Below are 119,088 nucleotides of genomic sequence, written 5' to 3'. Positions count from 1 at the left end.
AACCCTAACCCTAACCCTAACCCTAACCCTAACCCTAACCCTAACCCTAACCCTAACCCTAACCCTAACCCTAACCCTAACCCTAACCCTAACCCTAACCCTAACCCTAACCCTAACCCTAACCCTAACCCTAACCCTAACCCTAACCCTAACCCTAACCCTAACCCTAACCCTAACCCTAACCCTAACCCTAACCCTAACCCTAACCCTAACCCTAACCCTAACCTAACCCTAACCCTAACCCTAACCCTAACCCTAACCCTAACCCTAACCCTAACCCTAACCCTAACCCTAACCCTAACCCTAACCCTAACCCTAACCCTAACCCTAACCCTAACCCTAACCCTAACCCTAACCCTAACCCTAACCCTAACCCTAACCCTAACCCTAACCCTAACCCTAACCCTAACCCTAACCCTAACCCTAACCCTAACCCTAACCCTAACCCTAACCCTAACCCTAACCCTAACCCTAACCCTAACCCTAACCCTAACCCTAACCCTAACCCTAACCCTAACCCTAACCCTAACCCTAACCCTAACCCTAACCCTAACCCTAACCCTAACCCTAACCCTAACCCTAACCCTAACCCTAACCCTAACCCTAACCCTAACCCTAACCCTAACCCTAACCCTAACCCTAACCCTAACCCTAACCCTAACCCTAACCCTAACCCTAACCCTAACCCTAACCCTAACCCTAACCCTAACCCTAACCCTAACCCTAACCCTAACCCTAACCCTAACCTAACCCTAACCCTAACCCTAACCCTAACCCTAACCCTAACCCTAACCCTAACCCTAACCCTAACCCTAACCCTAACCCTAACCCTAACCCTAACCCTAACCCTAACCCTAACCCTAACCCTAACCCTAACCCTAACCCTAACCCTAACCCTAACCCTAACCCTAACCCTAACCCTAACCCTAACCCTAACCCTAACCCTAACCCTAACCCTAACCCTAACCCTAACCCTAACCCTAACCCTAACCCTAACCCTAACCCTAACCCTAACCCTAACCCTAACCCTAACCCTAACCCTAACCCTAACCCTAACCCTAACCCTAACCCTAACCCTAACCCTAACCCTAACCCTAACCCTAACCCTAACCCTAACCCTAACCCTAACCCTAACCCTAACCCTAACCCTAACCCTAACCCTAACCCTAACCCTAACCCTAACCCTAACCCTAACCCTAACCCTAACCCTAACCCTAACCCTAACCCTAACCCTAACCCTAACCCTAACCCTAACCCTAACCCTAACCCTAACCCTAACCCTAACCCTAACCCTAACCCTAACCCTAACCCTAACCCTAACCCTAACCCTAACCCTAACCCTAACCCTAACCCTAACCCTAACCCTAACCCTAACCCTAACCCTAACCCTACCCTAACCCTAACCCTAACCCTAACCCTAACCCTAACCCTAACCCTAACCCTAACCCTAACCCTAACCCTACCCTAACCCTAACCCTAACCCTAACCCTAACCCTAACCCTAACCCTAACCCTAACCCTAACCCTAACCCTAACCCTAACCCTAACCCTAACCCTAACCCTAACCCTAACCCTAACCCTAACCCTAACCCTAACCCTAACCCTAACCCTAACCCTAACCCTAACCCTAACCCTAACCCTAACCCTAACCCTAACCCTAACCCTAACCCTAACCCTAACCCTAACCCTAACCCTAACCCTAACCCTAACCCTAACCCTAACCCTAACCCTAACCCTAACCCTAACCCTAACCCTAACCCTAACCCTAACCCTAACCCTAACCCTAACCCTAACCCTAACCCTAACCCTAACCCTAACCCTAACCCTAACCCTAACCCTAACCCTAACCCTAACCCTAACCCTAACCCTAACCCTAACCCTAACCCTAACCCTAACCCTAACCCTAACCCTAACCCTAACCCTAACCCTACCCTAACCCTAACCCTAACCCTAACCCTAACCCTAACCCTAACCCTAACCCTAACCCTAACCCTAACCCTAACCCTAACCCTAACCCTAACCCTAACCCTAACCCTAACCCTAACCCTAACCCTAACCCTAACCCTAACCCTAACCCTAACCCTAACCCTAACCCTAACCCTAACCTAACCCTAACCCTAACCCTAACCCTAACCCTAACCCTAACCCTAACCCTAACCCTAACCCTAACCCTAACCCTAACCCTAACCCTAACCCTAACCCTAACCCTAACCCTAACCCTAACCCTAACCCTAACCCTAACCCTAACCCTAACCCTAACCCTAACCCTAACCCTAACCCTAACCCTAACCCTAACCCTAACCCTAACCCTAACCCTAACCCTAACCCTAACCCTAACCCTAACCCTAACCCTAACCCTAACCCTAACCCTAACCCTAACCCTAACCCTAACCCTAACCCTAACCCTAACCCTAACCCTAACCCTAACCCTAACCCTAACCCTAACCCTAACCCTAACCCTAACCCTAACCCTAACCCTAACCCTAACCCTAACCCTAACCCTAACCCTAACCCTAACCCTAACCCTAACCCTAACCCTAACCCTAACCCTAACCCTAACCCTAACCCTAACCCTAACCCTAACCCTAACCCTAACCCTAACCCTAACCCTAACCCTAACCCTAACCCTAACCCTAACCCTAACCCTAACCCTAACCCTAACCCTAACCCTAACCCTAACCCTAACCCTAACCCTAACCCTAACCCTAACCCTAACCCTAACCCTAACCCTAACCCTAACCCTAACCCTAACCCTAACCCTAACCCTAACCCTAACCCTAACCCTAACCCTAACCCTAACCCTAACCCTAACCCTAACCCTAACCCTAACCCTAACCCTAACCCTAACCCTAACCCTAACCCTAACCCTAACCCTAACCCTAACCCTAACCCTAACCCTAACCCTAACCCTAACCCTAACCCTAACCCTAACCCTAACCCTAACCCTAACCCTAACCCTAACCCTAACCCTAACCCTAACCCTAACCCTAACCCTAACCCTAACCCTAACCCTAACCCTAACCCTAACCCTAACCCTAACCCTAACCCTAACCCTAACCCTAACCCTAACCCTAACCCTAACCCTAACCCTAACCCTAACCCTAACCCTAACCCTAACCCTAACCCTAACCCTAACCCTAACCCTAACCCTAACCCTAACCCTAACCCTAACCCTAACCCTAACCCTAACCCTAACCCTAACCCTAACCCTAACCCTAACCCTAACCCTAACCCTAACCCTAACCCTAACCCTAACCCTAACCCTAACCCTAACCCTAACCCTAACCCTAACCCTAACCCTAACCCTAACCCTAACCCTAACCCTAACCCTAACCCTAACCCTAACCCTAACCCTAACCCTAACCCTAACCCTAACCCTAACCCTAACCCTAACCCTAACCCTAACCCTAACCCTAACCCTAACCCTAACCCTAACCCTAACCCTAACCCTAACCCTAACCCTAACCCTAACCCTAACCCTAACCCTAACCCTAACCCTAACCCTAACCCTAACCCTAACCCTAACCCTAACCCTAACCCTAACCCTAACCCTAACCCTAACCCTAACCCTAACCCTAACCCTAACCCTAACCCTAACCCTAACCCTAACCCTAACCCTAACCCTAACCCTAACCCTAACCCTAACCCTAACCCTAACCCTAACCCTAACCCTAACCCTAACCCTAACCCTAACCCTAACCCTAACCCTAACCCTAACCCTAACCCTAACCCTAACCTAACCCTAACCCTAACCCTAACCCTAACCCTAACCCTAACCCTAACCCTAACCCTAACCCTAACCCTAACCCTAGCCCTACCCTAGCCCTAGCCCTAGCCCTAGCCCTAGCCCTAGCCCTAGCCCTAGCCCTAGCCCTAGCCCTAGCCCTAGCCCTAGCCCTAGCCCTAGCCCTAGCCCTAGCCCTAGCCCTAGCCCTAGCCCTAGCCCTAGCCCTAGCCCTAGCCCTAGCCCTAGCCCTAGCCCTAGCCCTAGCCCTAGCCCTAGCCCTAGCCCTAGCCCTAGCCCTAGCCCTAGCCCTAGCCCTAGCCCTAGCCCTAGCCCTAGCCCTAGCCCTAGCCCTAGCCCTAGCCCTAGCCCTAGCCCTAGCCCTAGCCCTAGCCCTAGCCCTAGCCCTAGCCCTAGCCCTAGCCCTAGCCCTAGCCCTAGCCCTAGCCCTAGCCCTAGCCCTAGCCCTAGCCCTAGCCCTAGCCCTAGCCCTAGCCCTAGCCCTAGCCCTAGCCCTAGCCCTAGCCCTAGCCCTAGCCCTAGCCCTAGCCCTAGCCCTAGCCCTAGCCCTAGCCCTAGCCCTAGCCCTAGCCCTAGCCCTAGCCCTAGCCCTAGCCCTAGCCCTAGCCCTAGCCCTAGCCCTAGCCCTAGCCCTAGCCCTAGCCCTAGCCCTAGCCCTAGCCCTAGCCCTAGCCCTAGCCCTAGCCCTAGCCCTAGCCCTAGCCCTAGCCCTAGCCCTAGCCCTAGCCCTAGCCCTAGCCCTAGCCCTAGCCCTAGCCCTAGCCCTAGCCCTAGCCCTAGCCCTAGCCCTAACCCTAACCCTAACCCTAACCCTAACCCTAACCCTAACCCTAACCCTAACCCTAACCCTAACCCTAACCCTAACCCTAACCCTAACCCTAACCCTAACCCTAACCCTAACCCTAACCCTAACCCCTAACCCTAACCCTAACCCTAACCCTCACCCTAACCCTAACCCTCACCCTCACCCTAACCCTAACCCTAACCCTAACCCTAACCCTAACCCTCACCCTAACCCTAACCCTCACCCTCACCCTGACCCTAACCCTCACCCTCACCCTAACCCTAACCCTCACCCTAACCCTGACCCTGACCCTAACCCTGACCCTGACCCTGACCCTGACCCTAACCCTGACCCTGACCCTAACCCCTAACCCTGACCCTGACCCTGACCCTAACCCTGACCCTGACCCTGACCCTGACCCTGACCCTGACCCTGACCCTGACCCTGACCCTGGCCCTGACCCTGACCCTGACCCTGACCCTGACCCTGACCCTGACCCTGGCCCTGACCCTGACCCTGACCCTGACCCTGGCCCTGACCCTGGCCCTGACCCTGACCCTGACCCTGACCCTGGCCCTGACCCTGACCCTGACCCTGACCCTGACCCTGACCCTGACCCTAACCCCTAACCCTGACCCTGACCCTGACCCTGACCCTGACCCTAACCCTGACCCTGACCCTGACCCTGACCCTAACCCTAACCCTAACCCTGACCCTAACCCTGACCCTGACCCTAACCCTGACCCTGACCCTGACCCTGACCCTGACCCTGACCCTGACCCTAACCCTAACCCTGACCCTGACCCTGACCCTAACCCTAAACCCTGACCCTGACCCTGACCCTAACCCTAAACCCTGACCCTAACCCTAAACCCTGACCCTGACCCTGACCCTGACCCTGACCCTGACCCGAACCCGAACCCGAACCCGAACCCGAACCCTAACCCCTACCCGAACCCGAACCCGAACCCGAACCCGAACCCTAACCCGAACCCGAACCCGAACCCTAACCCGAACCCTAAACCCGAACCCTAAACCCTAACCCTAACCCTAACCCTAACCCGAACCCCTAACCCGAACCCCTAACCCTAACCCCTAACCCCTAACCCTAACCCTAACCCGAACCTGAACCCCAACCCCAACCCGAACCCGAACCCTAACCCAGAACCCGAACCCGAACCCTAACTCTAAACCCTAACCCTAACCCTAACCCTAATCCTGGCCCTGGCCCTGGCCCTGGCCCTAGCCCTGGCCCTAACCCCTAGCCCTAGCCCTAGCCCTAACCCCTAGCCCCAGCCCTCGGCTGAGCCCTAGCCTTAACCTTAACCCGAACCCGACCCCGACCGCAAACCCGAACCCGACCCCAGACCCCGACCCGAACTTGACCCGGACCCTGACCCGAACCTGCACCCGAACCCTGATCCCAACCCCGACCCAAACCCCGACTCGAACCCTGACCCAAACCTGAACCCAGCAGGCTCTGCGTGACTGGCCATTATTTTGTACAGATGGGGAATGTGTGGTGCGTCTTTTGGGGTGGGCATCACTTAAGTATTTTTGTTTCACATCTTATTTATGCCTGTGTTGCATGGTCTGCTAGTCCCAATCTGGTAGACGCTTGCATGTCTGAGTCTGGCACTGAGGGAAGTGATCTTGGTGGAGGTACAAATTTGGCATCCTCAGCATTTAGAAGAAACTCGAAACTAGTAGAGGTTGACATAACTCTACAGAAGAGGGTCTGGGGAATGCCTCTTTGAGGGAGGAAGGGGCGGCTACTGATTGCACTAGGATGGGAAATGAAGGGGATGGGAGAGGCACGAGGTAGAGGATCAGCAGTACATGTGAGGCATCTTCGGCTGTGTGGCCTGTCATGAGCGTTCAGGCTTTCAGAGCACTCTCTTTGCTGGACAGTGTCTCACATCGATCATGTGACATGGGCATTGGTTTTTGTCCCTGTTTTACAAGTGAGAAAACTTTTGTATGTAAAGCCTCAGCATGGATTTAGAATACTGCCTCTCCAGGTGGAAGTGGGAGGTGTAGCCCTGAGCACAGCTGTAGTAAGGAGAAGACATTGGGTTAACCACTCTAAGATGGTAAACCATCTTGGTGTGGACAAGATTACGACCCCACAGTTCAGCAAGTGGCAGCCAGGTTGCTAATGAATAGAGAAAGACACAAGTGTGTCCTTGGGCCCCTCTCATCAGCTCATTGTCTCCCCTGTCCAGGAAGAGGAAGAAATAGATTGAGGTTGAGAGGGCGTCTCATCTCTTTAACAACAGCCGCTTGATCTTCCCAGACAGTGACAAGAGCCCCCTCCCCTGGGCTGAGCCCCTTTCTACAGGGAACAGACCCAAATCCTGTGAGCTGGACCAAGAGAGATACAATGGTAGTGGCACCATGAAGATCATATGCCTGGGGGACAGCACTGTGGGCAAGTCCTAGTATGTTGGGAGATTAGGGAAGAAAGACCAGGCCCAGAGCAGGTTATTAGAAAAACCCTCCGGAGGCTTAGAGGAGCGTGGCTTCTATGGAAGTGGTAAGGGAGTAGCCTTGGCTGGAGCCCAGGTGTGCACAGGGGAACGAGGGGGATCCCGTCGGCAGCTGTGCATGTTGGTGGGCGGGCAAGTCATAAGGACTGAGGAAGGTGAGCTTTTTCCATGAGTCCTGGCAGAAGGTGTGGGGCTGGTCACCCTAGAGGCTAATGAACCAGTCCAAGGTGAGGAGGTGAGAACTGGGGTATCCCAGTATATGGCGTGTGGGCTGAGGGATTGCGAGGTGGAAACAGTGGGAATGGAGAGGGGAAAGTGTGAGAGGTGTGACTAGCCTGACCAGTGACAGGTTCAATAAAAGTGATGCAGATGCTTTCCTGGGGGAGCTGACTGAGACTGAGAAGAGCTGATAGAAACGACGGCTGACTGTAATCAGGATAAAGATTGACGTGTTCTTCTAACTGACTTCAGTGCCTGTGTGCACAGGTGTGGAGCTGCCCACCTGGAGAGCTGAAGGGAGGCCCACAGTGCTGGCATCTTGTGTCCACAAGGTATGATCCTGTTTCTCACTTGTGGGCTGCTGAGGGCACACATCCATTTCTGCCTTCACAGGATGGGGGTAGACTTGCCCCGACCAGATGTCTGGTTTAGTCTTATCTCCCAGGTGTTCCAGATCCACCTTGTTTTCCAGCTTCATCTTTTACTAACATATCCTTGGACTCAGGTGGCTGTGAATAATTCTCCAGGGGCTTTGCTAGGTTTTAGGTTATCTTCATGAATTCACGTTCTCTCTCTCTCTGCCCCACCCCAGCGCTCACAGTGCAGCTCTGGGTTAGTATTTTACAGTTGCTTTGACCGTCCTCAAGAGCATACCTATATAGTAAAGGTGAGGGAGAGTGTTGTAGTTTGGGGAGATTGCTCAGTAAATAACACCCCCTTTTTCCCCACCCAAGTTTAGAACCAACAAACAGAGAACAGGAATGGCAGGCAGGTGAGAGCAAACTGTCAGCTTAATACCTGACAGAGACGTTGGAGAATGTAGCTTGGTGTGAGATCCAAGGTGGCTACCCAACCCCCAGGTTCAATGCCAGTCTCTTATAAGCCTCACTTAAAACAGCAGAAAATAAGAATCCAGGCAGTTAACAGGACGTCAGCGATTACCAGAGCATTGGCCTCTACAGCTAGGACATTTGGACAAGCCAGTCCCCAGCACCTAACAGTATCTCAGGGAAAAGACTGTCCCAGAGACAAAGACCATGATGAAAACACGGTGTATCTGAGGGAAGGTGAGCAGGTGAGAAATCTTGGTTCAGTTTCACTGGGACTCAAGAATTCCATGCCGGTTTTCAATATCTCCAACTTGTGAATCTAAACTTGGTTGGGAGAAAACTGTGAAGAGGTGGATTAACCCCTGCATTCACTGTAGCTGGAGGGCATCTGTGCACAGCCTCCTCTCGATAGCGTCTGGGAGGTGGTGCCACTTGCCACGGCCTGGAAAGTGGGAGCAGCGGCCGCCCTGCTCCCCAGGCATCCTTGGAGCTGCCTTCTTTCCTCATGCAGCAGGTGCCTGCGCTCGATCCTCTTTCCTCTGTGGGCCTGTTTCTGGCTCCCAAGCCTCCGTTGAGGGTGGGCCCCTCCACTGCATGTGAGCAGGTGTCCTCAGACCCGGGCACTGCCTCCTGGGGGCCTTTCCTTCCCTCCTGCATGCGCCACCTTCCTGAGCTGGGTGCTGCTGCAGGAAGATGTCCTCCCCTGACATCCGCATCCAACCCGGCCAGCTCACGATCTGAGTGTCCTGCCTGGCTCCCCTTTAAAGGACGTCCGCTCAACAAGCGCTGAGCGCGACCAGGGTCAAACCCTGTTCTAGGTGATGGGTAAGAGCCCCCCTCTGAGTCCCCACTTATGCTCAAGCGTTTTATTCACATTTTCGGTGACAGTGGGGCTGCTGGCAGTCTGAGAGGCACCCATGCTCTTACTGCGGCTTCTCTCTGCAGATCCAGAAGGCATCTTCCCCTGGGGAGTCGTCTGAGGATCTTCCAGCCCTTGCCTTTCTGCTTAATAATTTCTTTGAACCTCAGATATTCTTTCTGCCTAATAACAAGACAAGGCCTTTTCTGATTCCCTGTTTGAGTATAGTTCGGTCCAGATGCATTGCCTTTGTTCTTTGATAGCTGTCTAAATGGGCCTTTAGGATCTCGTTGTCCCCTTATTAACTGTCCATCATTGGGCAAAGGCACATACCTGCTTAGGCTTCATGGTGTAAGTCCAAACTCGAGTCAACTGAGGGAAATTATAAGCAGAAAATGCGCAGCATGCCCCATGTCCCAAGCTCTTGTTATCCCTGAGGCCAGGAGTAGACGGGCTGGACGCCTTGTGAAAAGGGCCTCTAGACAGGGATCCAGCACCTGTAATACTGTAAATACTTTTGGGAAAGGATGGCAAGGACCATCCATGTGACTGTGTAGCAGTGGGAGCTTCCTGGGGCCTCCAGAGGGTGCACCCGCTCTGCTTTTGAACTCAGGCCTGCCGAGCTGACTGTCCACTAAGCCACAGGAAGTTGGGAGGGAATTTGTTTCTCCTGTTGTCGTGTCTTCCAGAGGCCAACCTTTCCTTAAGAAAACCCTTCTCAGCCTTTGTTTCCACCTTTCACTGCTCCTCCTGTGATGAGACGAGTCTCAATCTGCTGCTCCTCCTCCACTTCCTGAGTAAGTGATCTCTCCAGACAGCGTTCCGGACACAGGTCCTTTTCTTACCCTCTGTGGCTGCAGTACTTTCACTGTGTGGTTTTCTACCTCCATCTAAGAAAGTGGTGTATTTTCTTTATAATATGGGTGCTATTTATTTTTAGTTATAAATGAAATCTGTCCCCCTTTTACAATGGAAGCTACGTTTAAATCTCAGAAGTATAAAATCATGTCTACAGTGTATTAAACTGACAGATAAGGAGTGCCCTGTGGGGAAAGCACAGCTGGAGTGTAGAGAGACTGGTTAGGGCAGGCTTGTGTGTACAGTGGACGTACGGCAGTGACCTGAAGGAGGCCAGGGAACGAGCCATGCAGGTATCTGGGGGAGGTGCATGTCAACAAGAGGAAATGACTGGTGGCTGGAACAGAGTGAGCAACGGAAAGAGAACGGGAGAGAAGAGAAGAGGAAGTGGAAGTCAGCGGTGGGGCTGGGGATCTGAGGAGGCTTTGATCTGAAAGAAATGGGAAACCATTGGATGGTTTGAGCAGAGGAGTGACCAAGTCTAATTTTTTAACTGGATCACTGACCACGTTCTGAATGCATATTCCTCTCGAGAATCAATAGATCAATCAGGGAAAAAAGTAGTAAGGTGATAAAGCTTTGAACAACGCGATTACCAGTGTTGATCATTCACGTGTAGAGAGAGAGAGATTTAAGAGTTTCTTTAGAGACTTTTAATTTTACATTTCACTGATGACTGATGATATTGAGCAGCTTTGCACTTATTGGTGCTTATTGGCTATTTAGAGCTCCTCTTGTGAAATGGCTGTTTAGGCCAGGTGCCCATTTTTATCGGATTGTCTTTTTGTTATTGGTTCGTAAGAAGATCTTTATACCTTCTGGAACTTCTTTCAGTTTGTCGCTTTCCACTTTATTATTAATGTATTTTGATTAACAGAAGCACTTGATTTCAATAAAATCAAAGTAATCTTTGAAAAAATTGCTTAAAAAATTAAGCTTTAATGAGATGAAATTGATATACAACATTGTTAAAGTGCACATGATGATTTCATATACATATATATTGCAAAATGCTTACCACAATAAAGTTAGTTAACACATCCATCAGTTCACATAGTTACCCTTTTTTGGTGTGTGGCAAAAGCATTTAAAATTTACTTTCTTAGCAATTTTCAAGGTTATGATGCCGTATTGTTCACTGTAGTTACCATGCTGTACATTAGATGCTCAGAAGTCAATCATCTTATAACTGGAAGTTTTTACTGTTTTACATTTCCACCCCCCACCCCCAGCCCCTGGCAACCACCATTATACTCTGTTTCTATGAGTTTGGTTTTTTTTTTTTTTTTTTGGTGAGGAAGATTGGCCCTGAGCTAATATCTGTGCCAATCTTCCTCTATTTTTTTGTATGTGGGACACTGCCACAGCATGGCTTGATGAACGGTGTGTAGGTCTGCACCCAGGATCTGAACCTACAAACGCTGGGCCACCAAAGCAGAGTGCATGAACTTAACTGCTGTGCTACGGGGCTGGCCCCAAGTTTGGCTTTTTTAAATTCTATATATAGGTGAGATCATACAATGTTTGTCTTTCTCTGACTTTTTCCACTTGCCATAATACCATCAAGGTTCACACATGTTGTCATAAAAGGTAAGATGCTCTTCTTTTTTATGGCTGAATAACATCCCATTTTGTACACGTATGTACATACAGGCATACCTTGTTTTACTGAGCTTCACTTTATTGCATTTTGCAGATATTGCATTCTTTTTTTTTTTTTAAAGATTGGCAGCTGAGCTAACAGCTGCTGCCAATCGTTTTTTTTCTTCTTCTTCTTCTCCCCAAAGCCCTCCAGTACATAGTGGTACATTCTAGTTGTAGGTCCTTCTGGTTGCGCTATGTAGGATGGTGCCTCAGCGTGGCCTTATGAGCAGTGCCCTGTCCACGCCCAGGATCCAAACCGGCAAAACCCTGGGCAGCTGAAACAGAGCATGCAAACTTAACCACTCAGCCATGGGGCCAGCCCCAGATATTGCATTCTTTACAAGACCCTCCACCAGCAAAAAGATTACAACTCACTGAAAGCTCAGATGATAATTAGTATTTTTTAGCAATAAAGTTTTTTAATTAAGATATGTACTTTTTCTGGATACAATGCTATTGCACACTTAATAGACTACAGTATAGTGTAAACATAACTTTCATATGCACTGGGAAGCCAAAAAATTTGTGTAACTCACTTTGTTGCAATACTCACTTTATTGCAGTGGTCTGGAACCAAACCCACAATATCTCTGAACTACACCTATACAACATTTTCTTTGTCCATTCATCCATTGAAAGATACTGAAATTGTTTCCATGTCTTGGCTATTGTGAATAATGCTGTAATGAGCGGGGGGGCGGGGGGCGGTGCAGATATCTCTTTGAGTTAGTGATTTCGTTTCCTTCAGATATGCGCTCAGAAGTGGGATTGTTGGGTTATATGGTAGTTCTATTTTTAATTTTTTGCAAAACCTGAGTACTGTTTTCCATAGTGGCTGCACCAATTTACATTTCCACCAAAAGCGTACAGGGTTCCCTTTTCGCCACATCCTCACCAACACTTGTTCTCTCTTGTCTTTTTGATATTAGCCATTCAAACAGGTGTGAGGTGGTAGCTCATTGTGGTTTTGATTTGAATTTCCCTAATAACTGGTGATGTTGAGCACTTTTTCATGTACTTGTTGGTCATTTGTATGTCTACTTTGGAATAATGTCTTTTCGGGTCCTTTGCCCATTTTTTAATTGGATTATTTGGGTTTTTTGCTATTGAATTGTATGAGTTCCTCATATATTTTGTATATAAACTCCTTATTAGATATACGGTTTGCAAATATTTTCTCACATTCTGTAGGTTGCCATTTCATTTTGTTGATTGTTTTGCTGTGCAGAAGCTTTTTAGTTTGATGTAGGCCCACTTATTTATTTTTGCTTTTGTTGCTTGTGCTTTTTGTGTCATATCCAAAAATTCGTTGCCAAAACCACTGTTTTCTCGGCCTATGTTTTCTTCCTTAAGTTTTACAGTTTCAGGTTACATTAAGTCTTTTTACATACCTATCAGTAATCACTTTAAAAGTAAATAGACTAAATTCTCCAATCAAAAGACATAGATTGGCAGAATGGATAAAAAAACAAGACCCATCTATATGCTGCCTACAAAAGACTCACTTCAGATGTAAGAACACACAGAGACTGAAAGTGAAGGGATGGAAAAAGATACTCCATGCAAGTGAAAACCAAAAGGAAGCTGAGGTAGCTATGCTTATATTAGACAAAATAGACTTCAAAACAGAGTATAGGGGCTGGCCCCATGGCCAAGTGGTTAAGTTCGCGTGTTCCACTTCAGTGGCCCATGGTTTCGCCAGTTCAGATCCTGGGCATGGACACGGCATCACTCGTCAGGCTGTGTTGAGGCAGCATCCCACATGACAAACTAGGAGAACCCACAACTAAAATATACAACTATGCACTGGGGGGATTTGGGGAGAAAAAGCAAAAAAAAAAAAAAAAAAAGAAAGAAAGATTGGCAAGTTGTTAGCTGAGGTGCCAATCTTTAAAAAAATAAAAAAAAATAAGACAGAGTCTATAATAAAGACAAAGAAGGGAACTGCATGATGATAAAGAGGTCAGTCTAAAAAGAGGATGTAACATTTGTAAATATTTATGCACCCAACATAGGAGCACCTAAATATATAAAGAAAATATTAACAGACCAAAAGGGAGAAATAGACAGCAATACGATAATAGTCGGGGATTTTAATACCTCACTTACATCAATGTATAGATCATCCAGACAGAAAATCAATAAAGAAACATTGGTCTTAAATGACACATTAGACAGGACAGGCTTAATAGATATATACAGAACATTCTATCCAAAAGCAGCAGAATGCACATTTTTGTCAAGTGCACATGGAACAGTCTCCAGAACAGGTCATATGTTAGACCAAAAAACAAGTAAACAAATTTAAAAAGATTGGAATCATATCAAGCATCTTTTCCAACCGCAGTGGTATAAAACTAGAAATTAATTACATGAAGAAAACTGGAAAACTCACAAATATGTGGTGATTAAAAAACATGCAATGGGTCAATGAAGAAATAAGAAAATACCTTGAGACAAATAAAAAAGGAAATACAACACACCCAAACTTATGGAATGCAGCAAAAGCAGTTCTAAGAGGGAATTTCATAGCAATAAATGCTTACCTCAAGAAACAAGAAAAATCTCAAATAAACAACTCAACTTTTAAACCTCAAGGAACTAGAAAAAGAAAAAACAAAGCACAAAGTTAGTAGGAGGAAATAACAAAGATCAGAGCAGAAATAAGTGAATCAAAGCACAAATAACTAAAAAGACAATGGAAAAGATCAGTGAAACCAAGAGCTGTTTCTTTGAAAAGATAAATGAAATTGACAAACGTTTAGCTAGACTCACCAAGAAAAAAAAGAGAAGACTCAAATAAATAAAACCAGAAATGAAGGAGAAGACATTACAACTGATTCCACAGAAATACAAAAGATTGTGAGACTACTATGAACAATTACATGCCAACAAATTGGACTACCTAGAAGAAATGGATAAATTCCTAGGAACATAAAACCTTCCAAGACTGAATCATGAAGAAATGGAAAGTCTAAACAGACCAATTACTAGTAAGGAGATGGAATCAGTAATCAAAAACCTCCCAACAAACAAAAGCCCAGGACCAGATGGCTTCACTGGTAAATTCTATCAAACATTCAAAGAAGAATTCATATCAATCCTTCTTGAACTCTTCCAAAAATAAAAGAGGAGGGAACATTTTCAAACTCATTTTATGAGGCCAGCCTTACCCTGATACTGAAACCAGACAAGGACTCCACAAGAAATAAGCCAATATCCGTGATGAACATAGATGCAAAAATCCTCAACAAAATATTAGCAAACCAAATTCAACAATACCTAAAAAGGATTATACACCATGATCAAGTAGGATTTATTTTAAGGACACAAAGATAGTTCAACATCCACAAATAATGTGATACACTACATTAACAAAGGGACGGATAAAAATCATGTGACCATCTCAATAGATGCAGAAAACGCATTTGACAAAATTAAACATCCGTGTACGATAAAAACTCTCAGCAAAGTGAGTATAGAGGGAACATACCTCAATCTGATAAAAGCCATATATGACAGGCCACAGCTAAGATCATACTCACCGGTGAAAAGCTGAAAGCTGATTCTAAAACTCATGTGGAAACGCTAAGGACCTAGAACAGCCAAAAAACAGCTTTGAAAGAAAAACACACAGTTCGAAGATGTACACTACCTGATTCCAAGACTTATTAGAAGGCTATACATGGTAAGACGGTGTGGTATTGGTGTCAAGATAAACGCATAGATCAAAGGAACAAAACAGGGCTCAAAGGTAGAACTATGCATATATGGACAACTGATTTTCTTCAGAGGAACAAAGGCAGTTCAGTGGAGGAAGGAGTCTTCAACATATGATGCTGGAACAATTGGATATCCATATAACAAAAAAGGAACTTCAATCCAAAGCTCATACCATATACAAAAATTAACTCAAAATGGGTCATCGATAGACCTAAATTTAAAAACAAAAACTCTGAAACTTCTGGAAGAAAACATAAAAGAAAATCTTTGTGGCCTTGGGTTAAACAAAAATTTCTTAGCTATGACACTAAAAACATCTATAAAAGGATACATTGATTACTTGCAATTCAAAATTTAAAATTCCTGTTCTTCAAAAGACACTATTCAGCAAATTAAAAGACAATCCTCTTCTGGCATAAAATATTTACAAAGCATGTATCTGATAAAAGACTTATGTTCAGCATATAAAAAGAACTCTCAAAACTCTTTTAAAAGACAGCAACAAAAAAATTTAAAGAGGTGAAAGACTCGAACAGACCACCAAAGAAGATATATGGATGGCAATGAGCACATGAAAAGATGCTTAACATCACTAGCCATTAGGGAAATGTAAATCAAAACTACATGATTTCTGGGTTGGTGAACTCAGGACCACTCGGTTGGTAGAGGGCACAGGAGCGCCATGTCTTTGCCCTATGCATCTCTTCCATTTGGCTATTCCTGAATTGTATCCTTTATAATAAACCAGAAAACAACCCTGAAACAAAACAGCAAATTGAATATCTGTTATGGAATGGGACAAATGAGGAGTTTTGTGATGGTCTTTGATGCTGAATGACTTTTGAAACTGCAGGACTTGATTCTGCCATGGAGGCAGTATTTTGCTATATTAATGACCTTACAATGATAGAATCAACACGGAGGATGCACAAATACCTTGAGAGAAGTCTCTCAGACTTCAGACAGAGGGGCTCTGTCTAGGCTACGACACCCAGGACCAAGTAACTGACAGCTGCAGTAGCCAGAGACTTGCTAACCTCCGTGCTGCAGGCTTGTTGGCTAAAGATGTCCCCACGTACCTTCTTTCAAGATAAATTCCTACACATTTTGTGTCATACACAGTCCAGGAGCTCAAAGCAGTTGCAGGCGTGATGATTAATGTCTCACAACTGCAAGGAAGACAATGTATACAAGGTTTATTGGGAAACTGGTGTTCAGATCACATCTCCTCATGATAAAGAAATTCTGAAATGTATAGGAGACTGTGGACCCCTGGAATGATTCCTGGGATGATAATTTAGTGGATGCCAACCTACTGAAGAGAGATCCTCTGCATTTTCAGGAGATGCATGGAATATCTGAAAAAGATCTGTTTTCACAGGGAATTAAACTCAGAGACCACCTTGAAATTTGTATATACATCTTTTCGTGGGGTTGGATGTCACTGTGTGCAGTTGGCTTTTCAAGTGTTTGGTTTTAAGCTTCCAATTCCATTACCGGAACAAAAAGATCCTGATCCTGACTTGCCGCCATTAAATGCCCAAATCCTCAAGAAGGAGAATCCATGCTGGAACTTTCTCTGAGACTGGCAGAGAAAGAAAATGCCTGGATAGTGCCAGCCACAGATCTTGATGCAGACCAACTGGCAGTGGCAGAACCTCAGGAGAATGGTCATTGGAATGGGTTCAAAGGCAAGAGTTGGCAGCTTTGTTTGGGAGTGGATGTTTGCTTGCCGGGAGGAAAATAAGTGAAGAAATGCTGATGTGAAGGGAGTTTACATGTTAGCCACCACAGTCTCTTCCAAAATTTTGAATCCACTTGCACTTAAAGAAGCATTTCATTTTGAAGAAACATCACCAAGTTTTAAATGGATTGGGAGTAGGGTAAAAGACCTCCTGGAAAATGAGAAAGATGTCCTTTTTGCATTTAAAGCGTCTGTTGGTTTTCTGTGTGGAACTTCACTCTTGGATAAAGATAGGGTGAGTACAGCTTTTGTTGCTAAGATGGTATCTTACCTGGAAACCATGAACATAACATTGAAACAGCAACAACCAAGAAACAACAGAACAACCAAGAAAGAGAACAACCAAGACAGCTATGTGTTGACCTTGTGTTAGCATCTGGCCGAGCATCTTTTTTCTTTTTCTTTTCTTTTCTGTCTTTTTGGTCAGCTGGCTAAACAAACTGTATGAATTTGAAATGAAATGGTCTGAAGGGAAATTATTCAAATTTTTCATAATCCTAGACAAAAGTCATTACATTAAAAGTATTATAGTAACACGTTATTCTTCGTTTAACAGAAACATAACAATAGAAAAGTGAGTTCTCCAATTAAAGTATTATTAAGCTTAGTTCCCTAGTCTTGTAATTGTACATAGCACATTTTTTTAATTCTAGAGTTAGTTGAGGAAATTAATCCATAAAATTGGAAAGAAAATGGCACTGTTCCTATATCACTGTGGAAAAGTGTCATTGTTACATCATGAGTATTAATTTACAAATTAAAGTATTTGAAATAGGATATTTATCATTTCTAGTTTAGAACAGTGTTACAATATGTGGTTTCAGCACCTCTGTTAAAGATAATCTTGATGTGGTGTAAATTTACTGTATATATTTAAAATTCTGAGATTTACTAAACACAAAACAACAGTGGCAACACCCCTAGTGGCTTTGTTCTTGTCAAACTTCTCAGTGCCTTCTCAGGGTCTGGTGTGAACTGAAACAGTATCCCTGCATCAAATATGATTCAGTTAATTAGTTTTCAGACAGCTGTAGAAAATCTTTCTAACTATGCTGGTGCTTCCCCTCTATATCAAATGGTTTGCTGATTTAAGTAAAGAAAAAAATCTGAACTGAGAAAAGAGCTCTGAATTTCTTTAGAAGTCTAACTTTTGAACTATATTTTTGTAAGTAAATTTTTTCCTTTATCAGATGAAGTAAAGCTAATTTTACTAAGAAATAAAACAGATTTTAGGTATTATAAAACATTAAAACTAAGGTCTAGTTTATTCTAACATTTTGCTGGTTTATGTAGAATTTAAGATCACGTAAGTACTATTTATCATTTTTAATGTGGAAAAAAATTTTGGAAGGTCACTTTTGCTTGATTCTGCAGTATTCTGAAAAACATTTAATAGAGAAGTGCTGTTTAATCTTCTTAAGGTGTATCTTGTCCTATATAGTTCACAGAATACTTAAACACATGTAGTATAGTCAAGAAGTAACAGTCACAGGCCTTGGATGTAATCATACTAAACAAATTACCTATAGGCTATAACCCTGGTATTTGAGAATTTATTTCCTATAATAATAATATAAAGTTTAAACTGATTAGAATGTTCATTAAATCATGGTTTGGTTTGTTGCAGCTATCAGCTAACGTTTGGTTGAATTGATATAATCCAAATAGAATTTTCAAATTATTATATTGTCACTACTGTTAATTTGTTCCTTCCTTATAGCTGATTCTCGTATCACTGTAGATAATACTTAATGCTGTCAAGTGGATTCTGACTCCTAGCTACCTCGTATACAGCAGAGCAAAACCATGCCCTGTCTTTTTGCATCATCCTCTCACCTTCCGGTGCTATCAGCCAGTATTCCACTGTTATTCATAGAGTTTTCACGGTCAATTTTTTTGGGAGTGGTTGGCCAGGTCCTTCTTCCTAGTCTGTTTTCGTCTGGAACCTGTCTACCATGGGTGACCCTGGTGGTATTTGAAACACCAGTGACATAGCTTTCAGCATCACAGCAACATGCAGCCACCACAGTGTGACAACCAACAGACGGTGGTGTGGTTGCCTGAGCAGGAAATGAACTCAGGTGGCAGCAGTAAGAGCACAGAATCTTAACCACTAGACCATGAGGGCTGGCTGTAGATAGCAGCAAGCTAAACGTAGAGCACTACTTTTCTGAATGAATTTGATTTCAAAAGCTTTTCACCAAAAAAGAAATGTGTAGAATTTTTTCTTTTATTTGCTTTCAGTAATGTAGATTGAATTTAGGAAATGGCCCATATTCTAAAAAGTGGTATGAACAATCGTCTATATATGAAAAACATGTATATTTGACTTGAGTATCTGTGTTTCAGTGATTGAAGAACAAAGTGGAGCTAAAATGACGTGACAGCCCATTCGTAATCACTAAAGCCATGTCGTCATGGTTCTTCTATATGAAGAGAACAGTTTTATTTGAGTGCTTTAATATAATACATTTAAGTCATCTTTATCCAGGTAAAAAGTTACTGAAGCTTGGATTGTTATCTCAAAAAATGATAAATTAAAATTAAAATTAAGAAAATTTTACAAATGTTTCTGAAATATATAGACTGAGGAATCATTTGATTCTAGCCAAGCTCTCGAGTCTACCTGAGCATGATATTTAGCATGAACTTGCCATAGTGGGTGCACATTAGCCTCACAGGATAAATTCAGTGATAGCTCAAGCCAGCCAGGGAAGATGCTAGTGCTGGCCAGTGAATCTCAGGCCTTGAGCTCTGGATTATCTTTTTCTTTATGAACAATATCATGGACATTAATGAATTTTCATTGAGCACGCAGATGAAAAGTGGCATTTTTTAGAGCTTTGGGGAAAAGGAAAGAATTAGTGGAGCAAGATCAAAGCATACATTGAAAATAAACACTAAAAATAAACAAACAGCAGAAAGATCAATAAGAGACAGAGAAAATACTTCTTGTGAAGGGTAAACCTTTCTATCACCCTAAAAGTGAGGAATAAGCTGTGAGCAAGCTGTTTACTTGTATTTATCTGTTATTACGGTGAGCAGATAGTGAACCCATTGTTTTCCTTTATTAGCGATCACTAAAAAGAGGCCAGTTTTAGGAGGAGCGAAAAAGTACCCCTTTTGCTAATTCTGTTCCCACTAGGATGTTGTACCTTAGGATCCTATGCGAACTCAGGAGGAGATACAGAAATAAAAAGGAATAAAATATGGATTTTAAAATAAGGCCTCTGAGAAAAAAGTTCCAAAAATTAAGATCGTTTTACTCTGGAGAGGAAAAAGCTGTTGACACAGTTTAATAAGTCTGAAGTTAACTGAGGCTTTTATTAAAGGATTCAAAGCAAGAAGTAATGTTACAAACTTCTCCCTTGCCAGTGAGGACAGAACAACAGAGAATAAGGATCTTTAAAACAAGAAAAACAGTGTGAAAAGTTTAAGTTGAGATTTAAGGATTTCTTGGTCGTGAAGTCTTCTTGTTGAAACCTCCTTTATTTTCAAGAGACTAAAAATTTTAAATACTAAGGGATATACTAAATGGCTTTTTAAGGTTCCTTCCAACACTCGTTTTTACAAACTCAGGTTGGAACAGTGATGATGTCATAAGAACACTGAAAGCAACATTTGAATTTCCTTCCATATCTAGAAGAATTTAGCTCACAGAATAGCTTTTGTAATGAGTGCAATGAATAAAGACCTGCTTGGATGTTATTTTTAATTTAACCTGGCAAATTGAGACTTGAACACAATTTTGTTCATCTTGAAGAATGTACAGCATTATAGCACATTTGAAGTTTTTTTTTTTTTTTTTTTTTTTTTTTTTGCTGAGATTCGCCCTGAGCCAACATCTCTAGCCAATTTTCCTCTCTTTTTTCATTCCCTCCTCCAAGCCCCAGTACATAGTTGTGTATTCTAGTTGTAAGTCCTTCTACCATGTGATCTGGCCGTTCCACACATAGGTACTCAGCTAAGAGAAATGAAAGGATGTGCCTACACAGAGACTTGTATATGAACAGTCATAGCTACTTTCTTGGTAACAGCCCAGACTGGAGACAACAGGACATCCATCAACAGGTGAAGAGAAAAACAAATCGTGGTGTGACCATATGACGAAATACCCAGCAATGAAAGGAATAAACTACTGAAACACACTACTACATAGATAAATCTCAAAATGATTATGCTGAAAGAAGACAAAGAAAAAAAGAGTACTTGCTGTATGTTTCCATTTATATAAAATTCTTAGAAATGCAAACTAATATATAGTGAGAGAAAGCAGATCAGAGATTGTCTTGAGCCAGGGAGGGGAGAGGCTGGAGGGATTACAAAGTGCCACAAAGAAACTTTCGGGCGTGATGGATATGTTCACTATGTTGATTGTGGTGATGGTTTTGTGGGTGTATTGGTATGTCAAAACTTAAACCTACCATATGACCCCACTATTCCACTTCTGAATATTTACCCAAAAGAAATGACAGCACATGTCCATACAGAGGCTCATCTATAGTGACCAGGAGCAGGCCATCAATGATTCTTTACCAGGAATATAGTTTCTGGGGCTGGCCCCGTGGCCAAGTGGTTAAGTTTGCACTCTGCTTCAGCAGCCCAGGGTTTCGCCAGTTTGGATCCCGAGCACAGACCTAGCACTGCTCATCAAGCCACGCTGAGGCAGTGACCCACATAGCAGAACTAGAAGGACCTACAACTAGAATATACAACTATGTACTTGGGAGCTTTGGGGAGAAGAAGGAAAAAAAATTGGCAACAGGTGTTAGCTCAGGGCCAATCTTAAATATACATATGTATATAGTTTCTGCAGAAAACCCCATTAAGCTAACTTCTGGCTTTTGATCAGTTTTCTACACATTAAAGATGAAGTACCTCCAGTTTTTCACACTTCCACTTAAAATGTACTAAAATTATCTTCATTGGGATCAGTTTTTTCCTTGAAGACATAAGATTTCATGTATTGATCAAAATCACGATTAGAACTTCCACCTCTCCAAGTGTCATTATTGTATGTCTGATCTTCCTGATGTGCACTTTTAGCCACTGTGGAATCATTTTCTGTTACTGTTCTTAGCAATAAGATTCATTATGGATTCCATTTTTGAAAAATTCTCATTTGTCTAACCATCCCACAAGAAAACTGTGAGCATGCTCTCAGATGCCTAGATGCCCTTTGGTGTTGGTTCACTATAGAGCTTGTCCATTTCTTCCCTGTTCCTCCTGTCCCTGTCTGCAGGAGAATCTGCTCCAGGATCTGTGAGCTGTTTTCAGGGTTAGAATAGCCACAGGGACATGAAGGCAGATCAAAGAGTCTCACTTTACTTATAAACAACTTCATAATTTTAAAAATGAAAATTAGAACATCTATCAGATTGGCAAAGATTGATGAATTTGATGTGAACCAGTGTTGACTTAGATGTAGGGGAATGAGCACATTGAGGGGAGGCTGAATTGGAAGACTAGATATTTCCTTCTAGGGAGAAAGCATGGCACTGTATCTCATAAATACCCCTACTGTAGAACATAGTTTAGAGGAGGTGGGTCTGTGTGTGTTAATATGGAAATATCTATATTTTCTAAATGAAAAAGGAAGTCATAGAGTAGTATGAACAGTGAAAAACTAAGAAGGGGATTAGACTGTGTATAAATATATTCATATGCATGGGAAGTTTCCAGAAAGTATACAAGAAACCATTGCTTGGACTCTGCAGGCTCTACCCAAACTACAGGCTCCTTATCAGAGTGTTCTTTGAGTATAAACCCTGTCTCTCCAGGAAGGAGACCCAAGTGTCAGCCCACACATGACAGGCCCAGGGCAGGATTTTCCACTTTAATGAGGAGAGAACAAACTAACTAAGGGTTAGAGGAGAGAGAATAAGAGGAGAGAGAGTGCCAGGAGAATTCATTCTGGATCCCAGAAGGCTCAGAAGAAAAGGGCTGAAGGATCTGCAGGTGGGAGGAAACTGCTGGTACTGCAGCTCCTCCACCGCTTGTGCGAAATCCCTCCATGCCCACCCCTATTCCCTAGCCTAGCATGCCTTACTTAACCCACTACTCCCACCTGCAAGCCCACTTGGCTCTGGCCTGGGGTTCAGAACTGCCCAGCCAGGATGAGGGCGAGGGCAAGTCCTGAGCTGCTGCCATTACTATTTCTGTTCTTGGGACCATGGTGCCCTGTAACTTGGCTTCTGTTGTGCTCTATGACCAGGACACTGAGTTTTGTTCAGTGTCTAAAGGATGACTAACGTCTGGCACCAGGGCACAAAGATTATATACCCAGTAGGGAGAGTAAAAAACAGGCTTTAGAAGAGACAGACCAAAGCGAACAAAATGAATAATCAAGCCACCTCCAACTTTAACAACACTAGCTCTTAGCAAGGCAGATAGAATTTGGTTTTTTAATGTAATCAAACGTTGCTACACTACAGAGCTGTGGGCCACTCAGACCAATATGCAAGCCCTCCTGTGTAGCCTAAGCATTTCAGGGGTCATAAGTGGACAAACAGTGTGCACCAAAGTGCCCCTTACAGATAAGTACAAGGTTATCCACGAGCATCTCATCACCAGTTGGCTCTAAATAACAGCCCATATTTATTGGCATTTACAGTGTGTCAAGCTCTGCTCTGAATGCTTCTCATCTCTCCTCATTTCATCATCACACAGCCCTCTGTCCATCTTCCCAAGGCCACGTAGCTGATGATGAGAGCAGGGGATTTGGCTGAACCCAGACAAACCAATGAATCCCAAAAATGAAGACTCATGGCTGCTTCATCAGTCCATGTTCCAGCCCCAGCAGGAAAAGGACTGGTCCCTCAGGCTTTCTCGCCCAGGGTTCCTCCCACATGTTCCTGCACTCTCTCTGCCATCTGTCTTCGCAACTAGAGCACAGGATCATCTTGCATTTGACACACGCACGAGCAGTTTGGTGAACAGATATGAGAGCAGATGCACATTGCAGCAACTGCTTAGCCAGGAGCCAGGATGTTTTCTCTCTGAGGCCTGCCATCTTTAATCACACAAGGGGTTAATGCAGCAGTGAAGTTTGGTTTGCACCCTGACCAGAGTGGGCAGTTAACCTGAACACAACTGGATTTCTTTCCCAGGAATTTGCAAACGGATGTGAGCAATTCTGGTTGAGGGCAGACTCCCACCTCGGGTGGGGTGGGGTGGGTTGGCCATGTAGACTGAGTATCAGGCAGCCACCCCACAAAAACTTCGGACTAGTGTCATTCCTTGCTAGGCTCCTCATCATTCTTGGGTGTCTGTTCAGCTGGCCTTCCTATTGGTTCTCTGTGACATCTTCATATCCTTTTTATACATAAACTTCCCCTCCGCACTTAAATGTCTCAAATTGGTTTCTGTTTCGTGCAATGGAAGAGCTTAAATGGTAAGAAAGTCATTATAAGCTCACTCAGAGGCATCCAAAAAGTACCCTCCATTGCTATTCCTGGAAAGCTTTGGCAAATAAATTTTCTAATTTGCTTGAGTCTAGGAACTAACAGGGCTTAGCCACAGGCCAGTAATGAACTTGAATGGGAAATGTTCAATTTGCCACCAGAGTCACAAGCAAAATTGTGTTTTCTGGTGGACATTTGTTGTTTTGGCTGCCCAGTCACCTATTATCCTTTGTGTTCTTGGAACCCAGCCTTCCATATAGCATCCTCTCATGGGTCTGAATCCTCATACCACCTGGAGAGCATGGCCTCAATAGACTTGGACCCACACTCCTTCCTTCCCAGTCAGTTCATCTCACAGGAGCTGCTCCTGGAGTCGGCCCACCTTGATTGATATACAGAGACAATTAAGTGTGAAATAAGGACCATATCTGACCTACAGCCAGACGTCACCCTGTTCCAGTTTTAAAAATCAAGATTTAAAAAAACAATTGACATTAATGTGCAAGTAATTCCACCTTGTTGGAGGGTGAAGAAGGGAGGGTAGATTTGGTGGGAGAGGGTTTGGACTGGACTGGGGAGGGCAGATAGGAAGAAGTCCAGAGAGCATGTCTTCATGTGTGTGTATATATATATTTATTTATTTATTTATTTATTTATTTCATCTTTTTTTTTTTTTCTCCCTCAAGAGGGAAGGGTTCACTGGGTCTGTTGAGAATGGGGTTAGATCAGGAGGCAGCGGTCAGTTCTGGGAGGTCTGTGGTCTCCATTTCATAATAGCGCTTTGCATTCGAAAAGGACTTCCCCTTCAAGTCCTCTATGAGTTGCTGTAGTCGCTTGGCAAAAGAAAGTGCTTGAGGAGGTTTGGTGGAAGTTTGGTGTGGGGGTGGAGGTGGGGCTGGGGGTTGGGGTTTGGGTGCAGGTGATCCAGGGGGAGGTGGTTGAGGAGGGCGTTGGAAGGACCAAAGAGGGTGAATAGGTTGAATAGAGGGGAGTCTAGCCGGGAGTGCTTGAGTAGTAGGAGGGGGAGGGGTGCCCAGTTGAATCATGTGCAAGGCGTTAGAACCGATCTTGGAAGCAATCCAATTCAGATAGGGCCAGGTAGCCGTGTAGACTCCAGGGCGCTTAGCACGGGCACAGCCTACCCCCCAGCTCGTGACTCCCACGACCACATAGGCGTTTTCCATGCTGTCTCTGCACATGAGAGGCCCGCCGCTGTCCCCCTGCCCAGAAGGACACAGAAGTCACTCTCTGCCTGAGGCATTTTCCCCTGCCCAGAAGGGCCACAGCTTCTGAGAGGACAATTCCTGCAGTCACATGGTTTCCTGCTGCCATAAACAGTGGTGGTGGTGAAGTTTGAGATGGTGCCAGCAGCTTCAGTTGGGATACAAAAAGTGTGTGGATTGTCACGGGTTTCCTTGCAGTGAGGAGGGAAGATGAGCGGACCCATGTGTTCATGCATGTGGCTTTACATGAGCATGTGGGTACAAGTGGATTTGGATGTTTTGTATTCTGGTGAAGAGAGGTAAACATTCTCTTCAGGGGCAGTATTTGGGTGATATGATCTCTGTGTTAGGGTGGGATAAAGTTCTAAATTTGGTGATTGGTTCTTTGTAGGGACAGCCGGTGAGTGTCATCTCCCATCCTCACTGTGACTGCAGATGCTAGAAAACGGGACCAGGGAAGGGGTCACTAGAGCAGGGCCCTGGAGATAGTGGAGCTCAGGAATCCAAGAGAGAGGTGTCCACAGGGGCCTGGGCCCCCAGAGAAAAGTTACCTGGCAGGTGTCAATCTTGCCTTGAGGATACCCTGCACACACATTGGTTGAACGAATGCGCCCATTGTACCACTGGGTCGAGTTACATAAGTCGAGGTCGATGAGCTCCACAGGCGCCTCCTGCAGTATAGGTGATGTCTTGCGGGCTACAGCCAGGCGACTCAGTGGTCAGTGATCATGGAAGATATCTTCTGGGAAAGTCCTCCCTCCTCCCTCCACTGAACCCCCATCATCCTGTGATGCTCTATCTAAACTAAGATCCATGAAAGTCAATGCCCTGGCCTCTCCTTATACACCCCTGGAGGGAAGAAAATACACAACTGAAAAAGCAGACAAAAGATGGGAGATGGAGGTGGAGGAGAGCGGGAGAGAAGAAGAAAGAGTGGAAGTGCAGGGACAATGGCAGATGCAGCTGGAGAGATGTGTAAGTTAATAGTAGATGATAGACTATGAGAGATGTGTGTGTTAATGGCAGATGAGGGACTGTGAGAAATGTGTATGTTAATGGTAGATGAGGGACTATGAGAGATCTGTATGTTAACCGTAGATGATGGACCATGGAGGCCAGTGTGATGTTAACACTTGTAACTTGGATGTGTTGAGCACTCACTAGGATCACACAGGCATCCTCTCATTTACTCCTCAGCAACCTCATGGGTTAGGTACCGTTACCCCCTTTTCCGCACTCAGGAGACTGGAACACCACCTGCCCATAGTCACAGTAGGATATGGCGTGGCTTGGATTTGGACCCAGGTTTCCCTCTCTAGACTCAAGTCCAGGAGACCCCTTTCATTCCCCATAGTCTGGGGTAAGTCACCCTCTCTGCTTTCTATCCCCCATCAGGACCCCTCTGCTCAGTTGTGGACAGGATCCGCTGGAGTTGGGCTGATGAGTCCCTCCCTGTGTGCCTCGTATCTGTTTTGAGGGGACTACAGAAAGAGAAGGCTGTGGCGGTGCCTCCACACACAGGCACACCTGTCAGAGGCATGGGTGGTTGAAATGACCTCTGAAACCAAGTCAGAGCTTCCTTTACAGCCCCAGACGCCCTATCATGACCTTTGGGTTAAGAAAGGCCCAGCCCAGACTGTATGTAGCTTGAGCAGCCAACCTTGCATCTGACTTAGAGCCTGAGAATCAATGCAACTGTCTCCTCTTCACCAAGTAGTCCCACAGACAGAAGGATCCCGAGCATAGCAGCACCCACAGCCCAGCCAAGCCTGGTGGGTGGGTGGGAACACCGTCTGCAGTACCGATGGGGAGTTGATGGATCAGACCTGACGGAGGGGCAGACCTGGAACATGACTCTGCAGGTCACATGGGAGAGAGGAGCACACGGAGCACTGTGGGTAGGGCCAGGCGCACAGCAGGCACCGGGCGATGGGTGCCAGGTGCATGTGTGCGGGGCCCTGATTCTGTCTCCAGTCTCACTAGCCCCCAATTCCTCACCACCCAAGCAGTGGTGAGAGTTTTGTACATGCACTGCCCTTGAGGTGGGGGTGACCTGAAATAACAGCAACAACAAGCCTGGCTTGTCAGCCATGAAAGTGACCTGTTCAGTCTGTTGCAGAACCTATGGTCTTGAAAGCCATGAGTTTCATTGTTAAGAGCCAGGTGTCCTGAAATAGAAAAGGGTTTTCTCAATCCCAACACCTTGGCTTTACATGACAAACGCTAAGAACCGTGCAGGAACTCAAAGGTCAGTGGAAAAGGAGGAGGACTCCCCTAGAAGCGTTCTTCTGGCCCCAAAGCATGTGAGTTCAAGGAAGAAGTAGAAAAGGAAGGTCTGAAGGACTGTCACAGGAGTTTGAAGCCTGGGGATTTCTTTAAAACTTGGCCTTAGGGGTCAGGGACGAGTTTGCAAATAAATGATAGAAATCCCATCAAGTTTAGGGGCATTCTGGAACAAAAGAGGTTTCGCATGATGTCCGGGGTGTAGCTGGGAGCCTACAATCCTCCTGAGCAGTAGGATAGCAAAGGTGGGGATGGGGGTGGGTCATCTAGATGGGAAACCTGAGATCAGCCTCCCAGAAACTGCAAGAACCCCCAAAAGCTGTGGACATGGTCAGACGGGTGGGCAGAGCAGGGCAGGATTGGGGGGGACAGAACATGCGTGCTGGCTCTAGAGGCCATGGAAGAGCCATGGACATCAACAGCCTGACAGAGGCTGACACCCCAGGCCAGGGAGGGAAGGTCGTGGGTCAGCAAAGGCCAGTGAAAGCAAGGACATCCGGGAGGAGATGCCCTTCCCTGAGGGACAGTACTGGTGGCAACCTTATCAGAAACTTAGATCGACCTTTGAGAGAGGGGAAGAAAAGTTAAGGGAAGAACCCAGAAATTACTGACTTTTTTGTTACCAAAAAAGGCTGAGTTTTAAACTCCGAATGACTGAACTGCCTTGAATCCATTATCAAGGAACAGACGAGACTGAGAGCTAAGTTAACTTCAACCATATCTTCACACCCCTCATGTGACTGCGTAAAAATTCACACGACCACCTATGGAAAGCTGAAAGGATAGCTCACAGCCAGAGAGCCATCTGACTTCGTCTTGCCCTAGTGGCAAAACCTTGCTGCCCATTGCTGACCCACAGACAGCCCCAGTCTACAGAGAAAATTTGAAGTAACTCCAAAGGGTAGGATGGATTTTGGTGCTGTGACTGCCGAGGACGGGGAGCAGAGATGGCACTAGAAGCAGGAGGGCTGGGCTTGGGAACCTCAGAGCTTAGAGACAATGCGATCTGACTCTTCCATTCACGGTGGGGAAACTGAGGCCCAGAGAGGGAAAGGGACTGTCTCACAGCCACAAAACCCCACCTAGAGCTCTTCTCCAAGTGCTGGTTCAGCTTATGCTCCCCATTTTCAGAATGCGGCACCTGGGGCTCCAGGCCCCAAATACAGACACAGCCTTGACCCCATTCTAAAAATGCCAAGGTTCTCCCTCTGCCTGCCGCTGCTCAGTCTGCCCTTAGAGGGCCACACTAGTCACCAGTTGTGTGGCCTTGGACAGAGAACTCAACTCTCTCAGTTTCTCCAGCTATAAAAGGACAGGCCCTACTCACAGCACCATGATGAGGACTGAGTTGCTCAACTAGGCATCAACATATTACCCCTCACCTCAAAGACCACCAAGAGAATGACCAGCAGAGTCCCCCCTTGGGAGCCCCTCCCATACTCACCATTCTCTTTTAAGAATCCCCAGCCAGCCACCCAGCAGGTCTGAGGAACTCTAGGTGGGCCTGCCTTAAATTGGGGCAGGCAGCCCGGTCCAATGAAGTGCCCACAGGGAACGGGAGGGGTGATCTTCAAGAGAGCAATGTCGTTTGCCTCTGAACGAGGGGAGTAATTTTCATGAATGATGATTTTCTCAACACGTCTCTCCTGCAGAGGTGGCTTCACTGGCTTATTGCTGCCATATTGAATTTCCCTTGCTCCAAAAATCAGTCTCCAGTCATACGCTTTTCTGTGGGCAGAGGTAAGCCAGGTCATTCTCACTGTGGACTGGCTGGACACAAGCCTCTGGTGACTGTGACCCTCAGAGCCCTCCCCCAGCAGGGATCTGGGTCAACCCACTCATGGTCTGCCCACCACGAGGCCCAGAGCCCCAGAGAGACTGCACAGAGACCCCCTGGAGAAGGTCCCTTTCTGAGAAGAGCCTTTCTGAAGACCTCCCTCACGTGCTCCCACACATACTTTTTGGTCCTGAAGCAGTGAGCAGCTGTCACCAGCCAGTGGGAGTTCAGCAATGTGCCTCCGCAGGCATGATACCTCCGCTTGTTGTGGTAAGTGAAGACTTGGAGGCTGACCATCCAGGGCCAGGCTCCAAGTGCCGCGTCCTGCCCTCCGATGATGCGGAGGGTCCCTTGTAGGTTCTGCCTGAATCGTAACCCACAGGGACCACTGAGGAGAGATCACGGGCACAGTTCAAAATCAGGAATAGGCACAGCCTGTCCTTGTACCGCCACACCTGGGGGAGGCAGGGATATGGGGTTGGTAAAAGTAGAGGCAGCCTGGAGTGTGTGGGATCAAAGAGGATTTTCTAAGGAGTAGTGCTGTGGGGCTGTGATGAGGCAGGAAGCCCCAGGCTCTAGGAAATGGTTTCGAGGGGTATGATTTCTTGGGTCTTGTGGATGCAGTCACAAAGTGGTGAAAGAGGGGGCCCAGGCAGCTAGGACAGACTGTAAGAGCCCTAGATGTACGAGAGATCCCTGGGCAGAGGGGGAGTCTAAAGGTGGGGGTAGAGGGATGTAATGGCCTGAGGTCTTCAGAGCCAGCCTTGGGTGGGAGACTCAGGGAAAAGCCACGGGGTCTTGGGGCTGCAGGTTTGGGTTGGACAGTGACAGGAGGAGAAAGAGTAGCCACAGGCAGATAGAGTGGCCCCCAAGTGTGGGGAGGTGCACTGGGAGCAGTGGGGGTCCAGATGTGGAAGTCTGGGAACTGTGTTGCTGGTGAGAGGCCATAATAGTACGGGAGGTGTTGGCACTGTGGGGTACCTTGGGGGCTGTGGGAGTCTACAGGTGGAGTGGAGGTCCTAAGGTTATGGCATGACAATACACTGGGACCTTTGGGGTCAGCCACAGGTTGGTGCATCTCAGTATCTGTGGGAGGACAGGGACTCCTGAGAAGCAAGACTTGATGTTCAAGAGGCAGTGAGGTCAGTCACTGGGTGAGGAGGTGGCACAGATCTCTGTGCTATGGGAGCCCTAGGAGCTGAGGGGTCTGTCCCAGCAGGAAACTATGGACAGCTGGGGCCCTGGGGGCTCTGGGTTGATGATGCTGGGAGCAAGGAGGGTCTGAGTTGGGGATGTGGGTCACAGGAGCTGTGACACTCAGGTGACTGCTAAGGCCCAAGCTTGGCCTCCTCCCTAGCCCTGGACAAAGGAAGTCTGGGTGGGGCCTGCTATTCAGAAGACACCCACACACACACAGTGGCAAAGCATCCTTGACACTTACTCACACGTGATGTTATCATTGGCCACCACAGACACTGCCAAGACCAGCAGAACGGCAGTTGGCAGCATCTCTACCAGACTCCTGCCCCAGCACGGCCTGGAACCCGGGTGACCTCACAAAGCTCTGTAGCCTCCTGACCAATCAGCAGGATGACCTCCACCCACCCACCCCCACCCCAGTAGTCAGGCCAGGCAGGAGCCCTTTAGTTTAACTAGTTCTAGCTGAAGTGACTTCCTGACTTCCTGCACAGGCTCCCCCACCCCTGGGGTGATGGGGGCTCATATGCAGCCCACTCCCTCTGCCCCAAGGCCAGGATCTTCATTCCCAGTTACTCTTCCAAAGTCCACATCATCTGAGGTTCTAGCTTTGTGAGGTTCACGGGTGTGCCCCTCATGCGAGCTGTAACCACAGTCCCTATTCGAACTGGATCGAGGGACAGCTCAGCACCTCTGTGACAAGCTGGTGCAGTGTGTCAGTGGTTAAAGGGAGCCAGGCTCAAAAGATCGAATATCCTTAACACTGTTTGGGGCAAACTGTCTTTCCTTCTTCCAGGTGTATGGTATTAGCACACTTTTCAAAGAGCCATTTTGAATTTCCCTAATTTAGGACGACAAAGCCCATCTTCTTGTCCACTGCTGTCACAAGTTCTCATATTTTCTACTTGAGTGTCTCCAGGTTTCTGGGACCTATGTGCAACAAGGTGTTGTCCCCTATACTTCAGTGTCAGGAATTCTCATCAGAGTTACCTGAATATCATGACGTATTTCCTCTGGTTGTCAGGAGGCAGCATCTCACCTCCCAGAGTATGACACATGCTCACCTCACATACCTGAATATTAAACAGTTTCACATCTCCTCTGAGAGTGTGAGGAGGTCACAGCTCTACCTGCATGAAGGGAAGTCTTACCTCCTCTACCTGAGTGTGAGGTCTCAACCAGCCTGAGTGTCATCCATCCTGAGGTTGCATCTCACCTATATGAGTGTCACAGGGTCTCACCTCTCCTACCTGAGTGTCAGAACACCTCATGTCCTCTTCCTGAGTGTTAGTTTTCAGATTGTCACATGATCTTGATTCCCCTACCTGAGTATCTTCTCTTACTGAACGTCATACTCTCTCATCTCATATAACTTTCAGGAGGTCACATCCCCCTCAGCTGAATATCCAGTAGGTCTCGTGTGTCTTATCTAAGTATCAGGGAGCTATCATCTCTTCTCCCTGAATGTGAGGACGTCGCTTTTCTTCAACCCCAGAGCCAAACGCCTCATCTCTGCCACCTGAGTGTCACTTTGTCACATCTTCTCTGAGAACCAAGAGGTCTTAAATCCTCTATCAGAATGTCAAGAGGGGGAATCTTACCTATATGAGTGCTCTGAGCTTTCACCTGCCATGCTGGATTGTCAGGTGATCTCATCTCTATCTGCCTCATCTCTTCTGCCGTATGTCTGGAGTTTCCATTTCTTCTCTCTACATGGCCAATAGTCTCATCTCCCCTACTTTAGTATAAGCATGTCTCATCTCCCCTATCTGAGGGTCACAGGGTCTTACCTTCCCTACCTGAGTGCCAGGTGTTTCCGTCTCTTCTACCTAATTGTCAGGACATCTCATTTCCTCTAGAGGAGTGTCCAGAGAGCTCATCTCACATATGTGATTGTCAAGAAGCTGTCACTTTCTCTACATGATTTTCCCCAAATCTACTTTCACTGCAGGGCAGAAGACGTCTCTCCTGTTGCTGGGCCAGGACATCTCATCTTTGTTTACCAGGGAGTGACAAGGGCTTATCCCCCCAATGAGTGGCAGGATGATTTAACTCCCTTACTTGAGTTTTGATGTCATTATTTCCCCTCCTGCCAAGCAAGAGGTTTTATTTCCCCCAGATGAATGCAATCAGGCCTCAATAATATAAACTGTTTGAGTGTCATGAGATTTTTATCCCTGCTACCTGCAGGTCAGGAGGTCTCCCTCCTCTCTACCTGAGTGTAAGGAGGATTCGTCTCCCCTAGGTCAGTGTCAGGGCTCTCAGGCACTTTGACTATGGGTCTCTTACTTCCCATACCTGAGTGTCACAAAGACTTGCTTCTTCTACCTGAGCTTCGGGAGGACTCTTCTCCCCTATGTAAGTATCCAAAGTCTTTTTTTTTCTTTACCTTTATGTCAGGTGCTCTCGCTTCCTCTATCTGAAGATCAGAAGGTCCTATTTCACCAACATGAGTGTTAACAGATTACAAATTGCCTATTGAGTGTTAGGAGGACTCACTTATTTTAACTGTCAGATTGTGCCTGATAAAGTAACCAAAAAAGACTTTGGAAATATAGTTCAAAAAATGGCAACAAGAATTCAAGAAGTGATATTGAAGTTTGGACTGTTAAAGAAAAGATTATTCAGGTGTTTTTACAGGATTTTGATAGGCATAAAATTGATACGGTATTTAGATCCATGAGAATCATTTAACAGAATGATCTAACCATTTATTTTAAATGTTAATATGTACAAGTTTCTGGAAGTCACACTTGGAAAGTATTTAAACATATGATGAAAATGTTAGATATAAACTTCAAAATGAAAAGTAGCACCTAGCTTTTCAAAACATTTAGAGGTTATGCAGTAACCCCTTATGAAGACCCAGTGTCTAGATTCTAGAAGACAATTATTGTTTGACTCTGATTCTAGAAGGGCTGTCTGTCATAGTACCTGCCCCCCTGGCCACAGTAATGGGTTGAGGACTAGGCACATGGCCCTCCTGGGTTTAATTTTGCCATTAAACCTAATGGAAGCAGCAAACATCTCAACAGAGAGAATAATTTCATTTGCCTTCTCCATGCTGTTCCCAAGTGTGAGGGAGGGAGGTGGGAAGGCACAGGACAGTTAGGACCCTGGGGCCAGAGAACGGGGTCCCAGTGGTTAATGGGGGCTTGACTCAGGGCAAGGTTGAGCTCCCAGTGCAGGGAGCAAGACAAGAGGCTCCCCATCCCCTCCACCTCAGGTTCCTCCTCCCTCTTCTCTCCTCCCATTCCCTCCACACCCCACATGCCCCTCTAGCTTACCCCAGCCCTTCTCCCTGTTCCTGCTTACTTTGGAATCCACACTCCCATTCACCCGAGCAATCCAACTCCCATCCCATTTTTTCTCACCCTGATCCAGCTCCTACCAGCTCCTTCCTCTTCCTATCTCATCTCTCCTATTCCTGCTCACTCCCACCCCAACCTCTGTTCTTCTGCATAGCCCTCTGCAGAGCAGAAAACTCAGCTGTCTGTCTGTCCAGCCTTAGCATCCAGGCCCCACCCTAGAGTTGTACACAGGACCTTGGGGGTGGCTGGTGGTGAAGGAGAGTTGGGGCTACAGCCTCTGCTCCAGGTTCCAGAGACAATGTTGGCGAGTTGCTTAGGGCCCCCTGAGAGGGTAAAGCTGGAACATTCTGAGGTCATAAGGAGAGCAGAAGGTGCAAGGGAGTTCCCAGCCCTGAGTGAGAAAGTCTCTGCCTTTCAGCATTTGGAAGCTTCAGCTCACTCAGCCCTGACTTGCAGATGCATTTCCCTCTGCCATTTCTCCACCCCCTCTCGCAGGTTGATCTGGTGAAGACTTTGAAGGTTCTGACTCATCTTCTGAGGCACAGGGTGGCTTCTGACCTGGAGGGATATTCATCTTCTCCCCCAGACCCCTTGGGAGCCAGAGTGGGCAATGACATTTCCATGGAAAGCTGGCTCACACTGCCTTTGCTCTTCCTGTCCGCCGTTGAATAGCTGTGCTTACCCCCAAGCTCTGGCCCCAGTCCCAGAGAGACCAGAGTTCCATGTGCAGCTCAGTGGAGACCCACCCCTGATGCCACAGTGCTCAGGCCCAGAGCAAGTCAGGGTCCCATCTCTGCCCCCACACTTGGACCCTCCAGGGCCCACTCCTTGACTTCCTTCATGGCCCCTTCTCTATGATGACCACAATTTCTAACTTGAAAATGAAACAAAAAAATTGAAATTGTGGGAGTTTCTAGACAGCCGCGAGCCTCTCAAGGTCCCACATTCAAGCAGTCACCGTCTGCCTCACAGGACCTTCACCATTCCCTGCGAGGCCATCCAGACCTTCACTTGCTCTCTCAAAGCACTTCTGCCTCCCTCACCTCCTCTGGGTGAAGACATCTGAGTCCACCCCTCTTCTGCCCGCAAGGCTTCACTTTATCAACCATTCCTACTTCCTCCGGGATTTTCACACTTTCCTGGAGGTATCTCCCACTGCCCAAGCCCTGACTCAGCGATAACCTGAGTCAAGGTCTACGTTTGTCATTGTGTCATATTCACACTCCTCCTTGACCCCACATGGCCAGGCCTTGAATCCACTGCCCCTCCTGAAACCCCACCAGGTGACTAGTGTCCAGCTTGTTTGACATCACAGGTTTGCAGCCCCTGGCCCTCTCTTAGCCCTGGGCCCTGTAGTCTCCACCATCTCACTGCTCACTCTGGGTCTCCTTTGCCCACTCAGTAGGAAAGTGTCCACCCACTCACCTCACTGTTCATCCTCTTCCATTCACTGAGGTGCCTCTGCCCTTCCCATGAGCTGGCAACCCCCCACCAGGTGCCACACAGGACTGGCCACATCATGACTATTAGCTCAGGGGGAAGAAGGAAGGTCTGAATGTGGGCAGCAGCTGTAGGGGCAGGAAAGCAGGGATAGACATGAGAGGGTTCAAAGACAGGAGCAGCAGAATTTAGAAACAACTGGACACTGGGGAAGAAAGGGAACAGGGGCCATGGAGGACAACTGGACTTCTAGCTCAGGAGGGGTCACTCAGTGAGCTAGAAAGCTCCCAGCTCAGGAAGCATGGGCTGAGGTCCAGCAGGACTCTGGGAGAGATGCAAGAAGCCAGGCACGGGGCATGGAGGTCACAAAGAGACTGGGTCAGAGACGGGTCTGAGAGTCACCAGTGCATATGGCCAAATGTTTGTGTCAAAGCTGGGGAGGTTTATGTGAGTTGTCCAAGGGACAGCAGAGTTTGTGCTCCCAATATCTCCTCAAGCAGGCAACCGAGAAATGGTTTCATTTCTTATAAATTTATTACATAATAATATTATAATAATTATTATCAATAATAATAATATAAGAAACATAGATCTCTGTGGGGTGTATCACAACGTCAGGGTCAGGAGGCCTCAGGACTGGAGCAGGGGGTGAAATCCCCCGGATGGAACTCCATACAAAAGGAGGGGTGAAGCGGAACTGACCCTGTAAAGTTAAAAACCCAAATTGAACAGAAACAAAAACCCACAGGTGAGTGTGAAACTGAGAGTGTATGTGGCAGTCTATTACAGTGACTGCTGTGTGTGTGTGACCTGGTCTGTTGGTGAAGCGGTTACTGGGTGTGACTCTGCCCAGGGAATGGGGCCGGTGGGCTGGGGTGGGGCGGGCGGGCACAGACCGGCGTGCCAGGCCCCTGGGCTGTGAAAACTTCTGTTTTCTGGTTTTTTTTTTTTATTAAAAAAAGCTAGAAATATAAACAGAAACTTGTGAGTGACGTGGATGGACCTTAGTCCAGACTCCAAACCCTAGGTTTAAAAACGTCCCAGGGCCCCCCACCCCACAGGTCATTGCTGAGTGTGAGGAGTCACAGTAAGGGGGGCTGGGGTGCCCTCTGGGGTCTTTGCCTCTCCCCAGGGCTTGCGGTGGCCTGATTCTAGGGGTCCCCTTATGATCCCCCCAGAAGCCAGATAGGTGGCGGCACCGCCTCCAAGGGCCCTTGGGGGCCTCCCCAGGCAGCAAGGCTTCACCAAGGAGGCCCACTCAGACTAGACGAGGCTCTGGAAGGATAGGCTGAGCAAACAGCAGGTCCCAGGGTGCAGGATGGCCTCTGACTTTCTTTGGAAGTGGAGACAGCGTGCTTTCACAGACACACACCCACGCACACACCCTGTGCATGCTTCCGAAGCCCCTACACTAGTTCCGAGTGGCCACTTAGGACCACTCTCCAATCAGGCACACACAGGGCTCCCATGCACTCAGTCACACCCAGAGTTTCACACACTCGCACGTGTGCACACACACAGGGCGGGAACAGGAGACTTTGGGGTCTGAGGCAGGGAGGCTTCTCTGCTGTAGTTGCCAAACATCCTGGGGAGGAGGCGAGACCCCTCCTGGGGAGGGACCCTGTGAGGGACATGGCTAGGGGCGGGTGCTAGGGCCCTGCCCTCCAGGACAATGGTCTCCCAGACCACCTGACCTTGCTAGTGCCCAGCAGTACTGGCTGCCTGCCGCCCCTCCTCCAAGCAGCACCTGAAGGGTCGGTGGGGCACACTATAGCTCAGCGAGGGGAGGGGGCCGATCCAGGGCCCCAGGGCGGGCTACTAGGACCCTGGCCAACCCCAGACCAGCTGGAGCGTCCCCCGCCCCATGTGGGGTGGCAGTGGCAGTGAGGGGCCAGAGATGGAAGACTGGGCAGCCGCAGCGGAACCAGTGGGAGGACTGGAGGGGAAGGGAGGGAAGCTATTAAGGACAGAGATATTTGTTCCTTTTCTCGTTCCAAATATAGAGTGGATTAAAATATGCAAAACGGGGGCTCCTTGGCCCCCAACGGAGAACCCCAATGTCTCCCCCCTCCCCCCGAGTCACCAAGGTGTGTCCTGACCTCGCATGCTGGACTAGGCCCCCCACTCTGGGAGAGCAGCCACCAGGAGCTGTGCGGGAGATGGTCAGGCCGGAGCACCCCACCCCCAATCCCCTCTGGCTCCAGCCTCCCTGGCCCGCGCCCTTCCTGACCGTGTGCTGGGTGGGGCTCGCCGGCCGGGGAGGGCACTAAGCAATGTACAGGGCAAGTCTCCGAGCAACAGCAAACAGGACGATTCATGCAACATTCCTGGCCCGGGCGCCATTGTTGGGGGCAGGCCGAGCCCGCGGCCCGGGGGGTGGAGGTGCGGGCCCTGCCGGCAGGGCGCGGCCGGGGCGTGGGTGAGGGTGGGGCGTCAGCTGCCTTCCAGCTGCCTGAGCGCGCGCTCGATGTTCATGCGGTGGCCTACGCGCGTGACGCCCAACTCCACGAAGTCGTCCTTGGTGAGCGCAGGCAGGTGCGCGCCCTCGATCTCGTGGTCCTCGAAGCGGTCGCGGTGCTCGCCCAAGTGGATGCTCTCCAGCCAGTCGCCCACGTCGAACTTGCTCCAGAGCTGCAGTGGCTTTTGCTGGAAGGGCCGGCGCGGGCCGGGGGCCCCGGGGCCGGGGCCGGGGCCAGGCGCTGGCGAGGGCAACGGCGACGGCGAGGGCGAGCGGCTGCGCGCGCTCACGCTGCGCACCACAAAGCGCACCTCCTTCGGCTCGTGCGGGATGGAGAGGCTGGACGACTTGAGGATGGTGGGAGGCGTGAGGCCGAAGGGCCGCCCCGCGCCCCCCGCGCCCGCCCCCAGCCCCTCCACCCGCTCCAGCGACGCGGGCTTCACTGGGCTCGGGGCGCGCCGCGCCACAGGGTAGCGGCCGCCGGGCCGCACCGGGTAGGAGGCCCCGCCGCCCGGGCCCCCAGGGCTGCGCTGTGCTGAGATGGAGCTCAGCTCACCGAGGCTGCTGAAGAGCCTGCGGAGGGAGAGGGGGTCAAGGCCAGGTGAGGGGCGCCAGGTGAGGTGGGGGTGGGCAGAGGGGAGCGGGGCCTGCGGCCAGGAGGACGCTTCACTTCCGGGGGCTGGGGCTAGTGGAGGTAGCCTTAGGGCCAGAGGAAGAAAGAGGGATGGGATCCTATGGTTACTCCAGCCATTTTGTGTGTCCCCCCAGGGTCCGAGCCAGTGCCCTGCGGATGCCGGGGGCGGGGGGGGGGCGGGGGGGGGGCGGTACCCCCAAACTGAATGGAATATGAGGAGTAAAACCAGTGGCCACCTTCACTCCATGGGCTCCAAGAGCAGCCCACCAGAGGAAAGACAGCCTGTCCTGGCAAAGGCTGACTGCCCCATCCCTGACAGCCTTGGACACTGGCTCTGGGCACTGCCCCATCCACCCATCTCCTGGGGGGTAAGACTGGCAATACCCCTCACCACTCCCCACACAGCCCTGCTCTCATGAGGAAACCCAGAGAAGCCTGGGCTGGCTTCAGGGATGGCTGAGTCGTGATAAAGGCTGGTGGCAGCACAAAACTGAACAAGTCCATGACATTTGAGACAGACACCAGGCAGCATTCACGCCAGAACAGAGCAGCAGCACGTGCAGGACAGGTGTGAGGCAGTGGCACACCCATGACACTCTGCCTCCCTGCGCAGGACAGCACACAGCAGCAGCAATAGAGCCTACATGTGTCACAGACATGCAGCAGCAGGAGTGGCAGCGGCCTGCTCGTGACACAGACACAGTGGCACGTGTGTGGACACGGACATACACACACACATACATACATACACACACACACACAGATGGTGCCTCACTTCCCAACGTCACCTGACAGGACCCCAGACCTTCAGCCCCTCCCCAGGATGGCCATGGTAGGAGGCCTGCCTGGGGGGACTCCTCCAGAGAAAACCCACTCCTCCCATATCCCCTCCACCGCCCACCTCTGTTTCCTTCCCTATCCCCTGTTGTGGCCAGGAAAAGCCTCAGGGGGCTGTCAGTGGCACCGAAGCCCCACGAAGCGAAGCAGAGCAAAGACCCAGGTGGCCAGGTGCAGCGCATGGACAGTGAGAGGCATGGGATGGGCATGCTCACTTACACAGCCGGCGCTCGGGACCACCGCGCAGCTAGACAGAGCAGCCACATGCAGATGGGCAGGAGAGAGCAATGAGAGAGAGTGTTAGCGGCCCAGGCCCACACAGCAGGCGCACAGCCCACAGTCACGACCACAGTACGGGCAGCCAGGTGCAAGGAACCCCCTGGCTGGAAACCCAGTGAGGAAGGAACTCTGGTGCAGTGGGCCCAGGTGCCATGGGAGGGAGCAAATCTGGAGCTGCTGGAGAGGGGAATGCAGGGCGACTTGGGCAGATCTGGGTGGGCTCCTGGTCTGCCTGTGTGGCCTGTTCTCTAGTTTGTGAAGCACAGACCACAGCAGTGCCCATCCACATGGAATGCTGTGTGGCAAGTGATCAGCAGACACCTGGCACTTGGCGATGCGTAGTGTCCCCTTGGGCTCTCTGCTGTCTGACCAGCCTCTCTCCAGCTGCCATCCCACCTCCCTCCCCCTCCCCCTGCCTGGGCTGGGCTACGGACCCCTCCCTCTGGGTTCAGTATCCCCCAGCACCGCCCACCTCTGTGCTATCCTGACTGGTGCCCAGTCCACACCACACAGGGCATCCGAGCATCCTTCTTCCCCTTACAGCAGGTTTTGTCTTTTCATTTCCCACCTGTGCAAGGTCAGCCTCTTCCTGAAGATCCAGCTCTGTCCCTCCCACTTGACTTTGTTTCCATCGCCTTCCACTGGCTCTCTCTCCTCAGCCTCTGTCCCTACTGCCTCCTCCCAATTTTTCAGACCCACAGCAGAGCTGCTTGAAGAAGCCAGACCACGCCCCCCCCCCCAAAAAAGAGAGGCTCCAAGGACATCTGGAGTGGGCTCAGGGAAGAGGTACCAACCACCAGAAGAAACCCTCCCTGCTACCATCACATCTGGCCTCCATGGCACCACCTGGCCTTCAGGGCAAAGTGGGGCAGCAGTGGAGGGGACGGGGAAGATGCCCAAGGGGGTGGTGGGTGCCTAGGTGGTGGTGATTGCTAGGAAGAAGGGGGCAGTGCTGAGGGAGAGGCTGAGGGAATAGTGCCTGTGGAACTGGGCTAGGAGCCCAAGATAGGCACCCCCCCAGGACCCTCAAACAGCTACAGTGGCTTGGGGACCTGCATCTCAGGATGGAACCCTGCCTGGCCCTGCCCCAAGGGTTAAGTTTCAGTGGAGCCATGTCAGGTATACCTGGAGTCTCGGGTGTGATAGACACATACTGAGGAGTTGGGAACACAGATAAGCCGTGAAGGCAGACAGAACAGGATGGGTGCTGGGGAGTGCAATGGAGAGGCTTGGCCTGAGCTCAGAGCAGCATCCAGGCTCCAGGAGGCCTGTCTGGGTGGCTCTGGAGCCTTCCTTCCTGGCAGGAGCTGAGCTGGAGGCTGGAATGAGTGCAAGCTGGCTCCAGAGGCACCCAGGACGACCCTCCCAGGAGAGGTGCTGGATGCGGCGAACTGGGCACCTGCCAGAGACTCAGGCTGGTGCCAGGAGGCACCTGAGTGAGAGACTGAGGGGCCACGTTCCACTGGGCTGGAGTCTGGGGAGAGGGCCAGTCACACTCCTAAGGCTGCCCAAAGCTTGCCGGAGATGGCAGGAAGCCTAAGGAAAGCTGTCCTCTCAAGGCCCCAGCGCACAGCAGGAAGTGGCCGGAGCGGGTGGCGCCCATGGCCTCTTCTTCTTTGGGAACAGGGAACTGCCCACATCATCCCCGGGGTAGGAACCCAAGCAGTGTCCATGGTTGAGTTCCATGTTTCCGCCCCACCTATGCACACCCATCACTGTCCATCACCATTCTCAGCTGAGTGTCTCCCCAGCCAGGCTCTGACCATGGCATGGCCACATCAAACACCTGCAGCCTCCCAAAAGGTTTCTGGGCCACCCACCCTCTAACACACAGCACCTCACCAGGCAACATCACCCGTAAATGCCATGGCAGCCTTCCTCAAGATGGCTCAGCAAGGCTCCATGGCCCCCAACATCTGATCTTGTACTGTCTCACTTCCTCATGACTCCTCAGCCAGTGAGGTCTGGCCTCATCTGCCTACCCCTGTAGTGGCTAAGGCTGTCAGCAGAATTCCCTTGCTGGCCTGTCCACCTGTTTCCCTTTGAGGCACACTTTTCTCTACCCCTGTCTTCCTAGATGGGCGTCCCGGGTTCCTCTCTTAGTTCACACTTTGTCCTGGGCCAGTCATCTACTGCCACCCTTCACTATGGCCGATGTGCCCAAGAATACCACATGGGAAGCCCAGCCAGTCTCTCCTGAGCTCCAGATCTCTTCTGGGGTCCCCCAAAATGCCCCCCCTCCCCCTAGTCCTTCCCCCACCAGGACCTGGCAGCTCCTCCATCTTTTCACCCCATGGCTGACAAGTTATCAACTGCTAACATTAACCCATGCCCTCCTCCTCATCCCCAGCCACCTCTGGATCCATACCTTTCGTGGGCTCACTCAGAACCTTTCACCTCACTTCCTAACTGTTCTCCTTGACTCCTGGTACCTAGCACAAAGCCAGGAACACAACATGCACTGAAAATGTCATCAAACAAAAATAATGTGATGTGTCACTCCCAGGCTTGACTACCTGCTGGCACATGGGTTTTAACAGGCAAGAAAAAGACCAAACTCTGGCCCTGGCATCTGCCACAGGACTTCTGCCACTGCACTCACGTGGGCAGGTCTGGGCCTCAGGCCTTTTGCACTTTGGGAGCCTCATTAAGGGAAATAATCCTCAATAGGAATACAAAACTAGATACAAGCTTGTAAGCTTCATCGTGCACTCTCTCTGGTCATGGTGTCTCACTCTAGCCCCCCCTAACTTCTCGCTGCCCAAACCCACTCAAGGCTCGAACCTTGATATGCTCCAAATGTCCCTATGTCCCCTCCTCTGTGACCTCTTTCTGCTCCCCAAGCAGAGTTCGGGGCTTCTGAAGCCCTGATCACGTCTCTTAGGAACACACCTGCATGTGCCCCCAACCTTGTGTGACCTGTAAGAACAGAGTACATTCTGGCCCCAGTGCCCCTGCACCAGCCAGCACACAACAGGTGCCAGTCCAGGTGTCAGAAAAGCAAGCCCTGTTGGCCTTGAGGCACCTGCAGTCACACAGGGCTTTATCCAGATCCCTGTCAAACATGTCAGCAGGACAGGGGCCACAGCAGGTCACTAGGGCAGGGTTCATAGGAACGTGCATCTTCTCCGAGATACTAATTACTGATGTACTAAAGAAGCTGTCTAAACCTAACAGGTATGAGACCACAGCACCCAGCACATGGAAGGCACCGAGAAGCACTGCACGAAAGAAATAACTTTGTGTTTCCAAAGCTATTTGAACTTTTTTTCTATAGAAGTAGATGTGAGGGACACAGAATATAAAACTGAGAGCCACCGCAGAACTGAGTGTTGCTGTGGGGCTCAGAAAAACTGTGGACCTCAGACCACGTGCAGGATTCAAATCCAACTGTGGGGCCTTAAAGACAAATGGAGTTCAGAGCAGATGTGCACCTCAGAGACAGTGATGGGGTTCTGAGAAGACAGACGTTCTGTCTACCAGGGCTAGACCCGAAGCTCGAGGCATAAAGCAGGTAGGTGGTCTGGGATCGATGTTGCAAAAAGCCAAAGGTCCTGCAGCACATGGGTGCTGCATCCTCCAGCTTCCACCCACAAGTCAAAGGTGGCTCTGGTGCAGATGAACCGATAATTTCCACAAGTTACCAAGCTTCAAATCCATGCTATATGGGGTGGCTTAACTTGCCCAGAAAGATTGCAGGCCACAGAGTATCTTGTGGCTAAAGGACATCAGAGCCTACACTAAGCCATCAGTGGGGAAGGTGGGCAGAGAGGGGCATTTCTTTTCTTATAGTGTCAGTCCAGTGAGGAGAGGGACAGGCCTGGAGGGGAAATCGAGGGAACACATGGGGGACCAGGGGACAAGGTTCAGGGGTGTGAGCCTCTAAGTGGCCGTGGCAATTGCCCTGGGGCCTCTGCCAGGAATGGTCCTGAGAAGGAAATAGCCCCACCTAGACATCAGAACTTCCCACACTTTGGATATTTCTCTAAAAGACAGTATCGTTAGCAGTTTTATCACTAAATGAGAAATGAGCACCAGACTTTACCCACTGCTGGCTGGAGAACAAGAGCTGCCCAGCAGCCCCGATGGGCACCACAGCCACTGCCGGCCACATGGAGAGCTGACTCGACATGGCCACAGCATCCCCTGCTCAGCCCCTGCCTGCAGCCAGAAGTGAAGGGTCTCAGGTGGGCAGTGGGGCCTGACCCATAGGGCATGGTTTCACCCAGGTCTAAGGGCAAGAAAAGAGCACAAGAGGAAGGAAACATGAACGGGTGCAGAAGGGAGATGGGCCAGGACAGGCGGGTAGGGGGTCCAATTAGTTGTGCCCGTCAGGTGACAATGTGTGGCTCCAGTACAAATGACTTCAGAATATATGTGCTGTTTGTTACAACACACCTGATAAATAAAGGTGTCAGTCTACAGAATTTCTGTGTGAGGGATTACTGCGCATAATCCCAGTGTCTGTCACCAGGAATTTAATGACAGAGGCTCCAGATTATGGTGGACAATTACTGGGGCTTGGGGTCAGACAGATGCCACCACTTGCTGGCTGGAATAGATCTCTTCAGAACCTCCGTTTTATTCTCTGGAAAATGGAGACTATATTACTATCCATCGAACACAATGGTTGAGAGGATGACGCAACATGACCTGATATTTTCTGGTGCAGCAGTAAGCCCTCTTACTTTCCCATGAAAACTCTAAGAGTTAACTGAGGGGCCTGGCTGAAGGCCTGGGCACTAATGACAGCAAAGACAGAGCTTGCTCACATCGTCAGAACGCACTGTGCTACAGTCCTGCACGCGGTGCCTCACAGGTGACGCTGTATGTTTCACAGGGGAGGGACTGAAGTTCACAGGGGGTAAGTGGCTTGTCAAAGACTATAGGGCTCAGATGTGACCTCCTGAGGGCTGAAATCCAGGGCCATCTGACTGCAAGCCAATGTCGGGGAATGAAGCAAGTTGCTCAAGTTGGTGAGGGCCATGTCACAAGGGACGTCTGTCATTTCAGGCTGTCTGGTAACATTGCCTGCTTTTCCTTTGGAGAACCACCCTCCCCTCACTCTCAGCACCTGTTTGCTAGGTGGGCTGACTCCATGCCTCAGCTGCTAGGAGAGCATATGACTCAAGTCTGGCCAATGACAGCCCTGAATCTCCCTGACCCCAGCGATGGTTCAGGGGAAAGCAGGGAACCCACATGAAGCCAATCAGAGGCTCGAATTTTGCAGGAACTACTGAGGGAAAGAGGCTCACTTTCCAGTGGGCGTGCGGGACAGACAGAATGGGAAGGTTGGAACTGCGGGTCTTGACCTTCTCCACTCCAGGTCCAAGAAACACAGGGTCTTGGCACGGCCCACAACCCTGGGACAAGAGAGCCTCACCCTGACAGAGAGATGCCGAAGACAAGTTCAGACAGGTGTGCTGGAAGGTGCCAGCTGAGCAGTCACCTCCGTCCTGCCCTGCAACAGCCCCAGCTGCCCCATGGGGGCAGCAGAGCAAACAACAAGACCTGGGCTCACCTGGGCCTGACCAGGGGGCTCACAACCAGTAAATCAGAGCCAAGTGTCTGTCCTTCTGTGGGACTTGTCCTGAGCCACCTCCTAGACCTCAGACCACAAAAGACGGCACTTGCATGTAGCTGCGTTCATTCGTCCATTCAGGAAACGTTTATTGAGGGCCTGCACTGTGCTGCCCACTTCAAATGGCTTTAATTCTCATGGGGACCAAGGGGACAGAGGAATGGAGGGAGGAGGAGCAGAGAGCAAAGACGGGGGCTGGTCGAGGCTCATGGGGACCAAGGAAACAGAGGAACAGAGGGAGGAGGAGCAGAGATGAAGATGGGGGCCAGTCAAGGCTGGGTGAGGGAACCCCCACCCTCAGGGGTCTGGTCCTGCAGAAGCCCAGGACCCAAGCTGCTCATCCCAGCTGGACACCCCTGGCAACACCCATGATGCCCACTCTAAGGGCACTTTCAACACTGCCCTGCTGGGAAAAGGGCTTTTACACTCAACTAAGAGTTGGAAGAGGCAAGAAGGGGAAAGGGCCCCAGAGCAAACCCCTGGGATGACAAGAGCTGGAGAGCAGCCTTCCTGGACCACTTAGGAGAGGCACCACGAGCTTCCCAAGCCCCTACTTGTCTTTGAATCCTTAACTGGAAGAAGGTAGATCAGACAAGCCTTTTAAGTAAGACCAGAATCCCTCACTGCTTTGTGAACTCTGCCTTCCAAGGTTAACAGGAAAGGGCCCACTGGGTTGGTATTCACAGTAGCAAGAAGGGGGAGTCAGCAGGTGGCGCCCCACACATTCCCCCCAAAGCCAGAAGAGGGAGGAGGGCCTAAGGGTCACAGAAGACAAAGGCAACTTGAAAGAGGCAGACAAGGACCAGCCAGGGGATGACCAGCGCTGCCTCAGGCCAGCACCCATGGGCAGGAACCAGCTCTCCTACCAGCATCCATGGAGCCCACAGACCCAAGGGGGTCCCCCTCGGGGACAGAGCCTTGGGAATGGGGTCTTCAAGGAAAGATCCAAGGGATCAGCCCAGGGGCTCTGGCAGCTTCTGCCCAGCCAGAGCAGCACCCCAGCCCCCTGCTCAGCCCCTCCCAACAAGCCAGCGCCTTCCTGCCATTTCCAAAGCACAAGGTGGCCTCTTCAAGTCCCCACCCTGGTGAACAGACAGGACAGGGAAGGTATAGAGAAGGCGAGAGGGTAGATGGAGGGTGCTGAGAGATGGCGTGACTCCCATCTAAGAATGCCTTTTTAATACACTCTGAAAATCATACACAGGAATCTGTGTTTAAGGGACTCTCAGGCAGTACGGAGAGACAGAAATATTTCTGGGGCAGAAAATAGGAAGCTGGTGGTGGGTCCCAAAAGGAAAACGAACCAGTGTACTCTGGGCCTCAAAAGGAAGCAAGGCAGGAGGTCTACAGGAAAGGTGGCACCTGCCACATGGGGCAGCCACCTGGCCACAGGGAGGAAGGGGGGTGCACAGCGCCACAGAAAAGCCAAATAGCTGGGGGAGAGGGGGGTCGTTGCAACTCAGAGTGGACCACAGAATGACCCTTAATGGTAGAGGCAGCTTTGGTCAGGAGCAAGAGTGACAGTCCGCAAGAACTGCGGGGTTGGGGAGCCTCCAGGAGGGCTGTGGAGGTGCTCATGCCCAGCCTGGGTCTCTGATGGCTGCCCAGCAACCACTCCCAGCACCAACAGGGATGGAGAGAACAGCAGCCCTGATATTTCAGATCCCTGAAAGAGCCTCCTGTCCCAGGCAGACAAAGCAAGGCCAGATAAAGAACAGAGAGGTGGACAGGGGAAGACAGGAGAGGGGACCACGAACAAGTGAGGGATGGGACAGAACGGGCCATGGAGGGAGAACAAAAGGAACTGTGGATGAACAAGAGGAAGAATACAAGGGGGGCCATGGACGTGGGACAGGACCCTCCCCACACTGCCCTGCTCACCGAGCTGCCGCGATGGGCGACTTCTTGGCAGGGTCCAGCAGGCCGCCCAGGCCGCCAGCCGGCTCCTCCCCGAGGGAGCGTGTATCTTTGTTCAGCTGCTGCAGACGGGAGCTGAGTTCACTGATCACAGTTGGTTTGTCGTCTTCGGGCCCGGGGAGCCCCCGGCTCTCCACGGGGTCCCCCCACAGCTTGGACCTTCTCTGGAAGAGGTAGCGAGGGCGAGCAGGCCCGGCGGCAGAGGCCAACCCAGCAGAGGCATGGTGCTGCTGGGCCATGAGCTCGCTGTCCGAGGACTGCTTCAGCAGTGGGTCCCTGAAGGTCACCGGCCCCTTCCCCAGCGGGGACTTGAGCTTGGGCTTGGGAGGCACTGGTGGCTTCTCGAGTAGAAAAGTGTGTCCGTCGGCGAAGGAGGTGTGAGTGTCGGTGAGTTCCCCGCTCTCAGAGCTCAGGGTGGACATGCTGGACACTGTGGAGATAGTGCTCGTGGTCTCCAGGTGGGGGTCGCTAGAGCTGCGTGTGTCGGCCTCCTCCACCCCTGAGTCTGCAGCAGACTCGGGGGCGGGGGGCGGCTCGCTGCTCGGCTTCCCTGAGGCCGGGCCTGGCACCGTGGTGGGTGAGGGACCTGGGCCAGGAAGTGGGGTGGCCAGCAGGACCCCATTGGCAAACTCTTCGGGGGGTGGCACCAGACCAATGCGGGCCAGCTCCTCTCTGGTCTCCTCGTCACTGGAGGACAGCTGGGCGGGCGGCAGGTTCACAGCGAATACCAGCTCTGGCTCCTCCTCTGAGCTGCCCTGCCCTGGGCCAGAGTCTGTCGGGGTGCTGCCAGGGGGCTGGGCCCGGGGGCTAGGCAGGGGCTCTGCCACTACTGCTGACTGCGTGGGGGCCGGGGCCAGCTCTGGGGTGCCCGGGTGCTCCTCTTCAGCCCCCAGCCCACTGGGCTCCTGCCCATTGCTGGTGGCATGCACGACAATAAGGCCTGCTGGCCGCTGCAGGGACGTGTCCAGGACGCTGAGGATCATGGACTTCTTGTCCTCAGGTGACTTCCGCTCCTCCCGAGGAGCTTTCTCCGGCTCCCTGCGAGCAGGCACTGGAACCCAGGCTGGGCTCCTCGGGGAGAATGCTGGAGAGGCCAGGGCTCCTCGCTCAGAGTCGCGGGCCTGGACATCCACAAACAGGGGCCCAGGGCGGTCTGTGTCAGGGCTGTGCACAGGCGTGGGGGACCGGGAGGGTGCCTGGGAGGCCAGAGCCCGCTCGCGGGCAGCCAGGGCAAGGGCCAGGGGCGAGCTGGGGTCCAGAGGTTTGCCGGTGAGCGGGTGGATGAAGGTGGAGCCCGAAGGCCCAAGGCTCGGGCCGCTGACCAATGGCTTCAGAGCAGAGACAGGAGAGGGCAGCAGCAGGTCTCGGCCAGGGGTGGCGCCAGGCCCCAGAAGGCGCTCGTCGATGGAGCGGGAGGGCTGCAGGGAGGGCAGATCCGTGCTTGGGGAGCTGCCCTCGATGGCTCCCACCGACAGGAACACGGTGGAGCGGCGCCGCTCCTCCAGCCGTCGGTCCTTGCCCGGGCCTGGGCCGCCGAATGCGAGCCCGGGGCCGTCCCCAGGGCCATAGTCGAGTCCGCTCGGACGAGGCCCGCGATGTGTCGGGGAGGGCTCGCGAGCAAAGCTGCCGCCGCCGGGCCCAGGGCTGCCCACTGCCAGGGCCGCACGCTCCTGAGCATCCTCCACCTGCAGCTGCTTCACCAGCGGGCTCTTACGGCGCTGAGGCTTGGATGGCGCGAAGAGGCTGGCGCTGAAGGCGCCCAGGTTGGCGTAGGGACTGTCGGGGCCTGGCGGCCGCGGCCGGCGCTTTGGGCGCTCTGGCGGGGTAGCCGCTGGCGGGGGCCGAGGGGCGTCGCCCGCCTCGGGCGCCGAGTCCTGCAGGATGATCATGGAGCGCGCGCGCTTCTGCCGCTCGGGGTAGGGCAGCGGCCCCAGGGGCGCGGCGGAATCATACAGGCCCGTGGCCCCCGCGCCCAGGCGCGCCTCTAGGCCGGGCTTGAAGCTCGAGCGCACAGTGTCGTAGGCGCGGCTCGGCGGAGGCGGCGGCGAGAAGGCGGGGGGCGGCCCGGAGTCGAAGTAGTAGGCAGTGGGCGGGGGCGGCGGCGCGGTCTGCGGCGGGGGCGGGATGCCGCGGCCCTCGCGGGCAGTATCCTGCATCGAAGTGCTCCGCGGGAAGCGGCCCTCCAGCAGGGACGCCAGCTTCTCATCCTCGCCTGCGGACAGAGGGGCCTGGTGAGACCGGCCAGGGCGCTGGAAGCCAGTGCCCTCGAGGAGGAGGCCCCTCTGGACCCGGGCGCCCGCCCCTCGCAGAGGCTGGCCCTGCCCTGACGCCACCCCAGAGCAGCCACGGTCCCATACGCAAGGGTTGTAAGGATGCCCCTTAGAAAATGACGGCAGGCGCTAGCCCGCCAGACAGGACGGGGTCAGGGCCGGCTCGGGGTTAGAGAGCAGGGAGACAGGGGAGCTCAGAGCAGGGGATGTGAGCAAGGCCCCTAGTCTGGGCTTGTCCCTGGACCCCCCAGGCTCGGTACCCCAGGCCCAGTGCTGGGTCAGGAGGGCTCTTTCGAAGATGAGAGAGAGGCATTGGTTCAGATATAGGGTAGAGGAAGGCCCCACCAGCAGACGCTCTGAGAAAGGACCCAAACCTTGACTACCAGGGTTGTGGCCAAGACATGGAGAAGGCCCAAAGAAGACACCCCCAAGAGGGTAGGGGCAGCCCCCACAGTGCTCAGGACAGAACTGCAGGGAAGAACTAGGAGTGAGTGGTGCAGGGCATTCCACCCGACCAAACAAGGCCACATCTCAGAGCCACCAGCAGCGGAACAAGTAGGTGTCACTGGGCGGCCCAGGTGGCAACCAGAAGTGGAAGGGAGATGATCAGAACTGAGAGGGATGTTCTCCCAGAGCAGGAGTGATACACTGACTGTACACAGGGTGCAGCAGGGCTGTTGCCAGTGGAGCCATGCCTTATGGCAGAAAGAGAGCTGACGCCCAGGTGGGGAGATGCTTTGTGAAGAGAAGCCGCCAGAGGCTCCACCCCAGAGCCTGGTGTGGACTGGACTGGACAGGGAGAGCCTGCCAGGTCACTGCTGTAACCCTAGTCGCTGAAATTCAATAAGGTTGCATGGGAGGGAGGGAGGATTAAAATGGAATTGCAGGCTGAGCACCTGAGACATACTTTAGTTTTACTCTGAATTGGCTGTGTGACCCCAGGCTAGGCCCTGAGCCCCTCGGAGCGTCAGTTCTCTCATGGGCAACACAGGCTTAAAAAGAACTCCATTCTGCCTGCCTCACGCAGACATCGTTAGGAGCTGTGCAAGAGCAGGGCTGGAGTGTTCAGGGTGCTCATCGTCCTGCTACCTGGCTAGAACCTGGCAGGACCTCCCAAATGTCCTTGTGGACATCATGCTACAGGTGTGTTCAGTTAGGCTGTGGGTGTTAGCCCGGTCCAAGGAAAGTGGATGAATGGCTCCTCCATGTTGACACACACAGGTCTCTGGTGGAGTGCCTGGGGCATCTACACCTGGTCTCACTCTGGTCTTGGTCACATTTTTATGAACTATGTTGCAGACTGCCTGTTCCCAACCACCTCCTCCTTCAGTGACCACGGTGCTCTCACCAGGCTTCCCACACTGCACTGTTTGCATCTTGTCCTGCATAATAGCTCTTGTAATCCCCAGGCACAGCAAGGGTGGGCTTTTGTGTAAAGACTTAGGCTTGAATTCTAGCTCTGCCAGTTACTATCTGACGTTCCTTAACCTCTTAGCACTTCACTTTCCTCATCTCAGGAGAAAGGTCCCCCCCCCGTTGTGGGGCTGTGTGAACTGGAGCCATTTAAAGCTTACAGCACAGGGTAAGCACGTAGAAGCAGCCCAGGACAGCAGCTGAGGTCATGGTCATCCTCATTTCTAGGTCTGCCTTCCACCCCCACCACTGGACACATAATCTGTTCCAAGTCCGTGCTGGGTCTCCTCCTTGCTGCGTATTTTGTGCAGCATACAAACACGCACTGAACACCCCAAGCCTGTGCATGAGACAGAGCTATGCAGGAAAAGCTAGTGCTCTGAGGGGATACAGGGAGCTTGGCATGCCAAGTTCTAACTTAGGGTAAAGACAGGTCCCTCGCCTCAGGATGAAACGAAGAATCTGTCCTGATCCCACCTGGGGTGGGGCTGGGGCCCTCTGTCCACATAACAGCAGCGAGCATTTCTCAAGCACTACTGTATGCCAGCCTCCAAATGCAGAACCTACGTCCACTAACAACACAAGCAGTCGCTGCTGAGCTCGGCACTCAGCCTGTGAGTATAGCCCACTAGGTAGGCCTCAGAGTGGCCTTGAAGGTTAAGTCCTAGATGGTCCCAATGTTTATGAATCAGGACCCTGAGCTTTCAAGGATTCAATCATGTCACACAGCCAAGACAAGGTGGGGAGCCCCGGGAGTCTGACACCTCAACTAACGTTCATGTTGCAACGAGCAGCAGGCCAGGGCAAGGGGAATTAGAGATGAGCCCCTCCAGCTCATTCATGGACTGAGCACAGGGGAGTCCAGGAGGACTGAGCGGGGAAGAGTTGGCAATTCCCACTGAGAGGCTCACATCCTTCAGGGCAGTCACTTAGATCTGGACCTCTTCAATTAGTCCTGGGACTGGACAGAGCTGAGGGACAGGCCATCTGGGCAGTGAGGACAGGTGGAGAACAGCAGGTGCTGGTAGACTCAGGTCAGAGGGAGGGGAGACATGTGTCCCCAGATGAAGCAGGAGAGGGCTGGGGCTGGTCCCCAGGGCCCAAGACAATGAGGAGCCCACAGAGGGTCAACTGGAGGGTTATAGGGTGATAATCTACTTTGCAGAAAGCCTCCTTTGGCCAAAGGGATGGACCAGAGGGTGAAGCTGGGGCAGGAGGTCATGAGGAGACCAAAGCTGTGCTCTAGGGGCAAGACAACAAGGGCTGGGCAGGGCTGCAAGGCATGTAAGGAGGCAGACCCCTCTTAATTTGTCAGGGAGGTAAAGAATGAGGAGGAAACCACAGAGGATGCCCAGGGCTTAGGCCAGGAAGGTCTGGGAGCCAGGGGGAGCACCTCTCAGCTCCAAGTAGCTGAAGATTCATCTGCTCTCTTCCCCACCCTCCCACTTACAGAAATGACCCATAGCAGTCCCTGAAGGACCATGCCACATGCAAAGGCCTCTGTCAGCAGTTCACCTGATTATCTCCCAGAAACCCCACTCATCCTGCATGTCTAAGTTCAAACACCCCATCCAGCCTTCCAGGAGGCCCAGATGTGGTTGATGCTCCCTAGTTGGCTCCACCTGCACATGCACCTTCACTCACCATATCACTGCTGAGCTGAGCTGTCTGCAGACGTGTCACTTACCCCACCTGAGCCCCAAGACCCTGCCCAGGGTCAGCCTAGAGTGGGCATCAATCAGCAGGGGTTCCGGGGTGAATGAGAGATTGGGGTTTGGGCAGCTGGTTGGCCAGATGAGGGAAGAGAAGACAGATACGGCAGCCGTGTGACCCTGGACAAGTCATCTTACCTCTACCTCAGTTTCCCTATCTGTAACATAGAGGCACTAGTCGTGTTAACTCAGCATGGTTACAGTAGGTAGTGAATGAGCCAGTGTGCATAAAACAGAGTTGTAGTGAGTGCTGACGAGTTGTGGTGAGTGCTGACTCACTACATTTGCTCTGATGGTTGGTGTGGTGGGGTGTACATGGACAGATGAATGACAGGTGGACAGATGGACAGAAAAGTGGACAGGTCTGTGGGGGATGGACTGGTGGGCGGGTGAGGGGGGACTGGATGCCTACAGGGATCAGCAGTGGGTGGGGCTTGTTGAATGACCCAGTCTGGGTCAAGACAGGAGATGGCCAAGTGTGGGGTCTGACAGTGGCTGGGGTGTGATGAGGCCCCAAAGAGACAGGGGCAGAAGGTAAAGAGACTAAAGACACAGCCTTGAGAAGAACCCATATTTGGTGTGGCGGAGGGGACTGAACAGGTGCAGCCTGAGAACTGAGGGGGAGCCAGGAAGTGTTGTCCTATAGCCAGGGGAGGGGAGTTTCATGGAGGACGGAGCAGAAAAATCAAATGCCAATTAAGGTCAGTAAGAGGAGGGCTGGTCATGTGTCCACTGGGAAGAATGCCCTGGAAACCATTGGCGACCCTGGTGGGAGCAATTTCAGTTTAGGTATGGACAGAGCTAGCCTGCCCCAGGCTGAGGAGCAGGTGGTAGACAGCAGACAGCAAGTACAGGTGACTTTTGGAGAAAATTGGCTGTGAAGGAGAGGAGAGAGAGAGCAATACCTGGGGGTTGGGGGCAGGTTCAAAGGGAAGGTAGTTTTAGGATCAAAATCTCAACATGTATTCAGGCAGCAGGGGGAGCAGCCAGGACAGGAGATGGAAGACCCCAGAGACAGGGATGCTGGTGTCAGTGAGAGGTACAGGAGGGGGCTGCCCACTGGATGGGGAGCAGTGGATATGGGAGAAGCTTTCAAGGGTCTCTCTCAGCAAAGAATCTCTGGGTTGGAGGAAGGATTGACCCCTACATATGTCCACAAACAAATGAGATTCCTGGGCTGGGACCAGGGAGAGGCAGGACTCAGAGAGAAACTGGGAACCCCAGTTGAAGGGTGGGGAGAGACAAGGTCTTCTAGCCCCGCATCCCCCCCAGCCCCAGCCCCATTCTTCCCGGTGCCGTGCAGCCCCCAGCCCAGCCGTACCTACAGACTTGGTCCGTGGAATCCCCTTCCGCAAGGAGCCCGGCAGCTTCTCTGGGCCTGGGAGGCCCTGGCGCTCAAACAATGACTGTGGGAGTTGGGGGGTTATATGGAGGTTCTAGGCATTGGGGTCCCCAGTCTCCATCCAGCCCCACCCCTTCTCCTCCTAAACCTGAGATCAGATGCCTCATGCACTAATTCCAGCAGTGCTGGTGCCCGAGGTGCCTGACCCAGGAATCAGACCCAGGCCCTGCCCCAGGGAGCAAGGACACAGCCAGTGGGGCCGGCTATAGACAGTGCTGGGTGGGGTTGATGCAGACGGGGCCAGAACAGAGGCCCTGGGTTTGACCCAGGTGAAGCTAGGGGAGTGGCCCAGAGGCACCAAGTGAGAGGAGTGGGTGGGGGGAACACAGAGCGGGGGTGCTCTAGGTGGTCCTGGATGTGGCACAGAACCTGCCTGAGGCAGGAGGCACCGAAAGCCACAGCCAGGAGTGAGGGCTCAGCCTGTGTTGGACTGTGGCCGTTCTGGGGGCTGAGATGGGCCCCGGTGTCTCTGGGAGAGGCTGTAGAGTCCTTCACTCCCACCCCTGGAGAGTGGATCAAATGATGGACCCCCACCCCAGAAAAACACACAAACACCCAGTAGGGGACATGGCACTCCGACCCCATGCCCCGCCCACCCCCCAGTGCCCTCAGCTGCCTGGCTGGCTTACGCTGATCTCAGCAGGGGTGATCCTCCGACTAGTGGGCCGCTGTTTGACAGTGGCGGCTCTTGAGTCGGCATCTGCGATGTCTGGCCTCAGTGTTGGCTCTGCAGCGGCTGCCAGGATCTCATCCAGTTTCTCTGCACAGCCAGGGAGGCACCATCTCAGCCACGTGGTCCTTGAGCCAGCTACAGCCCTCTGCAGCCCCACTGCTGTGTCCTCCCAAGGCTGATCCACCCAGTGCTTCTGACAGAGGCCACAGGGGCCCCGCCCACCTCAGGCCCCTCATTTCCCAAGGCATGCATCCTAGACCCAAGACGGGGAGGTCCCTTAACGTGCATCCCACCCAAGCCCCTCACACACCAGAACCCAGACCCTGCTCCAGCCTGGCCTCTCGATCCTCAGGGAGGCTCCAGGAGACCCCACAGACCCCACTCCAGGAAAAGCCTGACTGACTATTAGGGAGAGGACCAGGGAGGGGACAGACTTCCTGAATTTCACTGTCTCCTTTGACCTTTCCCTTTTCTCCTCAGCACATGGCATCATCATCTATCTGCCCCCACTGACCAAAAGACAAGCTGTGCCTAGTGGGACGACAGCCCTAGGACAGACCCTGATGTACAGCAGGTGTCCCAAAAGATGTGAATAAACCAAGAATGAATGAACAGTGGATACCTTCTAAAAACTGAGCTCACCGCCCCACGCTGGGGACCTAAAAAACGGCTTTATGTGGATCGGACAGGAGCCCAAAGCACCATCATAAGTAATAGCAGCCCCACCCAGGGTGGGTGGTGCTGAGAAGAGAGGAGGATATTGAGAGGGCAGGTGCTAAAGGGGCTTCTGCCAGCCCTTCGGAAAGCAATCGGAGTCAGATAATCGAGGAGGGTAAGGAAGGCCCAGGTGGCTGATGCCTGCACAAGGCCCAGGAAGGGGGAAAGGCACCATGTGGCTCAAGCAGCATTCTTCCCAAATGCATTATAAAAGAAAAGCTTTGTTTGCTTGTTTTTATTAAAGCTATTTAATGTTTTCAGTGTCATTCCTGATTATCAACATGACTTGGAAATTTTGTCTGAGAACTATCAGCTCTGGCTGGGTGATGGGGATGGTCCACTGGGGGCCAGCACGACGGACACAGCAGGGGTTGGGGGCAGCTCCGTGTCCACCTGGCCACCACACTGACCCCTCACTCAGTAGCCCCACCTCACCCCACCCATCACTCGGGAACCAAATCCCCAAGCCCTTCTGGACATTCAGGGCTGTGCCAACCCTAGAGGACCACGTATCTGGCCACGCTTGTCCTTTCCCTCTCAAAGTGCCCGCGTTGGAGAACTTCTGTGCTCAGGCTCGACACCTCCGCCAGCACCTGCTGGCTCCACCTCTGTACCCCGCTCAGCAACTGCTGTGGGGAAGTAAACAAACTCCTCTGAGATGTCTGGTACCCAACCCAGACCAGACCCACCAAGTTCACTGACTCTGTCCTGTCTGAACCTCTTTGTGACTCAGTTTCCTAATCTGATAAAACGGGTATAAAAATGGTGCCTGCTTCAGTGTCTGTTGTGCGAATCAGCACACACATAAGTGCCGCAGCTGTGTCTGGCTCAGGGCAAGTGCCCAGGACACACTTGCTATAGCTCCTCACATCTATACCGCAACTCCCCCAAACAGCTCACAGCTCTCGGCAAAAGAGAACAAATACCCTCCCCTGTATGCCCCGAGAGTCCAGCCTGGCCCTGGATAATGCAGGAGTGCAACAAATGTTACAACTCAACAGCAAAACAGGCTCCATCTACAGACTGGCTCACTGGGTCTGTGCATGGCTCCCAGCACCACCAGGTGCCGGGGCCCAGGTGCAAACCAGGGAGGGCTCATTAGAGGGGTCCTTGTTTGTTTTTGTAATGAAGTGAATAACTCCCTTTTGAAAACTGAAATCACCATCAACACCATTTGTTAAGTCCTTGGTGATTTCCAGAGTTAGACGAGCTTTACATGAATCCTATCCTCTCATCCCAGAACAACCACATGAAGAAGCTACTGTTACTGCCCTCATTTTAGCCAAAAGAAACTGACGCTCTGAGAGAGATAAACTGCCCCAGATCACAGATCTAAGAAGAGATCAGACTTAACTACCATGCTATCCAGAAACCGCAGACACAAAGACATGAGCGGAAAGAAAACATTTCTGCGGGACTCATGGGGCACACGCTCACCTGAGCTATGGATTTAGAGGCTGCATCTCTAGGTTCAGAAGAACTCACTCCCAGAGACCCAAAGCAGCGTGCACATGAAGTTAGCAAAGCACATATTGTTGGCCATGGGGCGATGGTGCTGGGGCCAGACGAGATTTTCAAAAGGGAAAGAATCAAGTATTCTGCAAACTACAAGCTGGTGAGGTTGAAAGCAATCTCCAACAAAATTAGAAAATATATTCTTAAATTACTTTAGACACTTAGAAATGGAAATGAAGCCCATTAGCCAGGTCTGGGGCACCGGGAACTGTTCGCTCCCAGCAGCCTCACATACACTGGCTGTCAGGATGCAATATGTGGTGCAGACACAGCTGGGTAGGCAGCTGTTTGAACAGCCAGGACCCAAGCAGGGATGAGGGGCCTGCGGGAGTGATGAATCGCCCACCACTTCCCCTGCAACTGGAAGAAGCACACAGGCCACAGCACAACACCCTAGGAACCCCACTAATGAGCTGAGGACAGAACCAACATCTTCCAGAAACAGCTTGTGTGTCCACCTCAAAGGTGTAAAGAAGTGGCGTCAGAGGAGACCTGCCATGTTTTCAAAACCTGAAAAGACACAGAAGCAGACGCTCCACCGGCACCCGGGCAGGGGCAACAGAAGACTCAGAGGGCAAGGCTGCACACCATGCAGGAGGGCCTGGGCTGAGACAACTGTGTCCCCGGCACGGGGAAGGCCCAGTGGATCCCAGAGGAAGGGACGGTTGGGCACCAGGCACGTGGACATGTAAGTGAACACACACGCCTGAGGCCAAGCAGCCACCTCAGGCTTCCTTCTGGCCCTGACCTCTGTGCAGCAGAAAGAGGCTCCTGTCCACCCAAGAGGTGGTGGAGGCTGGCAGAGGCCAGGCCCTGGGATCTCACCAGGACCTCAGGGCCCAGGCCCAGACTCTATCCCCTGGCAGCCAGGCTGGATACACAGGACACAAAGAAAGAAGCCTCAAAGGATACAGGAGGCAACTCCTGAAGCGATGAGCAGGGGGTGGTAAAGGCAATAGCCCAGGCAATGCTGAGCAGGGGAATCCTGAGCTCCCTCCCCGAGGCTGTGGGGCACAGACCCCTGCTCTGAAGGGACTGTCAGCACTGTGTGCCTGACCCCATAACAGATCAGCACAGCAATGGGATCCACACATCAGGAACAAAGAGGCCCCAGAGAAGAGACAGAAAGAAGCAACACAGGCCGGAGCTGAGCACCCGACACTCCTACCCCCACACCCCCAGGCCCAGTCACCGTGCTCCCAGAGAGAGCTCCAGAGCTAGGGATTTGGAACCCTTGCCTTCCCTAGCCTCAGACCATGGCTCGTGCTGTGGCCCCCACTGGGAGGCTCTCCCAGCTCTGCCTCACCAGGCTGCCTCCACAGCTCTCACGTCCCCCAGCTCACCTGAGCCCCCAAGGCCCATGGCTATGCCCCACTACCATGTCCCCAGATGGCCACACCCCTGGGAACTCCCCATCTGTCCTTTCCTAGGTCCTTCTACTGTGCCCCCACCAGATCCCCAGGGAGAAGACCAACAGGAGAGTACAACCCAGGCTTCCAGACCACTCTGACTTGAACTGGAACCTCCTCACACACCAGCACTTCCCCAGACAGGGGTCAGGTAGAGCTGGGCCTGGGGACACAGCAGATGACTCACCCCCCTTCCTTCTCCGAATGGAGGCTTGGAATCAAGAAACAGAGCAGATGGGGTAAGAGGCAGGCTTCTTCCCTCACACTGGGCCCAACACCCCACTCCCATTCCCCATCTCTCCTACCCCCACCCCTCCTAAAACAAGGACCTCCCCCCACAGCCCTGGGCCTACACCTCCCTCTCAGACCCTGAGTGGCAAATCTGCCCAAATGGCAGTCAGTGCACAACTTGAAACTCAAGGTGGAAACTACCAGCAGGGATATATGCTTGTGTGTGCATACATACACATGCACACACGCACACGTTTGTGCACATCCACTCACACGTGTGCACACATGCATGTGCATGCACATCCAGTCACACATGCACACACATGTAGGCTTGTGCATATCCACACACTGGCATGCACAGTTGTACACATGCATGCAGACATGTACACATATGTGGAGATGTCCACACACAACTAAATCATGCTTGGTTTAGTCAAATGTTTGTTCAGAAAAAAAGGCAAAACCCCATAAAAACCAAATTTGGAGGCCATGATGGCTACAGTGGTCACCCTTGAGCATTCTGTGCAGTGTTTGCCAGATGGAGGCCAGTCAGGGACTGCAAACTGGCGTGGCACCTGTCCTGACATTGTCATCACAAAAGGAAAAGGGACCCAGAAGGTCCAGATTCCTCACAGGAAAGTGGATGAACAGGAGGGGCTCGGACCACTAGGGCTCTCCCTGCCCTGAGTCTCTACTGGCCTCTGCAGCCCCAGCACATCCTTGATTCAAGCTGAGTAGACGAGCAGTGTGACCGTGAGGAGCCCCAGTGGTGAAGGGCGCGGGGGTGTCTGCCCTTCCTCCTCTTCCTCCCACTCGTCTCAGGAGGAGGGTCTCTACCCCACGCCTTCTTCTCAGTCCCATTTCTGGCAGCCACCTCCACCCTTCACTTGCAGGGCACTGCCTGTGCTCGTACCATTGCCACCAGGATGTTCTCTCCCTCCTCCTTCTCCTGTAGGACCCTGCTTCTCCCTCACACTCTGAGCAGCAAACAGCCACATGGACATGAGCTCCACCCTTGCCACTTGCTTCTTCTGTCACCTCCCATTTTCCTTTCTTTCCAGGTGTTCAGGTCATCCTCTTAATAGACTACAGGATCCTAAAGCGTTCTATCAGCTCTCAACAGTGTGACACAGAACTGACACGTTTATCTTGGCAACGAACCTTTAAAAGCACAAATGTTGGATTGTAGGTGATCCCTCAGGTACCTGGGGAAACCAAGATGCTGGCCTGGCTTTCACAAATCAGGCATTTCTACAGGGGACTGGTCAGAAGGTTAGCAAGTAGGCTGGCTTCCCAGGACAACTACTGTCTGGGGGCAGGAGTGGCTTCTCCTCCTCTGAATAGAGAAATGTAGAGTCTGGGTCCAGCTTCAACAAAAGCTGTGACTCCTCACTCAGCAGTATGGATGGAGGTTCTGTGCTAAGCCATCCCTTCATCCTCCTCTAGACTCTGCTCAGGGAAAAGCTGGTGAAAATGCTGACCTGAGGCTGCGAGAGTGAGCCCCTCCGGAAGACAAGGGTCTGTGGAGCAACCCCGTCACGCAGCAGCTGAGGAAATGCCCCAGAACAGCAGAGAGGAAAGAGGCTCTCCTGTTCACTGGTTTCTTCAGACAGAAGCAGCCCAGAGAGCAGAAGGCAATTCTTCTGCTTCCACTGGGACCCAGATTACAGATCTCAGGCTGCCCAAGCACTTGTTCGTGCATAACTAGGAAGATCCCTTCTAAACATACAGCTGAACATGGCTATGTGACAGCCTCTAGAAGGAGGCTCCTGGGACCCACTCCCCAGAGCCTTGGTGGTGTCTAGCCAGACCCAGCTGCCTACTGGTGTTGGTTTATCGACCAGTTTGGATCCTCAATCAGTGTGATGAATCAGCTCCCCATGACTAGCCCTGGCCCAGTGTGACCCTGGGGCCAGAAGTCTGCTAGCTTCTCTGCCTCACTCTTGAATGAGTGGTTTAGCTGGATATAGAATTCTAGGTGGAAAGGCATTTTGACTCAAGATTTTGAGGTCCTTTTTCCATTGTCTTCTAGCATGTACTATTGCTGGGAAGTCTGCTGCCAGTCTAACCACCTCTCCTAAGTCATCTGGCTTCTTTCTCTGGGAGCTAAGATTTTCCTTTTGCCAGTGGTGCTGTGAAGTCTTACTACGAAAGGTCTAGATGAAGATTTGTTTTTATTTCCCGGCTTGGGACTTACACTTCCTCAAACCGGAGTCTCACATCCTTGTTCAATTTTGGAAAATTCTTAGCCTTACTCTTCAAATGCTGCCTCTTCCCCAGTCTTTCCATTCTTTCCCTCTGGGACTCTCATTAGGCTGGGACTCTCACTTGCCCTCTGTGTCTCTCACCTGCCCTTTGATATGTGGCATCTCCTTATCTTTCTGTGCTCTATTTTGAATAATTTCCTCAGACTTATCTTCTAATTCATTGTCCTTTTTTCAGCTGGGTCCAGTATATCTGGTTTATCTCAGCCATGAATGTTTTAATCTCAGTGGCTATAATTTTTGTTTCAATAAGAGTTCTTTAAGGATCCCTTCATAATCTGCTTATTCTTTTTTTGTACTGTCCTGTTCTTTCATTATGAGTTCTGTTAGTTCTCTTAAACTTAATATTTAAACACCTTATTTTATCTCTTTCATATTCTATGATTTCCAGTTCTTTGGATGTTAATTCCAGTTCTTGGGCTTGGTTCTAACTTTCTCACTTCTCATCTCTTGGCTTTGTGGAGGCATCAGAATCTCAGCCCTTTGCCCATAGGATTTATGTCCTGTCCCAAGCCCTCACGAACCACAGAAGCATCAGCCTCCTCTCAGCCTGATTTTTCTCTTCATTTTTGAGATCTGGGGAATTCCTCTTCCTCTGTTTTGAGTTGGCTGTGTGTGTGTGCGTGTGCATGTGTGTGTGTGTGTTTTGTTTTTGCTGAGGAAGATTCGCCCTGAGCTAACATCCATACCAATCTTCCTCTTTTTTTTTTTAGCCTATGGGCCACCACTACAGCATGGCCACTAACAGAGCAGTGTAGGTCCATGCCTAGGAACCAAACCCAGGCTGCCAAAGTGGAGCACGCCAAACATAACCACCAGACCACTAGAGCTGGCCCTGGCTGTGTGTTTTTTAAATTTTATTTTATTCAGAATATTTATGGGGAAGAAAATCCTGACCATATCAGCCTAGAGTATCATGGTGGCTGTCCTCCACAGTGAACTAAACTGCAGTCAAGAGTACCTGCTTGCAAGGGGGATGGCTCAGCCTGTGACCAGGGTCAGGGCTCAGTCCATGAGTAAGGCCAGGAATAATTTAGGGGGACAGGTAAATGTTCTTTCTATGGATAGGGTAGAACCAGGCCTGAAGCCAGGGTTGAGGCTCAGTCTAGAACCAGGATCAGGGTTCCTTCTATGGTGGAGCCAGAGCAAACTCTGGAACTAGGACTGGGTTCCAATTATGGAAGGATAGATAGAGCATGCTAACAGTCATGTGCACTGGGACAGGCCCATGACGAGGATGCTGATGGTCAGGTATGTAAGGACATGCCCATTACTAACTGTCACGTATGTCAGGACACAGTCATGTATATCTGGACATGCCTGTGATGAGGCTATTGACAGTCACATATATAGACATCCCACAATGAGGCTTTTGGTGGTCACCCTGGGATTGTGCCCACAACATGCCCCATCAAAGCCTCAACACACTCTTGTTTGCCTCCTGCAGCTCACGAGGGCCTGTCCCATCATCATACCAGCAATGTTCACATGGCCCTGTGAGGTCAACAGCTCCCTACAATGACCCCTGCTTAACCGATGAGTGAACAGGTGCTGAGAGGGTAAAATAAATGCAAAGGTCACACAGCTAGTGCTGGCAGAGCCAGAAGCAGAGCCCAGGTCCCCTGACTGCTGTGTCATGAAGGAGTCAAGTCAGACAAGAGATGTGGAGAGCCAGAGGCAGCACACACATGCAAATACACTAGTGGGCCAGGCCCTGCTCCCTGGTCATCAGTCCCAGCTGTCCCAGTGTCCATCTCCAGCCCTGTCACCCAGCCCTTCAGCCCTCACCCTGCCTCCTCACCCTACAGGTGCCCAATTTCTACACCACTCCACACCCACTCATTTCCCCTTGACCTGTTCATATGTCCATCTGTCAGTCCTTCCTCCCCTCTGTCTCTGCCTGGCTTTGGCCCCAGCTCACTCTGCCTGGTCTCCCACCCTGGGCTGTCCGCCTGTTGTTGCCCCCGCCGCTCACCAAGTTCCTCAAGCTCAGCCGTCATGGACTTGGAGCGCAGGGTCAGCGTGGTGCTAGGAGCCCTCTTGGGGGGCGGCGGGGCTGCAAAGAAGAGGGAGGCCTTGGACCTCCTGTCCAGCAGCAGGCAGCGCGGCGTGGCCAGGTGCAGGTGCCACTTGCGCTCCACCGCCTGGATCTCCTCGTACTCCCGTGAGGACGAGTCGCACTGGGCCAGGATCTTGTTCAGGCTGCGGCTAGATGCAAACTTCTTCATGGCGCTGGGAGCTCAGGGGGTGCTGAGGGCCAGGCTTGACCAGGGCAGTCAGGGCCTCAGGAGGTGGTCAAGGGCCCCAATTGGGGTCACGCTGCTGGCCAACTCCAGCCTGAATGCCCACCCTGTAGGCTCCGAGGGCTGAGTGAGGGAGCCCCAGAGCCATGGGGTGGGGGTTGGGAGGGGTCTCCCGGCAGGCAGGCCCCTGCTGCTCCAGGGCTTCCCCAGGTCCTGGAGGCCACTGCCCCTTGGAGGACCAGGATGTGGTCAGCCGAGCCAGGGGCTGGGCTGGGCTAGGCCAGGCTGGCAAAGCCTCCTGGGCCCTGGCTGTGCCGCGACGTCGGCGCGGGGAGAAGACGCTTTTCCTCTTCCCTCAGGTGCCGCCTCCCCCTTCCCTCCGACAATAAGCGGCAGCGGCAGCGTCAACCTCACAGTTGCTATGGCAACCCCGGCCTCCAGGCAGCTGCTGGCAGTGTCGGGAAGGAGGGCTCTTCCACACCAAGGGCTGGGGGGACGCCAGGAAGGAGGGGGCGGGGATCTGAGGAGGGGCAACCTGGGGTCAGGGGTCAGAGGCCTGGGGCCAGGGTTAGCAGTCTAACATTAGGGACTGGGAAGGCACCAGGCCATGAATGTGGGTGTTTTGCCTAGGTTTAGGCATCTGATATCAGCAGTCTGGGGTCAGGAAGTGGGGAGAAGAAAGTGGGCCTGGGGTCAAAGGTCTAAGGTCAGGAGTCAGAAGGGAGAGTGTGGGCACAGAGGTCTGAAGCCCGACCCCTCACCTCTGCGCCGAGCCCCATCTTCTTCTGGCTTCCTTGTCACCGACACAACCTTCATGATGAGGCGGTTCCCGCCCTGGCGGATCAGAGCCACCACCTGCTTGTGTCCGACCTTCACCACGTTCACCCCGTTCACCTGGGACAGACAGGCAGGTGGGTGGCCAGTCCAGGTGTGTCCTCCTCAGAGCTCAGAGGTCAGCACCCCACCTGGCTGCACAGGTAAGGACGAGCCTCACCTCGATGAGGAAGTCTCCCGTGCGCAGCCCGGCCCTCCAGGCCACACCCTCCACATCCACCGACTCGAGATACTGTAGCGCTGGGAAGGCTGGCGTGGGCGTGAACTCCTCGATGGGGGTCTCTGCTGCAGGGTGGGGTGGAGGCAATTAGGGAGGCACTTCACCAGAGTGGTCCAGGTGGAGGTGGCTGCGACACAGCAACCTGGTTCAACATGCTGGACAGATGACCACTGGGGCAGAGTGACCTGGGGCTGGGGCGCAGCAGGCAGGGGCCACCCAGGGCAAAAAGAGCCAGCCCAGGAATCCAGGACATCTCCCTCTGAGAAACTCCCCACTCGCTCCCTCCCAGCAGAAAGGCCCCCATTCCATTAGGCACACTACAGCAGAGATCCTGGAAAGCAGCAAGGGGAAGGAATTGCTGCCTTATATTGAGACACTCCAAAGCCAGGAAGGCCCTCACAGCAGAGGGACAAGGAAGGGTGGGGCCGAAGCTGGGGGGGAGTGGTGAGACTGGGGACAGGAGTGAGGTTGGGGACACAGGGGTGAGGCAAGGGGACAGGGGTGAAGCTGGGGGGCAGGGGTGAAGTTAGGGGGCAAGGGTGATGCTTAGGGGACAGAGGTGAAGCTGGGGGCAGGGGCAAAGCTGGGGGACGGAGTGAAGCTGGGGGACAGGGGTGAAGCTGGAAGAAAAGGTGAAGCCAGTGGGGGGGGGGGAGGGGTGAAGCTAAGGGGAAGAGGGGTATAACAGGAAGGAGGCCAGGGGTGAGGCAGGGAGTGGAGCAGGGGTAAGGCAGGCAGGTAGGGCAAGGCAGGTAGCCAGGGGTGAGGCAGGGAAGAGAGCAGAGGCAAAACAGAAGACACCCCAAGCAGTGTTCAGACGCTGCCAGCCTGACACCCCAGCCCCACACACATGCACGCCCCCTACCCTTTATTACCTTTGGCCCCCCGGAGCACAAAACCAAAGCCCTCATGGTCCCGTTTCTGCAGGATGGCCACCTTGTCGTCAATGACATAATCGCTGACGGAGGAAAGCAGAGAGGGGTGAGGAGAACCCTGCCAGAGAGCACAGCTGGCCAGGTTGACCCCCACATGTGCCCCAAACAGGATCCATAGGCACGGCCCACCCCCAGGAGGTGTCCTTGGACTGACCTGGGAAGGCAGAAGACAGAGGTGGGCTGGGCACCACCCCTCCCTCCTCTGACCTCTTCACCCCCAGGCCTCCTCGACCAGCTCTCAACCTCCCTCCACATCCAATGCCCCATCCGCATGGGTGCCCACGTGCCCACGTGCCCACCTGCCCCCGCCTGTACCTGTGTGAAGTGAGGCTGTCATAGGAGCCCACCGTGTAGTGACGGAAAAGTCGCTTCGTCCGGTCCTCCCGGGTTTCTGAGGGGAGTTTCAGGAGCTGATGGAGGGTCATGTCCTCCAACTGGCCTGAACTGTCCCTCAACCATGCTGGTCATCAGCCTCTGCCCACATGCACACCCCTGGCCTGGGTGTGCCCACATGGAAGTGGGGGGCTCAAATCCTAGGGTCCTGGGCCCAGAGGACCTAAGGTGAGAAGGCTGAGGGAACCATGCGGAAACTTGGCCCCTGGGGGTCAGGGTCTCAAATGGGGCAGGAGCTATGGCTCATCTCTCTTCTGGGTGGCTGCATATAGCAGACCAGATAAGGTCAGGGCCATCCACAGAGAGAGTCAGCAAGCCCAAACTAATAGCAAAGAAGGTGCGAATGTGTGCATGCACATGTGTGCGGCCCACAATAGTGTGTAAGTGCTATGTTCATGCATGTGCTTGACCCACAGTCATGTGCAAGTGTCATGCTATATACCCATCTGCAGTGGCATGGAAGTGACACTGTGTCTTCACTGAATCCCTCACAACAGCCCACTAATGCTCAACTTCCTGGGGTCCCTTGCTCCAGACCCTGCCTCTGAGTGGGCAGGGGGTCCAGGTGTTGGGGGCTGGATCCCCTTCCCTGATGTCACTGCATCCCACAGAGCTTTGTCCTCATCTGTACTCTTGATCTCAAAGTCCCTCAGAGCCACTGCAGAGCTAGCCAGCTGTCTGCCCATTGCCCCATCCTTGGCCTTGCTGCCTTCCTGCAAGCCTGCAGGTTCCAATCCTTACCTCCAGCCACAACCCTCCCTGCTCCAGGCTTACTTCTCCAGCTGCCTGTAAATCAGATCCTCCTGTACCTTAGTACCCACTTCTGCCCCTCCTGACCTTCCCGCACCACTGTCTCCAGGTCTCCAAGACCTTGGAAGGCTCCCAAGATGGCTCTACCACCACTTTGCATTTCATCCCTCAGCTCCTCCCTCATTCTCTATCATTTTAGCATTTCTCAAGATTAATTTATTCATTCAACAAGTATTTAGTGAGCTCCTACTATGTACCAGGTACTGTTCATTTCAGGCTCTGAGAATACACCAGAGAACAGAAGAAAACCTCTACCCTGTGGAATTTATTATCTATCCAAAGAGAGAGAAAACAGAGACAGGAAATAGGTACATACATAACATGTCAAATGCTAGTAAGTCTTAAGAGAAAAGCAAGCAGGATGAGAGAGAGTTTGCAGTTCTAGGTGGTCATGTGAAGGCCTCACTAGGAAGGGAGAGTTGAGCAAAAGTCCAAGGACGTAAGAGAGCAGCTCGCGGATTATATGGGTAAAGGACTTCCTGGGAGCCCAGGTGCTCAGGGCAAAGCCCACAAGGCAGGCATTGGCCTGGAGTGTTCAAGGGACAGTGAGCGCCTGTGCAGCTGGAGCAGAGGGAGTGAGAGAAAGTGGTAGGAAATGAGATCGGAGAGGGAACCTATAATATTTGATGACCTGTCTTCTCCACTAATTGTGAGCTTCTGCTGGATAAGGACCAGATCTTATTTATTTCTGGGACCCTAGCACCTAGCACAATAGCTGGCACATAGCACTCCAAACACTAACTGGAAGAATAGATGTGTGGACAACTGGCTAGGTGGGTGGGTAGATAGATGGATATATGAAGGACGGATGGAAGGATGAATGGAACAAGAGACAGAAGGATGGATAAAAAGGTAAATGGATATATAACTAAATGGAGGGAAAGAGAGTAGGCGGGATGGATGGTGACAGGGTAGAAGATGGGTAAATGGATGGACAGACTGGGTGGGTTGTTGGAAAGGGGAGAACTAGAATGGTGGATTGATGAATGGATGGATCAATAGATGGACAGATGGATTGGGTGGGTGGATAGATGGAAGGAGGGGTTGGGGTGGACTGGGTTGACTAGGTGGGTTGAAGGATGAGTAGATGGATGGCAGGATGGGTGGGTAAGTCAGAGGATAGATGGATCTAAGAGTTGATGGAGAACTGGCTGGACAGAAAGAAGAAAGAGTTCCTACTAATATCAGAAGACACAGATGTGAGTACTGGTCCAGATTTCAGGACCCTGCCACTAATTTGTGCGATTCTCAGAAAGTCAACAGGCCCCTTTGAGCCTCTCCTTACAGAATAGGAAAATTCACCTTGGAGGATGCCCTAGGTTCTGATAGCCTGTAATTTTATCACCCTGGCACCCTCCCAGGCACTCATCTGCTCTCTTCTCTCCTCCTCCCACACACTGCTCATCAGGACTGAGACCCTCTGAGGGCACCAGCACCAACCATCCACCATCCTGCCATTCCCAAGGCCAGAGCAGGCCAGGCCTCATCACTGCTCAGGGTAGGGGGCCCAGGGAGGTAGGGGGGGCACAACACCCTTCTCCACATCAACTCAACTTTGGAAATGTTCATGGCACCTGCCTGCAGAAGGACGCCCCCCCACCCCCGCCAAACTCCACAGATCACTAGCGTCCCGTTTTTAGATTTTTGTCAACCAAACAAATTGTGTTTATTACATAACACAAACTCATTTTCCAGTTTTATTAATCAGACACATTAAAACCAGCTGAAGTGAAAACACACAGCATGACCCCCAAGTACTGAAAAGAAAGGGAGGAGGAAGGGAAGGAAAGAGTGGGGAGCCACAGCTTTCTGGTGTCCTACAAACCAACCTCCAGAGCACACAGGGCTTCATGGCACCACTCCCTCACCTCACAGCACAACCCTGCTGCAACTCCTCCCTTCACTCCACCGGCTCCAGACAGGTGCTATGGGAGGCACACTCTCTGTGACCCTGGGCATCAGCATGGCCCACACATGCTGGCGCAGTGTCCCCTCCTTGGCCTCTAAGTCCCTTTCTGTCCCCACTCCAATCTCCAAAACAGATCTTTCTTTGGATCTGGGCCTGTTGGAAGCAGGTTCCTGTTCCTGGGCTGCCCTCTGGCCTCTGGCAGAACTCATCCCCTGGGTCCCAGATCAGAGACAGCCCAGAGTGCCTGGGGGGCCAGGCCTGCAGCTGAGGACAGAGGTTACTCCCACCACCTCCTGGCAGGCAGCCTCTGTAGGCCTCTCTCCCTCTGCCCACTCATGAAACGCTCCCATCTACTCAGGTACCTTCAGACACTCTCCTGGGTGACAAACTCCAGAGCCACCCCTGTCCAGGAGCCATGCAATTGCCCAAGGACCTCCAGCTCCTCCACTGGTTTCGTTGTGTACTCTCCCCTCTCCCTCCATGACTTCAGCCCACCACTGCCCAGCCCCTCTCCACCTCTTCGCTCTGCCCAGCCTGGGCCTCTACCACAACCCTAAACAACCTGCACAATGAAGACAGAGCCCCAGTCTTCTCCTGTGACACTGCCACAAACTTCAGTCCCACTATCCTCGCCCTGGTCCCATGGCCCCCTGATCGGCCTCACGATCCCCACTCCAGCCCTGCCACCCCTCACTGCACACATGGGTTTCACTCAGCCAGAGCCCATAAAGTGTGGCAGCTACAGCAGGGACCCTGCAGCCCACTGCCTATGTCACAGATAAGACTCTGCTCCTTGGGCTGTGGAATCTGCCCTCCTAGAAATGGGCTAACAACAACTGTCCCCACCTCCCAGACCTGCTGGGATGAGCCAGTGAATTCTTATATGCAAAAGTGCTCAAAACCATGCCAGGCACCCTGACACTGCTGGGAGCATGCCAGCTGCCAGCACGTGCAGATCTAGAACACCATGCCATGCTCCGGCAGACAGGATCTGCCCCCACTCGCATCAGCTGACCACCTAGAGGACTCCTGGTCATCCTTCAAGGCTCAGCTCAAACAACGCCTCCACTTCGCAGCCTTCTCTGACTCCTTCAGGCCGACCTAGAGAGCTCCCCTGTTCTCAAGCCTCCATTGCAGCCATACATTAATGCCTCTGTTGTAACTGCTGTGCATGCCTGCTCCTCTCAGGGCAGAGCCAGCCTCTGTGATCCTGGCTCCCGACACAGGGTCAAGCACACGTCAAACATCAAATCAACATTTGCTATTCTTCAAATAACAAGTCGACTCCAGTCCAGACCTCCCTCCCTCCCTCGCCAGCTTCAGACTCAGGGCCAACTGCCCCTGGACCCACACAGTTCTCAAACCAGAACTTTCACTGCCCACCCCATGGGGGAGCACAGGACCCACTCCCACTCAACAGGGCTGGCAGCCCTCTTCTTCTCCTGCCCTCCCCTGTCCAGTTGGCACCATGGCCCAAGCCTCTGAAATCATTCCCATCTGGACATGCCACCCCACCTACCCTCTACAAGCAGATAACAGGGGATCATGTCCCTTCCATGCTATCAACCACCAGGAGAGCTGGTGAGGCAAGGAACGCCAGAATGAAGGAGCAAAGACACCTGCTCAGGAGCTGGTCAGCAGCCACACTCCTGCCTCCCTGGGCCTCTGCCTCACTCCACACGGGGTCCAGGCCACACAGGGGTAGGCTCCCCTTGGGAACTCTTGACCCAGGACAAGGGAGCATAGCAGCCCTGGGCCCAAGCCTTTCAGGTGCAGAGGGAGGGACACATGCACCCTCAATCCAGACATACCACTGGTGACCACTACTGGCCACCACTAGGAGGGGGCTCCCTCATTCCACCAGCTCTCAGAGCCAGAAATAATACTCACAGGTTTGGGGGCCTCCTAGGACCCCTGACTGCTCATTGCAAGGGTATACCCCAGACATGCAGCCAACCCTGGCCTGGGGGCCTCAGAAGGACCAGCTGCTGCTTTCCGTTAGCAGAACCACTTCAGATCCCAACACCCAGAGGGGTCCTTCCTGGAGGCCCAGGCAGTCAGCAGGGTGGGACTGAGGCTGCTCACCAGCCCCAGGAGCTACAGCCTTCGTCCTCACGTCCTCCCTGCAGGCTAAGGATGCAGCCAGCCCCCACCCGCTGCCCTCAGACCATCCTGGCCCTAGGGCACCCACGATAGCCCCTCCAGGCCAACAGGCCTCATTTCCTCTTGGCTGCTCCAGGCCTCCCTGCACTGCCCACCTGGACAATCTGTCTACTTTGGAAAGATGCCTCCTTTCTCATACTGACCTCTTTACTTGTCTGCCAGCTGCACACTCCAAGCACCCAGTATTTGTGTGAGGACCGGGGGTGCGGGGGTCACTAGGAGCCAAGTGTGGGGTCACAGGCAGATGCACATTCATACATGTCCATCCTGAGGGCACATTGTACATGTCTCCACTGATGTGAAGTGTCAGGTTGCATGTACATGTGTTCATAAGTACGTGCAGGGTGTGTGCACACCATGTGTCTCATGTACACCAGTTTGCGCCCACTTCAAACGTGTTTGAGTTCACTCTAGTCTTCCCTCTGTGAATATGTATGTGGATTTAGCTCCAAGCAAGGCCAAAGGAGAGCTGGATGGGACAATGCCCTTCAGGAGACGCATGGGGGACATGGGGGTCACTCACCGTGCCTTGTGTCATACTGTCTCATCTGCACCTCCTCCACGCAGTCGGCCGGGAACCAGCCCGTGCGGCCTTTCACGGTCCCCTCCCAGAAACCGCCCTCCCCAATGCTGAGCACTGGAGGGACAGAAGCCAGACAGGCTATCAGGGCAGGGCAGCTAGGAACCCACCTCTCCCACCACCACCACCACCGCCACATCACCACCACCTCAGGCTCAGCTTCTGCCCACCCACCCTTCACCCTTTCCCTCCTTCTCTTCCTCCCCTTCCTTCATCTTCCTGACTTTTTCTCTGGGAAGATTTTGGGATCCACACAGAAGAGAGAAATGAACAGATGGGCACAGCACAGGATGGGCATGTGGGGGACAGAGACACACACAGATGGACACACTCGCGGGGAGACAGTAGGCAGAGGCAGGGGCCACAATCCTGCACATGCCCTCCCAGCTGACCCCTCTCCTCCCACCTCTTGAACCAACCCCCAGCCTTCTCTGTCACCCACTGGAGGGGTCACTGCCAAGAACTCAGAATCACTGTGCTGTGGCCAGTGGATCAGATCACATGATGGACCAAGGAGGGCTGACCCTCACAACTGTTTCTTCCTCAAGCGCCCATGAACATAGGGCACTCAGGAGGACAGGACCCCAATGATGACAGAGACCCCCATAATGAGAGGAGCTTGTCATGGCACGGAATTCCCCCAGAACACAGGAAGCCCAGTGACAGAAACCCTCATAATACATAGACACCCACATAATTGTCACAGATATCCCCCAGAATTGCACAGGGTCCCCACACATCACAAGGATTTCCAATGAAGAAGTCCCAGTAGTGACACAGGGAATTCGAGGAAGCTCTGTAATGGGATAGGGTCCTTCAAATACACAGAACCCCAATGACACCAGTCCCAGGGCACAGAAATACCCCACGAAGAGAGGAGCATCTACGGTGACACAGGGAACCCATAATGACATAGGATCGAAAGGGGCCCACATGACACAAACCCCATGAAGACAGACACCCCTCCCTGACAAAGAGCCCTCCACAGTGACACAAGGAATCCCCAGAGGCAGATGTGTCCCATAATGACCACAGAGGCTCAGAGTTCCGCGGGATACCCCCAATGACAGAGACCCCCAAAATGGCATCAGCCCCTCCTCGATCGCGGAAAACCCCGACCGCGCACCTCAGAGGGGCACCCGCGAACCCCAGGAGGCCCGCGCACCCCGCTGCGCGCCCCTCGACCCCGCCCCCCGCGCCCCTCACCCTTCACGGCCTCGCCGCGGTGCAGCGGGATCTCGCCCTCGCCCTGCGGGCTGTGCGCCTTCACGGCGATGAACTTGCGGCCGGGGACGGCGCTGTAAAGTTTCCGCTTCGGGCCCCGGGGCGGCGGCGCGGGGGGCGCGGGGGGCGCCGGGCCGGGGCCGGGCGTGGGGCCGGGGCCGCCGGGGCCGCCAGGCCCGCTCGGGCTGTAAACGAACACGTAGGTGACGGACGCGATGCCGGGGGGCAGCGGGCACGCGAAGCCGGCGCCCGGGGCCTCCATGGCGCGCGGCCCGGCCCCGCCGCCGGCCTCACCGCAGCCGCCGCCGCAGCGCCCGCCGCCCGCCCGCCGCCGCCGTCGCCGCCCGCCCGCCCGCCGGGGGCCCGGCCCGGGGCCGCTCCATGGGCCGCGCCGCCGCGCCCGGCCCGCTCCCGCCAGCGCACGAGCCGCGCCCGCTCAGGGCTCCGGGGCCGCGGGGCTGCGCTCCCGGGCGCGCCGGGCTCGCTCCATGCCGCGGCCGCTCCGCGCGCCCCGCCTCCTCGGCCGCGGCTCCTCCCTCTGCGGGCGGCGGTGCGGCCTCCCGCCCGCTCCTCCCGCGGCCCCCACGGTGGGGGGGAAGAGGCCACGGGCGAGGGGGACTGCGGTGCGCGGAGAGCGGGTGAGGAGTCGGGCTGAGGAGGCGGGGAGGAGGGAGGCAGTCGGAGCCGCTCGGCGGGAGCTGGGGAGGGGCCTGGGGCCGCTTCAGACCTCAGAGAAGCGCCTCTCGACCAGAAGGAGCTTCCTCAGTGGGGCCGCCCCCACCCCCGCAACCCCGCTGGGGCCTTGGCCTCCTCACACCCTGACTGTTGCCCTGTGCTGGCCGCTCGAATCACCCTCCAGACCTGTGTCCTATCCTCCAGGACACCTGCCCCTGATGCCCATGCCCACTCCGTGCTGACCACCTTCCCCGGATCACTCCCTCCACCAGAGCACCAAGCCTGCGGCCTGGGTCCTCCACCTTCACCCTGCTCAAAAGCCTGCACTGGCTCCCTAGTACCTGGACAGGCCAGGCCCACATTCTCAGCCAATAGCCAGGCTCTCTGGGGCGTGAGAATTAGCTACACTCTAGTCACATGGTTGGTACCTTCCTTTCCCTCCTCTGGGCGGTTCATGATGCTGTTGCCAACACCTCAACTGTTCTAATCCCACTCACCGGGCCAGTTATTAAGTTACTGTCTCTCAGCTCCAAGCCCACCTTTCTCTGCCCTGCTGTGATGCTGTGCTACCACATTTCCCGGCGGTCAGGGGCTCCATGCCACGCTCTGCCAACAGAGGGCGCCAGAGGGAGCCGATACCTCCCTCCATGCCCCCAACGTCCCAATCACAGCTCAAATGCCACCTTCTCTCCATTGACCAAAGGTGATCTCCCCGCTGGGCCCCTCTCCCTCCCCGTGCACCAAACTTCCTCAGGCCCCTCCTGGTCACTTACCAGGAGGCCCCTTAGCTGGATCACTGCCCACCTAACTGCCTCTTAGCCCTGGGCCCCAGCTGTCAGTGTCCTTCTGAGACCTCTAGGACCCCCCATTATTAGCTCCCCCATCTGGCATCTAGGTATCTACTAATGTTTGTAGGAAAATGATGACAGTAATTCTGCCATGCCCACAGAGCAGTGAGCTAGAGCCCTGAACACGGCAGGTCTTACTTTTGTGTTTCCTGAAAGGATGAATGAATATATACAAAATAAATGAGAGCAGGGCATCCGCAGGAGTGGCCCTTCTACAAAACTGAAACATCCCCAAGTTTGTTCTTTTAGCCATTGGGCCATCCCTTAGAAAATCCATGGGAAATGCAAAAGCTTCAGAGGAGAACTGGGGTGTTTTGGGGCAAGACAGAAGCCTTGGAGTCTGGACAGAGACATGGAGAAACAGAGAAGCCATCACAGATTGAGGCTGCATGAGCAGGGACAACGGCAAAGGAACAAATGGCTTTTATAAGCTCCTGCCACAGCCCAAGCCCTCTCCTGAACACTCAGGCTTACAAAGTTTGGGAATTAGGTCTACCTAGGGCCCAGTTATACTGCTTCCTCGCTCTGTGACTTTGGAGAAGTCACTCCGGACTCTCATCTGTAAAATGGTGCTAATAGGGTACAGCCTCATAGGTGGTCAAGGTTAAGTGAGATGACACACCCAGGATGCCCAGCTATCATCATGAAAACAATGTTGTTTACGTAACTCTTTCATTCAACAATGTCTCCCAAGCACGTTCTATTTGACTGGCTCTGAGGAAACTGTAGGAAGCAAGCAAGACAGTTCCTGCCCTCGAGGTACAGGGAGGAGAGCTGCCTTAACCAGCAGCAGCTGGCCTGTGCTCCGGGCCAGGGCGTCCCAGTAGTGACCCCTTACCTGCCCAGGTTCCAGAAGGCTTCCCAAAGGAAACAACTTGGGTAGAATTAGCCCTACCTTACTGACAAGAAACCCAGGTATAAGGGTTTATAAACCCAGCTGGCCTGTCCAAGACCACAGTCAGCAGATGCAAGGACTGCACTGGACCCCAACTGTCCATCTGCAGAGCCAGTGCCCACCCCTCCACTCCCCACTGCACACACAGAGGACAGTGGGGCTCCAGCCCAGGCGTCCTGCTCTAAGTTCTAAAGATGCCACGTCCCTCGCATGTCCTTGGTTCTCAGGGTCCCAACGTTCATGGTGAGAGGTGAAGAGAAGAAACCATGGAGTCCTGTGGTTATATGTGGCTGAGGGGTTGGGGGAAAGACCAAGACTCTCCCTTGGGGACAGGGCTAGGGGTCATCTGTAGGTTTCAAGCCCTCATGGAAAGGAAGTTGCATTCCCAACCCCTTACCACACAACATTCAACCTGCTGCAGCCCAGCCCTTGCCCCACTCCCTGATACTGCAGGAACCTTTATAAACCACAGATCTGCCCAGACCCTCTCCTCCCAACATGCTCCCTCAGCTGCCCACTGTCCCCAGGGCAAGTCCAGCTCCAAACAGAGGTCAGCATGGGGGAGCCTGCCCAGACCACAGGATCTCAACTTCTTCCGCTCCCCATCCAGGGAGGCCCATCTGGGGGACTGGGAGTCCCCCACCCCAAGCCTCAGCCCATCACTGCCTCCCCGTGCTGGCTCTTCCTGGGTCGGGTCCCACCACCCCACCCACCTAGACCCTGCCAGGGCCTCCCAGCTCTCTCCTACCTGATCTTGCTCTGGCTGCCCCTGCCTGCTGTGGGGCCGCTGATGTCATTCTCTTGGTCACCATCCCGGTCCCGGTCTTTCTCCTCCTGCAGCCGCTGGAGCAGCAGTTGGTGGGGAAGGCTTCGCAGCGAGGGTCCAGGAGAAGCTGCCGGCTGCACCTCACCCTTTAGGTTGATGTCACTGGCTGAGCGCTGCAGAGGTCGAGGGGAGGCCAGGCCACTGGGGCCAGCCAGCCGCCGCCGCTTCGCATAGCTGGGGGTTTCCCTGAAGGGTACTGGGGGAGGGGGGGCACAGGTGAGACTCTGGGCAGCCAAATATGGTGACCAACTTGTCCTGGTTTGCCTGGGCTTTCCAGATTTTAAAAGTAAAATCCCACATCCCAGGAACTGCCTCAATCCCAGGCAAACCATGACAGTTAGCCACTCCATGACTAAAGCGACATCAAGGGCCACATCCCAAACTGCCTCCAACTCTAGCTTCAGGGGTTGAAGCCTGTGCCTCCTGTCAGCCAGATGAGGTCTTGGGATGCTGAGATCTGCTCTTGGAACTGCCCATTTCACAGGCTCCAGGAAAGACAAGAACAGGTTACATGTGACAAGGCTCACCAGACGACTGTTGTATGGGACCATTTGTAATTGACTATAATCAGGGAAATCATAAAAGATGTTCCAGACCAGGGGTTGGCAAACTTCTGTAAAAATCACACAGTAACTATTTCAGGCTTTGTGAGCCATGTAATATCTGTTGCAAGGACTCAACACTGCCACTATAGCACAAAAACAGGCACAAACAATATACAAGCAAATGGATGTGGCTGAGTTCCAATAAAACTTTATTTAAAAAGCAGATGATGATTTAAAAAACATGATCCAACTATATACTAGTTACAAAAGAATCACTTTTGATCCGAAAACACAAGTTAAACCTAAAAGGGTAAAGGAAGATATTTCATGTAAACAGTAACCAAAAGAGAGCTAAGTAGCCATATTAACTTCAGACGAAATGCACTTAAAGATAAAAAGTGTGATAAGAGACAGAGAAGGACATTAAATATTGATAAAACTGTCAATTCAACAAACAGATTCATAATATTAACATATATGCACCAAACAACAGAGCATCAAAATATATGAAACAAACATTGACACATTTGGAGAAACAGTTCTACAATAATATTTAAGATTTCAACACCCCATTTTCAATAATGGATAGAACATCTAGAGAGAAGATCAATAAGGACATAGACAACTTGAACCAATTAGACCTAACAGGTACAGAGAGAGAGAGAACACTCCACAGAACAAAGGCAGAATACATATTATTCTCAAGTGCACATGGAATATTCTCCAGGATTGACCATTTTTTGGGTCACAAAATAAGTCTCAATAAATTTAAAAAGACTGAAATCATACAAGGTATCTTCTCCAATCACAAAGGAATGAAGCTAGAAATCAAAAACAGAAAAAACCTGGAAAACTCTCAAATATGTGAAAATTAACACACTCAAACAACCAATGTGTCAAAATAGAAATCACAAGGAAAATTAGAAAACACTTTGAGAAGATGACAACAAAAATACAACACACCAAAACTTATAGGATGCAGCAAAAGCAATGCTAAGAAGGAAATTTACAGCTGTAAATGTCTACATTAAAAAAGGACAAGGGTCTCAAATCAACAACCTAAGTGCACATGGTAAGGAACTAGAAAAAGAGAAGCAAACCAAAACCAAAGCTAGCAGAAGAAAGGAAATAATAGAGACAGAGAGAAACAAAATAGAAAATAGAAATATAGACAGAATCAATGTGGAACCAAAAGTTGGTTCTTTGAAAATATCAACAAAATTGACAAACTTTTAGCTAGACTGACTAAGAAAAAAAAGGAGACGAGGACCTCAAATACCTAAAAACAGAAATAAAATTTGAGCATTACTACCAATCTTATAGAATCAAAAAGAAATATGAGGGGACAGCCCCGTGGCTGAGAAGTTAAAGTTCCATACGCTCCGCTTCAGTGGCCCATGTTCACGGGTTCAGATCCCGGGCACAGACCTACTCCACTCGTCAGTGATGCTGTGGAGGCATCCCATAAAGCAGAGAAGGAGTGGCACAGACGTTAGCTCAGAGCTAATCTTCCTCAAGCAAAAAGAAAAAAGAGGAAGCTTGGCAACAGATGTTAGCTCAGGGTGAATCTTCCTCACCAACAAAAAAAGAGAGAGAGAAATATGAGAATACAAAGAACAATTGTATGCCAACAAATTAGATAAGCTAGATGAGATCAACAAACTTCCAGAAAAACACAAATTACCAAAACTGGCTCGAGAAGAAATAGAAAATCTAAACAGAACTATAATAAGAGATTGGATCAGTAATCACAAATCTCCCAAGAAAGAAAAGTCCAGCATCAAATGGCATCACTGATGAATTCTACCAAACATTTAAAGAATTAATACTAACCCTTCTCAAACTCTTCCAAAAAACAGAAGAGGAAGAAACATTCCTAACTCATTCTATGAGCAATTAAACAATGAGCAAAGGACTTAACATTTCTCCAAAGAAGATATACAAACGGCCAATAAGCACATGAAAAGATGCTCAACATCATTAGCCACTAGAAAAAATGCAAATCAAAACCACAATGAGATACCACTTCAGACCCATTAGAGGCTACAATCAAAAAAACTAATAACAAGTGTTGACAGAGATTTGAAGAATTTGAAACCCTCCAACATTGTTGGTGGGAATGTAAAATGGTGGAAAACAATTTGGCAGTTCCTCAAAAAGTTCAATATAGAATTATCATATGACCCAGCAACTCCACTCCTAAGTACATACCCAAAATAACTGAAAACAACAGGTATTCAAACAAATACATTTCACACATGTTCATAGCAGCAATATTCACAATAGCCAAAAATGGACACAACCCAAAGTGTCCACTGAAGGATGAATGGATAAACAAAATGTCACATATACAAACAATGGAATATTATTCAGCCATAAAAAGTAATTAAGTAATGATACATCCTACAACATGGACAAAACTTGAAAACATGCTGAGTGAAAGAAACCAAACACCAAGTGTCACATATTGTGTGATTCTATTTATATAAAATATCCAGAATAGGTAAATCCAAACAGATAGAAAGTATGTTAATGGTTGACAGGGGTTGAGAAAGAGGGGAACGAGGACTAACTGCTTAATGTACATGGGGCTTCGTTTTGGGGTGATGAATTCAATAGCGTTGGTTGCACAACCCTGTGAATATACTAAATACCACTGACATTCAGTTTAAAATAGTTAATTCTATGTTATGTGAATTTAATTTTAAATGAAATTTAAATCTTCAATTTTAAAGCCTCAATTTAAAAACAAAAAAAGCAGACTGTAGGCTGGATTTGGCCTGCGGGGCATCGTTTGCCAAACCCTGTTCTAGATTCCTGTTACGCAAAGTGTGGGCCATGGACCAGCAGCCTCGCCTTGGGGCTGGAGATCCTTAGACACGCAGCATCTCCATCTCCAGCTCCACGAGACCCACTGAGTCAGAATCTACATTTAACAAGACCCCTGGTGACTCAAATGCACGTGACTGTGTGAGAAGCACTTCCCTAGGGCACTCATCAAAAGCACGGTGGGGCAGTTCCATGGATGTGTGCTTGAAAGTGTGTGCGTAAGAGAGGGTGGGAGAGAATGTGGACCCAAAGGTGGCCTAAGGCGACAGACGCAAGGGAGCAGAGGCAGCTGCTCCAGGCCAGCATCCTTGCTTCAAGAGGCTTTGAGGTGTCCTGTGCCCTGAAGGGTAACAGGTTCCTAGCCTACCAGACCGCCCCGGTAGGCTCCTTCCCTGAGGAGGAGGAAGGAGGACAGATGGGCAGAGCCTCCCTCCAGCTCCTCTGTTCCAGGCCCTACCCAGGGTCCCTGAGCTGGAGTGGGGCATGGGAATTGTGACTGTCACTGAGGGAGTGTCCTTGAAGTGAATGGGTGCAGAGGGAGTGGGGGTGACAAGGACAGAACCATGGATTGCCCAGATCTGAAGACAGGCTCTACCATCAACCCCCTCTGTGCCTCAGTTTCCTCCTCTGAAAAAAGGGACTAATAATGATCACTTGGGGGGTTGTAGAGAGGGTGAATTAAGATAACAAAGCTTATAGTAAATATTCATGAATACATTACCCTGTAGCTCAGGGACATCTGACTGTGTCATCTGAGTGTATGTGTGACACCTGAGCAAGTAAGAGTGAATGGCTAGCAGAGCCAATGACCACATTGGGACTAATGACTATGAATGCCCACGCTCTACCTTGGCTCAGTGCCGGCATGCCTAACACCTACCAGGTAAGGACACTCTGGGTCAGCCAGACAGTAAGTCACAATAATGGCGACCCCAGGAGTGCAAGCCTCTCTGTCCACATCATAAGATGAAGGGCAGCTGGGGCCTTCCCACCTCTCGGCCTCCCTGCGATCAGCTGGACCAAGGCCACCTGCCAGAGTCCAGACCCACAGAATCAAATCCCACATGAGGTTAGAGGTGGGAAGGGGATGCAAATAACCATAAAAGACCATATTTTACTAAAGAGAAACTGAGGCATGGAGGTCCTAAGCAGCTTTCCCATGGTTAGACAATCAGCAGAAAAGAGGACCCCGCACGTCCACAAACCAGGGTTCTCCCAGGCTAACGACCAAAACCCCTACCAGCCCCAACCAGACCATAACTGGAGCCCTTGTTCTGTCTCTTGCCCCTAATTCAAACCCAAACCTTATCACAGTTCTCTCCCCACCAGAACCTGGATCCCCATCCTACACCACTCCATCAGCTCAGTCATTTACTCAACATGAGTCTCTGATGCTGGCTGTACTCCAGCTGCTGCTATTTGAGGGTCTGCCCATACCCAGGAAAGTCTATCAACTATCATGGTCTCCTGACCCTACTAGAGATGTGAGGGCCTCATAACCAAGCCTTACTGAGGGGAGGTCTGTTCAGGGGAGACTCTATAGAGCAAGTGTCCTTAAACATGAACTTGACCTCAATCTCAACCCCAGTTGAAAATTCAGCCCCAGCCCTCATCGAAACCTCACATTAGAACCAAGAAGGATTCTGACCTAAGACCAGCAGTAACCCTCTGCTGTCCATTGTCACTTTAAACATTTTTAAAACGAGGATATTGCACTCAAGGCAGAAAGGGGAGACTGGGAGTCTGTGTTCCAGAGAGAGACATGGGCAGAAAAGCCTGGTCCACCCAGGACACAGAGGAAGCTGAGAAGGGAGCCCCTATGTGGCCAGGGGGCTGGAGGGGGTGGCCTTTGGCCAGAAAATACTCTTTCCAGGAGGGGAGACCCATCTTCTTCCACAGCCCCAGCCCTGCAACACAGGGGAGGGATGGCAGGATCCCCAGGACAGGTCCCAGACCAGCCCCAGTGACATGGGAGTGGGTGACGACCTCACTGAGGTCAAAGTGATGGCTGGCCCATCCTCCTGCCTGGGCTGGATGGCATCTCCTGGTTTTCCTGCTGGGACCATGAACCACATGCATACCCAGCCCCCTTGACGCACTGGCTTCCAAGAGCTCAGAGCTCCTACCCTGAGTGTAGCTGCCACCCTCTTCCATTTGCATTCCTCACTGTGTTTTGCTTTCTTCACATGTACATTTACATGATCTTGTCATATTGAGATACATTATGGGCCACTTAAACTAGTTCTTGTTTCAGGCTAGAGTGAAACGCTGAGAGTCAGTGGCTAAGATCCACTGCCCCATGTTGCCTGCTGGCTCTTCATGCGACCTAATGGGAAATTAACCTTAACCCTAACTTAAACTCCATTCTCAAACTAAGTTGATCCCTAAACTCAGCACCAGCACCAACCCACAGCCCTAACCTAATCATGCCCTTGACCCTGACCCTAATCTAACCACGCCCTTGATGCTAATCCTGACCCTAACCTTACATGCCCTTGACCCCGACCCTGACCCTTTGTCTACTCTACACAAGCCCTTCCCTTGGCACATTCCCCTACCTGCAAGGGCCACTAATGGACCACTGACCAACAGAGTACAGAAGGAGTGAGAGCTGCAGGAAGAGGCTAAGGGCGGGGGGTGGGGTGGGGGGGCAGTGCTCCCTTATATCACCCCACTGGCCATTGGGCCCTGACAACCCCAAAATCCAGAATCCACAGGGACTAGGGTGGGCAGAACTCACCAACATCTGACTCTTTGTGGGTCTTGATGACCTCAGCAAGCTCAAAGTTCCCTGCGATGATGGCCACCTGTAGGATGGGAGGGGTAGGAAGGGGAGGCTCAGTGGCACCAACTCAATACCCCTGGCCCCTGGTGGCTCCTTCTCGGGCTCCTCTGTGGGGTCGTCCTTGGTTGGGGGCCCCAGGCTCAGACCCTGGCCCCTGTCTAACCCACCACCCCAGTCTGCCTGGGACTGAGGGGTTTCCTGTGACATGTGACTTTCAGAGGTAAAACAGGGACAGTTTTGGGCAAATTAGGGCATGCTGGTCACCTTATCTATTCTCTTAACGGTCCCTCCACAAACACCATCTTTCCCATCTCAGTCGTGGCCCACTGCTGCCTCACACCCGTCAGTCTCCTTCTTCCCGCCCCTCGTCCCTGCATCCAGTCATCCCACAGGCCCTTCCAGCTGTGCTCAAACCCACCGGGCCCTCAACTGCTGCCCCACCCCTGACTGGACAATTGCCATGGCCTGACCTATTCTCCCCACATCCCCTCAGAGACCTCTGAAGGCCCTTGCTCCCAAAGAGAACAGAGTCCCAGCGCCCTCCGTGCGGTGCGCCCCCACAAACTCTAGGCTACACAGAGACCTGTCTACCTGGTCATTCCAGTGCCAAGAACCAACATCAGCCAGAAAAAGGGCTCAGAAACATCACCTAAATTAAATCAGGGGCTGGAACTACCCCTCTAGCCCTTGGTTTGGCCTCTGCACCCCGCCTGTTTCTGGCAGGTCAGGCCCACACCTGGTCCCCTGCCCCAGAGCCCTCTGACCCTCCTCTCTCCCTGGAAGGGAGATGGAAGGAATCTTCCACAGGGAACACACATCCCCTAGCCAGGCACTGCACTGGCCCACCCACTTCCTCTACTTCACCCTGGGGCAGTCCTGGGGTAAGAGCTCCCTTATGCCTTACAGGGGAAGAACCAAGGTCAGAGATGTCAAGTCACACAGAGGCAAACAGACACCCTCAGGCCAGCCTCATGCTTCTGTAAACCACTCTTGTACCTGGAAAGCTGTCTGGCTGTTGTAATTGCGGACATCCTTGTTGGCTCCACGGAAAAGCAGGACACGAGCACAGCTCTCCTGTTGGGACAGTCAAAGTAGGGGTCACAACTGGTCAGCTGGAGGAGCAGAGGCAGGACAGAACAGCACGTGCAAACACGGGGGTGCAGGGCACACACACCCACATCTCTGTGTTCAGCACAGGGGCAAGCAGGTCAGGTTTCCACACACAGGGCCCACCCAGCCCAGAAGGCCCAGATGCACACAATTCACACCTGATTGTTCAGAACACGCATGTGACACGTGTTCAGGGATGAGACATGCACGTGTAGGCCTACAAGGCCACAGCTCACTGCAGGACACAAAACACACACTCGTGGAGTGACACACAGGGTCGGACACATGTACACATGCGGTCACTGCACAGGGTCAGCTGTGTGCACACGTGTGCAGGCGCAGTCACACCTGGTTGTAGAGGGCACAGATGTGCAGAGCTGTGTTCCCCGAGGCGTTCTGAGCCCCCATGTCGGCTCCATAGAACAACAGGTGTTCCAGGTGCTGCACATGCCCGAAGCGGCAGGCCTGGGGAGGAGGGAGGTCCTGCTGGTCCCAGACAGAGCCCGGACCCCAATCCTACAGGTGGAGCCCAGAAGCCGCCCACCCCACCCCTGACAGAGCCCAGGACCTCACCCATTCCCGCCCCCAAACAGAGGCTGGGCCTCCTCACCCTCATGCTCCCTGCCCACCTGGTGGATCTCCTGCCAGCCGTTCTCGTCAGTGGTCCCCAGCCGAGCATGGTCGTGGAGGAGCAGCTCACAGCAGAGGGCATCCCCGCCCCCCAGCGCACTGTGGTACAAGGGCGTCAGGCCACGGCTGTCCTTGTAGTCAGGTGAAGCGCCCAGGTCCAGCAGGGTCTGAGGGCGAGGAGCCTCAGCATCCAGGCTGGGCCCAGCTTCCTCCCCCTCCTGGGCCACCCGACCCTCCAGGCCAGGGCCCCACCCACTCTGACCGTCAAAGCTGCCGCATTCCGCTGGCGCGTGGCACAGTGCACAGCAGTGAGCCCATCGCGAGTGCGGAAGTCCAGGTGAGCACCACCATTCCTCAGCACCTTCAGCAGGTCCGTGGCGTTTTCCAGCTGCGCCGCAAGGCTCAAAGGACACTCTGGGTTCAAGGGACAGATAAAGGTTATGATCCCAGCCACTCCAGGGCCATACTCTTCCTGCTCTGCTGCTCACCTCCTGAGTCAGGATCGTGGAAATTGGGGTCCAGCCCCTTGTCCAGCAGGCGGGCCACCTTGTCCGTGCTGTGCAGCTGGACGTAGTCCATGAACTTCTTCAGGTTCGCCTGGAACATCCAGCCATCCTGGTCAGCCCTGACCACAGCCACTGTCATCTGACCATTACCCACCTTCCAACAGCAAGCCTGAGGCCACCTGTGGGGCATCTACCGCCCCATCCTCTCGGTCTGACCTGTCACCCTACACCATGACCTTGTTACCCCACTCACATCACCCTAAGCCCTGCACTCCCACTGTGGCCCCGATCCCAGCTCAACTGGGCCCATATGCTGCTTGAAGTCCTTGCCTACATTCCAAGCCCACCAGGACTGTCGGCCTGGGCCCAGCCAGTCCCTCATGAAGGCCAGGCTGCCCTGATCCTGCCCCTGAGCAAGTTCCCTGCCACAGACTCAGCTGCTGCCCCAGCTCCTCCCTCACCCTGGGACCTCAATCTGCCCAGCCTGGAAGAGCCCAACCCACCAGGCAGGAGCCAGCCCCATGGCAGCCACATCCTCATCACTCCCAAGGTAGCCTGTTCCTTCTCTGGCTCATCTTCCTCATGAGCTCACCCCATGGCAGATCCACACTTCGGGGATCTTCCCCATTTCTGGGGGGCCCCTCCTGTGACAGGACTTTGACTGCCTCTATTCATCCACCCAATCATGTACCAGTTCACTCAGCAAAGCCTCACCAAGCCCTGCTGGTGCTACAGATGCTGTGTGCACAGGCAAGCTGTCCTGGACAGCGGTTCAGGCCTTCTAGAAACACTCAAAGCACATCAGAAATGGGAGAGGGAACCATGGGGACTGTGCCACAGGAGATGGCCTCCTCAGGTGGGTCAAGATAATGAAACAAGAGAAAGGGTGCTCGTGACTGAATGGAGAGACCTCAGCCAGAACCAGAGCGGACAGTGTGATGGCGGGGGCTGGCCAGTGCCCAGGCAGGCAGAAAAAGGGGGCTGTGGTAATGAGTTGAAACTCATCCTAAAAACAAGTGGGACTCACTGAAGGTCAAGGGTCATCAGTGTTTTGTGGGTCACTGAGGACAATTTTGGAGGAGATATAACCATGGGAGGAACCCAGGGTGACAGGTCACACCAGGGCCAGTGCAGGGAGGGGGATCCTTTCCACAACAGCCTCTGCCCAGCCAGAGAGTCATGGCTGCTGACCACCACGTGCCTCGGGGCAGGCCAGAAGTCTGGCACGGAGGCTCTGGGGTCACAGAGGTATCACTGGGTCACAGGGGTGACAGTGCTTGGATGTCTCTCCTAGGCTTCAGAGAATGTGTCAGTGGCTGTCAACAAAGTATCCAGCAAGCAAATGTCCACTGGCCCATGGGAACCTGGGGAGGGAGCTCAGGGAATCTGCCATGGGGAGGGGCCGTGGCACCCACCCTGTCCCTCTTACATTCAGAGAAGGCAGTGAGGCACCCCCCAAAGAGCATTTGGGGTCAGGCCCACCTAGCAATGATGCCAGCAGTAAAGACCTCACAGGTGTGCCTAGGTACAGGGCCCCAGAGTTAGATCTGGGTTCAGTCTCAGCTTCACTGGCTGCACAGCTGTGAGTAAGTCACTTAACTTCTCTGGGACTCAGTATCTTTATCTGTGAAACAGGATAATAACACTCCCTCCCAGGGGAAAATCAACAAGACACCTAATTATGACAGCCCAGCACTGGGTGGCCACTAAGTACTGGGCTCCCTGTGCCCCAGCTTTGCCCAGCTCCCCCAGCATCAGATGCCTGTTCACTTCTCTCCCACCCAGGTTCTCACCAAGACACCCCCTACGCCAGGGGCCCACTGCAGGGTCAGCAAGAGTCTCATCTGACTGGAAGCCCATCCCCAGACTGCCCACCCTGGAGCCATGGTGCCAGAGTCTACACCCAGCCCTCATTTTTAAAGGACATTTTTGACATCACAAAACCCAGTAAAGGCTGGGGCAGAGGAATGCCGGCCATGGGGGACAGGAGGAGGAGGGTTCTGGAGCCCCCTCCCTGTGGCTGCCTCCTTACCTTTGTGTGAAGCTTTGCAAACTGCTTATCATCAATGAGATTCTGGGCATAAACTCGTCTCTTGTACCGAAACTGCTCAGGTAAAGAAAAGGTGGAGAAAAGGCATCCACTGGGCTGAGTGAGTGAATGCATGCTCAAAACCGAGTCCTGCTTACTCCTGCAGTTTAGGCCTCACAGTGCTCACTCGCCCTAGACAACAAAACCTGCCTCCCTGCAGCCATACACATCCCATACATACCACTGTGGACACAGATCCAACACCAAGCCCAGATGTGACGCGTGCCCAGCTGTCCTGCAGCCAGCAATGCCCTTTCCATCTCATTCCTATCCCCAGGATTCCCTGGAAAATCCCACTCCTCTTCCAGGGTTACCCTCCTAGACACCCCCTCTCTGAGCAGAACTGACCATACTTCCCTGTGCCACCGTGGAGGCCAAGCCCACTTTGAGCTCACTGACCACAATGCTTGTTTCAATGCCCACTGCGCTTGCCACCCCCAACACTATGAGTCTGTGTCCCCATGCCTGACAGGGCACTTGACAGCGTTACATCATGAATGGGGTGAGCAAACGAAGACAGGTCTGCCTTCAGATCTCACCGCCGGGAGGGGGACAGACGTGCACACAGATCACGGGCTGGCTTACTCCCCACATCACTCTGGGCACTCACTCCTGCTCACACCCCTCCCCGCAGAACGACGCGCAGTGCTCCCACCACACATGCTGCACACAGCACACTGCACACCACACACGGCTCGCGGCGCGCACTGCACGCCGCTCACACCTCGCAAGCTACACACACTGTACGCATCGCTCACTGCACTCGCCGCACACAGGCCCCATCGCTTCCACACTAACTCCTCCCGTCCGTGCTCCTCACCGCCGTGCCCTTCACGGCTCCTGTCACGGAGCTTGGTGGTCGCGCCCCGCGCGCTCTCCTCCCGCCCCGGCCGCGCGCCCCCGGCCCGCCGCTCACCTCCAGGTAGGGCAGGGGCGTGTCCAGGTTGGGCGGGTACTCCCGCAGGAGCCGCTCCTCGTCCAAGAACTTGCCGGCGCGGCCCCGGGAGGGCGGCTGGAAAAGCCCGTAGTTGAGCGCGTCCTGGAGGCTGTGGTTGAGGGCGCAGAGCACGCGCTGCTTGGCGGCCCACACGGGCGCGCCCGGATCCAGGCGCAGGCACTTCTACGGCGGAGTGGGCTCATGAGCGCGGACGGGCCCCGCACGGCCCCGCGCACGGCCCCGGGTGTCCGGGCCCCCGCGGGAGTCCGGGACTCCGGAGCCCATGCCGCGGACCTGTGCCTCCGCGTCCGGCGGGGGAGGCCCCGCCCCAAGGGCGGGGTTTCCCCGGGCCCCGCCCCCGCCCCGGCGCTGGGGAGGGTCCCCGCGGAGGCGGCGGGGGAGGGGTGAGTAGCCGCAGCCCCGGGTCTCCCGCGCCCGGCTCGGAGCGGGCGGGCGGGTTGGGGGCTGGGCGAGCAGGGCCAGGACCGGGCAGCGGGGCTCACCGTCTGCTGCAGGTCCGGGATGCCGACGCGCACGACCACGGCGCTGGACCCGGGGCCGTCCATCCCCGCGCCGGGGCCGGGGCCGCTCGCGGCCGGGAGCGGGGCGCACGGAGGCTCCGCGCGGCGCCCCGGCCCCCCCTGACCCCCCGCCGGAGCCCCGTCGGCCGCGCTGCGCGGGAGGGGGCCGGGGGGGGCCGGGGCCGGGGCCGGCGCGGGGGACAGCGGCGCCGAGGGCTCCGCAGGGGCGGCGGCGGCGGCGGCGGCGGCGCGACTCAGCTGCATCGGCCCCGGCTCAGCTCGGCGCCTGCCTTCCCCGGGGGCGGGGGCGGCGGCGGCGGGGGGAGGGGGCCTGAGCCGGGAGGGAAGCGGGGGTGGCAAAGGGGCCGCGCCGGAGGCGGGGGCCGAGAGGGCTCGGGGCCAACCGGGGCGCCGGGGGCGAGGGAGACTGTGCGGGGTCCCGGGGCGAGGTGGGAGGGTTCGGCGGGGGCCCTGGGGGCTGTGCCGGGGGTGTGGGGAGTCCTAGGCCTCGGTGTGGGGGGAGTGGCTGGGCAGCGAGGGCCTCACCGCCCTTGGGCTGCAGGCGAGCCTCCGCGGACCACTGAGCGAGATACGGCGAGGAGGGGTCCTGGGCCTGGGGTGGGGGCTGCGTTGGGCACAAGGACCAGCGGCAGGGCAGGAAGGGGAGAGAAAAACAGGAAAATTAATTTCCGTGGGTGGCAGCTTCTCTCCTACTCTATCGACCTCCCCACCCCACCCCATTCAAGGCCCGGGGGAGACGACGGGACCAACCCTGCCCCAATCCTGGGGGTGGCACGGTGGGGACGTCCCGGCCGGGGAGGGGCAGGGGGTTTCCTACAGCCAGAGCCAATTAACCCTCCGACTTAACCCCTATGGCCCCGCCAAACAGTATTCAGCGGGGTTACCCCACCTCCAGCCGAGTTTAGGGAGTTTGCTCCGGACTCTGAGGCCTGCCTCCCCTCCCCCTCCCCAGGCCCCCTGGTCCGCCTAGATCCGACGCCTATAGCCCCCTCCCTGTCACCTTAGCGACAACAGGATGGGGGCGCGACCTATGAGGTAGGGCTTAGGGGAGGGGGCGCTACTAGTCTCCACCTGCAAGGGGAAGTGAATTTTAGTTTTACGCGTTGTCGTGGCAACGCGGGAGGGGGTGATGAGTGGGTGGAGGAGCCGAGAGCGCAGAGAAGAAACTGGCTCAGGCACCACCGCCCCATTGGAGCATGCCAGGCCCCCCGACACTCATAAGCTTCACAGAACTACCCCAGTGGTGCGAAGTCCTGTGCCCCCAAGACCCCCCAGAGCAAAAAACAGCGCGAAACGTCAGCATATCCTTGATCTCCGAAGAAACAGGTGCTGACTCCCGCAGAACTCCACCAACATGCTTTGACTCCCCCCCAAAGAACAGGCCCTGACCCCCCCATAGCGGAACCACTCACACTCTCACAGGACACACGATAACTTTCACAGAACAACCCAGCATGGGGACACCGTCTGGTCCCTAGTTGAAAACAGCCCCTGACCCCCAGCCTGCCCACTTTCTCCAAGAGCTGCCCACGATCCCCTGAACCTCCCAGAAATAAACTTGAATGAACCCACACACACAGAGAAAACCTCCCTACCCCTCCCCACGACAACCTGGAAACACCTTAACCCCACACTAACAGTGCTTGACACCTCCTCCAAGAACAGCCCCCTCCCCACAGCCACCTTGACCACTACATGCCCACCACCAAGCACCCCCACCCAATGCCCACCCCGCTACCCCCAGAACAACCTCTGGTTGATCCTGGAGCGGGGCCCCTCTTCCTAAACACCAGCCCTGACCCCTGAGGGAGCCCTGGCTCTCTCCTCCCCCATTCACCGCCTCTTTAGGAATAATCTCTGCCTCCCAGGACTCCACTGACCCCGCAGAGTCGAATCTCCAGCGCTGTCTGTGGGTCAGGTCCTGCTTTCTCCCCAAGCCAGGGCGGACCCTCCCAGCTCGGAAGTGTGGCCCCAGGATGCCCAGACCTCCCACCCCTCTGTGCAGGCTCTTCCCAAGGCCACTGGCCCGGCCTGGGGGGAGCCAAGGGTCCCCTGGGGGCTGGGGCAGGATGGGAGGGGTGGGGAAACGGGGAGGGGGGGTGGAGGGAGCAGGAAGGGGCAGTCAGGAGCTCACTTATCTGCAGGAAGCACCTTGGGAAGCAGAGGTTTGGATTTCCTGTAGTCCAGCCCTGGAGAGAGGAAACTAGTGCTTCCCGGCCCCTCTCGTGTCTCCACCACCTTCCTGCCTGTCTCTCCCCTCCCGGTGTCACCCAGGCCCCCACCTCCCTACCCAGCCAAGAGCACCCCACCCCCACCCTGCCCTTCCTGTGTCCCTCCCACCACAACCTCCACCTTTACTCCCAGCTACCAACCTTCCATCCCTCTGTGGCCAGCTGTAAGGCCAGGAACATGCTCCCCAATCCTTGTTTGGGATGGAACGGAAGGAAGGGGCCAGGGCCTGGAGGAGCCTGCACCTCTCCCCACACCAGACTCAGAGCAGCCCTGGGCCTCTGTGCTCTCTCTACAAATCTGCCCTTGGCCTAGATGGCCACACGCCCACCTGCTATCCAGCCTGGACCTCATGGGGGACCCTTCAGCCTCCCCAGGCCTCCCCCTACCAACCCCCTGTCCTGGGTGGATCCAGCGACCCCACTCTAGTCCTACACCATGGCTGCTGAACATTTGGATGAAAACCTCACATCTTTGCTCATCAGCAACCAGGAGATTCATGGTCTCCAGGCTCAGCTGGGCCTGCACTGCCCAGGTAGGTAGCAGAGCCATTGCTTGGTTCTGGGTCCACAGAGTGCCTGGCACATAGAATGGGCACATATGAGCAAATCCAAGTCTGCAGCACTCCCCCACTTCGCCACCACCCCGGCAAACAGCAAAAATAACAACACTCAGAAGCACTTTACCCACATTACATCCTTCCATCCCTGCAACATGGTGGGTTTACAGAGGAGGAAACCAAGAGACAGGGGTGTCTTTGCCCTTTATTTTGTTGAGAATAAAAGAACCCCAGGTTCCTCACCACCTCCCCTATACCTTCTGAGCCACCCTCCCTCAGAAGGTCCACGAGACTCAGACTCACCTCCCCGGCAGGGTATCCCTTTGCCTGACCCTGCCCACCTCCCTGGCCCAGCCCCGCCCCACTCTGCTCTCCTATCTCTGTCCTCGAAGGTGAGGATTCACCAGACCCCATGGCCCCTCTGCTTCCCCACTGCTTCCATCCAGGGCCAAGATTCCAGACAGATCCATCTTCTCACCATTCCCACTTCTTCCCCACATTCTCCCACCTCACGCATTCAGACACAGACAGATGTCATAGGGTCTGGGCGAGCTCACGTGGGCAAAGCACTCAGATCAGTGCCTGACACAGGGGCACTGCCCTGGATGGACTGCCCACCACCCTGCAGCTGCCCCCAGGCCGACAGGACACTGCAAAACCCCAACTACCTGTGGCTTCTGCTTCAGCATTCACTCAGCCCTCTGATGCCCAATGCCCATACCCTCATGGTCTCAAGCACCCTCCTTTGTGGTGGCCTGCACCAGCCCCACCTCCTGGCCCTCCTGGTTGGCTTTTCTCCTGGTGGCTTGTTTGCTGCACTTTAGCTCAGATGTGCCCCCTCCTGCATCATGCCGTCCTTCCCTCCTTTTGCACTACTGGGGCCCACTTCCTGACCCCAGTCCCAACCCTGCCCTCCCTCAGCCCACTGTGGCCTGGTCCCCACAGACACCACCCGCTCGTGCTAACTCCACAGGCTGGTCTCTCTCCTGCCTCACCTGATGCCCTCTGGAGGCCTCACCCCCTTGATTTCTGTGACAACTCATGGCGGGTGGGGGACTGATGGGTGTCCTGCTCTTGGGCTCTCTCTGGCTGCCCTTCCTCTTCTCTCCAGCATGCACTCTTTCCCCAAGTGGACCCACCTCCCCCAGGTTCCTCCACTTCCCCCAGGATCCTCCACCCCTTACTCTGATCCATTTCTGTTTCATCTGCAGCACCTGCTGTCTTCTAACATACTCTGTAATTCACTCATTTGTGGTTTATTGTTTAGTATCTGTCTTTCCCACTAGAACCAGGCTCCCTGTGGAGAGGGAGCTCTGCCTGTTGGGTTCACTGATGTGTCCAGGGCCCTGGAATAGTGCCTGGTGCACAGGAGATGCTCAATGTATATCTGCTGAGCAGATAGATCAAAGCTTCAACTTTCATCTACAAGCTGTTCACACCCAACTTTCTCTCCAGATCAGACCCTCTTCCAAACTCCAGAGCAGTTTGTATGAGGCAGGAATCCTTGACTGTAAAAGTGTCTGCATCTGGTGTATCTTTTGTGGGTAGATTTTTTATTGCTTCTAGTTACTTACTATCTATCAGTATATTTAGGTTCTGTTTCATCTTGAGTCTGATTTGTTAAGTTTTACTTTTCCAAGAATGTTAATTTATTTCTAAAGAATCAGCTTTTCATGTTGTTAATCATCCCTATTTTCTATTTTATTTTATTCTGTTCTGTTTATTTCTCTCTGCTTTTTAAAAAATTTCGTTATGATTCCTTTTCTAATTTCTTGAGCTGGATGCTTAACTCAATTTTTCGTTAAGTAAAATTTTCTGGCAAAAGCATTTAAGGGTATAAATTTCCAAGTGCCCCTTTAATTATGTCCCTTATGTCTTGATAAGTAGTGTTGTTCATTTCATCTCGTTCTGATTTTGTAATATCAATTATATGTTTTGGCTTGAGAATTGCTGAAAAGTGTGCTTATTTAAGTTTTCAAATGTATACTAGGTTTTTTTGGAGGGAGGATTAACTTTGGTTAATGATTTCTTATTTTGTCGCATTATGGTCAGAAAAGGTGGTCTACGTAATCTGATCCTGGGGATTTTGTGAAGACTTCCTTTGTAGCTGTGCATGTGGCCCATTTTTGTAAAGGTTTTCTATCTGTTCAGTAAGAATTGTTGGATGCAAGGAGATATGTGTATATATATATATATATATATATATATAAGTAATCTCCATCATATCAAGCTTGTTAATTGTATTATTCAAATATTCTATATCCTAATTTTCCATCTGCTTGATTTATAAATTATCAAGAGAGGTGGGTTAAAATCTCACTGCTGTGGTGGGGCTGGCATAGTGTTAAGTTTGTGCACTCTGCTTTGGTGGCCCGGGGTTCATGGGTTCGGATCCTGGGTGCGGACCTAGCACCACTTGTTGAGCCACGCTGTCATGGCATCACACGTGCAATAGAGGAAGATTGGCAGAGATGTTCGCTCAGGGCCAATCTTCCTCACCAAAAAAAAAAAAAAAATCCCACTGCCATGGTACATGGCTTTGTCAGTCTCTCCCTGAAATTTTGCCAATTTTGGTTTTATGTATTTTGAGACTTTGTTTTTAAATGCTAAGCTTTATGATTGTTATAACTTCCTGATAAATTGTTCCTTGTATCATTATATGGTACCCCTCTTTATCCCTAAGAATGCTTTTTTGCCTTAATTTTATTTTTTCATAAAGTAATTAATTAATATAGCCACAGCACTTTTTAAAAAAATATTGACCTCATATATCTTTTCTCATCATTTTCCTTTTACCCTTTCTATGTCTTATATTGTTGGATGTGTTTCTAGTGAATAGTGTGTGTACCTAGATTTTTTTAAAAAAACAAACTTACAATTTTTAACCTTTAGTGGTATGTCTATTGTGACTAATGATATGTTTTCATTGACTTTTTTTAACTTTTTTTTTAAGGAAGATTGGCCCTGAGCTAAGATCTACTGCCAATCCTCCTCTTTTTGCTGAGGAAGGCTGGCCCTGAACTCACATCTGTGCCCATCTTCCTCTATTTTATATGTGGTATGCTGCCACAGCATGACTAGGTCTGTGCCCAGGATCCGAACCTGTGAACCCTGGTCTGTGGAAGCAGAGCGCACGAACCCAACCATTACACCACTGGGCCGGCCCCTTCATTGATTTTTTTCCATCTTATTTTGTGTTGTCTATCTTTTTCCTCTGTGCTTCTTTTTTCCTCCCTTTCAGCCCTCCATTGGGTTGATCAAGTTTTCTGTATTCCCCTTTCCCTCAACTCCCATTGATTTGGAAGTTATGCATTCTCTTTTTATCATTTTCATAACTACACTTCAATTTTCAACATACATAATTGACAATGTCTAAAGTTAATTAGTATCTCTACCTTCCTTTCATGTAATAATAAGAATTTAGATTACTTTAACTACAGTCACCTCTCTCATCCTACAGGTTTTTGTCCATGTTGTTTTTACCTCCAGATTAATCATTCTCGTCATTACTGCTATTGTCACCATGGGACAGTGAAGCTTATTCAGCCACGTGTTAACTGGTGTCTCTACTCGCTGTTCCTTCTTGCATGTCACTCTTTCCTTCTGCATTGAATTTTCTTCTTCCTGAAAGTACATGCTTTAGAAACCTTTTTAATGAATGTCTGGTAGTGACAAATTCTTTCAGTCTTTGAAATGTTTTATTTCACCTTCATTCTTGAATAATAATTTAGTCAGTGTAGAATTCTAAATTGGCAATTATTTCCTCTCAAAACTTCGAAGATTTTTCTCTCTGTGTGCTGTGTTCTGGGTAATTTTCCCAGTTCTGACTTTATCTCACCAATTCTCTCTTTGACTTTGTTTAATCTGCTGTTATGTTAATCCCATCCATAGAGATGGGGTTTTTTTTAATAGAGTTTTCAATTTCAGTAACCATAGATTTTATTTCTAGAAGCCCTATTTGGTACATTGTCAAATCTGCTTGCTCTTTCTTTATATTGGCTTTTTCTTTTTTATTTAATTCAATTTTTAAATTTCTTCTTTTGTCTTTAATCATTTCAAACATATTTATTTTTTAATTACTAGTCAATAGCTCTAATATGTGAACTTTTTGGTGGTCTAATCCTGCTCTTTGTGACATCTACCAACTCCCACTCATGGTAGATTATTTCTATAAGAATTCTGTGGTTTGGGGTTATGAACTCAGATGGGCCTGTGTTTGTTGGGAATCCTGAGCAGCCTGGGTATGTCCCTCCAGAGGAGTACCACTAGCCCAGGACTTTTTTATGTTAATTTCATGGCTTGGTGGTCTTGAGGACTACAAAGAGTAACATAATTCATACTCCAAAACCAATAGAGACAGGCAATGGTTACAGCTTCACAGGGAGATTTTCCCACAGGGAGACCACCACAAAGCTTTATGAAAATTGTTTAAATGAAAAATAAATGTGGGGGCTGGTCATGTAGCCTAGTGGTTAAGTTCAGCAGGCTTTGCTTTGGCAGGCTGAGTTCACAGGTTCAGTTCCTGGGCGCAGACCTACACCACTCATCAGCCATGCTGTGGCAGCAATCCACATGCAAAATAGAGGAAGATTGGCACAGATATTGGCTCAGGGCTAATCTTTCTCAAGCAAAAAAGAAAGAGGAACATTGGCAACAAATGTTAGCTCAGTGCGAATCTTCTCCGGGAGAAAAAGAAAGAAATGTGCAATAAGAATTATGGAAGTAGATTACTCAGCAAGGTTTTTGAGCACTACATGTCATTCTAAGTGTATGACATGTATTAACTCATTCAGTTCTCACAGAATCACTGAGCAAGCCCCTGTTGTCCTCATTTAACAGATGAAGAAACAAAAGCAAACAAGAGTAAGTAACTTCACTTGTCCAAAGTCACGTGTGGCCAGTCATTAGAGAAACCAGGATTTGAAGCTTGGCGGGGGCATGTGACCCAAGCAGAGCCAATGAGAATCCTGCCCTGGGATTTTACTTCTCATAACTGAGAGAAGAAACTCTTTGTCCACTCTTGGGATACATAAGAGAGATATGAACTCAGCAGCTGCTGGTAACCAAGATTCCAGCCTTGAGAAGAAAGTGACACTGAGAGAAATAGAGATATGAGAGACAAGAAAGGTTCTGAAAGGGTTGAAGTCCCTAAACTTAGTCCTTGAAATCTGATAGCACTTCTGCTTTTCTTGCACTTGGTTTCAAGAGCCAATACATTTCCCTTCTTCTGGGTTGAAAGTCCACAGAGTGGAGAGGTTGAAGGGCTGGACTTGGACCAGGTCCCTGGATTAGAATTCCAGCTCAGCCACCAAATACCCAGATGGCCTGGGAAACCTTAGCCTCCACCTTCATGTGTGCTCTGGCAAGTTGAGGACAATAGTAGGAACTATTTTATCCCCTCATTCGTTCTGGCCACGTGCCTTCCTTGGGGAGCTGGGTATGAGGCAGGGCACCTGCCATCAGGGGCTTACAAGTCAGCTCCTGACCTCCTGGGCTATTCAGCAGGCTGGATGAGGTAAGTGCATGTAAAGTGCTCACCATATGCCCAGTACATAGTAAATACTCAAATTTTTTTATCATCCTAAAGCTAGTTCAAATTTGCTTTCTGTCGTCTCAACCAGAGGTGTGCATTCTAATGAACATTCTTCACGTGTATTGGCAAATTTAGGGTGATGTGAAGGGATGGCTGATCTTTGTTGTATGTTCTTAGAAAGAGCGTTAGACATGAAATATTATTTTAGGTCTGTAGTCCATATGCAGTGCTATGCCAGCCTGGCATGTCTCACGGGTCTGGGCCTTGTACTGGTGCCTCTTGCTGCTGCGCAGGGTTCTGCCCCTGAGCTCAAAACTCCTAGTGACCAGTACATGAAGGATGAATTTAGGAGACATAAGACTGTTGGTTCTGAGGAGGCCCAGTGTTTCTTGCAGGAATGGGAGGTGTATGCAGCAGTTCTGTGGCAACAAGCTAATGAAAACAGACAAAATTCAACTGAAAAAGCATGTTTTGGGACCACCCTACCAGAAGAAAAACTTAGTGACTTTCGGGATGAACAAACTGGACAGTTGCAGGAGCTGATGCAGGAAGCCAGTAAACCCAATAGGCAATTTAGTGTCACAGACTCTAAGAAAGTGACTCTAATCTATGCAATAAAGCCTAACCAAGCGTTTTATGTTCAGAACCACTTAACTTCCATTGTTTTTAAAAATTTATTTCTTCAGCCTTTAGGCTTTGAGAATGCCTAGTGTTAATGAGGTATTGTTTTACTTGGAGATGTCATGAATGCTACCTGCAATGTGTAGATCAAGATCACTAGTGGATGAAGCTTTACATTATTGAAGTAACAGTGCTTGATGGAATATGAATTTTGGACTAAACAAGAAAGAATGGCTCTAAAACCGACAAAACTGGGGCTGGCCCAGTGGCACAATGGTTAAGTTCACACGTTCCGTTTCAGCGTCCAGGGCTTCCCTGGTTCGGATCCCAGGTAGGGACATGGCACTGCTTGGCAAGCCATGCTGTGGCAGGCATCCCATATATAAAGTAGAGGAAGATGGGCACAGTCTTGCTCAGCAAAAAGAGGAGGATTGGTGGCAGATGTTAGGTCAGGGCTGATCTTCCTCAAAAAAAATAAAAATAAAAAATAAAATGACAAAACTGTGGAATTTTGCCAAAGATTTTTTATATATAAATTTGTTTTTAATGCTATTCTTGTTCAAGCGTTAGCCTCATCGCTTTAGCTTCATCAGATAAATATATCATGATAATGATAGATGTGGAATTCCAACAAGGTTATTATTTAAACACAATGTCATCCTGAAAGTTTTATTATTTCTACTTTAATAATACATACATGACTATTCTTTTAAATCCCTTTCTCCCCTAGTCATTGTTTATTTACAATGAAAGGTTAAAAAGAAGCTTTAAGGTTCAGTATTATACTATCATTATATAATAGATTATATATCATATAATTCATTTCTACAATACTTATTAACAAAACAGATTACCCCTAAAAATACTATTTTACCAGTGAAAGTAAAAGTGAAAAATATCTGCCTAATTAATTTCACTTTCAGGATTCCAGTTACCTTTTCGTTCAGGACTATGAATTTTGCCCACATTTGCCCCTCTTCCTCCCAAAGGTCACTCACAATTCAGTAACTATCTGGTTTTTAAATTAGTTTGGGAGAAAATACATAACATAAAATTCACTATCAATCATTTTTAAGTGTACTGTACAGTATTGTTAAAAAGAACAATGCATGTTTTTTAAAAATAAATCCATCCCAGTGTTGGAAGAGAGGCACATGAATTGAGGATGGAACGACAATTTAAAGGAATCTCTGGAAGACATGCTGCAGATGGGATCAGAAGATGGAAAAGCCAACGAAGCTGAAGAGTTGGCCACACAGCCCAAATGACACGAGGCTGCTGGGAAAGGGAGCAGTGGCACAGTGCGGTCAGCTGACTCCAGCCACAGGGCACAGAACTGCTCCCCAAGTACAGTGGAGGGGCTGGAGACACCCCTGGGCCAGGGGAGAAGTGGAGCAGCCACTGCAGGGAGGGCTTAGCTTTAAAAAAAAAAAAAAAAGGTGATTCCTAGCCCCTCCTTCTCCACTTTCTCAATTACAGGAGATCCCTGGCCTACTTTCTGCCACAGTCCCCTTCCACCCACCAATCCTGGCCCTCCATCCTGAAGGGAAGCCCTCCTGGGGATAAATCCCACTCAGTTCATCCTTTTTGTTCTGAATAGTATTCCATTTTAGGAAAATACCACATTTTGCTTATCAGTTCATCTGTTGATATCCATATTTGGGTTGCTTCCAGTTTGAGACAATTTGGAATAAAACTGCTATGAACATTTGTGTACAAGTTTTTGTGTGGACTCATGCTTGCATTTCTCTTGGGTAAATCCTTAGGAATAGAATAGCTATGTCTTATGATAGGTGGGTGCTCACTTTTTAGGAAATGGGCAGTCTTCCAGGATGGTGGTACCATTTTACATTCCAGCTTCTTCCATTTCCTCCACATTCTTACCAACACTTGGTTGCCTGTCCTTTTTTTGTTTTTTGGTAGGAAGATTGGCCCTGAGTGAACATCTGTGCCAATCTTCCTCTATTTTGTATGTGGGACGCCACCACAACATGGCTTGATGAGCGGTGTGTAGGTCCACACCTGGGATCCAAACCTTCAAACCCTGGGCTGCTGAATCAGAGCACGGGAACTCAACCACTACACCACCAGATGGCCTGCCTTTTTAATTTTAGCCATCTTAATGGATATGTAGCAGTATCTCCTTGTGTGTTTAAATTTGCATTTCCCTGATGACTAATGATGTTGAGGCTCTTTTCATGTGCTTATTGGCCATTCACATGTCTTCTTTTGTGAAGCATTGATTCAAGTCTATTGCCCATTTTTTTAAAAAACTGGTTAATTTGACTTATTGAAATTCAGGAGCTCTTTATATATTCTGGATGTGAGTTTTTTGTAAGATATGCTTACTGCAAAATTTCTCTAATTTTGTAACTTGCCTTTTCACTTTTGTAACAGTCTCTTTCAAAGAGCGAAAGTTTTTCATCATTATAGGATCTATTTTTTTTCTTTTATTGTTCGTAGTTTTTGTGTCCTATCTAAGAAATCTACCTACCACAAGATCACAAAAATTTTCTCCTGTGTTTTCATCTAGAAGCTATTGTTTTAACTTTTACGCTTAGGTCTATGATTAATTTTAAGTTAATTTTTATTTATGGTTTCAGGAAAAGGTTGATGTTCATATTTTCCCTTTTGGGATATCCAGTTGTTTCACATTTTTTATATTTAAAAATATTTTTTATTGTGGTGAAATATATACAACACAAAACTTACCATTTTAATCATTTTTAAGTGTATAGTTCTGTGGCATTAAGTACATTCACATGCTTATGCAACCATCATCACCATCCATCTCCAGAACTTTTCCATCATCCCACACTGAAGCTCTGTCCCGTTAAACCCTAACTCCCCATGCCCCTCCCCCAGCCCCCCAGCGTCCACCATCCACTTTCTGTCTCTAGGAGTTTGACGACTGTAGGGATCTCCCAACACCATTTTTGAAAAGACTTTCCTTTCCCACTGAATTACCTTTGTATCCTTGTTGAAAATCAGCTAACCACATATATGTGGGTCTATTCCTGAACTTTCTATTCTTTCCCTTTAATCTATATTTATATACTTTCTCCAATACCACATTGTCTTAATTTCTATAACTTTATACTAAATCTTGAAATCAGACAGTATAAGTCCTACAACTTTGTTCTTTTTTAATTTTGTTGGCTATTCTAGATCATTTTCATTTCTATATAAATTTTAGAATCAGCTTGTCAATTTCTACAAAAATAAAAAAACCTGCTGGGAATTTGATTGATATTGCATTGAGTCTATAAATATATTTAGAGAGAATGGACATCTTAACAATATTGAATCTTCCAGTGTATGAACATGGTATATCCTCTCATTTATTTCAGGTTCTTTAATCTATCTCAGCATGGCTTAGTAGTTTTCAGTGTAGACTTCTCACACATTTCTGTTACATTTATTCCTCAGAATTTTGTTATTCCACATTATTGCAAATGAAAATTTTAATTTCATTTTATAATTGTTTGTTGCTAGTATATAAAAATATAACTGATTTTTGTATATAAACTTTGTAGCCTGTAACCTTGTTAAATTCACTTAATTCCAGTAGCATTTTTATAGGTTTCTTAGGATTTTCTATGTAAACAATCAGGTCATCAGCAAATAGCAAAATAGTTCCTCCTTTTGAATTTTTATGCCTTTTATTGCTTTTTCTTGCCTTGTGGCAATGGCTAGGACCACCAGCACAGTGTCATATAGAAGTGGTAAGAGCAAGCATCCTTGCTTTGCTCTCAATCACAGGCAGAAAATGTTCGATATTTCACCATTAAAGCATGGTGTTATCTGAAGGTTTTTTGTAGATCCCCTTTATCTAATTTAGAAAGTTCCTTTCTATGTCTGCAGAGAGTTTTTCTCTGAACAGATGTCTGACCCTCTTAAGGAACTTTTTTGAACCCTTGCCCAATGACTCTGCTTACATCTTATTGGCCAGAACAGGGTCTGGCTGCAAGTGAGGCTAGGAAATGTTCTTTCTTAGATGAGCACATTGCTGACCCCTACAAAATCAGGGCCCTGTTAATAAGGAAGAAGGCATAATGGATATTAGAATAGGCAACTAGCAATCTACAACCCTGGGTATATAATTCTAGATTAACAGTTATTTGCACTTCATATTTTTAACATACTATTCTATTATGATCTGAGTTCTATTGTTGCCATTGAAATAAATGCTATTTTTAATTGTTTTTCTTTCTGTAGGTACTTTCCCGTCTTTCTGGCTACTTTTAAGATCCTGTTTTCCTTAATATTCCTTGTTTTCAACATGATGTGCCTGGGTGTTGTTTTAGTTTTAGTTGTCCTGTTTGGGATTTGTCATGATTCCTGACTCTGAGGAGCTATGTCTTTCATCAAATCTGGAAATTCTCTGCTATTTCTTCTTGAATATTGTATCTCCTCAGTATCTCCTATTAAAAATATATTAGACCTCATGAATGAACCTTGAAAACATTATGTGAAGTGAAATAAGCCATTCACAAAAGGACAAACTTTGCATGACTCTACTTACGTGAGATGCCTAGGATAGGCAGATTCATGGAGACGGAAAGCAGAAGAGAGGTTACCAGGGGCTCAGGGAAGGACAAAATAGAGAATTGTTTAATGGGCACAGAGTTTCTGTTTGGAATGATGAAAAAGCTCTGGAAATGGATGGTGATGATGGTTCTACAACATCGTGAATATATTTAATGAAATTGTAAAGTGTGAAATTTTTTTTAAGATTTTTAAATATGTTAGACCTTCTCATTCTAACGTCTGTAAAATGCTCTCATCTCCTAGTCTATCTATTTTGTATGCTGGGTATTTCTTTGGACCCATCTTCTAGTTTAATAATTCTAAGCTGTGTTTAGTCTGCTATTTAACCTGCCCAATAAAATTTCAATTATTATATTTTTCATCTATAAAGTTATATTTTGTTCCTTTTTAAGTCTACCAGATTCTTTCTTTTATTTTTTCTTTCTGATCATTTCTGATAGTTTCTTATTACTTATTCAGGTTTTCAATTGCATCTTTTTTTCTCTGAACATTTTTAGCACATTTACATGTTTTGTGATTTTAGGTTGTGATCTCATGTTTGGCTAATCCAATCTGTGGGAGCCTGGAGGGATTGTGTGCTCCTCCAGAGATGGTCTGCATTTGCTCTGGCTAGATGCCCCAGTGCTGCCAACCTCACACCACTTCAACTCAATTCCAAACCACCTGGGTAGTATACGTTTAAAACCCACATCCATTTGAAGGTAAGTCTATACTATGAATTCTGAAGGGAGATTTGATTTCCATCTTGTGGTGAAGTCATTACAAAATCTTTCATTTCTCTTTCCTGGAAAGCAGATTTTTTTCTTTATATCCTTTCACTGAAATTGTAGATCTTTAGAAGTCTTGACTTTATGTGAGAATCTGAATTCCAGTTTCTTATATTGCATGCGCCCAAACCCCTGTCTCTTGCTTTCTATGCAACCATTAAAACCCAAAGCTTTAAGTTCCCGGTATTGAGAATGTCCCCAATATCATACTTGCTTACCCTGTTGCTTTCTCCACTTCATTTTGTGTCTCTGGGGATATCCCTTGCTTTCTTTCAAGCTCAGCTATGCATTTAAAAGAATGCTTATTATATTTTAGTCAGCATTTCCAAGTGCTTTGAGATAGAGGGGTTTTAGATTACATTGTTGGAAATCTGTTTTTCTTATTCAGCCAGAGCAGTCAGCACATGTAAACGTTTAATGATTGTTTGCTGGACAGATATTAAGTGAATGCATAAATGAACAGAAGAACATTCTGCATTTTAAAACGTTTATTACACACACACACGTGCACACACACTCACACACATACTCCAAAGTATGAGGCACTAGGAATATAGCAGTGATTAGAAGGGTCCCACCTGGTCAACCACGTCCTCTCATTCACTGAGGACTTTAGCATCTTGATCACAAGCTGCCTGCTCCCCCTAAGTTCTGACATCATCCATGTCCCTCCAAGTGATCCCTCACACCATGGCCTCCCAGTTCCTTGACCTCTCATCTCACTGACCGTAAAAGCTAGGGTTTGGATGTAGACGACAGGCCCTGTATGGCCAGTCTGAGCAGAAAGAGATTTAATCCATGGAATTACAAAGTCATTGGAAGGACTGAAAGAGAAGTGTCTAGTCTGAGCTTCTAGAAATACACTCTCCCTCAATACCACCATAGAACTCGTTCCCCAGGGAGTTACTCTTTTTGCCACAGACAGCAAACTGAGGCATCAGAAAGCCCATGCCCCAACAGCTGACTACAACAGACCACCCTCTCAGCTGAGGTCTGTATTTCTCAGCCCCTTTTGCATCTAGGTAAGGCCATGTCATAGAGTTCTGGAATCAATTTAGGTAGAAATGATCTGTGCCACTCCTAGGCCTGACCCATAAATACCTCCTACTCGATCCCTGGATACTCTCTCTTCACCCTCCTGCTGGCTGGATGTGGGCATCCAGGATGACCTTAAATCCACATGTCCAAAATGGCAGCTCTTCCTTTGGCCTGGGCCCCCAAATGAGTATGGAGTCCCCCATTCCTGCCCATGTTGCAAACTGGACTTTCTGTGAGTAAGAAATAGACATCTAATGTATTAAGTCATTGAGATTTGGGGGTTTATCTGTCAAAGTAGCTGGTGTTTCCTCAACCAACATAGGAGGGGAACTCCAGGAGCCTCCATTGGGCTTCCCACCTTGAGAGTCCTTGCCTGGATCAGCAGGTAGTGTTGTACTGGCCAGCTGGTCAATATATCTATTCAAATCATATGTTTCAGTACCAGGGAAATTAATACAAGATAGATTCACACACCCACTGTGTCCATTGTGAGATCGACTGTGGCTCAAAATGCATGTCTCACCTAACCTCCAAAGCCCCCCTCTCATCAGTGGACTACAGGGGCATCAGTGTCTGGGAAGTGGCAGTAGCTCAGAGCCAGTGGCCAACAACGCCTGCGAGCCAGGATGTCCCTTCCCCCAGTGTGTGGCCATCCTGGCCAAAGACTGCACCTCCCTGCGGGGGAAGCCAGGGGGAAGACTTAGTACAGCCTTGAGTATTTCTGCCAGGTCTTTCCCTCCAGCAGACAGCTCCAGGTCTGCGAGTGACTCATGTCCAGGAATTGGAAGAGGAGCTATGACTCTCCTGCATTATGAGTCAAGTCCGGGCCATGTTCCTGAGACCCAGGGTCTTTCCACCACTGCCCCCACCTCCACTGGCACTGCCCTCTGTTTTTGTCTTGGAGGGTGACTCCATGACCAATGAACCAAAGGTCTCTGAGGCCACACCATTTTGCTTGACCATGATGATGACCACACCTGCCTGGACACGTGGTCCCTGCCACCCTGTTATCTCTTCACCCCATTTCATTTCCACCCTACAATGCCCAGCCCCCCAGAGCCTCTCAAGGGTGTTGTTGTTCCCCTCCCTACTCTAAAGTATACCCTTGAATGTCTTAGTGAGGGGATGTCCTCCGGGCACTCTCAGAGGACAGTTAGGGGACAACTGAGCAGGTCAAGAACAATACATTCCTATCTCTCTTGACCTTTGGATACCCTTTTTCTCCATTAAACCAAGGAGTCTCCAGCATCTCAGCTTCATTCTCATGGGCTGTCAGGAGCCTGGTTTTAATTACCAAACAGTCAACACCACCCAGCCCTTCAGATCTAGAACCTATGCTCACTGTCACTTCTGCCTGATTTAGGATCGTCTTCCTCCAATATCCACTCCTCAGAACTTTGCTGAAGGAGATTTGCAAAATGGTGCAATTATCTTCGTGTCCAAGCCTTCTCTTCCTGTGGTTACTTTAAATTGCCCCTGTTCTGCCCTGGAATGCTGGACTATGACTCACCTAGGTGCTTGCCCTGCATTCTTTGCATTCCTCAAGCCCTTGGACCCCTGCACTGGCCGCTGCCTCTCACCCCACGACAGCTGGACCTGGACCAGGCCCTGCAGTGGGGCGTCCTGACTGCAGTAGACACTGAATCTAGAGTCTGCTGCCTGCAGCCACTTTGGGGACCAAATATTGGATCTGCTCAAGAAGATGTTCTTCTTGAGCTCCAACTAGTTCCTTGAAAGCACTGGAAAGGAAAAATTTTCCCACATCTGGTCTGGGCAGAGCTTTCTTCTGAGAAGAAATTAGTGTTCCTAACAAAATGCTCATGCAATGATCTGATGAACTTCAATGAGGGTATGTCATTTTGGGGAACTAATTACCCAACCAGCTGAGTGACATTCATGGCGAGTGATCTGTGACCAGAGGTTGTTTCCGTGTCTAGTCTGACGGTGATTCTCCTTCCTGCCCTGGATGAGTCTCTGAAGTGTTCTCTCAGGCGCCTGTCCCTTGCTTGCAAGATTGCAATAAAAACAGACCCCTGCTTGTAATTCAACTGTCTGACAAGTTGTCTTCACCTCTCCTCTTTATTGTCACCCAGATAACCCTTATCTTCCCGAGGCCTCAGCTAAGATGCCCCCTGTGGGAGATCCTCCCCAGCTGGAAGCTCTCATGGCCCCTGCCCAGCACCACCCATCACCCACATAATGACAATAGCAGTAATAATAGTACAGACTTGCCACAAGCCAGCTGGGACTAAGTCTTGCCTCCCACCAATGGGATGAGGGATGAGTGGATACTACTGTAATCCTCCATTTATGGGAGCCCAGGAGCAGCAGCTCACACCTGGGCAGAGGGGTGGGAGAGGGAGCTTGGGGGTCAAGGAAGGCCTCAGTGAGAAAGTGACATCCCAGTGGACCTGAAGAAGAGGAAGGAGCCAGCTAATATGGAGTCAAGAATTCCAGACAGGGAACAGCAAGCTCAGAAGCCTGAGGCTGGAAGATGCCTACTGATCTGCAGTCATTGGAGCAGGATGCTGAGGGCAGCGCCACAAAGAGCCATACCACCTCACGCCAGCCACAGCACTCCTGAACAGTGCTTCTCCCTCCTGCTCAGAACTGAACCCCGTTTCATCAAACCTAGCATAAAATATTCAAACGTAACTTTCTCTGGGTTTTCATTTCCTTATGAAGGCTCCCATGTCACATAAAACTTAGAAAAATTAAACAAATTTGTATGCTTTTCTCTTGTTAATCTGTCTTTGTCAGTTTAATTTTCAGACCCAGCCAGGGAACCTCTGAGGGTCACGGAAAACTTTTTCCTCCACTACAATAGCCAAGGAACAGGGTGAGGGTCAGTGGAGAGAAAATTACTGAGGAAACATCAAGGATCAGGGAGGATTCTGGCTAAACTGACCTACCAAGATTCTTGTTAAAGGCAGACCAGGGTGATCAGGCATCAGCTGGGGATGGTGGGGGGTCAAGAACCTGATCAGACATGAGGGTGGAGGGTTCTTGATAAACTGACTTAGCAAGGTTCTTGCAAAACTAGGTTTTACAAGGAAGTGCACAGATGGGCCTAGGATAAGGTTGTGAAGCCTAACTAAAGCTTGATCAAGCAAAGAATCGTTGTCCACCTGCCACCCTCCCCTCAGATGAGGCATGCACCTGCCAGCAGAGCCCTTCTGGAACTGAGACCAACCACATAGCCTCAAGGGGGCTGAGGGGAGGAAATACAACCTGGGTGGGCCAGGCTGGGGAGCAGGAACGTGCATGCTGAGAGCAAAGAGGATGGAGCTGACCCAAGGGGGGAGGTGGAGGCCTGGGTGGATGGCTTCCAGTGTCCTGGGTCCCCACATCAGCTGGTCCCAGGCTCTGCTGCAGAACGCCTTTCTGTGGGCCAAGTGTTCTCACTGAAGCAGCTCGCCCACCCCACCCACCCCATGCAGGCCCAGGAGATGGACACCTCTCTCACCCCTGTCCTAGCTGCAGAAAGACAAGACCCACAACACTCATTGCAAGGCCCCTTTCCTAACTGTGGGCGTTAGTTCCAAATTAGCAATGTCCCAGGCGTCCAGAGTCACTTTCCGCACCCTGGCGGGCTGCCTCTCATCCGGGCTCTGTCCCAAGCTGACCCTCCTGCTGGCTCCCACAGCAATGCCAAAAAAGAACTCACATCTCCAAAAGACTCAGACACCTGCAGCGGCTTGCCTTTGAACAAACATAGCTGGCAGCACATGCACCCCCTCCCCCGTCCAGAGGTCAGGACTGGGCTGGCTCAGTTATCCCGTGTGCACACACCTGAGCAGCCTTCAGAAACCACAGGGGAAAGTGCCAGCTATTTGCATAACATTACAACCACAGGCAGCTCTTCCTGAGAAGAAGGGCAGGTCCTCCATCGCTTGCAGCTGAAAGGGAAGAAAGTGCTTTTGGTTGATTCCTTTTAAACTCCAATTCACAGCGCCAACCAGCTGTGATAGCTCCAATTACAGGTTCAAAGATTTCTGGGCCACAGAAAAACTTTCTGTCCTGGCCACCAGCCCCATACCGCTCCTACGCACAGGCCCAGAAACCACATTGGAATGTGACGCCAAGGGGATGGCTCACTGGAGACTGGCCCCTTCTCTTCCCCATGAGGTCAGCCTTGAGCACAGTCCCAGGCCCAGCCCCATCTCTGGGAGTCCCTGCCCTTCATATTTTGCTCCCCCATACTGCCCCTGTCTTGAGCTTTCATGTTTCATCAGGAAAATGCCAGCTCCCCAGCCAGGACTGGGCTTCAGTGGAAGCTGTGTCCTGGCCCCCACACCCTGCTCCCCAGAGGCCTTTCCAGGGCCCTGTCCACTCTCCTACTGGCTCCTGGGTCAGTAATCATAGTTCCAATAATCGTGGCTCCCCAGTCAGGAGCCCAGGTTCTGCTCTTCCTGAGGTACCTGAGCTTGTGGGAGAACCTGAGGCCCTGGGCAGGGTTCCCTGGGCTGCAGGGAGTTGCCATAGGGTAGTGAGGGTATGAGGAGCTGCTCTGGGCAGCTAGTGACTGCACCCACCTTGGGGCACTCAGCCGCACTGAGTAAAATAACCACCGACCCACCCTCGGCCGACTCTCCCTTACTTGGAGATGGCTAAACAGACTAGGGCCCAGAAAGTGGAGGCTATCCAAGGCTGTCCAGGGACGGAGCCAGGACCAGTCATCTCCTCTCCCAGTGGGTTCTTTCCATTGGTGTAACCCACACGCAGACCAGACCCCAGATACCTGACACATGCACCACACCACACACACACACACCACACACACATACCACACACATCACACCACATGACACACCACACCACACACACATTGACACACAAACCGACACACATGCACAGAGGGGAAAGGGTTTGAATTTGCTATCTCGTGTTTCACGAAAAGCACCAAAAGTAGTGCTGAAGGAAAACCTAGCAGTCCGTTGGCTGCAGGGTTTTCACTTCGACTTGCTCATTCACCGAGGGCGCATATGGCTCTCGGTGCTCAGGACCCCGCAGTCGGCCGTCCCCGGGACACACCCCGCGCGCCCCGCGCTGACTTCCGCGGAGCCCGCCCCCGCCCCCGTCAGGCCCCGCCCCCGCCCCCGCCCCCGTCAGGCCCCGCCCCGCGCTCCTGGCGCCAACGGCTCGGGGCGCAGAGCGAGTCCGCGCGCGCGCACGACCAAGACGGCGCCCCGCCCGGCCCGCGCAGGTCCCGCCCAACCCCGCCCCGCCCCTCCCTGCCCCTGGGCCGCCGCGCAGGGGTCACGGGACCACTGGGCGGGCCGGGGCGGGGCTGGGCCGAGGCGGAAGCGCCTGCGGAGGGTGCTGCTGCCAGGTCTTCGGCAGCGACGCCTGCTTGGCCGTATGTAGCCTTCGTCCCACCGCGCTAGACCCGGTGGGTCAGTGTCATGTGACTTCTGCCCGTGACCAGGATCCTGGGCCGGGACCTCTAGGTGCAGCGGGTCAGATCTCCGCCCGAGAATCTGAAGGTGTTCTGGTCCCTGAGGGTCTCCGGGGAGTATATCCCGGGCCATGGTCTCCTGGGTTTTGTTGGGGTATGGGGTTTCTGGGTGCCGAGTCCGCTTGGACTTCAAGGAAGAGGGTTGTCGGGGTGGGCGGTATCTTTGAGTCTGGGGTCTGGGATCTCAGGGGAGGGTAGCGCCCGGGTCTGAGTTTTCAGGGCAGGGTAAGCGCCTGCGTCTGGGGTCTCAAGAGAGGGTAGCGCCTGGCTCTGGGGTCTCAGGGGTAGAGCTTGCTGGAGCCAGTTTGCCTTGCCTCTCAAGGGTCTGGTGATAGGCCCATCTGTGCTGTGAGCCATGGTGGCGCCGTGGGCCCTCGCTCTGGCCTTGGCCTCAGGCCTGGCAGCTGCCAACCCACCTAACATCCTGCTGATCTTTGCCGATGACCTGGGCTACGGGGACCTGGGCTCCTATGGGCACCCTAGTTCCACCACCCCCAACCTAGACCAGCTGGCCGCAGGCGGGCTGCGGTTCACGGACTTCTATGTGCCAGTGTCTCTGTGCACACCGTCCCGGTGAGTGAGAGTCAGGGGAGCTCGCACCTGCACCTCCACCCCACCCCACCCCACCCCACTCCACCCATCCAGTTCCTCCCAGAGTCACTCTGAGTGCAGTGGGGGAGGAAGAGGGTGTGTGTCCCTCTCTATGGAGAAGCTCGCCTTTCTGTCTTTCTCGCTGTCTCCTCTTCTTGTGTTCATCTCAGTCTTAGTTTCTCTCTGTCTCACGGACTCTGTGACTTGTCCTGTAGGGCTGCCCTCCTGACTGGCCGACTCCCAGTTCGGATGGGCCTGTACCCTGGAGTTCTGGAGCCCAGCTCCCGCGGGGGCCTGCCCCTGGAGGAGGTGACCCTCGCTGAGGTCTTGGCTGCCCGAGGCTACCTCACAGGGATGGCCGGCAAGTGGCACCTTGGGGTGGGGCCTGAGGGGGCCTTTCTGCCCCCCCACCAGGGCTTCCATCGATTCCTGGGCATCCCATACTCCCATGACCAGGTAGGAACTGCCAGGGCCCTCAGCTACCCTCCTGCCCACCTCCCATCAGTCCCCTTCCTCTTGGCCCCCCGGACCAGACACCTGAGTGGAGCTGCTCCCCCAGGGCCCTTGCCAGAACCTGACCTGCTTCCCACCGGCCACCCCCTGTGATGGCAGCTGTGACCAGGGCCTGGTCCCCATCCCACTGTTGGCCAACCTATCCGTGGTGGTGCAGCCCCCCTGGCTGCCTGGACTTGAGGCCCGCTACGTGGCTTTCGCCCGTGACCTCATGGCTGATGCCCAGCGCCAGGGCCGCCCGTTCTTCCTGTACTACGCCTCTCACGTGAGTGACCCTGGCCCCCTCTCTGGGCTGCCCATGACCCCTACCCAAGGCTAACTCCAGTCTCTGCCCTCAGCACACCCACTACCCCCAGTTCAGTGGGCAGAGCTTTGCAGGGCGCTCAGGCCGCGGGCCATTTGGGGACTCCCTGATGGAGCTGGATGCGGCTGTGGGGGCCCTGATGACGGCTGTGGGGGACCTGGGACTGCTTGGAGAGACACTGGTCATCTTCGCTGCAGACAACGGGTATGCCAGCCCAGGGCATGGGGATGCTGGTTGATCCCTCACAGACGTAGAAGGGATAAGAGGACATAGTGGGCTAAGGGGTCTTGGGAGATGCCAGAGATATGTTATGGTGACCCACAGGTGTATGTGGGAGGCTGGGGGCCAGAGTATGTGGAAGTGCTGGTCTTGGTAGGACAGGGAAGGGACAGGCATATACTGGCCATTTCTGTGCACAGCATGTAACTTAGAAGTCTGGGGCTGGGGCTACCAGGTCCGATCAGAGTCCCTGGGCTCCTCATTGCTGACCACCTCCTTGTGTCCCAGACCTGAGACCATGCGGATGTCCCGCGGTGGCTGCTCTGGCCTCCTGCGATGCGGAAAGGGAACCACCTTCGAAGGGGGTGTCCGAGAGCCTGCCTTGGCCTTCTGGCCAGGCCACATCGCTCCCGGTCAGTCTTCAGGCCCTCTCCTTGTGGACTCCTGGCCCCACCTCCCCAACCCTGATGGTGAATGGAGTGACTGCACAGCCCTCTGCCCCCAGGTGTGACCCATGAACTGGCCAGCTCCCTGGATCTACTGCCCACCCTGGCAGCCCTGACAGGGGCCCCGCTACCCAACATCACCTTGGATGGCGTTGACCTCAGCCCCCTGTTACTGGGCACAGGCAAGGTAAGGCCAGCGACCCTGCGACCCTCCACCCTTGGCTCCCCCACCCCTGCTTACCCTTGCCAGTAGTGAGCCTGGGCAGCACCCGAGCCCCTAGGCCTGGGCAGACCCTCTGTTGAGTGGCATCCAGATGGTGCTGCCTCTGGGGTTCCTGAGTGGGCAGGGAGCAGCCACACATCCAGAGCTTCTCGCAGGCTGACGACTCTGGGTATGTGCAGATCAGTGCCTGGGGGCCCCTCCCCACCTCATGACCCCTGACCTTTTCCCAAGAGCCCCCGGCAGACTGTCTTCTTCTATCCGGCCAACCCAGATGAGGTCCGTGGGGTCTTTGCTGTGCGGAGTGGGAAGTACAAGGCTCACTTCTTCACCCAGGGTAACTGCCTCTCCCCAGCCCTGCCCACCCCCTCAGGGGCCAGGCCTGGCCCCTCTTCTCCCTCTTGCCCTGTGCACAGATGAGCCCCCCTCCCCAGGCTCTGCCCACAGTGACACCACAGCGGACCCTGCCTGCCACGCCTCCAGCCCTCTGACCGCCCATGAGCCCCCGCTGCTCTTTGACCTGTCTGAGGACCCCAGTGAGAACTACAACCTCTTGGAGGGTGTGGCCAAGGTCACCTCAGAGACACTGCAGGCACTGAAGCATCTTCAGCTGCTCAAGGCCCAGTTTGATGCTACCATGACCTTCAGCCCCAGCCAGATGGCCCGGGGCGAAGACCCTGCCCTGCAGATCTGCTGTCAGCCCAGCTGCACCCCCTGGCCATCCTGCTGCCACTGCCCGGAGCCCCATACCTGAGGGCACTGGCAGAGGCCAGCCCAGGGCCCCTTGCTCTGCCCAGAGACATGGTTCATTGCTGTGGCTTGGGTGTGTGGAGGTGGTTTGTACCTGATAATGTGAATAACACCAGCTGACACCTGTAGGTCTAATAATTCATCTAATTCTTGTGATAGCCCGAGGTGGGGACTGTTCTCTGCCTGTGTTACAAATGAGGAAACTGAGGCACAGAGAGGTCCAGCGACTTGTCACACAGCCAGTAAGAGGTTGGGCTGGGATCTGAACCCAGGCGTCCTGACTCTGGAGCTGCCCCCCACCTAGGTGCTCACATACGTCAGTGCATGCAAGCCTGGGGCATGAGCATGAGCATATCCATTCACAAGAGCAGGACTGGGTGCTTTTATGTGCCAGGAACAGGGTGGGAGGGCACGTGAGCATGGTGGACAGAAGGTCCTAAAGATACAAGATGTGAGAGCCAGGTTTCTCCTGGAAGAAGCGTTCCTAGAGGCACAGGCTCCAGCCCGTCCCGGCTCTTACCAGAGACCTGTCTGAAGGCCAGCACCTTCCAGGTAGGGAGCTGAGCTGGGGGCTCCTGCCAGCTCCCAGGAAGGCACATTAGCAGCACCTGAAACAGCCCCCAACCCCACACCCCCCCCCCCCACCTCTCCCACTTCCACAGCTCTGCATTTCCCACCTGCACACACATTTCCTGTCTCCTGGCTTCAGCTTTGACCCTTTATGAGCTATTCTCCACCCAGCAGACAAAGTGATGTCTTAAAAACATATGTCAGGTTTGGTGGCATTCCTACTGAAAACTCTGCAGCCTTCCCATCATGCTCAGAGTAAAATCCAAACTCCTTAGAGTGGCCTGCCCTACCCCCCGACCCGACACCCCCTGCTCCTCAGCCTTAGTGTCTTAGCCTGGCTGTAGCTTCATCCAGTCAACGTGTTCACCATTGGCTCTGCCTGGGGCCTCCTCTGCAGAGAGGACCTCCTGGCTGCCCGCCCACATCTGCATGGTGTGTTTAGCCCTTGTGGGGTTGTCTTCTATGTGTGCTCCCAGAGCGGTGGTCCTACACTACATGCTCCTTCACATGGTTGAATGAGAAGAGCACTGTCTGGGTGCTCTTGGCCTCAAAGTGGGTAGTCTTCATCATGGCAGACCAAACAGCCATCTCCTTCCTTACTAATGGACCCCCACTTTCCACTGGTAGGCAGTGGCCTCTTAACCTCAGGGGTGTAGCCTCTCCCTTCCCGAGGAGGGTAGTGGCCAGTCTGAACCAGTTACAATCCAATTAGTCCTGGAATGGCATGTGACCGAGAATCATGGTCAGTAAAAGGTCAGGGGCAGTTCACTGGGATCCCTGGGTCCCCTCCAGCATTTGTCCTCTGGGAACAGTGAGGATGGTGCTGTGGCATTGCTGGCCATGGTCATGCAGCTGCTAAACCAGTGTCTCTAGCCATCTGTCTCCAGAGCTCACAGTTAGGAAAATAAATGCTACCTGTCTCAGCCACTCCTGGTGGGTTTTCTGTTACTTGCAGGCGAAAGCACTCTTGCTGGAATGACCTGTGAATGGGATACACATGGGGGGGGGGGGCACATGCACAGACGCAGGTGGCCTCCTGAGTCAGACTGTACAGCATGCTGAAGGCCTCTTTGTGTTTTCCGTGTGACTCTCCCATCACTTCTAGTCTGGTTTGGGGGCTGCACTGACTATGCCCCCCAATCCTGCTGTGCCTTGGGGCTGCTCCCATAGGGGAGTGGTTTCCTTGGGAGGGGTCCAGTAGTCACTGACGCTGGCATAAGGAGGACCCACGTGCAAGTCTGGTCCTAGTGGAGGCACTGGCCCCAGATGGGCTGGGCATGCCCCGCCCCCCGCTGCAGGCTGCAACTTCTCTTCCAGTGGGGCCTGCAGTCACCTAAGGGTGCCTTGATTTCAGATTTCTTGAGGACAGAGAGGAACTGATGCAGGCACACATTCTGTGCATCACATCCAAAGACCAACACTCCACAAGAACTGAATGAGTGCTGATACCCAGGCACAACCTGCAGGCACCTTCTCCAGGTCTGCCGCCCCACCTGGGTGGTGAGCATCACTTGTTAGTTCAACAGATGTTTATTCACCACCCTATGCTGTGCATTGTGCTGGGGCCCAGATCATCAGAGGGGACCCATCCCTGCTCCCACGCCTGCTTACTGTCTAGCAAAGGAGATGAGCATCGACCCTGGGATCTCAGACACGTGTGGAATTCCAGTGTGCTAGAAGCCTCTACCTCTTATGAGGTGGGACATGTGGATATTGCCTGGGAGGGGACACTAGGGAACCTTTGGGTGCTACAAATGTTCTCGGTCTTGATTGGGGGTAGGAACGTTGTACATACATATGTGCAAAGCAATCATGCTACACAAAATTTGTGCACTTGATGTCATGTGTATTTTATGCTTGAATAGAAATAGAAGTTTAACCATGATAAATGCCACAGAGGAAGAGCACTTGGTCCCACAAAAGCATAATCATTGGGGTGGGGGCAGATAACTAAACTGGCCAGGGATGCTGAGGACTGAGGAGGCTGTTCAGACCTACCCTCTGCACCCCCACTGGAGAGAGAACCAGGTTCTCCCACTCTCCCATTCCACTTTTGGTTTTGCTGTGATGCTTTTATGTGCAGAAATGCTTGTTTCTCATTGTTTTGGCTGCTTTAGCGTGATACACCCTCATACAGGCAGTCGTGTGCACACACTTTCCTGTATTCATACAGACTCAATCGCAAACACACAGGCACAGAGACATGCACACACTCACTCACATATGTGTGTGCACACTAGCACACATACACATGCAGCCACATTCAGACACACACTTCTCATGGCCCCAAATGCTGTCTGTAATGTCCCTGCACCTCCCCTTCTCTCTCCTGTGAGCCTGAGATCATCAATCCAGCAGGCTGACAGCTTTCCCTTCCACAGAGCAGCTTCCTCAGGGAGCCTGGAATCCTCTGGAAGGAACTAAGTGTGTTTGGAACGGATGGAACAAACACGGTGCTATGGTTTCCCCTCAGGTGCACTAGGAAGGAAGAGGAGATATTGGAGCCCAAATGACCAGCAGGCAGAGGGACTGCACCAGCAGGAAGACCATCCTCCCCTCCCCATCACCCCCTCCTTGCTCACGTGCTCCCCTGTCCCCCAAGTGACCAGAAGGGGGAGGGAGTAAAGGGGATGTTTCCATGGGACAATATTTAAATTCAGCTCTTCTCTGAATGTTTTTAGTTACAAAAGTAACATATACTCATCAGAGCACCCCAGGCAGCGCCTGCAACCTCAGTCCGAAGTAGGCAACGCCGTCCGCTGGGTGTGTGTACCTCACACCACTCTCTGTGCTCATGCAAATCATGTGTTTTAACCATGAGCCTTCAACTCAATTCTCATCTCCCCTGAGACGCTCGCTGCCTTTCAGATGCTTGGTAAGTCCCGTCACCTCCTTGGCCTGATGTAGAGGCAGCAATCACAGAGGGAGGGTGCACATTTTTAGGCACCCCCAGCCTCCTTGGCTTTTTTGTGTGAAGACCCTTCCTCAGGGTGGTCACAGCTGTGGGGTCGGAGGCATGACCCCCCTCCAGCACAACCTGCATCCTCCTGGACAGCCCAGCACCCTGTTCAGCAAGGAGGGAGAACTGAGTCCCTCTCCTCAGGCTGTGCCCGGGATTCCACGGCAAGAGCAGAAACACTTCCTCATCATTTTGCAAACACAAAAATATGGAACAAGCGGCCACGTTAGACATTGGGTGCTTGGAGCCTGCCCCTCCCAGGGAGCACCCAATTCCCTGTTGAGGACTACAGCCCCGCTCCAGCCTGGAGAGGCTGTCAGTCCAGCTGCCCGCCCCTGCCCAGAAGTGGATCTCCAGGTGGGGGGGACCCACAGGGTCGGGGAAGAGGGTCAGTTCATCAGCCCACAGCAGAGCTGGGCCAGGCTGGAGGCAGGAGCTGCTACCCACTCATCCCCAAGGTGGCCACTTGCCCCCTATAGTGTCCCTGGTCTTGCCTTCTTTTCCAAGCTAGGAATCCTCAACACCCTCCCAATAAATTCTCTTTTGGTTAAGTTACCCAGAGTCAGTTTCTATGGATTGGTTGTGACCATGGAATGCCAAGTGATACAGAAGGAAATTAAATACTAATCCTCACCCCACTAATCTCAGCAAATGGGCTAGGGTGAGAGGAGTGGGACATGGTTCCTGCCATCCATGGGGATGGATGCTACCACAGCTGGGTTCAGTGTAATGTGCTGATTTTGGGGAGGTGGAGGATGGGGGACTGCTTCTAGGAGACACTGAGGCGGAAACCTGGGGGTCCGCCTGTGCCCACCCTGCCATCCCCTCCCAGGGACGTGCCCTCCTGGGGGAGGAGCCTCATCTGAACGGGTTCCTCCCCCTCTTTTGCCACCCCTGACTGGACAGGTCACCTGCCCTGAGACACCTTCCTGTGTGAATAGACAGTCCAGTCCCTCACTGGGGGTCCCTGAGAAGGACGGGGCGAGGTTCCAGTGGTGGTGGGGCTGAGGCAGCTCACTCCATTCCCCTTCCCAGGAGCTTCTTCCATGCCCCTCAGCTGATGTAAGAGTAATGCTGCCGACACCTGTGGGGGCATGAGCCTCCTCTCCATGAAATCTCATGCAGGACGCCCCAGAAGAGAGCAGGTGTGTCATGCACTCTGGGGAGCAGGTTCTGTCCAGACAAAGGCCATGGAGTAAGGGGCCCACAGAGCAATGAGCAGGGTTCTGCAGAGGTGGAGGTTTGCACAGGGCAGGCACCAGGCCTGTACATACCAGGTAAATGCCAGGGACCAGCTGCTCTTATCTGCTCCAATGTGCACAAAGGAAGTGAGAAATCAAATCAAAGTTGTCCTTTTGTCAGCAATTCAAATGATAGCTGAGATAGTTTTTAGGGCTAGATTGTTTTATCCTCCTCTTTGCAGAGCTCCATGTATAAGAGGACTTCTCATTCACAGGTGCGAGGGTGCAGTACTCAGTGCAGCTGACTTTGGATTCTGTGGGTGCTGCCACAGGACAGGAACCAGGACATGTATGCTGGGTTTTATGCCAATTCCATAAAACATGACCCAGGCTTGGGGGGGCCACATTCAGGGAGAGACCCCATGCTGAGTATCAACTCCCATCCCACACATCCCTCCACTCCTGTGTCCACAACTGCAACAAGGTGAGCCAGCTCATAAGGTGGCCTCAGGGGTGAGGAGCCTACACTTCTGCTCTGCTCAGCACCAAGGCTTAATGAGCTCTCTCCGGGGGGTGCCACTTACTTCTCCATCACCCTGACCCTGTCGGGGCCTTTCGACCTCCCCTTGGTGGGCAGAGGTGGGTCTTCCACCAGGCTCCCCGGTCACAGGTTATGCTCTCTGTGCCTCTTTCCAGATCAGAACCACCACTCAGCTCTAAAGGATCAGAAGCCAGGGTGGATCTCGCTCCTTCACTGTGCTCTCAGCCTGCACGTGAGCTGCTCTGAAGGGGTGAACACACCTGGGGTGGCTCTCAACCCGTGGGGGCCAGGAGTCAGCAGTAAATGTTCCTGCGTCCCATCCTTGGGTGGACGGTTCAGGGAGGAACTCTCATGCTTCTCGGAGGAGCACCCAGCCTTGAGGATGGGCTGTGCCTGCCTCCTGCCCACTCCTCACTACAGCACTCAGTGGGGCTTTTGCAAAATCAGCCAGCTGCCCCTTTGCCCTTGCACTTCCTCCTGCCTGGAACTGAACACAATGCTTGGAGATACCGCAACCTTCAGGCAGTCATGAGGACAAAGGCCTCAGGACCAGGGAGGAGCCTTCTAGCAGCCACGCCAGCCTCCAAAACTCCTGCTGCACAAGAATTGCCCTGACTGATTCCACTCTCCTCCTGGGTTTTCTCTTGGAGGTGAGTGCTTTGCCTCACACCTGTTACATGATCCATGGTTGAAATATCTCTATTAACATCCAAAAAGCATATTGTTCTCTATATGTAGAATATAAAATCCAGAGTGTACATGTATTCGTTTTACCTTATTAATTACATTTTTAGCTCTACATTTCTTTCTTGTGAACTGATCAAGAGAAATTCAAATCCATTGCCATGATTATGTGTTTCTCCTTTTTCTTGCCACACAAACATTTTTTATTTTGCTGAGGAAGGTTGGCTCTGAGCTAATATCTGTTGCCAATCTTCCTCTTTTTGCTTGAGGAAGATAGTTGCTGAGCTAACATCTGTGCCAATCTCCCTCTATTTTATGTGAGATGCTGCCACAGCATGGCCACCAATCAGTGGTGTAGCTCCACACCCAGGAACCGAACCCGGGGCACTGAAGCAGAGCACACCAAACTTAACCACTAGGCCTCAGGGCTGGCCCCCAACCACACAGACATTTTGAATCAAGTATTTGTTAGTCTGTAGTTTCATAACTAGAGACTCAGGTGCTAAGATCATCATTCTTCATTGCACCTGTGTCATTTCAGCCTTGGCTACTTTGCTTTAATCTTTTTGCCTTAAATTCTTCCTTGATTCCCCTGATCTTCCTCTTGCCTCAAACAAAATCAAATAAAACCCATATATAGAAGAGAGGCTGAAAAAAAATACACCAAAATATTAGCAAATAGTTGTCTTTGAGTTGAAAAGATATAAAGATTTTTTACCTTCTGTTTTCTGCAGTTTCCAGAATTTCTATAATGACCATGTGCTACTCTTTATAATGGATAAATAATACTTAAAAAAATAAAACAGAGAAATCGTACTGTCTGGCGTTTATAAAACAGTGATGAGCACTAATTCAATAGGGCACTGCTCCAGGCCTGTCTGACAGGTAAACTTGTCTAAGCCTCTTAACAATGTTTTGAGATGGGTACTTTTATTGTGACCAAAACAACTTTTTTGGTTTGAGTTTAGTTAATATATGTTTACTTATTTTATTTTTAGTTTTTCTGTGGATGTTTCTATTTGTATTTGGAGGTCTCTAATAAGCCACATATAATACTTGAAACAATTAAGACATGTTCAGAAAAAAAGGAAGACACCCTCTGACTGACCCCCAGTGACAATGACTGCTAGCCTTCTTTGTATTTCCTTTCAGTTTTTCAACATATAGTTTCCAGCATAGATTCTGTTTATGTATTTTCCCTTAGCAGCAAAACAAATATTTTCTGTATTATTACTAAATGTAGTAAGCACATTTTTTAACATCTGCCCAATATTTCAATTAGGTAAATATATCTTAATTTAGTTAACCCTACTTGATGGTCAATATTTAGACTATTTTTATGCTTTCAATATTTTAAACAAGAATGTGTACAAAGCTTTTTATTTAGGATGCTACCCATGACTAGATTTCCAGAAGTCAGTCCCGGTGCTGGAGGTTAACTTGCTCATCACACAGGGTTCTGCAGGCCCCCAGCATGTGTGCCAGGCTGCTCCAGGCTCTGGGAGGACAGGGAGCATCAGCCATACACCTGCTCTCTCGGACTCACAGTCAGCAGCCTCTGCCAGGGGAGCAAGGGGGAGTGACACCTCACCCAACTCCAGGGCCCAGAACCCCCCAGGACCCAGAAGAAGAGGAGGTCACCCAGCCATGTACAGTGAAGGGCAGCAGATGCCCATAGGAAGCTCAGAGGTTCCAAGGGCAGAGGTGGGGTGGAGGGAAGAGGGGACTGGAGAAGGGCAGGGACAGGGCAGGCTGAGGCTCGACAGGGAGCCACTGCAGAGTTTGAGGGAGAGTGGCCTGCTCATGTTTCTGTTTAAAAGCCTCAGTCTGGTTGCAGGTGCAGGTGAATTCCCAGATGTAGGTGGAGGCAGGGAGCCTGGAGGAGGCTGTTTGATGCACAAAGATCCAGGAGGAAACTCAGGGTAGTTTGATCAGGTAGAGAAGGGGGGATGGAAGGACAGACTTAGGGGCGGGGGTGTAGCAGGG

General features: G+C 51.6%; 3 protein-coding genes, 1 long non-coding RNA gene and 2 pseudogenes across 11 annotated transcripts; 4 read left to right on the top strand and 2 right to left on the bottom strand.

The window, feature by feature from the left end:
* Nucleotides 1–15,898: 15,898 nt before the first annotated feature.
* On the top strand, nt 15,899–17,267 carry LOC100057068 (glucose 1,6-bisphosphate synthase pseudogene; annotated as a pseudogene).
* Nucleotides 17,268–24,911: 7,644 nt separating this feature from the next.
* ACR (acrosin) lies at nt 24,912–31,321 on the bottom strand. Of its 2 annotated transcripts, none has more exons than XM_005606815.4 (5): nt 31,022–31,321; nt 29,762–29,968; nt 29,248–29,531; nt 26,072–26,217; nt 24,912–25,517 (listed from the first exon to the last, which is right to left on the bottom strand). In XM_005606815.4, the coding sequence occupies exons 1-5, from the start codon at nt 31,087–31,089 to the stop codon at nt 25,023–25,025; spliced, it is 1,200 nt and encodes a 399-aa protein (XP_005606872.1). In that variant the 5' UTR covers nt 31,090–31,321; the 3' UTR covers nt 24,912–25,022. The 2 variants fall into 2 exon arrangements, with proteins under 2 accessions (XP_005606872.1, XP_014592453.1); XM_014736967.3 differs by having other exon boundaries at nt 29,762–30,035; nt 31,022–31,130.
* Nucleotides 31,322–36,043: 4,722 nt separating this feature from the next.
* SHANK3 (SH3 and multiple ankyrin repeat domains 3) lies at nt 36,044–87,727 on the bottom strand. 5 transcript variants are annotated; one of them, XM_023631530.2, is made up of 23 exons: nt 87,330–87,726; nt 86,806–87,009; nt 85,833–85,904; nt 83,783–83,891; nt 83,557–83,708; nt 83,294–83,461; nt 83,013–83,129; nt 82,551–82,628; nt 81,510–81,576; nt 75,318–75,591; nt 72,134–72,336; nt 70,871–70,984; nt 65,388–65,463; nt 65,013–65,095; nt 64,078–64,202; nt 63,845–63,977; nt 62,816–62,896; nt 58,533–58,556; nt 54,661–54,791; nt 53,951–54,035; nt 47,199–49,446; nt 39,677–39,704; nt 38,391–38,559 (listed from the first exon to the last, which is right to left on the bottom strand). In XM_023631530.2, the coding sequence occupies exons 1-23, from the start codon at nt 87,609–87,611 to the stop codon at nt 38,539–38,541; spliced, it is 4,875 nt and encodes a 1,624-aa protein (XP_023487298.2). In that variant the 5' UTR covers nt 87,612–87,726; the 3' UTR covers nt 38,391–38,538. The 5 variants fall into 5 exon arrangements, with proteins under 5 accessions (XP_070110392.1, XP_023487297.2, XP_023487298.2 ...); XM_070254291.1 differs by lacking the exon at nt 39,677–39,704 and having other exon boundaries at nt 36,044–38,559; nt 87,330–87,727; XM_023631529.2 differs by lacking the exons at nt 38,391–38,559; nt 39,677–39,704 and adding an exon at nt 36,044–38,333.
* On the top strand, nt 87,101–105,412 carry LOC138921252 (uncharacterized). Of its 2 annotated transcripts, none has more exons than XR_011433680.1 (3): nt 87,101–87,230; nt 101,385–101,562; nt 104,030–105,412. It is a non-coding gene; the product is annotated as an uncharacterized lncRNA (long non-coding RNA). The 2 variants fall into 2 exon arrangements; XR_011433681.1 differs by lacking the exon at nt 87,101–87,230 and adding an exon at nt 89,966–90,132.
* LOC111771041 (succinate dehydrogenase assembly factor 3, mitochondrial pseudogene) lies at nt 95,795–96,529 on the top strand (annotated as a pseudogene).
* Nucleotides 105,413–107,864: 2,452 nt separating the features above from the next.
* Nucleotides 107,865–112,664, top strand: ARSA (arylsulfatase A). Of its 2 annotated transcripts, none has more exons than XM_005606812.3 (9): nt 107,865–108,152; nt 108,447–108,697; nt 108,931–109,171; nt 109,275–109,493; nt 109,567–109,736; nt 110,040–110,164; nt 110,257–110,384; nt 110,652–110,754; nt 110,852–112,664. In XM_005606812.3, the coding sequence occupies exons 2-9, from the start codon at nt 108,480–108,482 to the stop codon at nt 111,169–111,171; spliced, it is 1,524 nt and encodes a 507-aa protein (XP_005606869.1). In that variant the 5' UTR covers nt 107,865–108,152; nt 108,447–108,479; the 3' UTR covers nt 111,172–112,664. The 2 variants fall into 2 exon arrangements, with proteins under 2 accessions (XP_005606869.1, XP_005606871.1); XM_005606814.3 differs by having other exon boundaries at nt 107,935–108,025.
* Nucleotides 112,665–119,088: the final 6,424 nt, after the last annotated feature.

Source organism: Equus caballus, chromosome 28 (assembly GCF_041296265.1).
Source record: "Equus caballus isolate H_3958 breed thoroughbred chromosome 28, TB-T2T, whole genome shotgun sequence".
NCBI classification, from domain to species: Eukaryota; Metazoa; Chordata; class Mammalia; order Perissodactyla; family Equidae; genus Equus; species Equus caballus.
Note: the sequence above shows the minus strand (reverse complement) of the source record. Positions and strands in the feature narration are given on the sequence as shown.

Excerpts from the sequence above, each read along its gene's own strand:
- ARSA (XM_005606812.3), top strand. The coding sequence starts at position 108,480 with ATGGTGGCGCCGTGGGCCCTCGCTCTGGCCTTGGCCTCAGGCCTGGCA. Across the intron at positions 110,165-110,256 it reads GCCAGGCCACATCGCTCCCG|GTGTGACCCATGAACTGGCC; the intron begins GTCAGTCTTCAG and ends CTCTGCCCCCAG. Across the intron at positions 110,755-110,851 it reads GGCTCACTTCTTCACCCAGG|GCTCTGCCCACAGTGACACC; the intron begins GTAACTGCCTCT and ends CCCCCTCCCCAG.
- SHANK3 (XM_070254291.1), bottom strand. The coding sequence starts at position 87,611 with ATGCAGCTGAGTCGCGCCGCCGCCGCCGCCGCCGCCGCCCCTGCGGAG. Across the intron at positions 70,985-72,133 it reads CCGCGGCGAGGCCGTGAAGG|TGCTCAGCATTGGGGAGGGC; the intron begins GTGAGGGGCGCG and ends CTGTCCCTCCAG. Across the intron at positions 65,464-70,870 it reads ACAGTATGACACAAGGCACG|AAACCCGGGAGGACCGGACG; the intron begins GTGAGTGACCCC and ends AACTCCCCTCAG.
- ACR (XM_005606815.4), bottom strand. The coding sequence starts at position 31,089 with ATGCTGCCAACTGCCGTTCTGCTGGTCTTGGCAGTGTCTGTGGTGGCC. Across the intron at positions 29,969-31,021 it reads AATGATAACATCACGTGTGA|TGGTCCCTGTGGGTTACGAT; the intron begins GTAAGTGTCAAG and ends ATCTCTCCTCAG. Across the intron at positions 25,518-26,071 it reads GCAAGATTGACACCTGCCAG|GGGGACAGCGGCGGGCCTCT; the intron begins GTAACTTTTCTC and ends CCTTCTGGGCAG.